The following is a 144179-nucleotide window of genomic DNA, read 5'->3' as shown; positions in this document are numbered from 1 at the left end:
TGTCATTTAGATCAGGGCCGTCAATTGGGTACGGCAGCCGCCACACCTCGGCTTCAGGGGAAAATGTAAATGTTTTTTTTTTAAATACATTTATGGAATTACTCTGTATCTATTTGTATTGATTTATTCTATTACTTAATACATATAAAATAACTACAAATGCATATCAGAACAACATGATGGATTTCAGTAGGTATTATCTATCCCAACACTTTTACCCCCCCTCATATGTTGAAATGTCCCAGCGTCCCTGACGACAGTGGTCTCTATCAATCTCGTTCTTAGTGCGCTCTGCAGTGTTACTAACTTACAAAAATTAAAATGAAGCAGACAACCACGCAATAAAAAAAAAGAAAGAAGGCAAGTGATGGGTCCAGAAGATATTAACGAGGCTGTAGCCACTGATGGATTAATTATGCAAGTTCATCTCAAAGTAAGATATAAATCCTCTTATACATCTGTTTAAGGGAAATATTTGACTTTTTTTTACTCTCCCTCTCCTTTTTGCATTTGGACTTTAACTGTTAAATTGCGTTTGTTAGATAAGCCTTTTCTGCTCTCTAACTCTGCCGCTTGCTGTCCGTGGTGCAGAAAACGGATGTGTATTGCGTAAAGACCCATTGGCTGAATTGACGCCACTGAGGGAGGAGACAGAGAGAAACTCCAGGTTCGCGGAAATAAACCTGGTCCCGACCAGGTTAGATTCAGAGAGTCTGTTACTGCGGTAACTGACCGAGAGCTTAAGTTACCTCTCTTTGTGAAACGGGCTAGAGTTACCTCTCTTTCTCTGGTTTGAGTTACCTCCCTTTGTGAAACGGAAAACTCAGAGTTTCCCTCATTTCAGGGTTAACAGACTCAGAGTTTTCACTAAACCTGCTTTGTGAAACGGACCCCTGGGGCCTGTACTACGAAGCAAGTTCAACATACCCAGGATATCTTTTCCTTATCCAGATTCACTAACCCGGACAATTGCAATCACGCTAAGCGGTCACACGACGGTGGTTATCAACTCGGTATATCAACCCAGGTTTCTCCAATCTGGATATGAGCGCGTGCACATAAAATGGGCAGTGTTTTCAGCGCATGACCAATCGCAAGCATGGAGAAGTCCGCTGTCAGAGCCGCTTATTTCAGTAGCGAAGAGCAAACAATAATTTTACGGAAATATGATGAGTATAGGCATATAATACAGGCAAAAAGCAACACAGTTGCAGCTGCAAAATGCAGGAAAGACAGCTGGCAAAAGATCGCTGACTGTATAAATGCGTAAGTTCATAGGGATATAAACATATATTTGAATATTCTGGGAATCTTAATCTTAAACTGTAAACCATGATCAGCAATATTAAAATAATAAAAGGCTTGCAATATTTCAGTTGATTTGTAATGAATCCAGAATGTATGACATTTTTTTGTTTTTGTGTTTGCATTACAGAAAATCACAATATTCTAATTTTCTGAGACAGTCCTGTATATATTGGTTCTATAACTATTGTTGTTGACCGATAACTTGTGCTGATGCTGTACCAAAGAATTGGGTTTTTTTATTTATTTTATTTATTTTTTTATTTTTTCAGGAGGGGGGTATTTAGTATTTTAAAGTGACTTCTCAGAATGTTCGAGGGACGAAATTGAAAATCCCTTTTTTGCTATCCCCTTACAAATGCATCTTCTTTTTGATTTCTTCTTGATTTATTTATTTAATTGGTATTAGTTTTGGATTGACTGTACATCGGATTTTGGGTGATGATTTGTTTTATTTATTCATTGATTGATTTATTTTTTATTTTCTCCTCCACCTCTTTTTTCTTTTTTTCCTTTTTTCCTTTTTTTTGGATTTTTTTGGATCGTTCATACAGGGAAAGCAAAGGGGTTTTGGTGGTCCCTGAATACGCGTTCTCTTCGGAGGGATCCTCTCACGATCCGCGCACCAAGCTCCACTGGATTCTCTTCGAAAGGGCATGTCATTTTCCAAGAGAGCTGATTGGTCAGTGGGCGGTGCTTTTATACCCGGCGATCTGTATCTCGAACATAACCTGCTCCGGAGCAGGTTAGCTGTTCAGCATAAGTTACCATGGCGATGTGCCCCGCTAAGAAGTGAACCACCGTCGTAGTCCTGAAAACCCAGGGTTAAACCTGAAGTTACCTCGCTAACCCCAAATCCCGCTTCGTAGTACAGGCCCCAGGAAAGCATTACCAGCCAGTTTAGTTTTCTCCTGGAGTCATGTCCCTCTCCCGCCAACCTCCTTTTGAGAGAAACAACCTACTTTATTTATGGAACATGTGATATTAAATGTGCTTTAACGTTTATCACTTTAAACAATAAGACAATACAAATGTTTGTCAAGTCACCCTTTAATCCCTAATTTATCTATAGTGCAATATTTGCTTAAATATTTACAAAACTTAGAGGTGCAGAATAAAAGCATTGCTTTTCCAGAAACTGGAAGCTGGGAGCTTTTTCTTTTCTTTTACTGAGACGAGAGAGCTTAGCCTGTGACCTGTCTGTGACACCGCCCAGTTTCAAGGCCCTGATCGCAGGATGGTTTTCAGCCATGATGTGGAAGGAGCTCTCCCTTAACAAGTTACAAGTCATTTATCTTATTAATCACAGAAATGTTTGTGACTGTTCAAGTCAACAATCTGTCTTAAGAAATATCATGTATCAAGTTAATTTGTTGTATTAGCAACTCAGAAAATCAGATTGTGTTCGAACTAACAAACATTTAGCGCCACACGTTACACCTTCCTGCTCTGGAAACACTGGTACAGTACAAGTGTCTCTTAATAGGGGGCTGCTACCCTGTATGTCGTTTTATTGTTGTTTTCCTGCCTTGTCCTATACTCTTAACTGGACCTAGAATCTGTATTAATTACCTAAATTATCTATCTACCATCACAATTAATCTAAGGGTCAAAATGAAACTCAAGGTACTACACAAGGCTACTCTGATCAGAGTGGCAGCTATAGCAATAGGTCTGGCAGGAATTACTTTATCTGTTCTATATCTCTGGTCAATAGGTGGTGTTTTTTTCTTTTCTGTTTTCTGTTCACTCTCTGTATTCAACCTTATTTCAGCCCCCAACAGGGATAAACTTACACAAATTACACACAAAGCAGCTAAGATCATTGGTCTTCCCATCCCAAGCCATGTGGCCAAAAAATCCTGGAGCACAGAGGACAGTTTAGTGTTTCATACTGTAAACAATGACTCAACTAAATTCACATACATATGACACTATATTGTACATGTGTAAGCCACAATAAGTATGGTAGATGTTCCACCAGATACTAACAAAGTGATACACTAGGTCCAATCTCTCTATTCAGGATCCTGATTCCTGACTATCTGCCTTTCTGGCAGAGCTGGTGTGATGTGTAAACAATGTTGTGTGTGAATCCAATAAAGTTCAAATATCAGAAGAATCAGAATCAGATTTATTTGCTGTACAGACATACAAGGAACTTGCCTCCGGTTTACGTACTCACTTGTACACACATAATAAAGACATGGAGATAGCAACAAGAACTGAGCAATGACATAAAATAGAGAATAGGAACAAGTTACTTAGGTATGAGCACTGGGTGATGAAATGGGTAAAAAATCGGGGATAAAAAAATATATAAAAAAAAAAAGAGAATAGGAACAAGTACAAACATAGATAGCAGGTGGATTAAGGTGGTCAGTCTGTAATGCAAATAAAAAATTAGGTAGTGCAATGGGATAAATAAAAACTGGATAAATAATACATGTATATATACATCACATTATTACAGGAGGGTTGTATATGCAATATCTATGGCAGTGACTGTGGGACATGAAAAATGGTTTAGTGATGAGTGAGTGGATTGATATGGTATAGATGGTTATTGACAATGTATGACACAAACAGGTGGTCAGGTGTTCAGTGACTGGTAACAGCCTGAGGGAAGAAACTGTTCTTGTTTTGTTGTGTTGGCGTGCAGAGGGGAGAAGTGTGAACAGGTTGTGTCCGGTGTGTGATGGGTCAGCAGTGATGTTGCTGCCTGTTTCCTGACTCTGGAGGTGTATAAGTCCTGGATGGAGGGCAGTTTTTTTTTTTTTTTTTACCAATGATTCTCTCTGCAGTCTTGATAGTCCTTTTCAGACTGTGTCTGTCCTGTTTGGTGGCTGAACCAAACCAGACAATCAGGGAAGTGCAGAGTAAAACTGGATCAGCAGCTCCAGATGTAGGTTGACCTTCCTGTGCCGACGCAGGAAACACATCCTCTGCTGGGCCTTTTTGATAACGCTATCCATGTTTGATGTCCACTTCAGGTGCTGGGAGATAGTGGTTCCCAAGAATCTGAATGCATCTACAGTAGCCACAAGTACAGTGATGGGGGGCTCCTCCAAAAGTCCACTATCATCTCCGAAGTCAATATCTGTACCAAAATAAAAGTCAGAAGTATATTTGTTGCTTTGTTTTTTCGAACAATTTAATAATATGCTATAGGCTACTGACATTGAATAAAAACACACTGACGAGATGAGGAGGAGGACGTCGTCGTCAAGGTTCTTCTCCTCCAGCACCGGTGGAAGACGGCCGGGGAGCAGCTGCACCGTCATGCCACACATGACACACACCGACCATGGAGGAGTCTGGAGAAGTCGGCTTACATTTTACCGGCGTAGCATTAATTAAGCCGTAAAATAAATTAACGTAGACGTTGTGAAAAGAGCAACAAGTGAAAATCAGCCGCGATGAGCACACAGTATAAATGATTTATCATGCCAAAAATACTGAAAAATATGAGTTTTACAGAGGCAGTAATGTAAAAAAAAAAAAAAAAAAGTCCGGTTTCACGTCAGTAATCCAGTCATTACGAGGCGATCTCATCAATTTAAATAAGATAAGATAAGATAAGAAATCCTTTAATAGTCCCCCAGAGGGGAAATTTCCAGATTACAGCAGCAAAGGGGATAGTGCAAAACACAAGAGGCATCAATATTACACAATAATAATAATAATAATAATAATAAAACACTATAAACAGTATATACAATAATAATAATAATAGTAATAAATAAAAAATACTAGTATACAAAAAAAAAGAAAAACATGGATATTTATAGATGTTATTTATGCACGTTGCAGTGAATGATATTGCACATTATTTTCCGGTTTGTATATTTATTGTCAGGATTGTTTGTGGTCTACTGTGAGCAGTGCTGGTTGTGTAGTCTCACAGCTGCAGGGAGGAAGGACCTTCTGTAGCGCTCCTTCACACACCTAGGGTGAAGGAGCCTGTCGCTGAAGGAGCTCTCCAGCGCTCTGAAGGTGTCCTTCATGGGGTGGGAGTCCTTCTCCATCATGGATGACTTAGCCATCATCCTCCTCTCTCCCACCACCTGCACTGTGTCCAGAGAGCAGCCCACGACAGAGCCGGCCCTTTTGATGGTTTTGTCCAGCCTCCTTCTGTCTGCAGCTGTGATGTTGCTGCCCCAGCAGACCACTCCGTAAAAAATGGCTGATGCCACCACAGTGTTATAGAATGTTTTCAGGAGTGTTTCCTGCACACCAAAAGCCCTCAGCCTCCTGAGCAGATAGAGTCTGCTCTGGCCTTTTTTATGGAGTGCGGAGGAATTAGTAGTCCAGTCCAGTTTATTGTTGAGGTGAACACCCAGGTACTTATAAGATGTCACCATCTCAATGTCCTTTCCCTGGATGTTCACCGGTGTCGGGGGGGATTTATTACACCTGCGGAAATCCACCACCAGTTCTTTAGTTTTCCCCGCGTTGATCTGGAGGTGATTCTGCAGGCACCAGTCCACAAAGTCCTGGGACAGTTCTCTGTACTCGCTACAGAGGAAGAACAGAGGAGCTTAAGGCAAGAATAAGAAATGAGACTCATTAGCGCCACGACGGCCGCCGGGGTTACTGCAGCCAACAGCGAAGCCGGCAGGGGAGAACGCGCATGCAGCGTCATTTGACGTCACATCCGCAGGACAGCGCGGGAAATTCCGGCCCGGAATTGCAGCACATTTTGCAGCACACAGCCTGTTCAAGGCAACGGAGAGATACACTAGAGGGCTCATTCTTTTTGGTTTGGAACGCTTCATCTGACATTATTACTAGAAAACTTAAAACGTTATACCGTAGATGACCATTTAGTAGCCCGGGCGTTTAATATGCTAAATCCACTTGGACCCCAGGCGTTTATAAGAACCAGGCGGGTATTTGCACCAGGCTACAATTTATTTTTGCAATGAGCAGCACCAGACCATTACTTACAAAGAACATATGAGATCACCATAGTACCACTGGAACTAAAATTGTGCACACTGTACACAACACAACACCTCACGACGAGCTCCCGATCACGAATCGTGACGTCGCAAGAAAATCAAGCGTGTTTGAAATCCTGGTCGCTCCTCGTGAAGGAATCACATCAAAAACTATTATTTGTAGTTTAAGTTTTGCAAATTCACATTACAAATCATGTTTTAATAGCAAAAAAAAAGAGCGCATTTCCACGTACGGGTCGCCGCGTACCCTACGCCGTAGGCTCTGCGTTGGTGTAACGCGGAACCATAAATCAGCCTTACGGCGTACCCTATGCCGTAGGCTCTGCGTTGGTGTAACGCGGAACCATAAATCAGCCTTCAGTGTGTGCGCGCTGTCTGCTCTTCAGAAAACCTCTTTTTTCTCTTTTCATTTTGCTGGGACGCCGGGTTCCTCCGCCGAGACACAACTTTTGCGGTACGCGTTCTTTGTTGTGTCTAAAAATGATTCGCAGTGCCCACCCAATCAGAAACGGTACAGATATTTTGGGATTTTAATATATGAAAAAAAAAAATTATAAATAATAAAGAATCCCCATAACCTTTGATCGGGTGGGCAGGACGCACGTTTGGGTGTGGGAACAGCCCACCCCTGCCCCAAAACCGGCCTCGAGTTCCAGTACACAGACTTCAGGTAAACATGTGAATTTTATATGCATGCAAAAATTTTTGGAGCGGAGCGGGGTGCAGTGTTAGTGAGCGAGGAGCGGAAATTCTCGCCGCTCCACTCCGCTCACATGCTCTGATATACAAAGACAGTTTGTCTGTGTAATGGCGACACACGGAGCTGATCAGAGCAGTATGAACGATACTGTACACAATACAATGCAAATAGTGTTATTACCAGGTTATTACCGGTAGTCGCCCGGGCGTTTAATTGAACCGGCGTTTATTATGCCAAATGGGCTCGGACCCCGGCGGCTATAAGAGCACAGGCGCGTATTTGCGCGCGGGCGACTATTTGGTCATCTACGGTACGCATTTTTTTCATAAATCCTTCCTCAATCCTGCCTCATGCTCCTTTAACGTTACGTTTAAAAACGAAAGCTGACAAGAGACTAATAACAGACTTTAACTATCATAAAGTTAAACTAACTTGATGTGACCAAACAAAAACTCACCTTTGAGCCGTGTTTTCCACTTTTCTGAGTGATTTGTGAGTGGCCGCGCTTTGGGAGTGCACAGACACAGCCGTGACGTCACGCCCAGAAAGAGACTTTTTTTTTACTTTTCTGGCCGTTAGAAAACATTTTTGATGGATATAAAGTCCATGACTTAAAAATATAGAATACAAAGATTAGTAATTAACGGTGATTACAGCTGGAGGTGTCCTGTGAACAGTTTTAGAGGCTTCTCTTTTACTGTTGCGGTCTATGGGAAAAAAGCTTTTTGGGCCCCATGGGATTTTTAGTTGCAGTACCGCGGCTGGCCACTAGGGAAAATCGGCGTGCCTGCTGAGCGCGAGACCGGGGGCCTGCCCGCAACCTGCGGCTCAGGAGCCGCATGTGGCTCTTTAGCACCGCCCTAGTGGCTCCCTGGAGCTTTTTTTAAAAAAAATGTTTGACCTTTTTTTTCCCTTTTTTTCCTTTTCTTCTTCTTTTTTCCTTTTTTTCTTTTTTTTTTCTTTTTTTTTCCTTTTTTCTTTTTTCTTCTTTTTTTCTTCCTTTTTCTTTTCCTTTTTAATCTCGACATTTCTAAATTTTTCTCGAAATTTTGACTTTTTTCTCGAAATTTTGACTTTTTTGTCAACATTTCGCCTTTTTTCTCAACATTTCAACTTCTTTCTCGAGATTGTACTTCAACATTAATCTCGACATTTCGACTTTTTTCGACATTTCGACTTTTTTCTGAGATTGTTTTGGTTAAGCAAGGGTTAAGTTTCCTTTTGCTAACGTAGAGTTTGATGAGCTCCGATGGGAGCCAATTGATTTATCTCTCATTTGTTTTGTCAACCAATCAGCAAAGCTCTAGCCAGCTCTTTCTCTCCTCAGTGTCAGCTCCGCGTAGTTCGCTCTTTTGCTTTCTGCAGCCGAGCGAAGCAGAAGTGCAGAAAACTTTCCTGTCGGTAAGATGGATAAAATAACTTCTAAATTAGTGAAATCCCCCACAAATAGACACTGTTCGCTAAATATGTTTTTTTTTTTTTATGTCTGCACACGTATTAATGGTTAATACCATGTTGGTATACATATAATATACATATAATATACATATACATATAATATGTGCATATAATATGTGCATTTTTGATATATGATAGGCTATATATTTTTTAATATGTCACATATATTTATTTCATAATATATATATATATATATATATATATATATATATATATATATGTATGCACATACATAAATATGGGTTTTAATTTGTTGTCATAGCGAACAGAGCGAAGGTTTATTGAGCTGTGACGTGTGGATGCTAATTGATGCTAATTGATGCTAATTAGTCACGTGGCCGTGCTGAGCTGCGCTGGTTACAACTTCACCCTGTTAACAGTTGTTTAATGTCGTTGAAAACGGACTATTGTTATGTTAATTAGATGGAATGGAAGATAATTTTCAGCAGGCTTTATGCTGCTTCCTGATATAATTTGTATGTTATTTGTTATTTTACCATGCTCGGTAATGAATGAATGGAGGTCAGTTTTTTTATAAAATATATAAATATACATATGTATATATGTAATATACATATGTATATATGTAATCTAAATGGGGACGGAACCAAAATTGGACAGGTGTTGTTCCGCTGCGAATCCTCAAGGGGGGACCTCAGACCAAGCTTTCTCAGGGGGGGGACCTCACAGATATATATACGTATATGTACATATATGTATACTGTATGTCTATGGGACCTCAGACCAAGCTTTCCGGGGAAGAAAGACGGCTGGCTCCCTCCTTCTGACATTTCAATTCTGCTTCCCAGGTTGGTTTTTGTGATTAAAAAACTAACCAAAACTGTTCTTTGTTAGTTGTGAATTAATTTGTGATAGTTTTGACTGGCGGATGTTGCTGTTAAGGTGTTAAAATGTGACGCGATTTTACTGCTTCAAATTGTATATTAGTTGAGTTTAAAGCATGTTTTTAATGAGTTCGTTGGAATAGTTAAGGACAGATGAAAATATTAATAAAAAAGGTAAATCCCAACTATAAAGCAGAACTCAATTTAAAATTGAGCCATCTTGTAAAGAGAGAACTTTGTTTTATACAGACTGTAGAACGACAATTTGGAATGATGCAAACCGAGCAGAACCAAGATCCAGAGAAGGACCGGGACCAGGACCCGGAGAAGGACCAGGACCCGGGGAAGGACCAGGACCCGGAGAAGGACTGTTCAAAGTCCAGCAGCAGGACCGAAGCGGGCTCTTCCTCTGCTGGTCTGCAGGTCAGTGTTCGGGTCCACGTTGCCGCTCGTTCTAGGTTTTTCTATCTGCTAATGATGATCCAAACTAGGGCTGCAACTAACGACTATTTTAATAGTCGACTAGTCACCGACTATTGAAACGATTAGTCAACTATTCGGATAATTAGTAATTTTTTTAAAATTTAGTATGATGTTGCTTTAATTATGTGGGAAATGATAATAAAAACAAGAAAGATGGGTACTTTAATGAAAAAGATATTTTATTAAACTTTGCTGCATATAAAAAGTAAATAAAATGTCCTATCTCAAGGACAGGCAGTTTTCAGTCAGAATAGACAAATGCAAAAATAAATAAATAAATAAACCTGTAATTTTTTATATTTTAAAGGACAGGCAAATGTTATTTAAAATATAAATAAAACAAAATAATATAAAAAATAAATAACAAAATCAAGTAAACTTTTTTTTCCTGCAAACCAAGGGCAGGCATGTTAGCAATTAAGGGCCTGATTTACTAAGATCCTAAATAAAGAGTACTAAATTGCGTGTGCACTGAAAAAGTTTGCGCGTGCTGTTTGCGTGTGGTTTGCGGGTGATCAACTAAGATTGCGTGCGCAATTGATAACAGGTGCAAACAGCAGTATTTAAATGAGCTGTTGCGTGTCCTAAGGTTTGCGAGCGCAGATCTGCGCCATGGAGAGTCTGGATGGAATGCACAGTCACAAGTCACAAGCGCAAAATGAAATTTGACGAGTTGGAGTTAGAGATATTAGTGGAAGAGGCAAATAAACACATTCATGAACTACAGCAAAGAAATTTAAACATTACCAAAAGAAACGCAATATCGGAGAAAACCTGCGATAGAATAAATGCAGTTGGTAACACAAAAAACGGAAAAACGTCTGGTTTTTCATATTTCAGTTTTAGGCACAGATCAAAAATACGAAATAGAAAAACGGGCCACAGGACTGAATTTGATTTTAATATTTAATTGGTCGGGTTTACGTGACCCGGCGGTGCTCGGCATGATCTGAGGAGAAAAAGACAATCAGACACAGAGCTGGAGAGCGCTTTGATTCATCTATTTATGAGTTATGTTTTTATTCAGATATCCACAGTATATTGCAAATATTATATATTATATAGCAAACACTGACAGTAAATGTGTAACAGACGGGACCATCATATGGCCGTCGATTTAACGCAGAAGCATAATTCAGGCGAAGCTGCAGTCTCTGCGCTGATCCTGACACAGCGGGTCGGAGCGGATTTGGTCATGATGTTTAACCTGTGTTTTGTGATTAATAAGCACGGGTTTTAATTAAATGTAATTTACGAAGGATGATTTCACGTTCAATAAGATGAATAATCAATGAAATACAAAGTTTGGCACAAAGGCTTGGCCTGCTTGTGGGCGAGTGGAGGGGGGCACATTAAAAGAAGGTGGCAAGATATAAGGCGGAGAACTAAAGAAAAAGTGGCCTTTAATAAAACTTGTGCAACCATTTTTAAAATAGCATGCAGCAGAATAAAGACTCTCTCTCTGCGTATTCTTTGATTTTGGATGTCGCCTCCTTGCCACAATAACGGCAGCAGCAGATTAGCACCTTCCTTTCGAACGTATTAAATACAGACGCAATCACAATACGCGCAAAAACTTTCAGGCTTGGTAAATCTCATTGCGCGTGGTAAATGGACATTTTGCATCTTCCCCTCCCAGTATTTAGCGCTCTCTGGCGGGTACGCCCCATATTGATTATTCATCAGGGCAAAAGTACTAACTGAATTGCGTGTGCAATTTAGCGCATTTCAGAGACGCAGTCCTCTTTGCACGCTGTTAGTAGATCAGCTCGCACATTGGTTTGCGGGTGCTGTCAAGTTTGCACAGGTTTTAGCACACGCAAACCTTTAGTAAATCGGGCCCTAAGTGTAATAAGTGTAAATTAAGTGTATTTTGTGAAGAACATTCAGTGGTCAACTGCACAGTTGCAAGAGAAGTTTTCAATTCTTAACAGACTGAAACTTGTTCACAGTTTATTCATACTAAGGAAAGTCAGCATATCCACATGGTCTTGTGTCAGGCTTGCTCTCTTCTGAGAGCAGATATTCCCTGCTGCTGAGAAGATTCGCTCTGCCGGGGTGAATGTTGCAGGAATGCACAGAAGAGATCTTGCTAGCTTTGACAGTGTGGGAAAATGCCCCTCATTTTCTCTCCACCAGCTGAGAGGGTCATCCTTTTTGGCTATTGGTGGCTCTGTGAAGAACATCTGGACTTCCCTCCACACCATTTCGATGTTTTTGTCCTCCTGGGTTTCCTCCTCTTCCTCACTCAGACTGTCTGTGTCAGACTGAAGCAGGTTATCCAGCGCTGTGTTTCCCCCTGGGACACGCCCCTCTTCTGCTGTAGCTCAGGGTCATCTTTGATCATAGTCTCAGCCTTTGCTTCTTTGATAGCAAGAACTTCAACTGTACCTTGCCCCCTTGTGCCATCTTCAGGTGAGATAAACTTCAGCTATCTGAATCTTGGGTCGATGGCAGCTGCAAGAACATGTTGGTTGTCTGTCTCTGTAGAGACGGTGTTAAGATTCTCCCATCTCTCACTTATTCCTTTTCATGGAATTTCATGGTTCGAAAGGCTTTTCCTGAGCTTGTCTCAAACTGGGTTTGCTGTATGGACCGTTGCAGTGCTTTGACCAGCTGTGGAAGACATGAAGCAGTAGCATACTCCTGTCCACTGAGGTAAACCATAGCACATTCAAAAGGCTGCAACCCTTAACCAGCTCTTCAAGCAGCACCCACTGCTCTGGCTTCAGGTCGAAGCAGTGCTTTCCTCTTGGAGTTACCTCAGGATCTGAGAGAGTTGCAGTAACTGGCCAGCGCTGCTCCAGGAGTCTCTCTACCATGTAGTAGGTACTATTCCATCTCGTATGGACGTCCTGGATCAGCTTGTGCTCTGGGGTGTTCATTTGCTGCTGCTTCTTCTTCAGTTTTGAATTTGCCAGCTCGCTTCTCCTGAAGTGCTCCACTAGGTGTTTTGCAGCACCAGCAGCTTTGCTGATGCTGGGCTCCTTGAGGGCACTGTTGATTACAAGTTGGAGGGTGTGCCCAGCACAGCGGACTGAAGACCAACCGTGTTTTTCTTTCAGCAGTCGAACTGCTGCCACCATGTTGGACCTGTTGTCATGAACTACTGCTTTAATTTTGCTGGACAAGATGTCAAATTTCTCTATCACCTCTTCCATCCATGTCATGATGTTCGCAGCAGTATGCCTCTCCTCCAGAGCTTGAGTGGCGACGTTCAAAATCTTCATTTGCCAGTCTTTGGTGATGAAATTACACGAAACTCCACACATCAGCAGTCAGTGTGAGGGAGCTGTTGAGAAAGAATCTTGTACACCTTCAGGTGCCTTATTCAACATGAATGCGGGCATGAGCAATGCGGCGTGTGTGAGTGACCTCGCTGGTCAGCTGGCATCCTTTGCGTGTGAATGCTGGAATGATTAGCTTCACCCTACGCTCCTCCAGCAAGTCTCTAACTGTGAAACCACGGTCGCCCATCACCTCATCTCCAGCACGTAAATATTAGAATAGTCCTCCATCCCTGGGTCTGACCACTGTGTTTGGGCATCACAGGAAGCTTTGGTGATGATCACAGCTCCTCGTTCTGATCCATCTGGTCAGGCTCATCTGAGGGAGCAATACAGTACACAATTATTAAGATAAGATACATTAGGGTTTTCCCTACCATTATAACACACCCAGCCCCCTCATCAAATGTACCTGGGGGAAGACCCACCTGCAACCACATCACCTGCAACCACATCACCTAAGCCCTCCAGAAGTTTAGGGAAAACCCGGTACATTATCACAGCTACGATTTAAAATGTAATTAACAAAAAACATTTTTCTTATCAACACGTCTGTAGTGAAACTAATGTATTTTTATTCTAATACTGCCCTGCAGTCCGTGCCATAAACACACTTTGTATTTTAACTGCACAGAAACTAATAATAAATAATACTAAAGGTTGTCATTACCGGACAAATACTACAATGCTGTGTCCTCCATACACCTGAAATCATACCTGATGTTCTCATGACATTAACCTGAAATCATACCTGATGGTCTCATGACATTAACCTGAAATCATACCTGATATTCTCATGACATTAACCTGAAATCATACCTGATATTCTCATGACATTAACCTGAAATTATACCTGATGTTCTCATGACATTCCTGTCAATCCTCTGAGGATTCCCGTCTCTCCTCCGGTGCTTTGTCGGATCCGAGCCACAAAGTAGGATGCAGGTTTTCCTCCACAACACGACGTACCCGAGCTCCGCAAGGACATTTTAGTAAATGCTACGGTTGATAAATATGTTAAACATTAAATGTCAGAAAAGAAAACCGTAACTTCTCTGCTAGATTGAAAGCAAATTGCTTTAAAATAAACCGCTGTTCGCGCTCAGCTGCCATGGTTGGTCAATGGCGTTACGCAACTTCCGGCGTCTAACCGGAAGTTGCACCCACAATCGTTTCTACAGTAGAGGCTCCAGGAATAAGGTGGATATCTTCGTCTAATTTTTCTTGAGTTTGCACAGTGGAAAACACCATGAAAGCAAAGCATCTATGCATAAACATACCACTGCCTGAATTCAGCAACCCCTTGACTACAACTGCTTTTTAAACTTTTTTAAATTTTTTGTCTTTTAGTGGTGTAAAGTTTATTTTATGTTCAGCACTTTGGTCAGTGCTTGCTGTTTTTAAAGTGCTTCATAAATGAAGATGGCTTGGCTTTTCTTATACAACCACATCTGCAATCTGACTCACACCAACCAGCTGAATCATCCTAACCTCTAACAATCCTAATTCTTCTCTTCCTCCTTTCTTTCTATAGACTGATTTCTTATTTCGTTGCATCTTTGTCGCACTTAAATGTTTCAGATCATATATTAAGGGCTATGTAGGTTTGGATTTTTTTCCCTTAATAATAAAAACCATTTTGTGTGTACTTGTTATCTTTGTCTAATATTTAAATTTGTTTGATGATCTGAAGCATGTGACAAACATGCAAAAGAATAAGAAATCAGGAAGGGGGCAAACACCTTTTCAAACAAGTGTGTGTGTGTGTGTGTGTGTGTATATGTATGTATATATATATATATATATATATATATATATATATATATATATATATATAAATATATATATATTTGTAGTGGCCACTCATTAGCAGGACACTGTGTAGTTTCAGTGGGTTACAATTAGGGATGCCCCAGATACTGATACTGGTATCGGGGCTGCCCTCATATACTCGTACTCGCAAAAATCCTCCGATACCACGCACCGATACTTGTAGTTACTGGTTAGCGGTGCTAGGGCTCCCCGGGTCAGTCTGCAGCCTGGCTGAGCAGCAGCTGTAGCCAGCTGTTCCATGTTTCAGTAAATTCTATCTTTTTTAATTATACAAACTGGACGGTTGAGTATTACCCTTACTCACAGGGAACTTTATTAAACACTCCACGTAACTCACAGTACAACATAAACAATCCCATTGTTACATTCCGGTTAGCCGATTAGCCGCGTTAGACGTGTTAGCCGCACCGACAGCCCGCAGTCTGTCTTGCTTATGTCATCGTCCCTTATTCTGATGCTGACGTCCCGCTGCATTAATTGTCACTATCTTGCCTGAAACGGCACTGCCAGTCTCACTCACGGGTATCACTCTATATAACCGGACTGTAACAATGGGATTGTTTATGCTCTTCTTCTTCTCTGTTTTATTGGCGGATCACAACCAACTTTAAGGTGCATACCGCCACCTACTGTACAAGAGTGTGTAACATCATTTCATTTAGCCTGTTTTTTAAATTCTATTTGATTGTTTATGTTGTTTCACACGGACGGCTTCAGGTGAAGCACCGCACATGCTCAGTTGATGTACCTATGATGAGACTAAAGCGCAGGAAAGACCGGCCAGCGGAGTTTTGTTTAAAATTGAATTTCTGTCGCAAATAAAACCTGTATACCAATTCATTGCATTTTTCATTGCATTTTTAGCCTAGTTATTTTTGTTGTAGAAGTATCGGATCGGTACTCGATATCGGCGAGTACACAAATTAAAATACTCGTACTCGTACTCGGTGTGAAAAAAATGGTATCGGGACATCCCTAGTTACAATTCCCAAGAATCTAGCCGTTAATAACGATGATGATGACTTTTTAGTTAGTGTTCTGTTACTGTTGGTTACCGGCAGTTGAAAGGAGAGACGGAAATAAACAACACAAGTTTTTCCTTTGTCCACAAAAAGCGTTCATCAGCTCTTTTGTTCCCAAACTCCTACTATATATATATATATATATATATAAATTATATAATAAACACAATAGTTCATGTTCAATACTATGTTTAATATAAATAGTTCATGAATGGGTTTTGTGTATGTGTTTCAGCAGCTCTCAAATTTTACACTTATTACATAGACGTATAATAAGTCTCATCTGAAGGTGTCGTACTGTTAAGAACTAGTTGTAACAAAATATGTTTAACATTAGTCCTCAGAAGATAAACTTAATTGTCTCACAGGAAAGAACCTGACAGGCAGCACTTGATTGAAACTGAAAAGGCTTTTGGATAATGCAGCCAAGATAATGTAAGTCATCTTCTCTGTTACAGAATCATAAAGGAAGACTCAAAAGACACTGCTGTGATGATTGCGAGCAAGTCTTCACCACTTCAGCAAACCTTAAGAAGCATAAGAAAACTCACACTCGTGAAAAACCGTACAGCTGTGATCAGTGTGGAGCGGCTTTTAGCAAATCAAGCAGTCTAAGAGTCCACCAACGTATTCACACTGAAGAAAAGCCTTACAGATGTGATCAGTGTGGAGCGGCTTTTGCCCAGCAATGTAATTTGATGAGTCACCACCGTATTCACACTGAAGAAAGGCCTTTCAGATGTGATCAGTGTGGAGCAGCTTTTGCCCAGCAAGCTCATTTGACGAGTCACCACCGTATTCACACTGAAGAAAGGCCTTTCAGATGTGATCAGTGTGGAGCAGCTTTTGCCCAGCAAGCTCATTTGACGAGTCACCACCGTATTCACACTGAAGAAAAGCCATACAGATGTGATCAGTGTGGAGCAGCTTTTGCCCACCAAAGTACTTTCAGTCATCACCAACGTATTCACACTGGAGACAAGCCTTACAGATGTGCTCAGTGTGGAGCGGCTTTTGCCCAGCAAGGTGCTTTGACGAGTCACCAACGTATTCACTCTGGAGAAAAGCCTTACAGATGTGATCAGTGTGGAGCGGCTTTTGCCCAGCAAGGTACTTTAAAGCGTCACCAACGTATTCACACTGGAGAAAAGCCTTACAGATGTGATCAGTGTGGAGCGGCTTTTGCCCAGCAAGGTGCTTTGGCGCGTCATCAACGTATTCACACTGAAGAAAAGCCTTACAGATGTGATCAATGTGGAGCGGCTTTTGCCGAGCAAGGTGCTTTGACGCGTCACCAACGTATTCACACTGGAGAAAAGCCTTACAGATGTGATCAGTGTGGAGCGGCTTTTAGCCGATCAAGTCGTCTAAGAGTCCACCAACGTATTCACACTGAATAAAAAGTGTACGTTTTATTTTGAAGCCCATTTCTTTTTGTTTGAGTTCTTGTTTGACCTTCCTGTTTCCCATCTGCCCTGATCGTCTGCAACTGTCTCGTTATCCTTTGTGTATATATGGTCTTGTCTTTCCCTTGCTCCCTGCTGGTCCATCCTGTTTCATCCCGTCCATGCATTCCCCCGTTGCCATAGTTTTCGGATTCTTTTAAGTTCTGTTTTTTTGAATCCCTGGTTTTGTTTTGTAAAATAAACATGTTTTTGGGAACTCCTGCCTCCTGCTCTCCTGCATCTGGGTCCTACGACAACCATCCTAACAATCATTTATTTTGTGAGTTCAGTTAAAATGGTTGAATTGGATAATCACCCAAATTCATAGTTTTCAACATCCTCTCAAACTAGTTTTACGTTTAAAAATAAGTCAAACTTTTCCCAAAACAAATGTTCAAATCCTGAAAAGATTTTGATCAAACGTGATCTTTGAGGTTTATGATGATCTGTAAAGAGAAAATAAATGCTTTTGCAAGGACACCTGAACATTGGACTCTGCAGAAATGGAGGAAGGTCATGTGATCTCATGAGTCCAGACTGACACTGTTCCAGAGCGACGAGAACATCAGAGTAAGAACGTCAGAAGATGAAGTGGTTCACACATCAGAACATGAATCTCATCAGTGTTCCCCCTCGTGATCCATGTTTGGTCCCTGAACAGTTACTACAGATGAAAAGAGGTTTCCACATCAGTGTTGATCACTAAATGTACTTTTGTTTAAACTAACAGTATTCATGGTTTAGACAGATAATCCGGTTTAGTCCAGCAGGAAAATGAAGATGGTTCAAATATCCAGACATCCACATCTGTAAATCTGCAGTGTTCCCAACGCAATGAGGTTAAAGTTACCTGCTGCTACCTGGTGGCGGGTTAGTTATTACAACCTTTTAATAATATGAAGGATTTCACTGTTTGATCTTCTGACTTTCCACAGTTGAGCATACAGTAAATGGAGATCAATCTTCAGTTTCATTGTTGCAGTAACTGTTGGACAACAGTGTTTGTTCATGACTGTTTATGGTTGGATGTTTCTGCTGTTACTGTAATAAATTAATTATTACCATTTGACTACAATCTAACCATTTCAAATCAGCTTAAATGTCCTGGCAGCATCTCTTGTTCACCTCTGTACACGTGCTGTCAGACTTTCTGTCTGTTGGATTGTGTTTTATTACAACTTCTGTATCTGTTTTATTCTTCTGATCTTGGCTTTCATCCCGGATGTGATAAGAAAAACAGTGAAGAAGTAGAACAAGTTGTTTTCCAACTAGACTTTCAGTGGGTCGATCCAGGTTCCAACCAGGAGTAAACTCTCATTTTCTCTGATCTATCCATCCATTATCTATACCCGCTTTATCTTTTGCATGGTCACGGGGGTCTGCTGGAGCCAGGGCCGTGCCGCCCATAGGGCAGGTTAGGCAAATGCTAGGGGCGCCAGCAGGCCGGGGGGCGCCATGCAACCAGCTGTTTTTTTTTTTGTTGTTTTTTTTAAATAAACTTTTGAAAAATTAGAAATGAATACACTAAAAACAACAACAGTACATATATAGCCATAAGTCTTTAAATAATAATGAAATCGTTTTTCTAATTTTAATTTCTGCCTGGCTGCATCCTTCTGCCTCTCTGGCAGCCACAATTAATTTTGCTGCGGTCCCTCACCTCAACACACTCGCGTGTGTTTATGTCATAATTATGACTTACCGTGGGGATATTTTTATTTTTAAGGCTAAGATTTCATCTTATTTTTTTTCTTTTACTGGCGGAAATGGGCTTCCATAAACATGTCATTTGATTTTTATCTCCAGTTTGATACTTATATCTTAAAGTCTGCATTAGGCTTATAATTAGATTTGACATAATGACTGGTAAATCCCTGGTGCTGAAACCTCATTTGAATAGTTCTGACCGTGTCTGACTGTGTGCTGTGGTTGTGTGTCAGAGGGCCTGATCTGTGGATTTTTTTTAGCGATTATGTTTTAACGGGGATGTTTAGGCCTCAAGGGCCCATCTAGAATGCTTCACCCCCCTTAGGCTGGGACCCCTGCTCCCCCCCTGACCTTGACAATCATGTGCATTTAAGTAATCCTCACGTTTTATTGTTAAACTTACTTCTGATTGTCTGCTGAAAATCTAGATAATTGTTGGGAAAACGGGAGCGATGCTAACATGTTAGCCGGTCAACGGCTATAATGCTGTTGTTATTGTTGTTAAAATTATTATTGTAAGATGTTGTGGCCTAAATTGAGGTTTTTACAGGGTATTTTGTACATAGTTATTATTGGTGGTAGTTGTTATTATTTGTGTGCAATACCTTTTACTTGACCTATTTTACTATTTGAAATGTTGTTTGTGTTTTCACTTGTTTCTTTATTTAATTGCTTCCTGAGTTGTTGTATTACTTATTTATTACATATTATATATTTAATTATTTAATACATCCTAAAGAAATTGCCATTCCGTGTGTGTGTGTGTGTGTGTGTGTGTGTTGGTAGTGGACGGGACAGGACGGGAACGGGGTGGGGGGGGCGCCAGCAAATATTTTGCCTAGGGCGCCAAATGGGTCAGGAACGGCCCTGGTTACTGCTGAAGGATTGTAGATGTAGATGTGTGGGCTGGACTGTTCTGGCTCGCAAAAGCATCGGAAAGTGACACGGCTGCAGCGGCCAGAGAGCTGCGGGCTCTGCCCGTCTCAGCTGATCAGGCTCGGATGAAATCCGACACGCGCAGTCCTGACAATTTATTAATGTAAATAAAACTTAGTAAGTTACTTAGTAAGTAATTAGCTCGACTCTTACAGAGATGAGAAGCCTAACAGGTGGAAAGGGAAGTTCAACCCAGAATGGACAGATTCATCTTGGTTCAGTCTTCACACTGGGACAAAACCAGTGTGTCATACGTTCAGAGACTGTGGCGTTCAAAGTGCGAAAGTGAAACGCTACTGAAACAAAACACAGTTTTTCATCAAATATATCCACTCAAGTCTGAACTGAAGTCACAGAAAATAAGCTGAGCATCTTAAAACACCCATGTTTGGGTCCACATACAGCTGTGAAGCAGCTTTCTCCACAATGAACATAATTAAAACTAAATATCGTTCCAGGCTCAACAATGAGCACCTTCACATGTGCATGAGAACCTGACACCATCCAGCCCAGATTTAAAGTCCTGGCAGGAGAAATTAGAGCTCAGTTCTCTCACTGAACGACAGAAAGTGGGGGCATAAGATTAAAAGAGGGGAAGAAAGAGAAACTGCAAAACTGTTAAATTGTTAAGATGTGTTTATATTAATTTAGTATAAAAATGTGTTGAGACAATTAACAAAGAAAAGGGGAAATTCAAACTGCTGGTAAAGAAATAAAATAAGATAGCATTTGAAAAATAAAAGAAAATCTATTTTTAAGAGAAAAAAATATGTGTAATTGAAGTTACACATGTTAATGGACAAATATGTACTTTTTTATTATAACAGTCAGATGCAACTATGAGGCTACTTGAATATATATATATATATATATATATATATATATATATATATATATATATATATATATATATATATATATATATATATATATATATATATATATATATATATATATATATATATATTTATTATGATGTTCTGGACCTTCGCTTGAGTAAATTTTTCTCTAAATGGACCTCTTAAAGTTGAATACCCCTGCTATACAGTGTTAATATTTAACGGCCCCGGGCCACTCTGTACTGAAAAAATTGGGCCCCAAGGTCAGAAAGGTTAAGAACCCCTGCTCTACAACAAACCCTTTCAGGAACAAAAAGGTTGGATTTTTTTAAAATTTGCAAATTGAGAGACATGTTCTGTTTTCCATGATGGGGAACAACTTTATCTACCGGACTGATGTGAAAAGAAGGGAAAGTAATTATATTTTTATGCAACTTCAGTGTGATGAACTTATCCTCTCTTTCAAACTCTACTTTCACCCGTGTTAAAGGACAGTCTGCATAACGACTCAGTGAGATTGCATCTTCTTTTTCAGCTTCACTTTACAAACGCCCTGCTGGTCATGACTCCTTGGAGGGTGGAGGGACCAGTCACACTCCCGCTACTCACCAGACCGCTAACAAAGGCTGATGTTATTGGGGCAGACAGCAGCCTTTTCAGGGCTGTCAAACAAAGAAAAGGGGAACAGCCGTGGTGGCCTACGAAGCTCCAAGGGCAGTTTCTTGCACTTGAGAGGAGTTTGAGTATTGGGGGACAGACTAGGAAATAAAACTAACCTGAGGAGAAGAAAATAATAATAATAATAACTTATACTTATATAGCGCCTTTCAAGGTACCCAAGGTCGCTTTACAGAGGGGGGGGCAAACAAACAAAACAAAAAAAAAACAGGGAGGGGACCTTAGCCTATTCAGGGAGGGGCCAAGCAGAAGAGGTGTGTTTTGAGGTGTGCTTTGAAACTGGAGAGTGGGGGAGTGGCGGAGGGGGAGAGAGTTCCAGAGGGTGGGGGCAGCCACGCTGAAAGCCCTGTCTCCGAAGGTTCTTAAACGGGTACGGGGGATGGAGAGGAGTCTTGACATCAGAAGACCTCAGGTTCCTGGATGGAGTGTATGTATGGAGGAGGTCGGACAAGTATTGGGGGGCCAGTGAATGGAGGGTGAGAAGGAGAATTTTGTACCGTATCCGAAACTTAACTGGGAGCCAGTGGAGGTGGATGAGGGTGGGGGTGATGTGCTGCCAGGGCTTGGTGTGGGTGAGAACCCTGGCAGCTGAGTTCTGCACATACTGGAGCCTGTCCCGGGTTTTACTGGACACCCCGGACAGGACTCCATTACAATAGTCCAGTCAGGAGGTGATGAATGCATGGAAGAGCGTCTCTGCCACGAGTCAGAGAGTGAGGGGCGGAGACGAGAGATATTCTTGAGGTGATAAAAAGCTGTTTTGGTGATGGATTTGACATGGGACTGGAAAGAAAGGGTGGAGTCAAGGATAACTCCCAGGTTGCGGACCTCAGAGGATGGGGTGATGGAGTAGCCATCCACATTCCGGAGCAGTGTCTTGGGGGCCACAACCATGAGCTCAGTCTTGTCACGGTTTTTATGGAGTGAAATCAGTTGACCGTATCATCAGCATGAAAGTTGAAACCATGCTGACGAATGATCTGGCCCAGGGGGAGCAGGTAGGTGGTAAAGAGGGTGGGGCCAAGCACAGAGCCTTGAGGGACACCGTGTTTGACAGAAGCAGGGGGGGAGGAGGAGCCATGAATGGTGACGAACTGGATTCTGTTAGAGAGGTAAGAGTGGAACCATGACAGTGCTGAGCCGGTGATGCCAAGGAGGTCAGAGAGCCGTTTGAGGAGGATAGCATGGGAAACAGCATCAAAGGCAGCAGAGAGGTCGAGGAGGATGAGAATGCTGATTTTGCCAGAGTCAGCCACTATAAGGAGGTTGTTGGTGATCCTGATTAGAGCAGTCTCAGTACTGTGGTGGGTTCTGTATGCTGACTGTAGAGGTTCATAGAGCTCATGGTTGGACAGATGCTGATGGAGCTGGGCAGCCACTGCTCTTTCCAGGATCTTGCAGAGGAAAGGAAGGTTGGAGATCGGAAAAAAAGAAAACCTTTAGCTATTTATGTGATTTTTTTTTTTCTCTTTCCAAGCATTGTGACATCTCTTGTCCAAGCATTTCAATTCTTTCTGATATTCCCAACTCGATCTGTGCAGCAGTAGCAGCTGCCAGCACCCACAGGATCTGTGAAGTATTTCTATTTATTGAAAACAAATCCAGTAATTTGTGATGAGAACGTGAATTGCTGTGCATGAGCTGCATCATTTCCTTCCCTGCTTAAAGAGCAAACAATGTATATGTAAATGTTGCTTATGGCTTACATTTAGTCCAATAACTTAGAGACATACAGCTTTACATGATCAAAAATGGCTAATAGTAGTTTGTTTTTTTAACTTGGGAGATCAGGCAGAAGCTGCACTCGATCACACACACCGCCAAGCAACAGAAAAACACGAACAAATGTTGCAGAGCGTAATCACACTCCCCCCCAGCTCAGCTGCTGAAGATGCAAGACAACTTGATAAACTGAGGTGTTAATGTATTCCAGTGTGGTGAAACGCGGAGGCAGTGTGTGCACTGATGTGACGTTAATGACAGGAGCGGGACTGTCAGGCTGCACACACTTGCACGCAGTCATTTGTCAGTCCCTCGGGGGATATTTTCCAACTATCAAGTGGGTTGCCGTGCCATATCGAGCACTGCAGGCCGGATTTAGAGTGGTGGGGGGGTTGGGGTTGGGAGGTGGGGGACTCCTCGGAGGGTTCACCTTGTTTGATAGCAGCACTGACAGGGCAGCACGGGTTCAACTGACACATTGTCAGTTTTCTTCAGTCAGTTGGAACCAACCCCAGGCTTTAAATGAAGATGTTTCCCCACACTGGAAAATGTAAAGTCAATCTTTTTAGTCGGGGTTGTTGGATATTCAGTTGTGTCAGAAAGTGAACAAAAAAAAATAATTATTATTATTTGAATCATTAGAATACCACAGGAAGTCAAACTTCTCAGATGCAAAGTGGAATTTGAGGTAGGAATGACAGTATGTCAATCATTTTAAAAAAAAGGAATAAAACGCAATAGATGGGAAATACGTGCAGATTCTGTTTTAAAACCAGAATATGAGTCTTTTTTTTGTTTCTTTCAGTGGAACTCCAGTGAGGAACAGGAGCCACATGAAGAGCCGTCATTCAAGGAGCATGAATCACTGGCAGGTTGAAGGAGTGACGTCAAGAAAACCCTACTGAGATAGCAGTTTAGCACTAATCGTGGCTCCGCTAAGAAATGTCCTGAACACATGAATCGTAGGGGTCAGGGTCGTCCTAAACATCCTAGTCGAGCTGTGACAGTAAGGGAAGGGTAATAGATGGAGCCACAAACACATGCAGACGATGTGATAAACAGATGAAGTAGTAATGCATGTAGACTGAAGCAACAGAAGAAGCACATAGTGTAACACTGATGAAAGGTTACAGAAAAGTCCAATGAAAGCAGGTACATCACCACCTGTCGTGGCAAAACCCGTCAAATACTGGTCATTAAACTGATTCCCTTCTTGTGTTTGTTCATTAAGACAAACACAGAAGTCTGATTAAACGTCCTAGTTGAGCTATAACTGTAAGGAAGTGGTGATCATCAACATCAGCACCACCAGTGAACATCCAGAGCTCGGACATTGAGTCTATGGAGGATTCTAAGTACCTGGGTGGGTGTTCACCTCAACAATAAACTAGATACCATGAACACAAACGCCCTGCATGAGAAGGGTCAAAGTCACCTCCATCTTCTGAGGAGGCTGAGGTCCTTCAGAGTATATGCAGGACACTGTTAAATACCTTTTATGACACCGTAGTGGCATCTGCAGTGTTGTATGAGTAGTATGAGAGCCATCTCTGTCCTGGACCAGCCTCTGGACCTCGCTGAGGAGGTGGCTGAGCGGAGGACGTTGGCTGAAATCAGTCATGGACAACATCTCTCACCCCCTCCATGACACCGTGTGAGCTCTGAGCAGCTCTTTTAGCAGCAGGCTGCCACGCCCGCAGTGTAAGACTGAGCGCTTTTGAAGGTCTTTCGTCCCCTCTGCTATCAGACTATTCAATAATCATGTGCAGTAAACCACATGTTCCATTCAGATCGCCACATGTGAGCTGTGTAATACTGCCTTCACTGCGTAATACCGTTCACTGAATCTAATTTCACCATATCTCCGTGCATTTAATTGTCCATTATGTGCATTATCTATCTGATCTTCCATAGACCACAAGTCTAGATCCAATTGTTGATATACAATATAATCTTTGTGGTATTAATAAAGCACTATGCTATTCTATTCTATTCTAAATGAGAAGTAAGTCAAAGCAACAGTTGTGGAAGCTGCTCACATTTGGTACAGGTTTACAAGCTACAAATATATCCAGTTAGAGAATAAGGTAACAGTTGGATAAAGAGATGAAGTTAAATGAAGGCACTGAAAGGTTTGGTGTATTTATTAAACAGCTGAAGGGTGAACGTTTCACTCTTGATTTGTAACACGACACCTCAGAAGACGTATTAACTTCTAGCTTCTCACTTCACCAACGAACAACACGGAGGATGCTCGTCTGTGTGACCGTCTCGGTGTTGCTGGAAACATCCTCCCGGCCTGCAGTGCACGCCTCCATCCCTCGCTTGCTTGTTTGCAGAAATGAGGAGAATTTTTCAATCATGAAGTGCTCTCTCCTGTGAGCTTCCAGACAACACGCATGCATGCCTCCTTCCTTTTTCTCATTTAGAGATTTAATTTGCTCCCAGAGGGAATAAAATGTACAAACAGAGAATGTTCCCATCTTTTTATTACTAACCACCATGAAGACGTGACTCAGTGTTTTTCACATCTTCTTCCTTGAGGATGTTTTTTTTTTTATTTGGATTGGTTTGGGGTTGTACTTTTAGCTTTACTGTCAGAAAATAGATGAGTGAGCTAAAATAAAGGCACTGACTCAGAGGTAGGTGAGTATTCAGGGATTGATCTACGACTATTAGGTAGGAGGTGTTTGATTGGAAGTAGACTAAAGATGGCAGAGCAAACAGTAGTGAATCAGAGCCTCAGAAACTGTGGTGATGCTACACAAACAGGGAAGGGCAGGTTGATGGAGGAGCTTGATTAGCAGATAGATATCAAGCTGATTGGACATGATTGGAGCTCCTTGCCCAGATGTACACTCACATGCAAGAAAACTACAGGAAATGGATAGAAAAACACGTGAAACACATGGAAGCTAAACAGCGCTACAAGAGAGACTCAGTTTTTAATACCTTCGTCTTGCAGTTGATTAAGCAAAGCATTCCCATGGAAAAGACATAAATAATTACAGCAACTACTTTTTTATCTCATCCTGAGAAGCAAGAAGACAAATGGTATAATTGCAGATTAATCATGACTTGGAGCTCATTTTCAAGTCAGGAGAAGCCTGTTGATCTCTTCATAAACTCTCACTTGTCTTGGAAAATCTTGGATGGACAAAGTTGGTGCAAACATTCCAGAATGTATGACATTTTTGTTTTTTTAATTGCATTACAGAAAATAAAGAACTTTATCACAATATTCTAATTTTCTGAGACAGTCCTGTATATATACAGTTTCTGTTTCTGGAAAAACTTATCACTTATATCACTTTCTGAAATGAGGATGATTGTCCAGTAATTCAGTGTTTTTCTTCCTTTGTGGAGATGGAGGCCAAAATCCATGTAATCATGTGAAAGTAAACACATGCTCACAGAGCAAATCCCTGAATAAGATGACGGGGGCGACACATGGGTCCTTCCTTCACCTAATTGGACCACAATGGAGAGTGTCAGCGTCACCGGCGGGGCGCAGAGCGAGCTGACAGACAGGCCGTGTCAGGAGGCAGTCGTGGTGTCAGCTTGGTGAGCGCTGTTCAACATGTCTCCTCCTGTGACTGACAACCGCCCCCAATTAACCTCTAACTCAAATACAGAGAGAAACCACATAGATGTACACCTGCTCTCCCTCCAACGTGCACATCTTTTACACTTAGGCACACACAGACGAACACGGAGGCCGGGTAGGTGACAGATGGGGAGCTTCATCTTCACTCACACAGCACTAAATTGACCTTGTTTTCTCGAGTCCAGATCACGACTCGTCACGACTCGTCCTCCGCAAGCTGAAAAACTGTTTGCATGTTGCATCAATACAGCTGCAGGGAGACAATGAACACATGATTAAATATAAATTCCCAGCAGATGATTACCAACCACGACCCATGACGCCAAAGGCCTTTTCTGCCCCATGAGGTGAAATACAAAGTGCAGCACAGCACCTGATGTATTTTCCCTTTCAGATTAGACAAATAAATGTTCAAGAGGAGTCTTGAAGGAAACGTGTCACTCTGAGTCCCTCTAGTGTGGTGAAACAGTGATGCAAAAATAAAGGATTGTAACTATATTTTACATGCCAAGTGTTCACCTCAGAGTCCTTGTCTTGTGGCTAATACTTTTAAACATGATCATATTTTCAAACCTGCAGGATAGTTCAAGAAGATGACATTTTGAGAGTTTGGTTACATGATGAGCTACAATTTCTAAGCACAATAGTTTTGTTGGTGCTTTATAAAAAATGTAAATGCGGTATATTTTACCAGTAGTTATTTAGAAACAGACTGACATGATCTGCAGTACTTTATGAGGTGATGATATTTTAAATAAAGTTCTGCACGGGCTGAGTGTAATTGTGGCCAGCAGGTGGCAATCCTTCCACATCTGCATCCAGAAAGAGGAGGAACTCAATATGGTGGTTGGCTTTCTATACTTTGATTGCATGACAGGGGTTTTAGTTTAAATGTAAAATTATGCAGCAAAATCCCCAAATGCAGTCTGAAGTGTAAAGTAAATGCTCAGTAAAGATGTGGGAACAGTGTGAGCAGTCACTACGGAGTCGATGCAGGGATTGATCACCCAAAACTGTGTCTGTTTAAAGGGGATGTATTATGAAAATGAATGAAAATTCTGTGCTCTGGCCTTCATTTACTCAACCAAAAATTCACAGATAATGCAAACCTGGCGCTTATTTATTTCTGAGGAACCTGAGTCGTGACAAATCTAGGATTTTTTTCACAGAAGGGTCGAGTGTTTTTCCAAACTTTTTTGACACAATCAGTTTTACTTGGTAAGATGTCACAACTGGTTCAAATACCTTTGGTGATTTAGATTATATAAACACATATTAAAAAACATAGACAGTCAGTTGCTTCTCAAGCACAGTGGTCGGAGAAGCGGAGACCGGCTGGACAGATCAGTTTGACAGACCGTGGTACAAACCTGTTCACTTTTTTTTTTTTTTTTTTTTTGCCTTGTCTGCACACATATTAATGATTGATACCATGACGGTAGAAACCAAAGGTATATATATGTGCATTATAACTATATTTAATATATATACATATATATACGCATACATATGCATACACATACATAAATATACACATACAAACCCAGTGATTTTTTTTTTTCTTTTTTTTGGGGGGGTGGGGGGGTGACGACATCCACTGCCAATCCAGGAACCAGGAACACACGGAGACACACGTCAAGCACTGGAAATCTGCAACAAAAAACCACAAACAAAACACGAAACCGGCACGGAGCCAACCAAAACACGAACATAAATAATCTTTTTATTAAATATAATACCTTAAAATTCCATGATATAGTAGAGCAGAAAACTGTTTTATTTGCCTTTAAAGCCCAGCAGAAACTGCTTCCAAACTACATTCAGGACCTGTTCCAGATAAAAGAAACCTGTTATGATCTGAGGGGGAAACTCATGTTTGAGATGACGACAGCAAGAACTAATATTAAAAAGAGATGTACATCAGTTAAGGCTAGAGAAATTTGGAATAGTTGTAATAACAACCTAAAAATTTGTTGCTCTATCGTCAAGTTTAAGAAATTGTTTAAAGAAAATACTGTAAATAAATATAAAACAATATAATTATAAAGTATACTATCAAAAACATTCTAGGATGTGAAACGTCAATTTTATATTTTGTCTTACTTATTTTTTTCTTCTTTATGTATTGTTTGTTTCCACGGAGTAAAAGCTAATGTCTCATATTTTTGCTGATCATAAGAAAAAAGGGTAGGCACTATAAGCTACGGCTTCAGCCTACACCTTTTCGGCAAAAGAAATGTTGTTTTTTTTTTCTTTCTTTCTTTCTTTTTCATCTTGTTCTGTACAAGCCGAAATAAAGATTCATTCATTCATTCATTCATTCATTCATTCATTCATTCATTCATTCATTCATTCATTCAACAGCAATCGACCCAAATCTTGAGATCTGATCGCAGTCTGAGCTAAGCTACCGCTACCGCTACCTAACCCCAAAAACTACAGAGCCAGCATGCAGGTGAACAAGCCAGTGTGTATGTCTATGTGTGTGTATGCGTGTATGTATATGATCATGCGTGTGCACAAACCTGTTCACTTGACCTTGAGCAGTAGCTACTCAGTAAACCCCTTAACCGTGCTCAGCACCATCTGAAGCGTAGCCGTCCTCCCCCTCCTGCTGGAGCCAGACCACGGCCTCTGTTCTGCAGCGGCAATAACAGTCCAAATACCATTAGTGACAGCAAACAACCAGCTAAAAACTTGAAGCATGTTTTATTCAGCTCCATCTCATCAAAGCAGACAGAGACTTTAGGGATTCAGATTGTGAAATGCTGTAATGCTTTGTGAAAGCACATACTGGAGAGGGAATGTTGCATCTTTGTGGGATCGCTGTGAATGCACAGCCGGAGAAGAGTATGAATGAAGAGTACAGCTCCGGTCTTTATACTGAAGTATATATATTTTGTGAAAGCGGCTGCTGAATCTGTCATGTCACAGACATTTCAGCAAGAAAACCTGCTTTAAGGGCTTGGACTCTTTTTTTCTTTTGAGGTGTCAGATCAAATTTTTATTGAAATAAGACGATTACTGAGAAAAATCCCAACTCAGACACCTGAAATGTCACCTGGGCTGCACGCTGCGTTCACTTAGACATCAGAAGCTGAGAAGACTGGAAAGTACATTGAGAAATAACTCAAAGGCTCGTTTTATAATTCATGGTTTAAAAATCTTCATCTATAAAAGTAGCTGAACCTTCAGTTGACAAATAAATTCAGTGAAAATAAAGAAGTAAGCAAAATATTGACTTTCAGAGTGTAGTGAAGTGACAGTGAGTTAAAATGTACAAAATATACAAAAGTCAATGTTGCTTTCAAGAATATCACCTGAGTAAATGTACTGGGTAAAGGTAACTAACTCAAAATGAAAGCTGGGAATAACTGGAAATACATAAATGGGGTTAGCTATACCCTGAAGTCCTGAGCATCAAATGTTCCCCTTGTCTTAATTTTTGTTTCTGTTTTCAGGTGTTGAGCAAAATAAGTAGATACATCTACCCAAAACTAAACTTTTTATGAATTAAAATCAGTCAACACTTTCCATTGTTCTCCTGAATACCTCGTGGGAACTGATGTCCTATCAACCAGATCATATTTATTGTGCTGAAATTAATTAAGATTGAGCAACAGGTGCAAAGAGAATATTTTATGTCTTAACAAATTCTTGTAAAGGCTTAAAGAATATTCTAGAGTTTAATCAGCACTAGGTCTATTACTGGATGTAATAATTGTAAACTCTCGTTAGGGAGAAAAACGATATGAATTGATGCAGTTTTAAGTTGGAACTGAATACTGCATACTGTATGTTTGTAGCAAAAGGGATTTAGCATTAGTCAAGAAGCCAAGTAGCAACATCAGAATAGATATTTTAAGTCTGACAAAACTCAAAATCTAATTCCACTTAAATCAGGGTTTCTTAATCCTGGTCCTCAGGACCCGCTGTCCTGCATGTTTTAAATGTTTCCTTGCATTGACACACTGGATTCAAATTAACGGTCGTCATCAGCTTGTCATCAAGGTCTGCACAAGTTGGTTGATGACAAAGTCATGTGTAAAAGGGTGTGCTGAAGCAAGGCAGCTCACTCTGGAATTTGGTTTCAAAATGATCATTTACAGACCTGTGAAGCACCGGCTTCGTATGGATGTAACACTGTTTGTATAAAATACTTTTACATTTAATTCAATTCAATTCAATTCAATTTTATTTATATAGCGTCTATTAGAACAGAAGTTGTCTCTAGGCGCTTTCGAGAGACCCAAAACATGACCCCCAAGCAATTATTACATTAACATAACATTAACAGTGGCAGGTAAAAACTCCCCTTTAGGAGGGAAGAAACCTTGAGCAGGACCTGGATCATAAGGGGGGAACCTCCTGTGTGGGAGGCCAGCTGGGCAGAGCAGGAAAAGAGAAAACAGACAGAGAGAATATAGAACAGAGAAAGGAGAGACTTTTCAGGGTGTCTTTCATTTAGGCCTGAGCTTGTCTTTGTGTGGATGAGGCCTTAATCTCTCCTGGTCTTAAACTTAAACCCTCTTTACCTCATACTGTGCAGCCCCAACACCAAAAATGGGTGCAATGAACAGGCCAGAGGAAGCTGGCTGGGATGCTCACCTTTATGTCAATTAAAGTTAGCCATGGCTTCCAGCTTTTTCATCTGATGCATCCCACAAGAGCTGTTTTGCTACCAAACAATTGCAGCTACCATATCGCAATCTCTGCATTAAGGGGATACTGGGTTGGTACCAACCATAAAACTTTTGTGTTGAGGCTCTTGCAGAACTAAGATTTGTTGCAGTTCCTCGGCTTGCCGCTGGAAACTGCCTGCAAAAGCGACTCAATCTACAGCCTGGTTCAAAACACTGTTTTGATCTCAAATCTTTGATTTCGCATCCGTGACCCCTCTGAGGGGGTGAATTTTTTTGTACCACGTCAGGAGGAATTATATAATGCAGAAAATGTATTTCTTATATGATTAATTGACAGTTGACTAAGACGATGGCTAGCCACTATCACTTCCTCATCCATAATCGTGAAGCTACCACGCTTAGAGAAACAACCAGATGTTTGTAGGACCCCAGCGTCAGCTAAATGCGACTGTTATTTTTCATTTCCGCTGGAGGAGCTGGTAGCCAATGGTCACTTTGATTGATATACGTTGGCGCGTTACCATTGGCTTCCCGAACAACATGGCTGCACCCCATACAAAGAAAAACAGGCTTCAAAACCGGTCTTCTGCAGCCTATGGTCCATTGTATTTTTACAGTCTATAGTTAGCACACATCTGATTGCAGTTTTATAGTGTTAGGATTTTATGAAATTGTTTAAAAGTTTGAAGGGTTTTTTTTTCAGGTTGGCACGGTGGCGCAGCTGGTAGTGCAGCCGTCTCACAGCAAGAAGGTCCTGGGTTCGATTCCCGCCGGGGATGCTGTGGGTGCTGAAGTGCGTGTTAGTTCCCCCATGACTTCAGTGCCCACACCATGGGTGGGGTTGGGTCTGTGTGGAGTTTGCATGTTCTACCCTCACAAAAAAAAAAAACATGCACACAGTCCTGGGCTACACATGCCCCCTCTGGCCAACCGGGGCGCCAGATGGGGTGGGGAGGATCCGGCCGGAATAACGTGATCCTTCCACGCGCTACGTCCGGCCGGACCAGCCCCACCCTGTCTGGTGAAAAGATGCGGCCTGCTCACTCCTCAGGTTAAGGAGGAGACCTGAGCTCAGTGCAGGGCCCTCCCGGGGTTGGTAGAGGATGGCAATGCCCAGGACTGTTAGGTAGGAGTAGGTAGGAAAATGGGGAAAAAACCGGGATAAAAATATTTAAAAAAAAAAAAAAGTTTGAAGGGTTTTTCTATAAGATTCTACACTGGTGGTGGCTCACAGTGCAGGAACACATCCTGTTTGTATAACTAGATTGTTTAGCTGAGTTTTTCTTTAGGTGAAGACAATGAAGAGAAACAGTTGTTTAAAAACTGATAGGTTCCATCCTGGAACCTATCTTTTTCTCAAAGTTTTAGTGATATTAGGTATTTTCTGAGTCAACATCTTAAGTAAGAAACAATCAGCAAGATATATATATCGCTGAAAGTGTGACATGTTTCTTTCCCTACAGATGTCTCCACAGATAAGGTTCAACATCTGCACCTATAACGTACAAAACACCTCTCTTTTTAGTATAAATAGGGCTGGATCGATGACCACTGTGAGCATTTTCTCTCCTACCTCTGTGCTTTGAGAAAAGTTTACCTCCGGCTGGAAAACATTGTGCATGATATAATAAAGGCTTGTCTTAACATTTGATTCTGTTCACTGGTTTTCTTATGGTGCACCAGACAAACGAACACGCAGATCTTTCAATAGCATGATAATAACTGATGAGGAGGTAATGATGGCTAGTCTTTGGTTAAAGCCAATTGTCTTTTTCCTTAGCATTATACATGTTTTCATTTATATCTGATCTGCTTTAGTGCAAAAAAACAAAACAAAATCATCCCCAGCACAGTTTACATGAACACATAAGTAGTTTTTTTAAACCAGGCTGTAAATGTGTTTATTTTCTGCTGTTAAACTGGACATTTTAACATGTGGATCATTGGAGACTGACTCGCTCTTGGAGCCAGCCCCTACTGGTCAGTCAGTGAACTGCAGATTTCCTGAGTTCCTCAGGCTGGATTGGACGTGGACACTTGTCCAGGAGGTTGCAGGGGTTGAAAACACTTCCTTCAGCCTGAGAAGTCCACCTAACTCAGGGACCCGCAACCCACGGCTCTAGAGCCGCATGCTGCTCTTTAGCGCCGCCCTAGTGGCTCCCTGGAGCTTTTTCAAAAATGTTTGACCTTTTTTTCCTTTTTTTCTCTTTTTTTTCCTATTTTTTTTCCTTTTTTTCTTCCTTTTTCCTTTCCTTTTTAATCTTGATATTTCGACTTTTTTCCTGAAATTGACTTTTTTCTCGACATATCGATTTTTTTCACGAAATTTTTACTATTTCCTCGACATTTCGACTTTTTTCTCAACATTTCGACATTTTTCTCGAAATTTTGACTTTTTTCTCAACATTTAGACCTTTTTCTCGAGATTGTACTTCAACATTAATCTCGACATTTCGACTTTTTTCGACATTACGACTTTTTTTCTCGACATTTCGACTTTTTTCTCAAGATTGTACTTCAACATCTTGACATTTCGACTTTTTCTCTCGAAATTTCGACTTTTTTCTCGATATTTCGACTTTTTTCTGGGAGTGCATAATGAAAAAAAAATGTTTTCCCCCAGTTATAACTTATATAGATACCAGGGGTGGAAAGTAACAAATTAAATTTACTCACGTTACTGTAATTGAGTACTTTTTATGAGTAATTTGTAATTTTCTAAGTAGTTTTTGAAATATGTAATTTTTACTTTTACTCGAGTACATTTTGACCCAAGTATTTTACTTCGCTACATTTGAACCCCCTCACGTTACTGAGTACAAAATTTATGGTGAAAAAATTAAATGCGGGCCCTTGGCAAACTTGGAAGACTTATTCGCATTCAAACGCACAAAAAGCAACAACATTATAATGCAGTGTAAAATGTGCCTGCCCGGCAGAACGGAGCTTTCAGCATTCAAGACATCAACATCTAAAAAAATGTACTCAAACAAGTGTGGATGTGTACTTTAATATGCCTCGAAGTTAATTAATTTGATTTACTGACTCATCCTTTTTTTGCATTAAATAACTGAAAGTAAATTTTACTCAAATTACATTTTAAATGAAGTACTTTTGTACTTTTACTCGAGTAAATTTTTAGATGAGTACTTTTACTTTTACTTTGAGTAGGATTTCAGCAAAGTAAAGATACTTTTACTCAATTACAATTTTTCAGTACTTTTTCCACCTCTGATAGATACATGCAGCATGTGTTGCCTTCATTCTAAGGCTTATATAAGACTTTTGCGGCTCCAGACATATTTGTTTTTTGAGTTTTTGGTCCAACATGGCTCTTTCAACATTTTGCGTTGCCGACCCCTGACCTAACTGTTTCCGGTGAGATGTTCCGCCCACGCTGCGCGATTTCTGCATGGTGTAAAACCTGAATTATGGTTCTGCGTTAAAAAGACGCAGAGCCTACGTCGTAGGGTGTGCGTCGCCCCGCACCCTACGCAGTTGGTAGGTACTGGTACTGCGTTGGTGTAACGCGGAACCATAAATCAGTCTTTCGGTTTGTGTGGACGCAGTGGTTATACTGCAGGCACTGCCCTGGCCCAGCAGCCCACCGGCAGAGCAGCTGGCATATGACAACAAACTTCAACATTTTATCCTTTCTTTTAGCCCGCAGACTCTCATTCGCGATGGACAGACGAAAACAAATGAAAGACACCCTGCGAGTGTACTTAGACTCCATGAAGGAAGAGCTCCACAGTCTGAGTCGGGACATTTGGAGCCGGCCGGAGCTGGCCGGGGAGGAGACGCATGCGCACGACCGGCTGGTGCGCTTCTTCTCCCAGCTGGAGGAGCCGTGGACGGTGCAGAGCCACTACAAACTACCCACGGCGTTCCGGGCCAGCTGGGGCCCGCAGGGCGGGGACGGGGACGGGGACGGGGACGGGGACGGGGGGCCCGTGCTGAACGTGGGCTTCCTCTGCGAGTACGACGCGCTGCCCGGGATCGGCCACGCCTGCGGGCACAACCTGATCGCGGAGGTGGGAGCCGCGGCCGCGCTGGGGCTGAGAGCCGCTCTGGGGGCCCAGGGGGGCCGGGCCCCGGGGCCCGTCAAGGTACTCCTGCCAAAGTTTAAAAGTAAAGACATACATCAAACATAGGACTCAACTCTTTCATTGGGTGTGCCTCAAATGTGTCTGTCTGTCTGTCTGTCTGTCTGTCTGTCTGTCTGTCTGTCTGTCTGTCTATCTATCTATCTATCTATCTATCTATCTATCTATCTATCTATCTATCTATCTATCTATCTATCTATCATGTATTATATGTTTATTATGTATGTAGCATACACACACACACACACACACACACACACACATATATATATATATATATATATATATATATATATATATATATATATATATATATAGGGATATTTGATTTATTTTATTTTTGTACATGTAAAAAACAACACTTCAAGAGAAGTTTAAGAAAACAAAACAACAAAACAAAGAATTTCATCCTTTAACACTTGATATCTTAATTTACATGTGCAAAAAAGGAGTAAGAAGAAGTGTAAATTTATTTAATCCTACCCCCATTCACTAATCATTTAACCCGTATTTGTAAATACTCACACACTGTACTCACACTGCTAAATAACATTATTATTATTATTATTATTATTATTATTATTATTATTATCATTATTATTATTATATACTGTAACTATACTCACACACACATACCTATACATACATACACATAGTTATGATAGTTATGACATAGAATATTTCTATATATTTATGTAGTTTATATAGTGTATATTTATATAGATTTATATAATATTTGTATTTCCTATATATTGATATAATATGTATGTAATATTTATATTTTCTATATACTTATATGGATAATTATGTAGTAATAGCCATGTTTACGTATTATTTATATAGACTATATTTATATGGATATTGTGTAGATATAATAATGGCAATAATGTAAATTCAAAGTTATAAAGGGGTAGGAACTAGGAAAAAGTGTTTACTTCTTCCTACTCCTTTTTCGAACCTATGTGCATATGAAGATGTTACTGTTTATTTTTCAAAGGACAATGTAATCTGTCATTATAGCTATTTTTTTTCGAGAGCACTCAGATTTATATGATTGCAATTTAAAAACATTTACGCTAAATTATAGTCTAAAAGTCCAAAATCAAGACTTGCATTTAAATGAAAAGAATTCAGATTTTCAATATTTTTGATTTTTTTTCTCCCCTCTCAGGATTGTGTAGTTAAAGGTATATCATTTGAGTTGGTGTTACATTTTAATGTGAAACCTCCCTTTCTCTATTTTTTATTCATACACACGTTTTTGAAGTACTTTTATGAAATGGCATGCTTTGACATAAAAGTCCACCTGAAAATAAAAGGAAGTCATATGATTTTTGTTGGCTTTTGGAGACTGATATATTTCTTTTTTTTAATAGAATTTCAAGATCAAAGAAAAATCTTTGATCTCTGTTTTTTCTATGTGATAGGAAGTTTGAACAAAACAATTCAATCCTACTTTCAAAATTGGGAGAACTTTTATGCTCAGGTGTGTTTATGTAGTTGGTGAGGTGAAAAAAAGATTTGCCTAGGTTGTGCTGAAAAAAAAAGGATAAGACTATATTGCACATTCTTCTAGTCACTGTATATACACCACATTTGAACATAGTAATGGAAAAAAGCTGCTGAAATTCTTTGAGTTTTAAGGGTTAATATATTTATAGCTAGCAAGTTAACATTTTCAAATAGTGTATGAGAAGATACTAACACAGCTATAAGAAAAACTAAACTTAAGATGTTTTTTCCCAAGTGAAGTAAAGTGGGGTTTTTTTTAAATATTTTTTTATATTTAAAGTGAAAATTCTGCATTTATTTTGTTACTTATATAATGAATCTGTGATTCTGTGTAATTGTCACATGACTGAGCACTTTCATCTCCAGATAACTGTTCTGGGAACACCAGCGGAGGAGGACATAGGAGGAAAGATCGACCTGATCCAGGCCGGAGCCTTCGCCGATGTTGACCTCGTTTTCATGGCTCATCCTGCTCAGCAGGACGCGGCATTCCTACCCACCGTCACCATCGATGAGTACGTTATTTTTCACTTGTACCAGGACAGAAAAAGTTAAGATAGTATAGAAACCAGAGGGGGAGGCGAGGAGATTGCTGCGTCGACTTTTATTTTCCTGCTGACAGCTTGAACATATTTCACGTTTCGTCTCATCAGCTTAATGGTTTTCGTTAATGTACTGTGTATCCAACATTTCAGGCTTGCATTAATGTAAGAAAATTGGAACGGGGCCATTTGCTGCTCAAAGTTAGATTAAACACATCCATCAATCGAGCCATTTTCTGCTTCTTATTCATCACAAGTTGCTGCGGCCTATCCGAGCTGTTATGGGGTAAAGGTGTGGTGCGTTTTGTGATTTATGTTGTTTTCTTGTTTAAACCTACACTGGCATGGATTGGACATAAAATCTCCACACAGCAAGGCCTCAGCCAATATTTGAACCAGGAACCTTCATATCTGGGTTTAAAATGGCATTAAAAGTTGGCTAGGTGATCTTTTTATTTTTACCTTTCTAAGCTTTTTTTACTAAATTATCTGGGGCCTCATTAATAAAGCTTGCATGCGCACAAAACAGGGCTTGAAAGATGTGCACACCACCTTCTACGCAAAGGTTGGGATTTAAAAAAAAAAAACGAATGGGAAAATGTGCGTATCTTTACGCAAACCTTGACCCTAGCGCACAAACATTTTGAAGATATGGGGAACTGTCGACGTAGGCGGTGAGGTGGTGAAATTAAGCCAGATTCATGTCATACTTTTAATGTCATCACATATCAGACTTATAATATAATAGCGCTGATTGTGTCCCTCTGTGTTTGAAGCGTCAGCGTCAGGCAGGACTCTGGGGCTGCTGCTGCAGCCGCGGTGCAGGACACGCCGTGCTGGTGTCGTGCCAAAAAGTGATTGCCTGCCAGAATCTGATTTCTCCCCTGAAAATGGGTCTTTTTACCTGCCAAAAATTGATTGAAGGCCAAATACAGTTAATGAAAAGTTGTTTCTGCCTAAATATGACTTGATCTCATTCTTGAGCTTCATAATCTGAAAGATCTGAAAGATCTGTCCGTGGCACTCACAGCGTTTAGCGCAGCAACGACGTGCTGCCACTCACTCGCTTTCTTTTTGTCAGTAATGTCACTACTGTGACCACCAAATAATGTCGTTTTCCTGGCCTCCACCTCATCCACAACATCTCGATCCCAGTCTACGTGAAATTTAGTGACAAGGTTTCCCGGCTCGATACGTCTCATTCATCCTGACGCACAGCACAAACAGACTGCAGGCAGGCGCTGCGCATGCTCAGCAGGCTCATTTATATGCAAATACAGTCATGAACTACTTTGCATTGCCCACTCTTGGTAAAAAGTGGGCGTGTAGAGGGCGGGGTATGAGGCGAATTCACCTGCACAACCTTCCAGCTGGACTGTGATTTATAAAGCGAACATTGCGTGCAAGTGTGCGTGCACACGGTTTTATAAATCGGGATTATTTTGTGCGCACGCCATTTTCGGCTTTGAGCGCACGTACACTTTTAGTATGAATCCTACGCACTCTTTTATAAATGAGGCCCCTGGACTTCACTTTACACACAAATAGCAGACAGTTAATTACAGGTTCTCACGCCAAAACAAAAAAAATATTAATCCACCGAGGAATTGAAGAGGCTCCAAAAATGCAATCCAATAATTGTTAGTGACCTCAACGAAGCCATTGAACGGCTGGCTTTTCAGTCAAACTCTCCTTTTCTCCACTGGAGAGGCTTAAAGCACTATTTTGAAGTGGGTTCTACGTGTTAATTGTTCATTTTCAAGATTTCATTGCAAGAGATGATGTCCGTAGGTGATTCTAATCACAAGTTGGTACAAGAGGAGGAACCACGGGACGCTGAGTCTTTGAGGAGCAAAGATAAGCAAAGGATCTCCAGTTTGACGGTTAATGTCTGAGATCATCAGCACAATATTTAAAATTGTTCGGAAAATAAAGATCAAAAGGGATTTGTATATTTCTCCCTCTCCTCTTACCTAGCCTAACCTCATTTACCTTATTTTACCGTACCAAGGTTACAAGCGCAAGCTGGACACCAAATCATCTTCAAATCTCCCAGGTGGCTCTGTATCCACAGCTGTCAGTCATCATTAACAACCACATGGACAAGGGATTACTTTGGGAAACCTTTTCCCCTAGAGCTACAATATGGAGCTACATTCATTGACAAATGTCATTTAACTTTGTTTTTCATAAACAAAAAAGAAAACACCTTGTCTGTGTGAACCTTGTCCAGAGGAAGTAGCGTCTTATCTGGGCTGAGAGGCTCATGGGTTGGACCAGCACACCGTGGAAACATGGGATGAATCAGTTTTCAGATGTTTTTTGTTTGTTTTGATAAGGGAGAAACGGATGCTATCTAGTCTGTACCAAAGACAGACATAACTAATGACCGTGTGTTGCAGGTTAAAATTAAAAGCTAAAAATTAAAAGAAAATAAAAAAGATGTAAAATGACATTAAATGTCTGCAGACATTCCTTTACCACCAGGCCCTGTGCTCCACAGGATCGTAGTGAAGTATCACGGGAGGGCGTCGCACGCCTCTGCGTACCCTTGGGAGGGCGTGAATGCTCTGGATGCTGCAGTCCTGGCCTACAACAACATCTCACTGCTCAGGCAGCAGCTCAAACCCGAGTGGAGAATTCATGGTGAGGAAGAGCCTGCAATGAGTAAAATTGGCGATTTTGTTTCAGCCTGTTCCAGGCGACGGATGGTGATTGCTGCAACGTTTTAAAAACAAACGAGCGGGCAGCTTTTATAAGCTTCGGACCCTGAGGGAAACTGAATGTTATCTGTGCCAAACAAAGTCTTCCCTTATCTGTTGCATATCAGAGATCAAAGTAAAGTGGCTTTCAACGTTATGGATGCTCCCCATCTTATCGTCTCTCATCCGCTTCGTTTCGTCTCTCCACTGCAGGCGTCATCAAACACGGAGGGGTAAAGCCCAACATCATCCCTGCCTATTCTGAGCTCCAGTTTTATTTGCGCACCCCGCTTCTCAAGGATCTGTGTGTCCTAAAGGCCAAAGCGGAGGCTTGCTTCAGGGCTGCAGCTCTGGCAACTGGTTGTCAGGTGAGTTGTTGTCATCTCCTATTTGATTTCCTCGGATATCCCCAAATGTGGAAGTACAGTAGAAAAGAAACGTAATAACAATGCGTTTGTACGGTAAGTTATTGTAAGCATGCTCCAGGTCCCGTGCTACTGTTACATAATTCACCATTACCTGTAGGCTGTTTTTCTCCTTGGTGCTTAACACATGATCCAGGCGGGTTTGTTTCGCCCTGCAGAACGTGCAGAGCCTTCTGATTTTCCAAACGCATGCTACTCTTGGACTGCATTAGTTCAAGGTTCTGTGATACTTTACAGTTTAGTGTTGCAGCAGAGGTGTCGGAGGTCTGCAGGGCTCACGTGGGACCTCACTCCAGGTGGTACTAAAAAAAAAAAAACCTATTTACAGTGGGAAAAAGAAAGAAAGTCAAATTGGGGTGAATCATAGAATGGAAGAAATGGTAAAATACAGTTTTCCTATGTTACATGTTCTGTAGGTGGAGATGACCTATCCATCCCACACCTTCTATAACATCCTGCCGAATGCCACGCTGGCTAAGCTTTACGAAAGTAATGGAAGAGATGTAGGGATTGAGTTTCCAGAGCAGCCAGCTGCTTTCTCTGGTAAGTTAAAGTACAATTGTTCTTTTGGTGTTTGGTTTGTGCATTAGAAAACACACAGCACAACACAAGACTTGTTTTGTTTTCATTTTTCAGTGAAGGGTTTTTAGATTTAATTTGTATTCGTCTGCCAGGTTCTACGGACTTTGGCAACGTGTCGTTCATCGTGCCTGGTATCCATCCTTTCTTCTACATCAGCACTGACGCATTAAACCACACGGAGGAATACACCGACGCAGCAGGTACGACGGCTCACGTCTGTTGGGAGCAAGGGTCACCGTCATGAAACTCAAATGATTATTGATCAGGAGTTTTCCATCATCCTCTTTGTCCAGGTCACATAGTTCATTAGCTTCTATTTATTTCATTCGGATAATCAAATTGTTGTGGTACTGGTGAACATGTACATGTACATGTGTATATGTGTCTTTTAAAATGAGTCATTAGTAGGAATGGGCGATATTTTACCGTTCACGATAACCCGTCAAAAAAATTCCCCACGGTAACAATTTGTCATCTCGCGGTAAAAACGATAAATTCCCGCTGATTTATGGTTCTGCGTTAAATCCACGCACAATTTACAGGAAGGAAGGAAGGAAGGAAGGAAGGAAGGAAGGAAGGAAGGAAGGAAGGAAGGAAGGAAGGAAGGAAGGAAGGAAGGAAGGAAGGAAGGAAGGAAGGAAGGAAGGAAGGAAGGAAGGAAGGAAGGAAGGAAGGAAGGAAGGAAGGAAGGAAATTAGCCTGAAAGAAAGAAAGAAAGAAAGAAAGAAAGAAAGAAAGAAAGAAAGAAATGAGCCTGAAAGAAAGAAAGAAATGATCCTGAAAGAAAGAAAGAAAGAAAGAAAGAAAGAAAGAAAGAAAGAAATGAGCCTGAAAGAAAGAAAGAAATGAGCCTGAAAGAAAGAAAGAAAGAAAGAAAGAAAGAAAGAAAGAAAGAAAGAAATGAGCCTGAAAGAAAGAAAGAAATTATCCTGAAAGAAAGAAAGAAAGAAAGAAATGAGCCTGAAAGAAAGAAAGAAATGAGCCTGAAAGAAAGAAAGAAATGATCCTCAAAGAAAGAAAGAAAGAAAGAAAGAAAGAAAGAAAGAAAGAAAGAAAGAAAGAAAGAAAGAAAGAAAGAAAGAAAGAAAGAAAGAAAGATAAATTCCCGTTGATGACGTTTTTGTATTGGTATTTTTTTATCGTTATCGGGATAAATGCCAGAAATTATCGTATCCATCCATCCATCCATCCATCCATCCATCCATCCATCCATCCATCCATCCATCCATCCATCCATCTAATTCCTTTTTTCCTTCACTGCTCTCCTCAGGAGCTGAAGAGGCCCAGGTGGGCGCCCTGAGGACCGCCAAGGCTCTTGCTATGACAGCGGTGGATGTAGCGCTCTGCCCTGATCTGCTGCAGCGAGTGAGAGACGACTTCATCCTGGCCAAACAGAAACACGACACGTGACTAGAAAGACAGCACTGCATTGAGTAGGTGACCAGATCCACGACTGAATAAATATTTATCTCATCTAACTACAAGATGTGTGAATGATCTCGTTCTGTATTTAAATTATTTTGTACTTAATTTAACCACCCCTTCTATTGCAACTCAATAAAACAAAGCACTGTGTACACAAATGTGTCTCTATACTTGGAACTGATGCCTTAGATTCTTTTTTTTTGTAACAGTGCCTTTTTTAAATTGACGCTGCATCCTCAGGCAGATTGCTTGGATGAAAACAAAGATGAGAGCCCTTCATCATAATCCATACCTTTGCCTTGAATTCTCTTCAGCAGTCAGAGCGGTGCCAGAAAGAAAAGACCCTGGAGCAGTCCAGCGTCTAATAACACAAACGTCTTATCCTCCAGAATTCACTTACGTTTACTGTGAAAGCATGGATATATATGAAATATATTGGAACCAGGACTGAAAATGTTAGAAGGAAAACTGTGTCTGTCAACCTCATTTGATAAGAAGCTGATTTGAATTGAAGTTGGCAAAAAAAGCGGGATCGCAAAACCTTTTGTTTCCTCATATTAGATGCAGGAAACTTGGCATGCACATTCCTCTGAATGTGATGTACCACACCTGAAAAACAAATATTGACATTTATTCAACATTGCTCCCACATTTAAACATGTTTAATCAGTTGTTGAATGTTTGGTCATTTAAACACCAAAATATATTTTTTTATATTCATCTCTCTCTTTGCTAAACAAAATGAAAAAGATGATAAAACTAGCAACTAACAAGTCACAGTGAACCTTGAAGCCTTACAACACCAAATGAAGGAGATCAGCTTCAGTTATGTAAAAAAAAAAAAAAAAAAAAAGAATAAATAAGGACATTATAAAAGTAAATACCATTATAAATTTGGGGGGTTTTCTAAACACATATTTTTACATTTGTAGTTTTAACCAGTTGCAATATTGTCTTTTTCCTCATTTTCCCCCCCAATCACACAGATAAAAGCAATGCAGAAGATTGTCAGCAAAACAACTGCACTGACATACAGCTCACAAGAAAATGCAAAATAAACTTCATTATACTGAACATGCTGCAAAAATAAAGAACCTAGAACTTTAAGAGAAACATATTTTGAAATATTAATTGTTCAAAGGACTATTTCCAAATTTTTGGAAATAAGTTTATTTGCTTTCTTGTAGAGCAAACTCAGCCAAGTGCCTTAGCCAAGTGGTGTCAGTCATTTAAATGTGATTCTCTCCGATGACCAGCAGGGGGCGAACCTCAGGAGTCTATTAGAAAATGTCAATTTTGAAAAAAATCTTATTTTATATATATTTTTTAATCTAAGTAAGACTTAAATAAAAGATAAAATCTAATTAATATTAAAAAAGATGAAGGAAATTACACTCTAGGATCAATTGACTTGTAATTGACGAGTCACAACCATCTGTGAGCATGTGGTGTTACGGCTTCTCAGACTTCCAGTGAAAATGAAGTGGAGGATTTGACCAAACTAGCTGGATTCCTGTCAAACTTCCCCACCTCACATGTCAGTGTCCTCGGGGGAGATGTTGAACTCCACATCCCCCCTTGCCAGTTGCTTTGGAGAAAACATCTGTGACATGAATCAAAAATTAATAAACGTAAGCTGCTGCCAAACAGTTCAGTTGACATGTGCATACATTACATCTGTCCAAATTACTACTGTATAACACAAAAACTTGCTTTTGAGTCGTGGCTGTTGGAGGGGTAGACAGACAAGAAGCAAGGATGGTAATAGCCTGAACACCAAACCTGAGGCTTCTACACAGTAATCCAGAAACCAGGGGTTATGTTTATCTTTCTAATGCCGTCTGTGGTGTGTACAGTATGTTTAAAGCCCATTGAGACTGGAGTAATGCGAGTGTGGGCCGGGGTTAGTCTGAATTGAGGATGAATCATGCCTCATTTACGTGTCATAACACCAAGATGCTGAAAAGATCGTCCCAGATCTTCTCTGATTGCCACTTCCCACCTAACGACCATGAAGCCACTTGTCAAATCATAAAAGTACAAGGTCGGTATAAAACGCCTACCGAGGGGCTGGTGGGTAAATTTTTCTCAAATCCAATTATGCTGTCTGTCCCAGTTGACAGCTCTTATTTCCAACGTAGCTAGTGCTGGATTTGTGTTATTGATTTTCTCTCAACAAGAAAGCAAATTAACCTTTATCGCAACGTGTTAAAATTCCTTTGAAGACTTTTAGTTTGTCGCTGATTGTCACATAGAGGTCATACAGAAAAGAGGATGCACTCATGCACTGAGAATGGCAGTGAAATGCCTGTTTTCACACGTGGTCGCAGCCACCGCATGGACAACCGAAACGCAGCGTAAAACGTCACCAGTCTGTGTTTTTTCACCTCCGATTGGGGTCAGTCCTTGGGGGACAACAACGTCCAAACACATTTCCGGCCGCGCTGCAGAGACGACATGAAAACACGGAGATTTAATGGAAAAACAGTGACAACAGCTGTCCCGGTTGTCAGGAGCTCATTTTCCAAACTCATCAGTTTTAAGTGGCTGGGTCGAGAAGGCAATGGTTACCCATCTGGGAGGGATCTCCATCCATCCAATGAGCAGTTTCTCTCTGAAAATCCTGCGCAGCACAGAGTCATCGTTGCAGCTCGAGCATAAATGAGCTGAGCTCCCGCCGTCCAGTCGCGGGCCGCCCTCATGCTGTTTAACACATCCCAGCTTATGAGTATATGGACCAGTAGATGATGTTAAAGAGGAGGTACGCGCCAGGGAAAGCCACCCTGGAGTACTTGTCTATGGCATGGGTGTCTATCCAGATGTTAACGTAACCTCTGGTTGACTTCATCTGTCTTGCAATCTGTGGGTCATTGAGCGCCACCTGGGCCAGGATTTGGTCTTGGCGACCGCCGTTCTCGGGCATCCCATAATTCCCGGTTGTGTTGACGTCCATGGCGCCGTAGCCGGTGATCTGGGGGTCGACCATCATGTCATCCGGGTTGCCGATGCCGCAGGTACACGGCAGCTGAGCAGGACAAACAGCACAAGATCAGATACAACTTCATCCTTTTTTTCTCTTCTTCAGCAAACTTAATACATTTGAATAACTTTGGGATTAAACATTTATAGGAAATGATGTTTGTGCTGGAAATGCTCCTCAGGGTATGTGGGCAAATTTGGCTCCATATGCCACAGCAGTTGGCAGACGAGGAACATTACGGTCCCACAAATAACTGCCATAGGCCTGAGAGCAGCTTTAAGTGAACCAATTTAGAAAATATTCATTTGCTTATTGGCAACGTACCTACATTATTCATTTGTGTTTCTGCCAGTTTAGAAGTATTTTGAAGTGTAAAATATTTATTATAAAATCAGGTCAAGAGTGGGTATGTCTCAGAAGCTGTGGAGAACATTATAGGCGCATAAATCAGCCAAAGCAGAGTTTTTTAATCCTTTTAGGATGTGGAGAACCCGACTGTCGGTACAATGGCAACTGAAACCAAAATCTGAGCTCTGTGGTAGTGGCTCCTTTTTGTGTCTGTGTGGGTGGGGTTGGTTGTCTTTCAGTTTGGTTGCACCGTTGCGTCGTCGTAAGGCCGCTCCAGAGTCACACGTGGGAGCTTAAGGAGTGTATATGATGACATAGCCTTTGTTTCCTCCCGCCATCAGACCCCAAAGAAGCCAGTCTACGTTCAAGCTATAACCCAACCACCATCACGACTTAAACCGGAGTCAAAAACAACCCACCTTTTAAATAAATCCTTAACCATTATGTTATAGTCTGTGCATTGTGCATTTTGACTCCTGAAACATCCCCACACACCAATATCTACCCTTTTTTTAATATTAAAATATAAACCATGATGGAAATGAGATGATACTTTTGGTGAATATGACTCCATGTTTTTGGCTACTGATTGATTAACAGAGGTGTCAAGTAACGAAGTACAAATACTTCATTACCTTACTTAAGTAGAAATTTTGGTTATCTATACTTCACTGGAGTAATTATTTTTCAGACGACTTTTTATTTTTAATCCTTACATTTTCACACAATTATCTGTACTTTTTACTCCTTACATTTTAAAAACAGCCTTGTTACTCTATTTCATTTCGGCCTTTAAAAAAAACTATCCAGTTAAATTGCTCCATCCGGATAGAGTGAATTTGGTTGTGGTTGTGGCTCAGATGTTCTTGTCCAGTTTTGTTCTTACATCCGTTCCCTCAGATTCCTGCAACTAAACTTGGATGTACATTCCAATAAAGGTTAGGATAAATGATAACATGCCTGAAGTTTGACTTTTTGCACCATTACAATACTTATAGGCAACTAGTCATCATATCTTCTGCTCTCTGAAACACATGTTAATGCTCAATAGTACACATATATGCTTCTTTAATATATTTGCATTATACTAAGATGCATTCATTTTCAATGGCTTTTGTCCTTAATGGATTTTTTCCCCCTTACATTACTTTTACTTTTATACTTTAAAGACAGATTGCAGGTTAGAATTTTTTCAAAAATGATACCTGACCTTATGTGAAAATGACTATGTGAGAAGTTAATGTAGGATTTAATATGTTTTACAAGACATAAGGGCACTTATTCAGAGGAAAAAGTGGCTGATTTTAGCCAAGCTCGTACAAACGCTTTTTTTTTTCGAACACAGCGTCATATGACGTCACACCAGGGAGCAGTCTCCACAGCTCTGCCCCATCTGTATGCCCAGACCCCGTACACACGTAGCCGGGTATCTGCTAAACCCAAGATATTTTCCTACGTTTGGACCTGTCATCCACATGAAAACACAAATAAACGAATGTTTAAAAAAACTCCGGGCAAAGGGAAGATTTTTGAAAACTCCGTTTATGTAGATGCGTGCAGTGGTGTAAAGTAACGAACTACAAGTACTTCGTTATTTTACTTAAGTAAGATTTTTGAGAATTTGTACTTTTATTGATACTTTCATTTTTCTGTACTTTTACTTTTACTTTGTTACATTTTCAAGGAAATAATCGTACTTTTAATCCGCTACATTTAAAATTGGACACGTCGTTACTCGCTACAAATTAAAGAACAGCACAACGGGGGCTGATTTATGGTTCCGCGTTACACCGGCGCAGAGCTACGGCGTAGGGTACGCTGCGACGCACTGTCTACGCCGTAGCCTACGGCGTAAGGTGTGCGTCGATTTAACGCGGAACCATAAGGGGGACGGGAAGGAAGGGGGGCGCGTGAATATACCGAGAAGGAGCCGCAGCTCCCGGGAGAGTTGCGCCGCAGAGGCGGGCCGGAAGGCCGGAGGAACCGCCGCCGCGTCGAGTACCGAGGAGGACTGAAGCCTGAATTATGGTTCCGCGTTAAATCGACGCAGACCCTCGCCGTAGGGTACGTTGGTGTAACGCGGAACCATAAATCAGCCTTGAGCGGCAGCCGACGCGTGTCCATGCGCATCATTCTTTGATTCCACCCCTTCTAAGGTGGTTTTGGCATTTAAAAGTTCAAAAGTCTCATCTTTTATCAGCTGGGGTTGCTTAATGTTGTCACTGCATACTACAGGCTGGGGGTGGACCTGTCAGCGGGGCCAATGGGGGACAGCAGCAGTGATGAGCAAAGGGAGACATTAAAATGGGGTAATGGAAACAAACACTAAAGGGGTCAGAATAATATCACCATTATTTAGAGTTGTAAGCAAATTCTTGGATCCTTAATTTCTTTGCAATCCTTTTGAAAATAATTTTGTACTTTGAATTTTGTACTTTGTACTTTGTACTTTGTACTTTTTACTTTTGTACTTAAGTACATTTTAACCCATGTACTTTTGGTACTTTATTATATTTAAGTTGAGGTACTTTTATACTTTTACTTAAGTAATTTTCTTAATGGGTACTTTTTACTTTTACTTAAGTAATTTTCAAGCAGAAAATTTGTACTTTTACTTAAGTACAATATTTTTGTACTTTTTCCACCTCTGGATGCGTGTAGACCTGGTGTAGACAGAGACAACCGGAGTTTTGCGTTTTCGAACGTCACATTATGCTCCAAAACAACAACAAATCTGCTCTGAGTCTGACGTCTAACGTGCGATCCAGAACTGCAGATGATCCACCATCTGTCCTCCAAGCTATTTATTAAATAAATGGTCTCTGCTCTTGACACCGTTACACCGACGCGGAGCCTACGCCGTAGGGTACGCGGCGACGCGCAGCAGGGCTGCAGCAAGGCTGCAGCAGGGCTGCGTCGATTAACGCGGCAGCTCCGTGGCGGACACGGGGAAACTCCAGCTCATTGCCCGAGGAGGAGGCGCGGATCCCGGGGTAACTGCGCCGCAGAGGCGGCCCGGAGTCCGGAAGACCAGATGATCTACAGGTCTGTGCTTATGAAAGTGGTCGAAAACGCAGATCTTCGGTTCTGTGTGGAAGGTTTTTTTTTTTTTAACAACGATGTAATGTGGATAAACGAAGGGGGGGAAGTATTCGGTTTTAAAAATACCCGGCTATTTCGGATGCTTTTAAAAAAAAAGAGAAGATAATAAGCCTGTTTTCTGTTTAGAAAGTACAAACATAGACAGATTACAAATACTCACCCGTTTTTAAGGAGTTATTTTCGGAGTTTCTTTCAGGAGCACGGAGCAGGAGTGCTGCAGTGAATAAAGGCGGATTTATGGTTCCGCGTAAAATCGACGGCGTAGCCTACGGTGTAGGTTACGCGGCGCACGCAGCGTTCTGTGCGTCGCTGCGTAACCTACGCCGTAGGGTCTGCGTTGGTGTAACGCGGACCCATAAATCAGCCTTTTAAAAAGCGAGTTTCAGCTGTCAATCAAAAGAACGTGGGGGGCCTAACGGGTTCGTAATTATAAGGCTGTGGCCCGTCATATTGGTGTGAATACACATTCACAACCTCTTCAGTGTCACAAATAACATTAAGATCCACTATTTTTCCTATTGTTGAATTCACTGCGCTCCCCAATGCGACGTCACTTCCGGTTCAACTTTTTCAGATGCGGAAGTAAAATACTCTCACAAAAACAACTCCGGAGGTCACTGTAGTATATATTTATGCGTATTTCAATGAAAATTCACTTCCTACATTATTTTCCTACACATTGATTCACAGGGGTCTCCAACCTGCAATATGCTCTTTAAGTAGTTTTGAAACCAGTACTTTTATACTTTTACTTGAGTAAAAAACTTGAGTTGATACTTCAACTTCTACAGGAGTATTTTTAAACTCTAGTATCTATACTTCTACCTGAGTAATGAATGTGAATACTTTTGACACCTCTGTTGATTAACAATAATAGTGAGTTTGCATGAAGGGCTTTGCACCCGCAGGCCGGCAGCACTTACTCTCTCCCTCAGCTTCCGCTCTTTCCTCTCCTGCACTGTTGAGAGGTAGTTCACCGCCGCGTACTCTATCACCGACAGGAAGACAAAGACGAAACTGACCCAGAGGTAAATGTCCACCGCCTTTATATAGGACACCCGCGGCATGGAGGCGTTGACCCCGGTGATGATGGTGGACATGGTCAGCACTGTCGTGATGCCTGCAGGGGAGAAGACGAGCAGCGCAGTCACAGCAGCTTTGTAGATTACCATGTCACCGGGCTGGGAGGCCTAAACCGCAGCATGTGACATGCTATAAAATAATGTTATTTCATGGTTCAGTATTAAATGTTAATGCATATTCCTTTTTATCTCCCCACTTTCAGTGAATAAATGAGTAAATAAATGCTTTACTCCAGCTTTTCTGCCCGTCGAGTTAGAGGCCTTTTCTCAGTTAATGTCATTGTATATTTGTTGCCCACATTGGAACGTCTTTTACAATCATGGTGAGGACATAGCAAGTTCTCTATTTTGTCATTTCACATCAGAGGTGGGTGGGTCTGAACCCCCCTGAAGGGATGACATTAAAGTGTTTTGGAGTTAACAGGAAACCAATGTGAATTTCTGTATTATCTGGACATCTTCTCAGCATGGCTCCATTCCATGTTTTCTTTATTAACTAGATTAAAATGAAGTAAATAGAGATTCAAATTAAATTCATTATAAACTATGATGATTTGGTTTATAATGAAATTCTGGGCAAGCGTTCCTCACTGCCGGGATCTGCAGCACACATGTATGCACACTTACTGGTATCATCTCTGAGCTTACGGGATCTCTGGTGCACGTCTCTCATCGGGGCTGAGATGTCAAGCAGCAACAAACCTTTACATGCTTATTTGTAATCCTTTACAGTTTCATCAGGTATGCAGTGCTGAACAACAAGATAACCATCTGGGTACAACAGAAAGTGCTTTGACAATCCTAAACGTCTCGCTGTTGTTCTTCAAGATCTATTTCTTTGATGGAAGTCACATCCATCGTCATCAGAGGGTCCACGTCTTTATTGCGGGAAACGTCTGCATCCAACACTCTTTCCTTTACCTTTTTTCTTCCAATCCCGGCCCACATGTCGAGTAAATCTGTAACCAAACCTCTACATGTGATGCCACTGAACTATTTAATTTGCGTCAGAAAGTTTTGTGAAACCCTGTTTTAATGTTTCCCCGCTCTGTGTTGCAGCTTGAAGCATAAACTCATTAAAAAAGGAGGGAACAACCTCACGAAGCATGTTTTAGCACTATAAACCTGTGAGTTTGCTTCGATCAACAGTATGGATCTATGGATCAATCTGTTGATTGTATCTGCAGTAACTAAAAATGTTTTCAGGAAACAACTAAGGTGCCGCAACGGTAGCGAGTTTTAAATGCAGGCTCGAAACGAAACTGTTTGCAAATGCCTTTTCTTTTCTTTTCTTTTCTATTTCTCTTTATGTGTGATTTTTTTCCCCCAATAATCTTAACTTTCATGTTCTGTTTAACTTAAAATCCAAGACATGAATTCTTCAAAAGTCTGTGGCTTAAAGGGTTTTCTTTCTGCATGACTGATTAATTGCCAACTTCTTTCTTTAGCAGTAATGGATGAACAGAAGTGGGTCTGAGGTGGTCTGACTGGCCCAGTTAATCTCAGAGAAAAAGGTTCTGAAAACCAAGTCACTAATGAACCAAACCTGCTCCGACTGTTCCAAGCTAAGAGGTTGAAGTCAGACGATGGCAATATTATATGATCAAAGGATTTTCTTTCTTATTACATTTATTTCATTGTCTATCTTTCCTGGCTATGATTTCACAAAAATCCTCACTTTTTTCCAAAGGTTTAGTAGAAATGTGGATCTGTCTGACGAGCCCACTCAATTACAGAAAAGCTTCGAGAAACCAAGTAATTTGGCCAAATATCTGTCACACCTCGTTTAAGTCATTTATTGGCAGAGCAACCGTGTGGGACACGGGTGGTTCTAGGAGCAGGGCCTCATGGGCGTTCAATGGACGGGGCCACGTGGAAACTGGCCCCCCTGAAGGGCCCCTAGCCTGTCTTTTTTCCAACGATCCCTTTATAGATGGATGCCATTCAGTTAGAAGCATTTCCACTATCAATAAATGAAACACACAGACGAAGGACGTTTGGATCATACTGTTCCAACAGGAAGACTAGAACACATTTGACCAGCCAAAGACTGATAAATGAGTTCATTGGTCACAAATCACCATGCTAGTTGTCATTAATGTGCAAAAAAAAGTTTAAGCGCTGCTGTCACTCAGTTTAACTGGCACTAAATCAAAAAGCGGCAGCAAGATGTTACTTAACTACCTAATCTTCACTGTCTTGTACAAATAATGCTAATCTGTGTGCTTCTCTTATTGTGATATGTGTTTGAAAGTAGTGCAACTCTGCAAAATTGGTGTGAAACTTTACTCAATTAAAGGAGCATGATGCAGGATTGAGGCAGGATTTATGAAAAAAATTTGTATACTTTTTAACTTTTCTAGTAATAATGTCAGATGAAGCGTTCCAAACCAAAAAGAATGAGCCCTCTAGTGTATCTCTCCGTTGCCTTGAACAGGCTGTGTGCTGCAAAATGTGCTGCAATTGTGGGGCCGAATTTCCCGCGCTGGGCTGCGGATGTGACGTCACATGACGCTGCATGCGCGTTTCTCCCCGTTCTCCCGTGCCGGCTTCGCTGTTGGCTGCAGTACCCCCAACGACCGTCGTGGCGAAGGATGGCGCTAGAGAGTCTAATTTCTTAAAAGGAGCCTCATGCTCCTTTAAATTGACTAAATTCACCTCAACAAAAATAGGGATTGTGTGCTAAAACGTTGAAATAAAATGAAATAATTATAAGTAAAAAGAGGATTGTTTCTGAAGACAAAATCACCTTCATGGGCAACCACGGTCCTTGGCCCGTTACCTAGGAAAACCCTAGATCCATCACTGGTCTGGGACATTTTCCATTAGCTTTTTCTTGTACATCTTTTATAAACTATTGCATCCCTGTTACAAAGCAGTTTGAACTGCTGTGAGAAGGAATAGCACCATATAATATTTAACATGCAATGCTTTTTTTCCTCCAAACATCACCTTGAATGATGTTTGATTTCAGAGCCTATGTCCACTGCTCATGATGCCAGTTTGGATTTTATAGACTTTATTCACACCAGCAGTTCAAAACCTAAATTCAAATTAAACCAAAAGCACTCAGGAACAGGTATACCAATATGTTGCCTCAGGTCTAAATGGATCATTCAGAATGAACCTCTAACTATAACGGTGAGCAGAGCCGCTCTGCCTCTTCATGAGTCGTGACATTCAGCCATGTAGGTTTTGCCTTCACGCAGCAAAATAACAGACAATTGGCAAAGAAAAGATGAGAAAAACAACCTTTGCAGAGGTTTCAGTGAAAGGAAAGCCTTGCCTACCTAGAGGCACCCTGGCAGGGACAGCCCTGCGGTCGATCCAGAAGGACACCCAGGACAGCATGACCATGAGAGTGGCAGGGAAGTAAGTCTGCAGCAGGAAGAAGAAGATGTGGCGCCGCAGGGTGAAGTGGATGTACAAACGATTGTACCAACCTGGGAAGAAGTAACAACACCGTTATTTGCTGTTAATGAGCTGTGTCAACTCTTGAAGCAGAGCGTTCCTGTGACTCTGGCTGAGAAAGACAGGAACACAAAATCCTATTTTATGCTCCAGGTTGCTGGAAATGAGCGTGTTGGAATGAGAAGGCTGTAATGTTCTCACAGTGGATTTCCAGGCAAGTGTAAGCAGTTGGCAGGAATTTCATGTATTACATTACCTAGCAAAGAATAAATATCACTACACCGTCGTGATATCTAAAGGGGTGTTCATTTCACCTATAAAAAAATTAATTCTTCTTTTGATATGGGCATACAAAGTAAAATAAGATTTATTTAAGCGTTAATTCTCTTGTGGAGCTGTCAGAGTACCTGTGCTGCTGTAGAAAGCCAATTTAGTGGTGGTGTGAAATTTCTGGATGAGAAACTGGGACAGAGATATTCTGTCATCCGTGTTCAAGGACTCGTTGCCTTTCTTCCAGTACAGCATCAGGTCATCATCCGTGTAGGCATCTGTTGGGAGTTTAAAAAAAATAAAGAAGAAGAAATAAATGTGCAAGACAAAATGAATCAGAACTGGTTTAGTATGAACAAAGCTGTATGGGAATGTAAACACAATATGTGATTTAAAAACTATACAAATAAAAGACTTTAACTCCCACCAGCTGTCCCCAGAGGCTGCGATAGTCACAGTGTTTTCATAGAAAGTGCGGTAACCAGCGATGGAATCGAGGGGATGGTGCAAGAGGAAAGGGACTCAAAATTAAAGGAGTGTATTCCCTTTGAAGCAGGAGTCGGCCCAGAAACTTTCACAGGATTTCGTAAGATATATGGCACATTTGACATGTTAGGGGCTCAGGAGTGTGTAAGAAGAAAGCTCATGTGGATTATGCAAAAATGTTTTTGACTTTTTCTCTGTGACTGCACAAAGCAGCATGAGGACTGTAGAGGACATTTACTAAAACACACCAGCATTTATCCTATGAAAAAAATTAGAAAACAGACCCGTGATAGTATTGGTACGACGGAGTATTAGGGCCAAACTAAGACAAAAAAAAATATGGAAATTACGAGAATAAAGTCATAATAATACCAGAATAAAGTCGTAATATTTTGAGAATAAAGTCGTAATATTTTGAGAATAAAGTCGTAACATTACGAGAATAAAGTCGTAAAATTACGAGAATAAAGACATAATATTACCAGAATAAAGTCGTAATATTTTGAGAATAAAGTCGTAATATTTTGAGAATAAAGTCGTAACATTACGAGAATAAAGTCGTAATATTAAATATATTATAAATATATAAATATAACTTCACAAGATGCTCAATATTCCTCATTTTAACACAGGGAGAATACTGCTCTTCCTGTTAGAGTTCTCATAACTTACGACTTTATTCTCATAAATTACAACTTTATTCTCGTAATATTACGACTTTTTCTCGTAATATTACGACTTTATTCTCGTAATGTTACGACTTTATTCTCGTAATGTTACGACTTTATTCTCGTAATATTACAACTTTATTCTCGCAACATTATGACTTTATTCTCGTAATTTTACGACTTTATTCTCATTATATTATGACTTTATTCTCGTAATTTCCTATATTTTTTTTTTGTCTTAGTTTGGCCCTAATACTCCGTCGTATATTGGTGCTACTTGTGATTCCTGAGTCATTTCCATGTTTCTGCAGAAGGGGATCTTTTTAAAAACACTTGCTACTGTCTCAACTGTTAAAGTTGTTCCAAATCTGCTGATATCCATATTTGGAATAATTCTTGAAGGGCTGAAACTACCAGCTGGGGATCATCAAATCATGGCCTTCTGTGCACTTTTAGGTCGCCACCTGATCCTTTTGAGGTGCAAGGATGCTGCCCCGCCCTCATTCTCTGATTGGATAAGGGATGTGATGTCTGATATGAAATTAAAGAAGACTAGATACACAGCTAAGGGTGTGTTTGTGTGTGTGTTTTCCATTCTCACCCTCTGTAATTAAACAATTAAACTTGCGTTCTTTCGCTCCTTACGTTCCCCATGATGCTCGTGCATAAATCTGATCATATTCTTTAGGTCATATTCAATTCTAAGTTAGATACGTTTAAAGGGTTTGTTAACCTTCAAGCACTGTTGAACGTTTAGTCATTTATTGATTGCTTCGTGTTTGTGATTCAGCGTTGAAGCAGACGAATGGGCCCGTCTGACGTATTTTTCTCGTGCTTTGGTGAACGGACTCACAGCTCTCTATCTCCAGGGAGCAGGTCTGGGTGTCCAGCGGGAAGCGGCTGAGGTCCATGTTGCACATGGCAGTGACCGTGACTCTGCGAGAAAAGTGGCAACGATAGCAGAGATAAAACCACTCTGATTTAACATCCATCAGAACAGACTGGTGGATATTAGGCTCACAGGTTTACATTTGATACATTTGAAAGGTGTGAAACTTGAGCAAAAGTGGCATAAATAAAGATTCAAGCAGAGTTTTCTCGATGGTAATACAGAATGTGTTATATGTTTTGTTGAGTTGAAACAATTCTCCTTGTGGGGTAATAAATTGTATTTCCTTGGTTATGTCTCCTCGCCTGAGATTGTTTTCAACATTACAAAAAAGTACAGAGTCTGACACGGTAATGTCTTCGAGTGTGGAGCTCTGTTAGTTCTCTTCAGACAGTTGTCTTTTTTAATTCTTTTATTTCAACATACACGTTGTGGCATCTTCTCCTGGTCCATTACAGATTCACTATTCATCCCTTTCAACCGGCCGTCCACAGTCTATGACTACTTCTATCATTTTCTTACATTTAGGTGTCAGCGGTGACGTATTTAATATCAATATCATTAGATTTATTACATTTTGGTCAAACACATTTTAAATCCTGCTTATGCCAGTTGGTTTGTATTTTCCTTTTGTGGCACATGTTTTGTTTTCAAGACATTGTTTTTTGTGTCCTTCTTGGACTTCCTGAATTTTTTTTTTTTTTTACAGCTTCCCCAATTTTGTCTGTACTGTCTCCAAATTTTAAACACAACTGACTGGAAATAACAACTTATTTTTCCCCGCTCTGTTGAATTAGCTCCAGCTGTCTTGTTGGGGTCAGGTTCCCTGTCGATCAGTCAGTTACTTTAAGTTTTCCGCTTTTGAAATTGGTATGAAAGCTGTGTGTTGGTCATTTTATGAGGTAAAAGTCAATGCAGTATTACGGGAAAATGGGGTGCAGATAAAGATGGGGAGGCTGAATAATTTGTCTCTGATCTGGTCTGTGATGTCACAGAACCCTGCACATCGTCACCGTTTACTCAGACGGAAATCTTTCAATTAAATAAAATGACATGATTGTAGTTTATCAGAGTTTTTGAATTGGTAGAGACTTTAAACACCCAGATAAATGGTCTCAACCACAGGACAATTGATATTTTTCTTAATATATCCCCTTAATGGTAGACCTTAAAACATTGTTAAGATGTGTTTAACAAAAACCACAAAAATAAAGCAGTGTAATGAACATCCTCCAAGATTGGGGGTTCAAACATTTACCTGAGGCTGTAGAGCACGTTGCCATCAGGATAAACCCTCAACATGACGTTGTCGGTGGTGGTGTCGTGGATGAAGGAGCGCTTCGAGTGGACAAAGAACATGTCAGGAACCCAAATTTTCTTCACCAAGCGACTGTCAAAGGTCATGCTCTGGTTGTTGGTGCTCGGAAACGCCAGCCGCTCGTCCTTCCAGTAGTGTCGCAGGTACAGTGTCATGGTGAAGTCCTACAGGACAGAAAAACTGTTTCAAGTGTCGCTCAGAGGAGGATGCAGTACTTTAATTTGCTATTAAAAAATGCCACCCATGTTGTCTAAAAGGGATGCTGTGAATCAGAGGAAATGTCGGGCCGATGTCTTAGCTGGGAATGTATATATATATATATATATATATATATATATATATATATATATATATATATATATGAACCTCAGATCTCTGTCATACTTACCATATCCACTTCAGAGATGGTGTCAAGACTTTCAACCTGAACATCTACACCAACAGGAATCGGAGGACCTGAAAAAACCCCACAAAATTAACAGAAAATCTACTTTTAGAAAAGGTTATTTTATCATGTTATATCTAAATGAGATAATTTTTGTTGGTTATAAACGTGAAAGTGGCATAAAACAACCAACAAGATCATTACTGACACTGTTTTAACCTTTTCGGGGGAAAAAAAAGAAAAGAAAAACAAGGAATCACACAAATATAGAGCAAACCGCTTATGCTACAACTGTGACATCCCGGCTCAGATTCTTTTTTTGACCTATTTCCTCCCCTCTACCCTGCATCATCCTCCTCCTCCAACAGCGCACAAATACAATCAGGTCATGATAGTGGATCAAAGTTGATGCAGGGGTGGATGAAATCCAGCTCTCTTTTCCACTTCACGGTTAAAATCGGACGTTGCAAAAGGATTCTGGAAACGGTCACTTGGTGTGTTTGCAGCAGCAGATTGCGGTGTGATTAAAAGTGGTCTGATAAACACGGCACGTGTCTCAAAACGAAAGCCGTCATGGATGATTTGTTTCCGCCACATAAAGCTCTTGTGTTTGTGATTATTTGCCTCGGCCGAGAAGTAAAAAGATAAAGACATCTAAAAAGACATACAGACTATATGTATTTTGTATTATCACAATCTTCGGAAACAAAATCCTGTCGGCATACTTGACACAATCATTCAGTTCAAAACGCAGAAATCAAATCTCATGAATATATAGGGAGGGAAAAGATGTGTATTAACTCTGGCAATGTAAAGCACTGAGCTGTAATTGGAAACACCAGCCCAGTTTGCAGGATGGTGTCACCAAGGTCTTTTAGAGATTAGCGCTTACAGGCCTGCTTGGCCCAAACCAAAGACAACTGCACATATTACATCTGCATTAACCAAACATGCAGCTTTTTACAATCTTTTGCTCTAAATATGGTCAGACGACCTTTCCTTTAAAAGGGTTAATCAGCTTTTCCAACCTCCAAACGCTGGTCTCATGGTGAAATCGTGGTCCTCTATTCTCAGGAGTTGCTCCGATTTTGTCATTGGAGACTTTGTCAGGTCTGGGCTTCGTTTGAAAATTGGGCTGAAAATCAAAACAACAGGGGTGTGTCACAGAGACTGTGTGCCCTTAGTGAGGTATGACACTGAGCCTTCAGTGTAAAATACAATTAGGACAGATATTATGGAAGATGGCTAGTAAAACTTGCCTTCCAGATTTGTCCCCGCCTTCCCCATCCATTGTGGTGTCTCTTCGTGACCTGTAACATAGAAACAGTAACGATGAAAGGAACACAACTCAATAAATGGATAAATATGGATTGTTTTGCTTTAAAATCCAAAATATAAAATTTTCTTAGAACTAACAATCACTCATTTTGACTGGTGATAGGTTATTGAAATTCTGTAATTTAAAGAAACTATATGTAGTAATTTTGCTTCTGACCACATGAAGTATGCATATCACAAGAAAGTTCATGTGTCATCCACTGATATGACACCACAGAAAGAACAGAGTCACCTGACATCAGTAATAATATTCTGAAGAATGTTTTTGTATAGATATGTTTATTGAGGGCATAGCAAAAAAAAGAAATAATATTTACAATAACAATATAATTATCAATATCTCTCCCCCTTTTTTTTTTTAACCTTTCATAACATTAATTGAAGAATGTTTTTGAAGCATCATTTCGGTTTTACTGCACAGTGCCATGCTGGTGGGAAATAAAACCGCTCAACCCTGGGTTATCCAAAAACAGAGGAAACCAGCAGGCTTGAGAACCGGTTAGTACATGCCCACTAGCTCAGGTACTACAAGTTAGACATTTTATTTGAGCTTGGCTGGCTTGGTGTACGCTAACACGTGATGCTAACCAAGGTTAACTTGCATTAATTCTGATTAAATGTGTCCAAGTATCCTCATACAAAAGTGACAGCTGTTCACGGGCCTAGTGGCCCACGGGTTCAATTCAATTCAATTCAATTCAATTTATATAGCGTCTATTATAACAGAAGTTGTCTCTAGGCGCTTTCCAGAGACCCAAGACATGACCCCCAAGCAATGAGTGATGGGTTGATGAAGTCTAAAGACCTGGGTAAAGCACATGTAGCTGATCAAACTTTGGCATTTCCTAGCAATCCTGTCAGCTTGGAAGGACTCTGAAATGGTGCAAGGCGAAGCTGCTCGATCAGAGGATCTGGCTGCTGCACGAAGTCAAAGCTGGACCAAGATAGATGCTAACCAAATCTCCACCCGCAAAGATTGGGTGGCAAACCCAAAAGTGGTAACAGTACTTTCTTAGTCATTACAGTTAACGGCACAGAAACCCATATCAACTTCAAGAAGAAAAGGGATTAGGTATTTACTCACAACTCAGAAGTAGAGCTCACTGGAGCTAGCCATTTAAAACCATAGATTACAAATCAACAAGCATGCCTTAAATTATGTATAAATTTGATGCTTAATATAATTTTGCCTGATGAGTGAGTGAATATTAAAGTATTATCATTATAATAGAGAAAAGACCTGAAACACCAGTGTAGGTGTACATATACGTATAATATATCTTATTATTGACGAGCTGATAATGTAACTTTTAGCTTTCCTTTTTATGATAAATACAATGAAATGAAATATTGTTTGTGATTTTAAAGCCTGAATCAGTATTGTTTTAGAAAACAAGAATCATTTTTTCTCCTCAAGAAGTTGTAGTAAGCTCCTCCTGGTTACATCAAAAGCATTTGATCCACAAATCACTCAAAGGGCCGAAGAGCAGTTTCTCAATCATCCAGTCTGGAGCCAGAAAGTGTTTATTCTGTTCTCACTTTCCAGTTACTGCAGACTGCCGTTAAGCATCATGTTCAGGCCACAAGCAGAAGACACAATGACGACTTCAAGAAAGCCTGAAATGGATTAATGAATTAGCAGGTTGTGGCAAACCTCCGACCCCAGTAAAAATAATGGACATGAATTATGGAAACAGCACAGAAGAAGAGAGGTAACAATGAATGAACACCATACACAAACGCAGAAACAAAACAGAGCAATACAACAGGAAATACAACAGGAAAATAAAAGTATTCCGGTGCCATTCCACTGAAAGCTCACAGGGCTACACATCTACGCCTATCCAGCAGCTGGTTCCTAATCCTCTTGGCAGAAATGCCTGTCCAATCCCCACCCTGTCTTCCCACGGCACACATCAGACTGTCTGTCTGCACACCACCCCGCTGCGAGCTCTGACTTCACCTCTGCTGCTCCCTGCAGCCGCCGGCCCGCGGGCCAGCGTCCCCGCTGGGGCTTCGTTGGGGTTACTGGGACACATCTCTGCTCAGGACATTCTGGACACCTCAGTTTACGCTGCCCTTCAAAGGCAGGGATGCAGGCAGAAAAACCCAAATCAGGTGACAACGTGTGGATGGTCACGATTTGTATGTGTTTGAATATTTATATGAATGAACACAATCGCAACAAACAGCAACATAATTCAAGTTGCACCTTTAAATAGAATTTCCAAGATTCTGTTTTGAGAATTGAAGGAAAATATCTTCATCGTTTGAATCAGTTCCATCATAGTCAGAAACTGATCTCGGCTGATATAAGTCAACGAAATGTGTCGCAAAAGTCATCCAGCAACTGCTCCAAATCATCCTGAAGGGTTTTTTTTTCTCCTCTGATGTTTCCTTTTGCCTCCTCTGCCCTACACAAATCCTCCTCTCAACTCTTCCTCCTTAAGGCGTCGAGGGTAGAAAGTAATGATGTGAAAAAACTCCCACAAACTCACGCCAGCAGCACCAACATGCTTTTTCACAATTTCACACTCAGGAGAGTAGGAGTGGGGTGATGACAGACGGGAGAGGAGGAGTACATGAGATTTTTTTTTTTTGCAGCTGCGAGAAAAGCAAAGAGAGATTTCCATTTGATTTGTATTCACAAACCGCACACATCAACAGGGAGAAAAGTGGTGTGATGTGACTTTTAACTAAGAGAGGAGAAACACAATAAATTAAAAGATGCTGCTTTGATAACAGGACAATGCTGCTGCATGGTAAGATTACACATCAACTCTCAGCCCTTGTTTTGCACCACAAATGATTAAGACTGTACTTGATGATCATCTTAATCACTCAGTGGTCCCCTCAGTAAATGAAACTTGCCATGGCATGAACTCTGACAGTTTTATCAGGATGTGCAGAAGAACTGCAGCAGTGACGCTATTTCAAATATGCCTTTCTCACTCAGATTAACAGCAAACAGACTGTTTTTTTATGTTGCCTTTGATCTATAAATAACAGTTATTGCATGAAAAGTGATAGTGAAACCAAATGCAGGATTATGCTTTGACAGGGTTTCTTGAGTTTATTAAGCAGATGTAAATCATTCAGTGCTGATAGCATTTAGAGGCATACAATGACATTTGAGTCTGTTCGGGAGAGTCTTATCGTCTTCACCAGATATGAATGAAAAGATATTTGCTGACTTCAAGCTGCAGGCTTCAGTTGGGCTCTGTGCTGAGATCTTTACAACATAAACTTGTTTGTGCATCTATTAAAGGGTCCCATCTATTCCTGTTATTCCTGGGAAACTCCGTTTTTTTTCCATTTACTTGTGCCAGACTGAACAAACATGTCTGCACACTTCAGCGGGAGGCATTCAATCATCTGATGGCTTTTCATGCTTTTTTTTTTTTTACTTGAACTGAAACTACTTGCACCGATGAAGGCTCACCAGGGCTGGGTTGCCATGACAACCACAAAAAAAAGCATGGCATATATCTATAAAAAAATTTGATAAAAAGGAGCAGCATTGCCAGGGAGAACACCGTTATGCTTGTTACACCATCCCCCAGATGTTTTGGAAATCCAAAATCCTTTTGATATATCTGCCAAGGCTTGGCTTTAAAAGTATCTGTGGCAATTTTGTTAACTGAGAAAGAAAATAAAAAAATAGAAAAAGATTTTGGCCCTAATGATTTTTTTGTTTATTTTTTAAAATTTTAATTTAAAGCCGCTATTGCAATTGCATCACTTAAGTTTGTATGTCTCAGGTTTCTCAGTACAATTATTTCTGTATATCAAGTATGGTGTAGCAGCTTTGAACATCATCTGTGCCATTTTTGTTGTCACCTGTGATTTTTCAAAAATATTTTCCCTGAAGTCCATATAAACGAAGCATGACAGACTCATTTCCCCTTCATGCAAGTGAACCAAAGACACCTCTAATGTAAAAACTGCATGTGGTTCACAATTTAGGATCACAAACAGACTTTCAACTTTTTGCAAAATGTATTTTTATTTTTCCTTTTGCATTTATTTATCTGAGGCAGCGGTGAGTAGTCGGCAAGAAAATGATGCAGATTGCCACTAAATCAGGGGAACATTGACAGGCTCCTTTAGAGTATATTTACAAACTGAACAACACTCTTCTACTATGGAAGTGCCAGGTACAAGCAGAAACATTGCACATCCTCATGTCTGATTCATGCATCAGCAAAGCCGACATAAATACCAACAACATCTTCAAACACTTGTTACCCGCGTGGACAGCCTCTTAAAGCCTCCTTCTCCCTTTGTTTACATCCCTTGACAAGGTAACTGAAACAAAGTTGTGCAGCCTGGAGCAGAGAAATGGTGAACAATAGCTCCTTCCACTAAAATCATAGCAATCAATCCAACTTGAATATAGCAGAAAAGAAGCCGTGGCCAGATAAGAAACCTGCAAAATGGACCAACCACAGTTGCACGTTTTGCATGAACCTGATCTGTCCTTATGTGACCATCCGGCGTGGGTACAATGGGGGGTGTCCCACTACGGATACCTACATATCAGTTCAGAACAGAAGCAGAAACTAATCTTTAAACCGTTTGGCTGGGAATTAATCAACTGATTAATAACTCAGGCAATGTTTCATTCAAAAATGCTAATTCAGTATATTAATGTTCTAGCTTCTATAATGTGAAAACTGACTGTGTGTTATTTTAGATTTCAGACAATTCTTCATATAAAAAAGCACTTTCAATGAAGAAAGGTGGGTTATTACATTGCATTTGACTTTTTCAGTCTTTACACTTGTAAGAATAAATGATAACTGACTGACTAAGTAAGTAACAGAATCTCAACACACGTAAAAGGCCATCTGATAGTTTTAATTTAAGGCGTCTGTGACTCGTGGCTTGCGGTGTTTAGCACAATTCAAACAAACAATACATCGGTCTGCATCCACCATTTTGACCAATAAATTGGTCAATCAGAGCAGAAAGGCTTTTTTCGACGGGAGCCGCTAAAATGGAGCATTTCAGGTAAAAAGTGTCGGAACATGTTGCATCAGTGTTGTAACCTTAAAAGTAGGAATTTTTAAATGAGTGCTAAGTGGGACCTTCATCTTGGACTTACACCTCAAAATTCTTCTTAATTCGGACACTTTTTTTATCTATTTGTAAACGTCTAGCTTGTTTGAATCATTGACAGCGATCTGAAAAAAACTAATTTTAGGGTATTCTACATCTTTTACACAAAAAATAATTGTTCTTACTGAACCCTTTCTGATTTAAGCCTGAGACTAAAATATGTAAAGTTAAATCTGCTCGCCCACATTCTGCTCTCTGCACTGAAAAGCAGTGAGAAAACACTCAATTTTCTGACTGTAAGCTCAACAGTTATTCTATTATTCAAGTACTTCAAAAAATGTGGATTCCTTTCTCTTAAATGTCAACGTTTCTCCTTTTTTTGCCCCATAGTGCCGTTTATCCAACTACACAGTTTGTTTAACAGCAACAAAATACAATCCTCTCTTAATCACTTCCGATGCTGAAGCCAATTCAATCAATAACATACTGATACAAGGATGTTTTAGCGAATCCCAGATCTAGTCCAGTCCCCACTAAAACATCTAATCCAAGCGGTGCATTAACAAGGCAGCAATTAGCCTAAATAATCACCTGAAAATGACATTGACTACAACTGCTGCTGGCAGGGGAAATGGTTGTTAACTGCCCTGCAGCAATTGTGGGGCAAGAGAACACAGCATTTACCCGTAGTACATAAATAGATGTGAGGATTTAGGTCTCCCTCTCTCTTCTCTGCAATCTGTTGTCTGAATAAGTCTGTTTTCAGAGGGGGAGGGAGCTGCACAGGTGATACAGGAAACAGAGGACAACATCGTGCATAAATATCTACAAGAGCAAAAATCCCCCCGTGGGGGACAAAACTTTCCACAATGATTTTTAAATTACAAGCAAAGTTTTCATAATTTTGTGACACAAGTGTATGTATGTGATGTGCTGCACATGTTTGCCATTACCTGCTTTGTTTGTAGGGTTCCAGCTTGTGACCTCTTGACTGGACCATCTTTCCAGCTGCACCTGCGAGACAAATGCAGAAGAGCACAAGGACCGCGTCCACCTGCATGGTTCACATTCCCCAGAGGACGGACCTCTCCTGTCAATCAGATTCTACTCCCCGCCAGGGTTTGGAGCACTCTGCCCTCCTGAGACATTCCCTTCTCCAGCCCGGGAGCCGATAAGAGAGAGGAAAAAACAGCAAGAGCAGCTGCAGCTGCACTGGGCTATTCTACGGCCTGAGTGGAAAACATCCTACGGTGCTTAATCTCCACAGTGGGAAAAGCAATTTTGACTAAACCCATAAATCCTTGAGCGTCAGATGGTACGGATTTGATCCCTCCAGCGGCGGATGTGCCTGCCTCTCTGCGGTCTGCTGCTCTCAGATACGCTGCACTGAGATGCGCTGTACTCCACTTTGCACCGCCCAGAAACACACACTCTCACAGTGATGCGGCATGCTCATTTGTAAGGTCATTGGTCTGGAGATACCACCGTGGAGAGGAAGGCACAGAGCGCTCTGTGGGATCTGAAAAAAGCTTGCCAGCTCATTCTGATGCTGCTGAAATTCTGCAAAGAATGGTTTGATGACAACAGGGCATTTTCATTGCTACTTTAAACTTTTTTTAAGGGTAAACTTAATATCGTGAAATATATCTTTTTCATGCCACAAACAAAGGTGATTGCATCTTTAAACCCAAGAATAATAAGGCCAACACAGTATTTCAATAAAAATCCTTCAGATCCTCATTAAAGGTGATGACTTTTCCGTACTTGTAATACTCTTCATTAAAGAAGAAAATAAAGCACTACACATCGCGTGATATAATCATTACTCTTGTTTCCATTTTATTAAGAAAAAAACAAAAATAAACAAAAAAACGTGCTGTTTATCTGTATAAACCAGTTAAAAATGCTCTAGGCACTGACGTCACCATCTGCCTGGCCATGTGTCTCCCTTTTTTTTTATCTGTATAGCAGACTGAACAGCTGGATTATAAGATCATGAATTTGGGTTAGCTGCATGTACGTCAATCTAAAATCAGTATTAGCAATTTGTAGCACGGTTTGTGTTGCAGATTTGTGTGGATCCTTTTTTTAGAACGGTACTTTTGAGCGAGTAAATACAAGCTGCACAGCTTGGGGCAGTCAGTCGAAGACCTTGATTATTTACTAATTATCGTTTATGCTTTTATTTATTTGTTCTTCTGCTTAAAGAGACCTTAATTCAGTCTTTGTGCCAATAGTAGATTGAAAAAATATGAAATAAAATACAATAAAAATGAATGTTGTTTTCATGAACTCTCTGTTTTATCTCTATATCATATTTACTTGTGTATGTATTGTATTAAACACCTTTCAGATGGGATGCGTATGTGCTGGTTGCTAGGCGACCATGGAGGATTTTGGGAAGTGGACATTGATTATTTTTTCAAGTTAATGGATACATGCTGCGTCTTTCTACTTGTGGTTGCTGCATGTACAGTATACGCTGTTTATTCCAGAGGGTTTTTCGGGCCGAGTGGGAGAAGTTTGACAGCATGCTAGAGAAACAAGCACCAAGTAGACTCCCAGAAGCATGTACGATCTGGAGCTGCACGGCCAGTTGATCATGTTAAAACAAAATTTTAGTGTGAAAAAAAGGAGAAATAAATGTTTCTGTTAGTGTTTGGAGATCTCTTTCCACACTAAAGCTTTCTTCTGTAAGTTACATTGTCTCTTTGAACTTAGATTATACTGTACCGCTCAGAAACATGGGGCATCTCCAAAACGAGCTTCCATTTCATTGTCTTGCAGCTCTATTAGATCATGTTGTAATTGGGTGCATCAAAGTGTTGTCACGGCACTCTGCACCCAAGATGAGTATTTTTCACTACAGGGTACAGGGAAAGTGCACGCGTCCTTGTGCTGCGCTCAGTATGGCACTATGGCAACCCACTGTGAATGCTGATAATTTAATCATTTGGGATTCTCAAATCTTTTTTTTCCCTTTGTTTACCTCCATCATTTTATTTCAGAATGTAATCTTAGGCTTTGTCTATATAATTCTTGTATAGTCTATTTATAGCCTACGATATCATTAGTCTCATATTAATATATTCTCAGATCAAATAAAAAGCTCTTTGAAGCCTGCTAGGTTTTATGTTGCCTTTTTCACTGCACTGCGTTTTAGTTTCACAGCTCATTCATTTGTCATGCACCACCAGTTTAAAAAAAACATCAGCATCAAAAACGTGTATTATTTAATTCAATGTCAATGTCAGCTTTAATTATATAGCACACATAAAGGCCTATGGCCAACCAAAGTGCTTTAGAGTAAAAATCATCATCAATTAACAACGATAAACATTAAAATAAGAGATAAAATCCAGTAATGCCAAGGAGCACAAAAGGGTTTTAAGACGCGTTTTAAAAATGGAGAGGCTATTGGCAGACCGCACAGAGAGGGGCCAAGTGTTCCACAGCGTGGGAGCCACAACTGCAAAAGCTGGATCTCCTCTGGTCTTCATGAGGGATCGAGGTACGTCCAGGATCATCTGGTCAGCTCACCTAAGAGCACTGGGGGGTTGGTGCACCTTAAAGGTCAGATAAATAATCTGGGACCAGTCCATTCAAAGACTTAAAAACAAATAAAAGGATCTTAAAATCAATCCTGTACCTAACTGGAAACCAATGGAGTGAGGAAAGCACCGGCGTTATGTGTTCACGTTTCTTTGTCCCAGTTTGGAGATGAGCTGCTGCATTCTGAACAAGCTGCAGATGGTTGAGTTCAGACTGGCCATTGTCGATGTAGAGGGAGTTACAGTAATCCAAGCGCGGTGTGATGAAGGTATGGATAACTTTTTCAAGATCAGCCCTTTTAAGATAAGGTTTAAAGGTGACCTATTATGGCATTTAATGTATATTTTAAACAGGCCTTGAATGTCTTAAAAACAATCTAAAGCTTGTTTTTTCTACATAAATCATAAATCCAGCCTGTGGGCCGTGTCACTAGTTTTACCGCTTCTAACCTCTTTTTCTGCGCCTCATTTTTAGGGAAGGGGGGGGTATGATAATGAGGCTCTGTGCTGATTGGCTCCCTGAATGACGTGTAGGAGGGGAGGAGCATAAACCTGCTCCGCCAGAGCAGCCCGAGCCTGTAAATTATTACAACACTGAATTTTCACAAATGGAAACTTTATTGTTAAAAAAATAAAATATGAGTTGTATATTAATAACATTTATGCACTATTTAAGCCGGATCTACCCGGCGGATGCTGAACGCTGGCCCCGGAGCCACGCCGGGGCGCCCGGGAGCAGCGCTGCTGGGGCAGCGCGCATCACCGCGGATTTAACGGGGGAATCTGACCGGTTCCGACCGGCCGGGACCGCAGGAACCGGCCTGGACTGGTAGCAGGGACTCCCGGGGACCGACCAGCGGAATTTCAGCCGGATCTGCCCGGCCGATGCTGTGCGGCGGACGCCGCAACTCCACGGCGGGCGCACAGATCGGCTCCGGGGCGCATCCGCGGCGCATCGCCCGTTACCGGGGATCAAACCGACAGATTTGCCTGAAAATCTCGGAGGGTGAAGCTGGTCCAGCCTGGGACAGACCCCCGAGGACCCAGCTCCCAAACCACCCGGGAACCTGGATGATTTAACCCGGATCCGCTCCGCCGTGGCGCCGCGTCCGACTGGCTGAAGGAAGCCCCGCTCCAGCAGCGGAGAGAGCTGGTTGTGGGCGTGGTTTCAGCAGCGGAGGCTGAACCTATGGAAATCTGCTCCTGTCGTTACGTAACGACAGGAGCAGATTCTAATCGGCTCAAAAAAAACCACGTGACACTGGGGGACTCTGTCCGGCGGGGTCAGAGACCTTGCAGAAATTCATGGTATTTTGTCTCCCCTGTGCTGGCAGGGTGAGGGGAGACCACTTTATATATGTTAAAACAAGAAAAAACGTGTTTTTCATAATAGGTCCCCTTTAACTTTGGCTAGAAGCCTGAAGCTGAAAGAAGCTAGCCTTGACGACGGAGCTGATCTGCACGTCTAATTTAAACGCCCCATCAATAATAACTCAGAGATTCCTTGCCTGTGAGAGATATAAGGTGCTAGTTGGCCAATGAAGCTGGTAAGAACCTGGACCATGTCAGGGCGACCAAACAGGACAAGCTCAGTTTTGCTTTCATTTAGTCGTAAGAAATTGAAGTCCATCCATGTCTTAATATCCCTCATGCAATTAAACACAGCATGAAGAGATTCTTTAGAAGGGGCCTTTAATGGCAAGTAAACCTCCACATCGTCAGCAAAGCAGTGAAAAGGAATATTAATGCTTCACTTTGCAGGACAGTAATATTCTAAATTTGAGAGAAAAAAATGGCTCAAATGATTATGATTAAAGGATGACAAATTATGATCATTGATAACGAGGCAGACCACTGACATGTCCTGGTGCTGTACCAACAAGACGCAGTTGACTTAGATAAGTGATTACTGTAATGTCATGTTCACATCCCGAGTAATGTCATAAACTGGATTGATTTGACTTGATTTAGAATGAATATTAACTTAAAAGTCAGACTTTTTTCAGACTTTACCACCTCCTGGAGAAGCCTTGTTGTTGCACATTCTGGTTTACACATAAACAGTAAACCTTAGCGTGTGATTGTGTTGGCATATAGATGTCAGACATATTTCATTTGATGACACCAGAGTTATTAACAGGCTTTGATCATTTTAAATATACACGAATCCAGCAAAACCCGGAAGTCGAGCGGCCGCCATTACTGCGGTGGCGGCTCCGCTCCTCCGCTCCAGCCCCATGGCTCCAGCCCATAGACATATATGCGTATATAGATCCATGCTCCGCTCCCATGGATCTATTACTCCGCTCCCTGCCAGGCTCTCTTAATGTATTTGTATCATCGGAAAACTCCTGTCCCGGTCACGTGCATTTGTTTTGATAGTGAATGAAGACGGGACGGACTTTCAAAACTACTTTTCTGTTTCACCAAGTGAACAGACGGAACGCAAAAAAAGATGTTAAACTGCTGGAAAGGAACTGGAATTTACCGGGATACCTTAAACAAGGAAGCCAGGGAGCGGTATATGGAGAAAATAATGATTATTAACGGTCTGGATCCATATGAAATCACTACTAAAGAATGGAGCTCCGATGAGGATTTACTGCCGCAGTTCTGCACAACCTTGTTTAGTGTTTGGCAGCTGCTTTGGTAAATGTTTGACTCACCATGTGTTTCAATAAATTTGTATAATAGTACAACATACAGTACATCTTTTTTATTACTCTTACTTCTCTTTTCTTTTTTTTTTTTACTGCTATATTATGCTGAAGAGGCTCCGAGGCGTGAGCAATATTTTTCTTTTCCTCGTGAGATTATTTTTTTCTTCTGCAGCTACAAATAGAGTTGATATTTTTTCCTCAACAAACTGGTTTTATCTGAAGATTGGGGTTATGTATGTATGTATTCTGTATCATCCGGAGCTGAGATAGTTCTGCCCTTCAATTAGAGACCTGTAATTGCGTTTTTTTGGTCATCTGACTAAAATAAACTAAAATAAAACAAAACATAAACAGGTGTTGTTGTTGTTGTTTTTTTAATGACGTAGCCTTTCCATAATGATTACATTTCGCGCTGCTAACGTCACACGTAACGTAAGCTATATTACAGTGTTTAATCATACACTCCCTTATCTCCCTATTCCTCTATTCTTTCCTGCTTATCGCTCAAACAAATCATTATTTATAAATTAACATCAGCATTAATTTAAGATACCTTCATTATTTATGGAAGGCCACTGTCTAACATCATCAATCCAGCTATAATGATGCTGTAGAGCGTCAGGTTACAATAACAGCGCTGCGGTGGCAGATTGACACCTGCCACCGCAGCGATGGCGCCGCCGCAAGATGGCGGCACACACAAACCGGTCGCCGGATTCGTGTATAAGGTATCAGTCCGTGTCCATCACTCCATGCATGATGATAAAGATGCTTGACTAGAGACCATTAGTTGTACTTTACTTTAAATTATTCATTTTGGGATATACTTTGATATACTTTCTTTGAGTTGAATGTTTTTTACAGTGAGAAAGATTATTCACAGGTAAAACACATTCAGGATAGCTGTCAGTTTACCGTGATGCAATACTGGGGGGCCTCACTAAACATGCGAAATGTTCAATTCTGATACAGTCCGATTATAAAAAGACTGAGAAGTCATAGTGTGTATGGAAGCATCGTCAGGAGAAAGACTTTTCTGTCTAAATTAGCTTGGAGGGGTATCTGAGGTTTGCATAACTGCTTTTGAACAAACCACAAGACGTCTGGACCAATGATGTATGGAAAAATGACGCTTAAGTGGAATTGTTTACCCATAATTATGTATTAATTATGTACTAATTGCCCGGGCGTCATGTTCTGGGTCTCTGGAAAGCTCCAAGAGACAACTTCTGTTGTAATAGATGCTATATAAATAAAACTTACTTAAATTTATTAAAATTAAATACTGAGTGTTCTTTGCAGGGATTTATAATTTTTACTAAATATTTGGACATTACTACTAAGTGGAATGTTGTGGACTATATAGCAGCTTGGGGGCCGTTTCTGACACAGCCTTACAAAAGTACTTTATGACCCTTGTGACTTTCCATACAACAAGGAATCAAAGACATTATTACACCACATAACATATAGAAACTAAAGGGTTACAAGAGATGAGCTGGGTGCACCTGTGTCCAATCCAAAAGGCTTTTTATACACCCACGACATAATTTATTTTAAATATTTATATAAAACCTCTTGATTGTAGGAAAATCAGGTAGTAAAACCCAACATAAACTATTAATATTGCAATACTCCACATTGCCTGATACTTTCAAGGGCATGTTTTCAGTTGTGATTAAATAAACATGGCCACTTGACTGTTTTCTTTGGAATCAAAGAAAAAGGTCATTTTTTTTGTGCTCTTGCCCACATTTGTTGAAGAGGCATCACAAGCTGAAACTGAGTGATAATAGTAGGCTGTAAAGACCAGTTGGTTAGAAAACTAGATTATGCCAGTACCTGGGATTTCTTCTGGGTCAGACATCCTGTGCTCCCAGCTGGCATTCACACTGTATGGGACTGTCCATGGGATTTGTTTTCTGTGGTTACAGTATACTCAGATATATAGGGGATGAATGAGCTTGGGCCCAAAATGAGTGTTTTATCTGGGTCTCACTGGAGCAAACCACATGAAGGAACCTATGTGAGCTATTTGTATATTTACAATACGGAACCAGTGGACTATTTCTAAGGACATTTATATCTCAGATGAGCCCCCAGATGCAGGCCAGTTAATGGTGTTTTGGAAACCAAAGTAGGCGAATCATTGGAATTAAGTCATTATTAAATCACATTTATTTATAAAAATGACCATTACTAGTATAAAACTATAGTCTATTGCCGATGACAATACAGAGATTAAATTTCAATCTGGCTACAACACAAACTCGGCCTCCTATCCTCATATCCTCATCCGATGCACTCCAAACACTTTTAATGCATTTCAGAATTTATGGAATTAACAACTAGAAAATATTTCAATATTAAGTTATTGTGCCAAATCAGACGACATAAGTATTTTTATTAAACTGGCTCACGATTCAAACAGAACCTTTAACCTAACAAATAATCTGAGTTTTTCACATGCTCTGTATCCTAAACTTCAGTCCATTTTCCTATTTGTTTATTGTGAGGAGACACAGAATTACTGCTCTATGTTTCAACTGCACATATAAAGTGAAATTTAAAAATATTTATGTTAAAACATCACCATTCTGTTCTCGCATGGCTGATGGTTTTTTTTTCTTCTTTATTGAACACAATAAACAACATAGAACAGTAATTAAACATCTTCTCGTAAGGATGATAATACTTAGCAGACATAATATGAGAGGCTGTCAAATATAGAGCTATATAGAAAAACAATTAACTATATATTGAAATAAAAGACAAAACAGGGGATTTTATAAAGTGCAAACTATAAAAGTATCACAGTATTTAAAATCAGGCAAACCAAAGTGCCAAAAAGAGGAGCAAGGACTGAGGCATGCATTGAAAAAGCAGAAAACAAGATATATCGTCACAAATCTTTTTAGCGATTTTGTTTGAGTCTATTTTTCTTAGGGATAAGAAGAATAATTTAAAATCATTTAAAAAACAATCAAATGAGGGTTTGCTATTCCTCCACTTACTACAAAGAATATGATATTTACCCATGACCATAACTATATTTATTATGTCAGATACATTCGACTTCAAGTTATCTATATAGAAAAAAATATGAGAGATATCAAAGACTGGTATGTCCTCTATTCTAAGTAGTAACCAGTTTCTTAATTCTAACCAGAAGTTTCTGGACACAGGATAAAGGGGAAACATATGTTCTAAAGTTTTAATTGCTACATTACAGAAAGCACATTGATCAACTTCAAACTTGAATATTTTTTTAAGGAATTCTGCAACCGGGTACACTTTATACAATATTTTAAAGTGAGTTTCCTTAATCTTTGGGGAAATGGGCCATCTAATATATTTAAAATGAGCTTTTATCAACATAGACACAGTTATTTTCTCATTCTCTTGAGGTTTAAATCCTCGGTTATAATCATAAAATACTGTTGATTTCCAGGCAGCATTAATCACTTTGTTATTACACTTATTATCATTCAAGTTACACTCGTAATTCGCCAATTTTGGCAGTATCGATTTAACACTTGAATAAAAAAAAATAAAAAAAGTATTTTTGATTAATTGAAGGAGTGGGAAGGGAATTGCTTTACAAATCTTATCATATTCCCTCTGAGTACAATTTATTTTATATTTTTCTAACCAAGCCCTGTAGTCCAAAAGACCTCCATCAGAATCCATCATATTACTCATACCAGTCTCTCTTAAATATTGATTTTCTATTTACTATGATTACTCTATTGGCCTGGCTGATGGTCAGAGCAGTGGATAAAACAGCTCTGGGTCTGGGCTGGGCTGAAGCCTCAATTATGGTTCTGAGTTAAATCGACGCAGAAACTACGGCGTAGGGTACGCGGCGACGCGCACAATACGCCGTAGCCTCTGCGTTGGTGTAACGCGGGACCATAAATCAGCCTTGAGGTTGCAGAAGCGTTTTATAATCTCGCGTTTACCAATGAGATTTCGCTTTCGGTGTATTCTTTACCCTACGTTTGTTCTGTCAGGCTTACTTTATTAGGGGACGCTCCTATAACATAACATGGCGCTCGAAGCGTACTTTATCTGGATAAATGAATAGTTAAAGTATGATTTTAAAGCAGATGATGGGATTTTTCTTTCTTTTTGACGAAAGAAAAAGTTATCTCACCGTACGAGGATGAATGAAACGCCTGCGAGACAAAGACGTGGGGTAAATATTGCCCTAGTCTTTGACGTGTGTCTGGCGCGGCAATGCAAAGTTTATCCACAAACCAAACGCTAAAACAGCTATTTATTACCACAGATGAGCAATAACATTGAGTTATTTTATGTAACATCGCCTCCGATCGTACACTTACACGATCATCGAGCATTGGCGGAGCCGTCAGAGAGAATGAGGACGGAAGTTTGTTTGGTTCATGTGTGAGTTGGCGGTAAATTTGAGCTAAAAGTTAACCGGTTTGTTGTCACTCAGTTGCTTTTATCAGCCGCTTGAGCTGGACCGAGATGAGCTCTTCAAGGGAAATCAGGCGTAAGTGAAGCTTTCCTTTGGGCTTTTCCCTGCAGATGCAAAAGGCGTGTATAAGTACTGGTTGTTGTGAACTGTTGTTGCAGAGCTGGAGAAGGCGAAGAGCAAAGCTCAGGCCAGCAACAACCTGCGGGAGGAGGCGAACATCTGCAACCAGCTGGGAGAGCTGCTGGCCCGCAGCGGTGAGGGCTTTAACCAGTACTCGAGTTGTAAAAAAACATCAGGGGGGATGGTGGATTTTATCATATGGGGACAGATAATTTGTGCTGATTACAAATAATATAATATATTACAAATAATAGCACTGACCAAAACACCTGCAGAAATACTGCAGGAATGACATAGCAGCAGTTAAATGCAGCCTTCTGTAAGCTTTAAATATCCACTGGGCTTACATCAAATACATCAAAACACAACAATAAAAACTATTTTCTGAACTTATCAATATCACTCTGTCCTTCACAGGATAAGTAAAATGGATCACTGCAAAAACTCAAAATCTTAACAAGAATATTTGTCTCATTTCTAGTTAAAATGTCTCATTTTAGTAAAAAAAAAATCTCATTACACTTAAAACAAGACTCATCACTGGAAAAAACAACAATTTTCACCTGTTTTAAGTAGATTTTCACTTGAAATAAGTAGAAAAATCTCTAGTGGAACTTGTAATAAGAAGATAAATCCCAATGGCGATTTTCCTACTTATTTCAAGTGAAAATTTACTTGAAACAGGTGAAAATTGTCAAATAAGTTATTTTTCTGGTGTTATTTTTCTGGTGATGACTCTAAATGTTGAAATAGCAGTAAAACCACATTCATTGATGAAATGACATAAGGGATGGAAAGGGGGGAGGGCAGTTTTACTGGGGGGATGATTTGGACCGTTTTTATTTCAGGGGGGGTGCCATCCCCCCTCATCCCCCCTCAACTCCAGTACTGCTGATAACTATGATACAGCTGCCACTCAGGAAGGTTATCATACCAAAATATCATCTATAGACATGGATCTTTTCAAAAATCCTAAGTAAGTTTTGTCACCTTGAGTGGCACTGACAAGTGAGATTTCGGGCTCTGGCCCATGGACTAATACACATGAGTTTGAGTTTAGAGTTTATTTACAAATAATTAAAAAACACAAATACAGATAATAATCAATCAATTGAGGTTTGCTAAATGGGACTCCCCAGACGCTACTGTAGCTTATGAATAGGGCCCCAGTCACACAGCAAAACAACTATAAATTACACATATAATACATATACATATAATAACCTTATAACTTAAAAAAGAAAAAACACAATAAAACCCTGAGACCTCCTCAGATTTCCTAGATACAAAGATATTCTTATAAAAATAATACATCAGGTATTGGTACATAAACAATTTAATAAGAGACATAATTTAATAACAATTTTTGTTTTAGTCTCTTTTTTAAAATTGAGAGAGATCCAGACTCTTTTATAGCACTATCAATCTCATTCCAAATTTTTGGACATTTACAGGTTACACTGAAACTTGTACATTTCAGTTTTCTTTTCTTTCCCTTTAAAAGTTGTTTTCCCCTTGTGGTGTGTTCATGAGTGGGAGCATAAATGGAGATGAGATGACAGAGTCTGTCATTGAGTCTAAACACTACATTGTACATTACACAGGCATTGTGTAAAATGTTACACTCGGTAAGTTTCAGAATCTTATATCCATAAAAAAGAGGATCAGAGGGAGCATTGAATTATCTCCATGATATAACTCGAATCACTTTCTTTTGTAAGATCTGTAGTTTGTCAACATAACTTGGATATGTATTACACCATAAAACATCCATCCAGTGAACTATCTGATTTTTGATTTGATTTATTTTGTACATTTGTCGTGGTTTACTGGTGTGACAAACAAGGTATGCAGGTTAAATGGGGAAACAGCCTCTCCTCACCCTTCAGTGTAGGCAATGGTGTCCGGCAGGGGGGGCTTCTGTCTCCAGCCCTGTTCAGCCTGTACATGGACAACCTGTCCAAGCAGTTGGGGAAGTGTAAGACAGGTTGTCTGATAGGGAACACTGTTAAACCATCTGATGTACGCAGACGATTTGGCCATTATGTCCCCAGCACTGTGGGTTCCAGCAGCTGTGGATTTATGCTCCGAGTCTGGGGTTGAGTTTGATGTAAAGTACAATGCAAAAAAGAGTGTTGTATTGATATGTAGGACCAAGGAGGATCAGATGCTGCACCTTCCAGTGTTTTACCTGTCAGGGCAATCCATTTGTTTATCTAACTGTCCATGTTACCAATGGCGTTCGGCAGGGAGGGATTTTGTCACCGGTCCTGTTTAATTTTTATATGGAGGACCCTTCTGTGCAGTTGAATAAGTGTGGAACAGGCTGTATGATAGGTGATGATGTACTTGTCAACCACTTAATGTACGTGGATGATCTGGTTATTTTCAGTCCATATAGTGCTGGCCTCCAGCAGCTGCTGAGGAATGTTCTCAGTACGGGTCTGAATACGATGTTAAATATAACACAAAGAAGAGTAATGTGATGATTGTCCGTAGCCGGGGAGATAGAAAGTTAGCTTTTCCTGACTTCTTTCTGGCAGACTCTGCTCTCACCGAGTGTGACGAGGTGAAATACCTCGGTCATTTTATGACTAATGATCTCTCCGATGACAGAGATATTTACAGACAGTGTTGAAGGATGTATACCCAAGCTAATATGCTGCTGCGCAAATTCAGCATGTGCTCGGTGGATATTAAAATTTCCTTGTTTAAAACATATTGTACATCCCTATACACTGGCCACTTGTGGTGTCGGTACAAGAAAAGCAGCATGCAGAGGCTCACTGTGGCTCATAATGACTGTATGAGGCTGCTTCTTAAAGCCCCAAGGAGCTGTAGTGCCAGTCATATGTTTGTCAGTGTTGGAGTACCAACCTGTGCTGCTGTGCTACGGAATTTGATATATAAATTTATATGTAGAGTATCTAACTCTTTAAATAGCATTATCACTTTCTTAATGAATCCTGCACTTAGCTCAGTCAGGTTCACATCTACGTTGTGGAACCACTGGCGTTCATGTCTCTAAACTTGCGCCTGACACTGTTTTCTTTTTGTGTCACTGTTGTTTTTAGTCTTCTGTATTGTGGTCAGAGGTGGACAGAGTACTCGACCCCAGTACTTGAGTAAGAGTACAAATATTACTGGTCAAAATTTACTCCGTTACAAGTAAAAGTAGCTCAGTCAAAATATTACTCGAGTAAGAGTAGAAAAGTACTTGCTTTTAAAGGTACTTAAGTATCCAAAAGTAAATGCTTTTAAATTTACTTTAAGTAAAAGTAAGAGTAAGAGTACATTTCTTATTTTCCACATCAGTAAATTACTATATTTTTTTGTAAATTAATTTAAGGATCTTTTAACTCTTGTTTCTGAGAATTAACTCTTTGAAACCAGCTGCACTGATGTGCTGCTTTTAGAACCACAATGTTATATAAAACCTGCAGAAACACCAAAAACAAATCAAATGAATGGGATCATACGCAGGCGTAGCCATTGTTGCGGCTCTGTCTTGACTTGTTGCGGCTCCGTCTTGACAAACGCAGACCACTTTGGCGGTATCGTTTTGAGGAGGCTTGACGTATTTCCGCTTTACGTACATCCCAGTGGAGAGCGTGCACTGTGATTGGTCTCCTCCTTTGACAAAAACAGCTTGTGTCCAATAGGATTTTAGGGAAGAAGAAAAAAGAGCAGACCTAAAAGTAACGAGTACTTTTCAGCCTTCCTAGAAATTTACTCGAGTAAAAGTAAAAATATTTGTCTTGGAAATGTATTCAAGTAAGAGTAATAAGTACCAAAGAAATCTAATACTCAAGTAAAGTACAAATCCTCTGGAAATGTACTTAAGTACAGTACTCAAGTAAATTTACTCCGTTACTGTCCACCACTGATTGTGGTTGTTGTTGTCTTTTATATCATAGGTTGTTGTCTTTTATATTGTGTATGTTATATGTATAATTTTTTATGGTACTATGCACCTCTTCTCAAGATGTGTCTTTAATAAAGTATGAAATGAATTGAATTGAATTGAATTGAATTGATTTGTACAAATTATCTTGGGCACATAATTACTGACAAGATGGAAGATGACGCTGACATGTACAGGCAGAGATGAATGTTGTATGTCCAAGCAAACATGTTAGTCAGGAAGTTCCATTACTGTTCCGATGATGTGAAAGTGAGCTTGTTTCGTGCTTACTGCACCCCTATGTGTGCAGCCCCATTATGGATCAGCTACAAAAATGAGACCCTGCACAAACTTCAGGTAGCATATAATGACTGTCTGAGGATACTGCTGAAAAAGCCCAGGAGTAGCAGTGCTAGTAAACTGTTTTGTGACTCGGGGCTAAGCACTTTACAGGCTCTCTTGAGGAACCTGATGTTTAAGTTTATGTCTCGACTTGATGACTCACAAAACTGTATAATAATGAAGCTCACAAGCCCCAGGTGCAGTTCAGAATCAGAATCAGAAAAGGGTTTATTGCCAAGTTTGTGAAACTCACACAAGGAATTTGTTGTGGTGATTGGTGCAATACAATACGAATATAAAAGCAAATATATAAGAGATAAAATGTATAAACAGAAATGTACAATATGAGGTTTTTAAAGTGCAGGATATGAGTCTGTACAAAAGTGACTTAGGATGTGCGTTAATGTTAATGTGTTAATGTGTTCGGTCAGATATTATCAATCATATCTATGGAAACATTGGTATGGGTGCCTTTTAAGACTCTCATGAATAAGAGTATGTTTTTATGTGTTTATGTAGTTGTCTTGCTATTGGGTCTAAAGCCTGTAATAAAGTTTATATATACATGTAAAAAAACAACAATTCAAGAGAAGGTAAAAAAAAAAAAAATAAACAAAGAATTTCATACTTTAACACTTGATATCTTAATTTTTTTGTATTATTAAGTTTATTTTTGTCAGCTACAATGTACAAAATGCCATTAGTCTCAGAGATGAGAAAAGAATATTGTTATTTTGTATTAAAGTTAATTGCTGGATAATAATTAGTTTTCCATGTGTTCATGTTATGCAAAAATATGCATGTAATTCAATTCAGGTTCGAGTCAAATAAGTTAAAAAATCGTTTCACTTACAAAAAAAGGGCTAAAAAAATTCACCACGCCAGGAAAGGTGAAGGCAATTGGGCTGGCCGGCCTGCAGATGAGGTGTCCCTTATTTATTTTTCAGGGAATTGGCAACCCTAGCCACTTTACATCTTTGACATCAACTTGTACTTTTCGTTGTCTGCTGGCCTGGAAAGTCCGTTTCTTTGTCGGTCTCGGTGATTCATGTATTCTGTTTCCCAGGGAACTATGAGGCAGCCATCAGTGAGCACCAGCAGGAGCTGAGTCTGTCTGAAGCCTTAAAAGATGTGATTGGACGAGCTGTGGCCTGCCGTAAAATAGGGGAGTGCTATGCAGAGATGGGAAAGATCGATGCAGCTTTGAAGGTGAGTAGACTCAGTGTTGTGGTTATAGGTCCACAGTGATATTTAGGATGTGTAGAAGCAACTATGCATGTGTGTATTTGTTGTTTTTGCCCAGCACCAGCACTGTCACCTGGACCTGGCTCGCTCCGTCAGGGATCACGCTGAAGAACAAAGAGCCTGGGCCACCATCGGCCGGACGTATCTCTTCCGGTATGAATCAGACCAGTCCAGGAAGAGTTTAAAACAAGCAGCAGATGCTTTCAGGAAGAGTTTGGACATTGTGGATGAGCGTCTGCAAGGTGAGTGCTGTTACCGTTTTCAACCGTTTTTATTTTATTTTTTTAAATAACACGGTTTTTTCAAATATTTGTTTAACTCGCAGGGAAAGTGCATGAGCGAGAAATCGGTGAGATGAAGGCTCGTTTGTTTCTCAATCTTGGTCTGGTCGCCGATCATCTTGGAGAGTCCCAAAGCTGCAGCGAGTTCATCCGACGCAGTGTCTTTATTGCTGAGTAAGAGCGTGCTCAACTAGACCATTGTCTCCCAAGCTGGGGTCCAAGCTCCCCATGGGGGGGCGCAAAACTTTGTCTGCTTTGAGGATATGCAGTTGTAAAAATTATATTTGCGCATGTTAAATAAATAAAAAATCATAATAACACACCTAATGGAATACTGTAATGCAAGTCTGTATAAACCCACGTAGTATTTTAAAATGACCAAAATATATTTCTAAGATATTTAGCAGGATAAAAACTTAATAACTTATTATTATATCATTATTTAACATTTAATCATACTACTACTCCGACAGGTTGTTAAAGGAAAAATGTTAAAACATTTTTGTTCTCATATTAAAAGAGACATTTTTCAGAAATTATTTTATGTCCTTGCAATTATTTTCTGTGCGTATTTTATACATTGATGACACAAAATGAAGGTGAGAAAGACAAAGTCATATCTATACAGGGTAAACCAAAGAGAAATGTATCAAAAAAACATAATTAATGTTCATTTTTTCAATTAAAGACTATTTTGGTGCTAGTACGTGCGGGTAGGGGGGCTTGGCTGGTCTTAGACACAAGTAGGGGGGAACAAGGAAAAAAGGTTGGGAACCACTGAACTAGACTGTTGACTGTGACTGTGGTGCACAACAAGCAACGACATTCAACGTACTGATCAGTCTCCATATTTGTCCTCTAAAGGAAGAAAAATCTGATAGAAGATCTCTACCGTGCAAACTTTAACCTGGGCAACATCTATTTCCGTAACGGTCAACACTCGAGTGCCGTCCGCTGCTTGGAACAAGCCAAGGAGTGCGCCAGGAAGATGAAAGACAAGTTCACTGAGAGCGAGTGCTTTCACTCCATCGGCAAGGTACGACCTGCACCACTTCCTCTGCTGCGTGTCCCTGGGATCCTGCAGGTTGTAATAAGTTTGTGTGGGGACGACCTTCGCCCACAGGTGCAGCTGTCTCTGGGGGATTTTGTAGCAGCCCGGCGATCTCTGAAGAGAGCGCTCCAGCTCGGTTCCCAGCAGGCTCAAGACAAACAGGCAGTGAAGAAAGCGTTCAAATATGGTGAGAGAGCAAGTTTTGACCCTCTCAAGTAGGGCTGGGCGATATATCGAGATTTTAATATATATCTATATATTTTCAAACGCGATATGGTACGAGTCAATATCGTTTATATCGATTTAAATTTTTCTTTTTTTTTTTTTATGATTTTGATATAGCTTATTTTGTGACAAATTGACTTGAATGTTTTATTTGAGATTTTCACAAATGTTTTGTTATTTGCACAACTGTCAACCTCAGTGGAAAAGTCTGCCTGTTACTGTCTACATTGTATTAATTGCACAGTGTATTTTAATTTAATTGTTATGCAGGAAAGGGATATTTGTTTTATTTTATTCAAGAAGCATTTTTATTCTATATATGCAGGCAGTTTATTTTTATTTCATTTGTTTTATACATTTTGATATTGTGCAGACCTCTGTTAATAAAGGTACCTGTGTGACATTTGGCACGAGGCTTTGTATTAAAACTGACTGTTTTTTTAAGGGTTTGCCTCAGAAAAAAATGAAGCTAACAGAGATGCTATGCTATAATGCTTTGGGGGAAACCCCAATTATGGCACAGAAAAAATATCGATATATATCGAGTATCGCCATTTAGCTAGAAAATATCGAGATATGACTTTTGGTCCATATCGCCCAGCCCTACTCTCAAGCTTTATTATCTTAGTTTCCTAAAATGTTCTAAATAGCTGCTTAAATTTCATGAATTGTCTTTTTGACTTTCACAGCTGACCAGGGCTTTAGGTTGGAGGAGGAGTGGGGGGAAGATCAGGGCAGAAGACTGGGCTCCCATCAGGCCGTGGAGCTGGCCGAGCAGCTCGGGGACCTCTATTGTAAGGTCGGCTGCTACAGCAAAGCTCTGGGGGCCTATCAGGCTCAGGTGAGGCTCCTCAGGAGACGTTGATCACACTCCAATCCCAGATGTCTTAAACTAATCTCCAAACATTCACTGTATTTGGGATCTCTCTTGCGGTCCAGTTGCAGAAAGCGGAGGCGATGGGAAAGCATCCCAGGGAGCTGGCTGTCATCCACGTATCTCTGGCTGCGACACACACCGACCTGAGACAGCACAGCAAGGCGGCCGACCACTACAGGAAGGAGCTGGATTTACGACAGGGCAGCTCTAAGGAGGTGATCACGAGGAATTTAGATCTTGAATATTTATTTTTTTCTTCCCCAGTGGATTACAGACCTTCTTGTCATCCTCTCACTCTAATTCTATATTATGTAGATCATTCAGTGGCGTCTGGAATAATAAGTCACCATTTAAAGCACCTTGTTTTGGGAAACTGTGCGACTTCTCACCGATTCGTGTCTGTATCAGGAGTGCAAGACGTGGCTGAACATCGCAGCAGCTCAGGAGGAGAACGGCTGCACCTGCGAGGACTTAGACGTCAGTTACAGCGCAGCTTTACGCTGCGTTCAACCTTCGGGGCCGGCCAGACTCCAGGTGAGTTAGAAAGTGTGGCTAAAAGATATAGATGGTGAAAAGAAAGCTGCATTTAAAATGTTTTAATTTTGAAAAAAATGGATTTCATGCCAAATCTGTATCTTTTTATTTGGATAACTTTGCATTCAATCGCCATAATAATCGCCCAAGTAGTGGTGGTGAGAGTGTTCACTCCTGTGAGCTGTGGAAAGAGCTGCCAGGCCAAGGTTTGGCCACCACAGGAGATCTGGTACATGAATCAATGAATCAATGGATCTGTGGATGAATCAGCGTATCAATCAATGTAGCGGACAGTTCCACTGGTCGTCATTGAAGCACCAAGACCAGACTGTGTCAGCCTCTCGTGATTCAGAGGCAGGACAGCAGTGGGTGAGAGCAAGCTTGGGGGTCGTACGCAGGCAGTCTTTACCTTTGTTGGTAGATGATTATTTGATCAATTTAAAGAGTGGGTCTGTTTTCAGAGAAGACTTGTATTTTATCTTAGGTTGGAACTGATGCCCAGTGGGTTGTTGGAACTTGTATTTCATCCACAGCAAAACTACTTTATTCCTATTTGAGAGCATTGTACTTAATTAGTTGGTTGTTTTTTCCCAGTAATAGTTTGTCTCCCCTCCATCCGTCGTTACCATAACACCCCCCAGTGTGATTTACTCTGGGTGAACCTAGTTTGAAGTGGGAAGTTCTGCATGGAGCAGACGGCAGGTCTGCAAGTGTTGCAGCCCCTTGAGCAGTTTGGAAAAGGAACGAAGGACGAGAAGACCGATGACGGGATGAAGACGAGCAGAGGTTATGGATGTCAGATGTTTTAATGGTATTTGGTGTAGGGGGTGGAGTCGGCCCCCCCACCAGTGTTATAATAGTTTTGAATTTTTTATTTTAGTTTAGTTTTATTTCGTTTTGACTTTTTCTCCTTCACTTCAGCTAGTTTTAATTCCTTTTTAGTGTGGGTTTGCTAGTTTTTATTAGTTTTTATATTTTCAAAAATGCTTAGTTTTAGTTTAGTTTTTATTGGTTTTAGTTTTAGTTTTAGTTTTGACGTCACGGACCGTGAGGCGTTCAGGTGCCGTAGCTGCCAGTTGGAGATAAACGGCCAGAGCGGAATAAATTGATCATACCAAGAGGCTTATATTGACAGGGACGAAAACGGAGGAAATTATATCTATAATTTCAGTTAGTTTTAGTTAGTTTTCTAAACACGCAATATAGTTTCAGTTAGTTATCGTTTTCGTCTTTTAATTTTCGTTTTTATTTAGTTCAGTTAACGAAATAGTTTTTTCAATTTTAGTTTTTGTTATTTCGTTCGTTTTGGTGAACGATAATAACTCTGCCCCCCACTTCCTCAGACCCTTGTAGTTCTGGTCCAACGTGAATTTAGAGCTCTCACCTGAGATTTATCAAAAGCAAGAAAGCAGCCTTCTGCATGGCTGAAGACCAAAAAAGGCTGTAACATCACAGAAAGTGATGTTAAGTTAGCTGCTCAGTCCCCTCGGGCGACACGGTCTAAAAAAAAAAAAAAAACCCCGAACAGCATCCATGAAAGCTCCCTCTCACTCCCACAGAAGCGCGTGCTGAGGCTCTGGCTGGCGTCCCAGCGGCGCAGCGGCTCATCGGATGCCGACGACACTGAAGCGAGGCTGCGTGAGCTGTGCGCTTCACAGGGCTGGAGTCCTGAGGGAAGTGACGGGGAGGAGGAGGACGAGGAGGAGGAGATGGACAACAGTGAACCACAAAATGACAGTGATGTCATTCTCTCAGACTCAGGTAGACTCGGACAAATAGATTCTATATTTACTCTTTTTCTCCTTAATGTTTAACTTGCATGATTGAATTCCTCGTTTGAATATGATCTCCAGATGAGGATTTGGAGGGTTATGACAAGATGGTGTCGGGAAGAAGGAAGGCGGGCAGGGTGAGTCGGGTGTCTCGGTGCACGTCCTTGTTTCAGAAATTTCTCATTAAAACTTTTGCACCTGTTGGGTTTGTCTGCCTGCTTTAGTGGAACAAGAGAAACGAGAAGGGGGAAACGTCGCTCCACAGAGCCTGCATTGACGGAAACCTGAAGCAGGTCCAGTATCTGGTGGAGCAGGTGAGGGGAGAGCAAATCACATTTTAAATTCTCCGTCGTTTTTAATCCCAACAGGTGTGGCGCTCTCAGTTCAGCGAGGAATCATTTAAATATGTTTTACTTTGACAGTCTGTGATGTATCATGATCACCTTTACTTGTGTGTGAGTCAGGGTCACCCAGTGAATCCCAGGGACTATTGTGGCTGGACGCCCCTTCATGAGGCCTGCAACCACGGTCACTATGGTAACCGCCTTCTGACTCGCTGCATGAGCTTTACTCGGGGTTGTTTTCTAAAGGAAACCAACCCCCCATCTGTTTTTGTTTGTCTTTAAGCATGTTCTTTTGTCTCTCCGTCACGCAGACATCGTAGGGTTGCTGCTTGAGCGCGGCGCCAACATCAACGATCCCGGCGGCCCCTTGTGTGAGGGCGTGACTCCGCTGCATGACGCCCTCGCTTGTGGGAATTTAAAAGTTGCACGCATTCTGGTGGAAAGTGGGGCTTCCGTCATGCAGAAAAACTCCAAGGTGTGTTTGTGGTTTCACACGTTTGGACAGGGACAGAATAACGAGCAGAAGTGGGCAGTGAATGGTATTTTTCTTTGTTTCACTTTCACTTAGGATGCTCGTCGAATTAGAACGGGGTTGACATCTTTAACAGAGTAACTGAGTTCACATAAAATCAGTTCTTTAGACTGTGAAAAATCAACTGTTCTAGAGGAGCCCAAAAGTCTATTCTAGTCTATGAAAGAGATTAGCTCAGGGATATCTGCCTGTGAGACACAAAACACAAACACAATATTATTTTCAGTAATAATGACATGTACATACATAAAGAGCAAAGGCAACAGAGTGAGAAAAGACTGCAGTGCATCATGGGAGAGTCCCTCAGCAGCCCTGACTTACAGCAGCATAACTGGAAGGAGGGGTGAGGACAACTGAGCTCAATCTGTACGTTTTTAAGGAAAAGGAACGTTTTAAAGCCTTTTCTCGAAGTTGGACGAGGTGTCTTCACCCGTCCCCAGCTGCTTCTGCTCCTGTATAAATGCTCCAAACCTCAGTACAAAAAATCTCACTGACGCTTGAAAACAGTGAGTCTGAAATTAGCAACACTTCTCTGTTGGTCTGCATTTGAAATGCAGAGAGTTGAGGAATAAATGAGTTTCTGTACATTATTATTAGCGAGATGGTTTCAGTACAGGAGCGGGGTAACTGAAGGCTCTGCCTCCGGGAGCCACGAGTAACCCTGCAGTGTGAGAGCGACGTGCTCTGCTGGCATAATAGCAGATCTTTAAGCTATGAAAGCCCCTAAGAGGAAAACATTTCAATTCTGTGCTCCATTTGGCAAAAAAGAAATGACGGGAGGCAATGATTGGAGAAATACAATCTCTCCTGTTAATCTTGATTAGCTGGAGGCTGTTTAGAGTCATTTTAGGACACTGTAGTAATAAATGATTGCAGTTCAGCCTTGAGATTACACATTCATGTATTAGTTTTTTTCTGCATCACTTGGAAACATTTTGACAATATTGAAACAATGGAAAAAGCAGTTCAAGGAAACTGTTTTATTTGAAAATTAATGGATAATCTTTCAAACTGAAACATACATGTTTTATTGTTTTTTTATGTAAAAAAAAAGAGCATTGGATGTGTTTTTGTATTTTTCTAAGCTTTTTATATTTAAACACAAGACAGTGTTTTAAACTCCATAAACGAGGTTAAAGATAGTGTCAACCCCTTTTTGAAACTTATTCTAATGTTAGCAAAATAAAATACATTTAGTTTTTAGTTTATTTATTTATCAATACAAGACAAATTGAACAGTAAATGTAAAAACATTGAAATAACATGCAAGGAAAGGAAGAAGCCTGGTGGCTTATACAGAATCCTTTCCATATATGAATTAAAAAAACAAATCAAAAGCTACACAAGGGGGAGTAAAAACTCCCCCTTGTAATGTAACTCAGATTAAATAATAAACACTACAAAGATGAAACAATAAGAACGTTCTTTAATGTTTTTTTTTGAATATTGGCAAGGATGGTGATGATTTAAGAGATGTATTGAGTGAATTCCACAAGTGGGGGCCTCTGAAAGTGATGAAAGATTGATGTTTACAGTGTCATATAATAGTCTTACTTACTAATATTCTTTTCATAGTAAGACATTGTTTTTTGAAATACTTTGGCAAAGGATGGATTTTTTTTTTTTACATGTAAGTTTGTTTTTAGCATCTTCATCCCTGTACTGAAGTATTCCCTCACATGTTACACATCATTAATGTTATTTGAATCCAGCTGTGAAGTCACTGGCACGACTCTGTATTTACTTAGAGCTTTGAAGCAGGTTCTGTCATGTGGAGGGAAAAAGGCCCCTTTTGAAATGGTCATTTTTAATGTATCAGTAAGAGGGAAACATCATTACCTTACCACGTACAGAGGCCGATTAGTTGAATGAAACCGCGGAAAGAGGAAAGAGGAAACTTTTTCGGTGCTAATGTTACCCCTCCAGCAGCCTGATCTTCACTCGGGTTCAGATCTGGGCTCTTTGAACCTTTCCTGGGCTTCTCTTTCTTCACATGGTCTTCAAGTCCTCTTTGACATGTGTGGAAATCATGAGACGATGTGAAGTGATGTGTGTGCAGTCGGGGCAGATTTAAAGCTGCTACTCCTCTGCTAGGGTGAATCGGCTATGGACACCCTGAGCCATTGGACGAGGACGTACAGGAGGGAGCTGGACGAGGAGACGAGGCGCGAGTGTGTCGCTACAGAGAAGCTGCTGAGGAAGGCCCTGGAAGGAGGAGGTGGTGAAGCTTTAATGTTATTATATCATGTTGGCTTTGCTTTTTGCCTCCGACGGACGCTTTCAAACACTTGTTCCTCTTATCTCTGCCAACCACAGTGCCTGCTGCCGCGGCCGCAGCCAAGCCTTTCGACGCCCTGAAGGACAGCCAGCTGTTTGATGCGGAGAACTCGGAGCCGCTGTCGGCCACCGGAGGGAGCTGTTCCTCCGGCCAAGACCGTTCCCGGAACAGCAGGAGCTCGGACGCCAAGGCGGCGGCCGGCAGCCCCAGACGGCGGCAGAGCAATGGCTCGTCCCAGAGACACAGAGCCAGAGGAACGGAGGCTGATGTTCTGTACGGGGTAAAGACTGGAAAACACTTTTCATTTCATTTAATTTCATTCATGGTATATATTCTTAATAATGTTGTACAAAATTCCATGAAGTACACATTATCACCAGTACTCGAGTTGTAAAAAAAAATCAGGGGGGATGGTGTATTTTATCATATGGGGACGGATAATTTGTGCTGATTACAAATAATATAATATATTACAAATAATAGCACTGACCAAAACACCTGCAGAAATACTGCAGGAATGACATAGCAGCAGATAAATGCAGCCTTCTGTAAGCTTTAAATATCCACTGGGCTTACATCAAATACATCAAAACACAACAATAAAAACAGTTTTCTGAACTTATCAATATGACTCTGTCCTTCACAGGATAAGTAAAATGGATCACTGCAAAAACTCAAAATCGTAACAAGAATATTTGTCTTATTTCTAGTTAAAATGTCTCATTTTAGTAAAAAAAAATCTCATTATACTTAAAACAAGACTCATCACTGGAAAAAACAACAATTTTCACCTGTTTCAAGTAGATTTTCACTTGAAATAAGTAGAAAAATCTGCCAGTGGAACAAGATTTTTTTGCTTGTAATGAGAAGATAAATCTTGTCCCACCGGCAGATTTTCCTACTTATTTCAAGTGAAAATTTATCAGAAAAAGGTGAAAATTGTCACATTTTTCTGGTGTTATTTTTCTGGTGATGACTCTAAATGTTGAAATAGCAGTAAAACCACATTCATTGATGAAATGACATAAGGGATGGAAAGGGGGGATGGCAGTTTTACAGGGGGGATGATTTGGACCGTTTTTATTTCAGGGGGGATGCCATCCCCCCTCATCCCCCCTCAACTCGAGTACTGATTATCACCATGAAAGAAAAGGAACAGGAAGAAGAAAACGTATGATACCTGCCCCTCTCTGTTAATACCATTACGTTGACTTACTGAACACCAATCTATCTATACACATATTTATAACAAGAAAACAAACAAAAATACCACTCTTCTATCTATTTTTTTTCTCTTTCTCCATCTTCTTTTTTGTGGGCACTTATCTTTTCTTTTTTTTAAATTTTCTTAAGCTGATACAAACTTGTGCAACTTTTCAGTTCCTTGCTTTGTCCATGCCATAATTTTACACCTCTAACAGAAATACACATTTGTTTTATGTTTAGTCTTGCAAAAGTATGTTTGAAATCAAGTTTAAGTGTTGTCCTCATCCTCCAATCTGAACAAATGTTGTAACTGTTCTGGTAACAATCTATATTTTGCTTTAAACATTATTTTTAAAGTTTGAAGTTCAACTATATCCGCCATTTTCAACAAACCCGCCGAAATAAATAATCTGTTTGATGGTTCTCTGATGCCTACCCTGTGAATGACTCTATCCCCACTATCAGTGGGGATAAAAAACATGACTACATGTATTCCTGATCACTGTCTTTGGGTTGCATGTGTGCTTCAGATCCAGAGCAGCAGCTCAGACGATGGCGACTCTGACGGGGCGGTGAGCCCTCTTCGTCCTGTCCGTCCTAGACGCCCTTTCCCAGCAGCCCCGAGTCAAACGGAGGTTCCACCGAGCAAGGAGCCTCCTCCGGTTCCCAGCTCGAGCCGAGAGAGTAGCAGGGAGGCCCCGCCGCCGTCCGTGTTCAGGAGAGAGGAGTACCACAGTGCCATCCGCGGCTTAGGCAGCGCCAAAACTCTTCTCCAGGGCTTCACGCAGCCTCAGTTCTCCAGCACACCGGCTGTTTCATCCAGCAGCAGATCTGCTCTTGTTCCTGAGGACGAGTACATGGCTGATGACTGGTTGGATGATGATGTGGGGGAAATGCATCCCAAGAAAAAGAGAAGGCTTCGAATGGAGCACAGGGAGGAAAATAATGAGTCTGTAACTGCGAGAAGTCAAAACAAGCAGTTTAATTCAGATACAGCCTGCAGAGGTATCTACTCAGGCTTTGTCCATTTGTTTTTGTTTTACCTCTACAATTCTGTCCTTTTCTTATTCATTTATTTGTTTAACTCTTGTTCTCTCAGGCTCTGCAGCTGACCTCTCCTCCTCCTCATCCTCCAGTCGGGGCCCCACCGCCAGAAAGAACGGCTCACTGAAGGCTCATCAGGCCAAAATGACTCAGATGCCGGGGATGCTCAGGTTAGGCAGGCGAGAGGTCAACAGGTCACACAGCCCCACTGTGACGGATGACGAGGACATGAGGCCGAGCACGCCTCCACCTCCTCCACAAATACACGCTCAGGTCAGAGGCAGATGCTACTAAAACATATTTTATAACAATTAAAAACACCAAAAGTCATATCGAGGTTTTGTTTGTGTGTTTTAGCCTCCAGCACAAGCTTTGCCTTTGCCGATCAGAATGAGAGTCAGAGTCCAGGAGGATGTTTTCCTCATCCCAGTCCCGCAAAGGTTGGTGTAGATTACATTCTCCAACAACTCCTTCCTGTTTCTGCTTCACAAAACTGCACAGCTGGACCCCCACCGGGGGTTGGTGCGCATCTGAGACGAGATAAAATAGTTCTTGTTCCAGGCCCGAGTGCGTTCCTAGTCACCTATGTGTGCATGTTTGTGTTGTGGCTGCAGCGAGGCAGATTCCTGCACCGTGTCATGGCTGTGTGAGCAGGCAGCTCGGCGGTTTTACCAGAAATGTGGCCTCCTGCCTCGTCTATCGCTGCAGAAGGAAGGGGCTCTGCTCTCCCCACAGGACCTGCTGCTGATGGTGCTGCAGACCAATGAAGAGGTGAGACAACATTGTAAAGAGACAACTAGACCAACCATGCCTGAGGAGCAGAGCTGAGGCTAGTTTTTTAAACCTAAATAACCTGTGAGATCTTCTAGTTGTGCAATATTTGCTCATTATGTGGAAGACTCTGGGTTTCCTAAAACACCTGGTTTGAAAGAATATAAATGCATGTACTGTACTTGATCTGGGTTTGGAAATGAAAGCTGCTCCAAAACAAGCTGTATTTATTTTCCAAACTACACTCAGACTCTGGGGTTAAAATAAAAAGAAAAAAAGCATACGTTGTGAATGCTGCCTGTGTGGCGTCTGCAGGTTCTGGCTGAAGTCTGCTCCTGGGATCTCCCTCCTCTTCCAGAGCGCTACAAGAAGGCCTGCGAGAGCCTGGCAGTGGGTAAGAGCGGCACGTGAAAATAAAACTCGAGCTCATATAGAGCTGGGTATCGATTCAAATGTCAAGAATCGATTTGATTCCGATTCTTAAGATTCAGAATCGATTATCACCATTTGATCCGATTCGATTTGATATTGATTTGGGTTAGTGTTGCCTGGATTATATGACTGTAAAATATATTTTTATTGTATTGTATAATTTATATTATTATTGTGAAATAATAATATATCCAAATAATCAATATCCATTTAAAGTGCAAAAAAAGAAAGTAATTGCAACAGCTCAAGCAGTAAACAAATTATTTTAGCTTGTCTGATTTATTCTGTCACCAGACACACAGCTTGCCATGAAGCGCCCGGCATTTTTCAGGTATTTCATGACAAACTGTGTCCGATAACAGAGAAACCAAACAAGCTATTGTAAATATAGATAATATGAACTTCATTGAACTAATATAACATTTAGAAATTTAAGCTGAAATGTCCAGCATTTTCTCTAAAGAAAAGTTCATTTAGTTCAGGAGTTTTCAAAACTACTGGGATTAAAGTTCACCAGGCAAAAATGTAATGATGGGGGAAAAAAAAAAAATTTAATAAAAAAAAATAAATAAAAAAAACTTCGATCTTTAGACATGCAAATCGATTTTTAGGAATTAATATGAGAATCGATTTAGAATCAGAAAATCGATTTTTTTCAACACAGGCCTAAGCTCAGATTATTTTTACGTCCTGATGTGGCGTAACCTGTGTGCTTCTCCCTGCAGAAGAGAACAGGCGCGTCACCCGTCTGTGTGAGGTGCAGGACGGGAGCTCCTCCGTCTCCGTCTGCGGCCTCGGTTTGGCCCCCTCGTCTCTCAACCCGCTGCTGCGCGCCCTCAAACTGCAGGCCAGCCTCAACGAGCTGCGCATTTCAGGCAACCGGATCTCCGCCGACCTTCTCCCTGAACTGGTTGCCACGGCGATCACCATGCCTCGGCTCCGACTGCTGGACATCTCTGCCAATTCCATAACGGGGGAAGGGCTGGAGAAAGCTGTCAATGCTCTGAAGGGACAGAGCCACCCTGCGTTCCCGGTACGGGCCTCGGCTGGAGGAGTGGTTTAATTTCATATGTCAGTGACGCTACGGTTAAGATTCAAAACTAAACATTTTTACTCACTTTTTGCAACAATTTAATTTCTTAAATATTATGAACAGACCTCATGTTGCACTGAGGCACTGGAAAAAGTTAATAACCAACACTGGAGTCGATATCAGTGATGTTTTTTCTTGAATATTATCATTATTATTGCTGGTATTATTCTGAGAGTTTCCAGAGGCCGTAACTTATAACATTTATTAAAAGAGCAAAATGCATCAAATATAATTGCTCCAAAGGAACAGGCTGATACAACAGCTGCAAAGTTTTAGGTTCCCACGTTGAATAACAATGTAAGAGGTGAAGAAAAATGAAGATTTATAAATGTTTAATTCACAAGTCATTTAAAGAAAATGATAAATTGTTACCCAGACATCCGCTCAGTGCAAACTTGCAAACCAGTAAAAACGCTTTTCTGATACCCAGAGCATGATTAAGTTTAGAAGTTGCTTGTGTTGTTCACACATGGTTTGAGCTGCTTCCTGTGTTACTTCCCAGCCTTTCTTTCTTTTTTGACACTTTGCTAATGGTGTTTACAGCAGAACAGGGAGGAGCTGCAGTGTCATTATTTGTCAAACTGACACTTTATACCAAAATCTTTCCACATATCACATCTATGATGTTTAACCCCTTAAATATGATCTACAAGTGGCACAGACTTCCCCCTCATGAACGTTGCTGTTGGCGTTTGTTTGCACCTGCAGTGCCTGGAGGAGCTTGATCTCAGCATGAACCCTCTGGGCGACATCGTGTCCCAGTCTCTGTCCAGTCTGCTGTCCTGCTGCCCCGTGCTGGCGAAGCTGTCTCTGCAGGCCTGCGGCCTCACGGCTCGCTTCCTCCAGCATCATCGGCTGGTGCTCGCCAGCGCTCTGGCAGGTAATCGTCTTTTCATCCTTTTTGTAAACGGTTTAACTCGTCACAATTCCCACTGGACATTTAGAAATGAGATTAAGTCCAATTGAGCCCGTTTGAGGATGACTACAAGATTTCAGATTGATTCGGAAAGTTTTTATAATATCTTTTGATCTCTCAGGTACAGGTCACCTAAAATCTCTGTCCCTATCCCACAATGCACTGGGCTCTACTGGCTTTGAGCTGGTATTGAAGACTCTGCCCATCCACTGTCTCACACACCTGGATCTGTCTGCTGTCCGCAGAGGTCCTGCCGACTACCCACCGCTGGAGCATCTCTCCAACGTCCTGTCACAGGTGCGCGGACACGAATAAAATCATTAAAGCCACTTCATGTAGCATTACTGTTTCTGACCCCATGGTACGGCTGGGTGATATGGACCAAAAGTCATATCTCGATATTTTCTAGCTGAATGGCGATACTCGATATATATCGATATTTTTTTCTGTGCCATAATTGGGGTTTCCCCCAAAGCATTATAGCATAGCATCTCTGTTAGCTTCATTTTTTTCTGAGGCAAACCCTTAAAAAAAACAGTCAGTTTTAATACAAAGTCTTGTGCCAAATGTCACACAGGTACCTTTATTAACAGAGGTCTGCACAATATCAAAATGTATAAAACAAAGAAATAAAAATAAACTGCCTGCATATTAAGAATAAAAATGCTTCTTGAATAAAATAAAACAAATATCCCTTTCCTGCATAACAATTAAATTAAAATACACTGTGCAATTAATACAATGTAGACAGTAACAGGCAGACTTTTCCACTGAGGTTGACAGTTGTGTAAATAACAAAACATTTGTGCAAATCTCAAATGAAACATTCAAGTCAATTTGTCACAAAATAAGCTATATCAAAAAAATAAAAAATTTCTCGATATAAACGATATTGTCTCGTACCATATCGCGTTTGAAAATATATCGATATATATTAAAATCTGGATACTTCGCCCAGCCCTACCCCATGGGGACATAAAGTTCTGCCGTGTTGACAGAAGAACCACAGACTGGTTAGGGGCGGATATACTTGCTGTTTGAGCCTGCGTTCACGTCCGTTAGCATTCACAACCAGCTGCGTTGTGAGCGTGTCTCACTCGCGTAGCACGCAAGGAGAGCGTGTCGTACCAGCGGTGACCAATTGGGGGCAGTATTCAGAGCCAGAGTTAGAAAAGTAATAAAATATTTGGTAGTAGTATAATAAACTAGCTGGTGGAATAAAGATAAATAAACAAGACGGCAACACTGGATGAAGAGGAGATCACTGCTCTGCTTTTCTTGTGATCTCAGTAAAGAAAACAGCGCTATCGGAGATGGTTTGTCGGGCCGGTCAACCAAAGCCGTCAGGAGACTGGAGAGCTTGTTCGTCCTGTGGATGCAGGCGATTGATGATGAAAAACCGTTTAGTTTAACGACTTGTTACATGAGATTTTCCTGCTAATTCAGCTCAGAACCCGATAGGGCTGGGTATCGATTCAAATGTCAAAAATCTATTCGATTCCGATTCTTAATAATCAGAATCGATTATCATGATTGGATTCGATCCGATTCGATATTGATTTGGCTTAGTGTTATTTAAAATGTTTTTTGAGCTGTTGCCTGAATTATATGACTGTAAAATAACTAGTGAAATAATAATTTCACAATAATTATTGTGAAATAACTAAGAAATAAATAACTCAAACAGGCCTTCCAATATCCATTTAAAGTGCAAAAAAGAAAGAAATTGCAACAGTTTATGCAGTAAACAAATCATTTTAGCTTATCTAATTTATTCTGTCACCACGCACACATATTGCCATGAAGCACCTGGCATTTTTCAGAAGTGTCAAGACAAACTGTGGGTCCGACTACTGGGATCAAAGTTCACCTGGCGAAAATTATGAGAAAAAAAAATCAATCTTTAGACATAAGAATCGATTTTTAGGAATTAATATGAGAATCGATTTAGAATCGGAAAATCGATTTTTTTCAACACAGGCCTAGAACCAGACACGGCGAGTCCAAGACCGCAGCAGAGCTGGCTGTCATCCTGCGCTATGTGGCGACAGGATCGAGCTGTTACAAGCTTGGAGCGTGCATGCGCATGTCGTCAGGAGATTAATTTACCGGAATATCTGGAGCAAAGTCGTGTCGGTCGAGCGATAACTGGAGAACCTCTGTATCCAACTCAGACTATTGATCGGTGGGCAAAACAGCCCACCAGCACCATCACCGCTGCATCTTCCGACGAGCACGACTGCACCAGCACTGTATTGATCTGCTGCCGCTGTTTTGACATGTTTGTCTCTGTGCGGTTGCGATGTCACATCATAAATGTGAGGATAACAGCTGCTCAGCCTCTCTTCAAAACAGTCCGCAATTTTCCGACCTCCGCGTCTGGTCACTTGTGGTCAGCTGGTATCGGACCGGGACCAGCGCCGCTAGCGGCCAGAGCGAGAACTGCAGGCCGCATGCACGTTCAGTGTTTTTGGGAGAATGTGCACGTCAACCATGGATGTATTATAAAACTGGATTGGACGTCAAAAATGGCCGCCCATTCATTTCAATGCATTCTGCTCAGCCAGCGCATAAGCCGAAAAAATCTCTGACTTCCGGGTTTACTTCCGCATACAGCGGCCCATAGAGCATGCGCAGTTGAGTCACCTCCCATGATGCTCTGGGGCCTCCCATCATGCCCCGGGGCAATGACGCGAGTATTAATATAATATATATTAATATAATATCTTAATTAATGTATATTATTACATGTATAGTATTACATATATTATTAATGTATTAATATAATATAATTACATAATATATAATAATATAAACATCCGTGGAATGCACGGACACGGCTGTGACGTCAGCCGTGACGTCACGCCCAGAAAGAGACTTTTCTTTGACTTTTCTGGCCGTTATAAAACATTTTTGACGGATATAAAGTCCATGACTTAAAAATATAGAATACAAAGATTAGTAATAGCCGGTGATTACAGCTGGAGGTGTCCTGTGAACAGTTTTAGAGGCTTCTCTTTTACTATTGCGGTCTATGGGAAAAAAGCTTTCTGGGCCGCATGGGATTTTTGGTTGCAGTACCGCGGCTGGCCACTGGGAAAAATCATCGGCGCGCCTTCTGAGTGGGAGACCCGGGGGCTGACGTCAACACATGAAACAAACGCAGGATACGCGTGTCGGCCATGATGCATACGCGTTCTGAAAAGCAAGTATATTTGCCCCCTTATGGTCCAGGATGTCTTATAAAACCACTTCGTCCCACTAGAGGTGCACCTGATCTTTCTTGGGGTATTCTGTCCCCACGTGGTCAGAATCAGTGTTACTACATAGAGTGGCTTTAATGTACTAGCCAGTTGATTTGCAAAGTTATCCACAGTATATTAAAGTCAAACTCTTGCATTTCTTTTTTTTCTTAGGATGAATGTTCTTTGACTCACCTGAGTCTGGCAGCAAACGGGTTGACAGACAGCGACGTAGCCATCCTGGCCAGGTTTGTGTTTGCTTCGGATTTTTATTTTTAAGTGCAAACCTTTTTGTGTTACAAATCAGTAATAACATGTTAACATCTTATTTTGGGAGATTTAATGAATTTATTTTGACAAATCACGTGCAATGAGTCTGTTTTCTTAGCAGCTTAATGCGGCACCCTTCCATCATCTGTTACTTGCCTCTGCAGCCGTATCCTTCTTTAATCTCTTGCAGGTGCCTGCCGTCGTGTCCCAGTTTGGTGAGTCTGAACCTGTCAGGAAACCCCTCTGTGACTTCAGCGGGACTTCACAACATCCTGATGTCCATCAGAGAGGCCTGTCGACCGTTGAAGCTTCTAAACCTTCAAGGTCTGCTCAGATCGGCACTGACACAGTTTCTGCTTTAGTTCTGTTCAATAAAGTTCACTCTACCTTCACTGTGTCTCCCGAAAACACATTATAGGTTTCTTTTTAAATATGTTCAAAATATTTGAGCTGTTTTTGAGAGAAAAATACATAATTCAGTATGTTTTACAATTATGAATGAATAAATTAGCAAACTAATTTAATACGTTCATGCTCATTCAACACTAACTTTAATGCAATTTTATGTAACTTTGTTAAATGCATATCCTAGACTTCCAAAGCTCACAAAGCAGTTTATTGTGATGAAATAGTCTGCTTTTGATTTATACTGTTCAGTAAAATGTTTTAGAGAAAAACCTCTTCATGCCTTCATTTTCAATCAGGGAAAGTATTTGCTGGTCGCCAGAAAAAGGTGCTTTTGCTATCTTTAGGCTTCTCTTATTTGAAGGATGTCTCTCTTTCTAAATATCCCGCGGAGGAAAGAAGATCAAGGAGGCTTGCTTTGAATGAGTATAGACGTGTATCCTTTGCTGATGTCTTTTTGACACGCATATGAAACAAGGACAAAAATAAGGAAAAAAGCAGTAGTTCGGAACAAAACGGCGGTGAGATGAAATGGCTGCGTCACTGGTTGGTGTCAAACGTCTGTCACATTGCCTCCTCTGCTCACAACTTTGGTGAAAAGGCAGAGGTGTAGAGGAATTTATGATAAAGGGACTGTTTTTACATCCCTCTAACTGCACAAACGGGCAAATGTGTGACAACTGTTGGAAAAGAAGTCAGGTTGAAATTCACGTAAAAGTTCACCGCAGGTAGAATAATGGTGAATTACGTGCACTATGGAGGAATGGCCTTAAACTGAAATAATATGCAGCTGTTGTAACTTCATAAAGCTACCTTCGGTCAAGAATTTCATATGGCGTCATCAGTGAGGTTTTACTTCTTTATCGTAATTAATAATGTAAGCGCGTGTACATTTAAAGAAATGCCTACTTTTGTATTCCAGATTAAGCAGCAGCAGCAGCAGCAGAGGTATCTCTAAAGCGTTGAATTTCTGTTCTTGCACCCAGGTTGTCAGGTGTCTGGTCCCTGGGACAGTGAAGAATTGGACGGTCTGTCCAAGATGGTCCTGGATCTGCGTCTTTGCTCCCAGGGCTTGAACAAGCTGGATCGACAGGCCTTAAAGGAGAGCTGGGACAAGACCCAGCCGCACGGATGCTCGCTGGACCGGAACGCCAAGTGCCTGCTCTCTTCCGCATCCTCCTAACGGGAGACCTGGGCCTCTCTGATGATGTTATAGCTTCCGGCATCTTCTTTCCTTCTTAATTGCTGAAGAACTTTTGAGTCAGCTATTGTAATAAAGTTGATCTGCGGAGCGAAACCTCGAGACAACATTCAGAAGATGTCTGGTTTTTGTATTTTGTATTTATTTACGTGTACTTGTGCAGAAAGATTTGTCTCTGTTTGCCCTTAAATCGTTGAATTACGGTGCGATTTGCATTAAAAAGAACAATAAAAATAAAAAAAGATTTGTAGCTTCATTTTTACACCTGTGACTGGTTCCTTCAAATTATACAGGTTTAACAGTTGATGTGAAGTGCAGATCATACAAAGGGCCTATGCTTGCTACAAAGTTTAGAGATGTGTTTATCGTGGTTAAACTGGTTTTAGTTTGAACATTTTACTCTAGTTTATGTTGTCGCATACGTACAGCTTTCCAGAGACGAAGAGTTTGAAGTCCCGTCTTCAGTCGTGCGTTTTTCAATGTGCAATGTTGTCGCCAAAAATGAATATATTTCTTGGAAAATAATTTCTGAACATCATTGTGCAATACAAAATAAAATTGCAGCTGAAATCAGTGTATGAATCTTCAGTTGCTCACTACTCCCATGGGTATTGAGATTGAGGTGGTTTCACAATAGATGATACTTTAGGATTTTGATTGATACTCTCAATTTTGTCCCACGTACTGAACTGACTTAAAAAAATGAAAGGAGCTGAAATATGTTTTTTTTTTTATCTTCTGATTTATAAACATGCCTGTTGACAATGTTCTCGAAGCTTTTACTCACCACTTTACCTTGTGCGCTCAGGTTGGATGGTGTGCTTTGTTCTCCCGTAGACTTGGTGTTGTGGAAATGTTATAAATTGCACAAAGTAAAGTACTGATCCTTAACAAAACTACAACACCGGTGAGCTCGAGATTACCAAAGTTTATTTTAACTGGTGCGCACCAGGAGAGTCGACGTGCAGCACGCAGGCTTGGACAGTCGAGTCTGAGGAAATATGGTGTCTGACTTCTTTATATATGAATGGGTAAGACTTGTTAGACCACTGAAACAATGGTCATTCAATGGAAATTGTGCCCCCCCCCCCCTGCATGACAGACACATGGTTCCAGTTCTCCTAGAGAAGGCACACACTACAAAAGAGGCGTAGTCCTTTCTGCATCTACACAGACATTACAAAAGAAGTGCAACACCTTCATCTGCATCCACATCCTATACATCCCCCTCTATCTAGTTCTGGCCCTTTGTTGGTATTTGCATTTACACAGCTGTTGATCTCCCCCTCCACCATACTGCTCCCCACAGCTGCCGACCCCCTGTTAGAAAAATACAATGTTTGAATTTTTCCATGAAACTTGGACACAACATTCCTTGTTTCCAAAGTTATTCTTGATATTCTCTCATCCTGCCTACAGACTTACATTCTTGGAAAAAATGTTTTGTCATTTCTCCCAAGACCTCCAGACCCAACTGTACCTAAAGTCCGAACTAAGGTGGGGGAAAAGGCATTGAAGTATGCTGCTCCCCATGCTTGGACTCAGCTTGAACCTGAAAGATCTGGTCTCATTACATGATTTTTAATACCATTTGATTTGAATATTCTTCATGCATCTGCTTCTGGTTGTAGATGTAATGACTAACAATCATTACCCATGATTGTAATGGCCTTTGAAACCGTTTTGACATCTGCATAGTCATGGTAACACTTTTTCATACTGTGGGCGAGTGGGAGCATATTGATGTTTAACAACAAAGGCCCCACAATTGAACCCTGAGGAACTCCAAACTTTCTTTTTTATATTTTTTTTATTTTTGATTACTGTCTGCAGTAACCAATCCCTGATTTTGAGAAAAAAGTGGGATACATGCCAGTCCATCACACACACACACTTCTATTGTCAATATAGAATCACCAATGAGCATGTTTTTGGATTGTGTTTCTTTTATTTATTTTATTGACTGATTGAATGCCATTTCAATAATATCTGTTTATTGTTTTTTTGTGAATCAAAGAGTGATAAATGGTGCTGTAAAGCCCACTACTAGTCAACTAGACACGCCCCTAGACGGGACATATTGTTCTCAGGAACACCCACCAACATCCTGTCATGTTAGCACCTACTTCATTTCTTTATTTGTCTACATTTATTTGATTTATTTTTTCTTTTTTTAAACTTGCTATCTTGATTTACATGTGCCAAAAAAGGAGTAGGAAGAAGTGTAAACTTATTTAGTGTAGACTTATTTAATCTGTTATTAAACTTTAGAATCCTGATATCAAATGCTTTTTATTTGATATTGTCCCTTAAATAACAAAATATTTTTGGTGTTTGTCGGATCCAATCGTCCCCTGAAGGAAACATTTTTAACTGTCAGCAGGCACAGTCATATGTTATGTGCAATCTTTTTTGTTGAAGCGTTGAATGCATTTTACCGGTGGCCCTGATGAGTGATGTGGACTTCGGGCATCAATAACCACCAGAATTTCAAACGTGTGAACACTCAGGAAAAGCTTTCCTGCGTCTGATTTGTCCCAGATTCTTGATATTGTTCTTCCACCATCATCTCATGAACACTCAGACTAGTTATACTGAATTTTAGGGGATATTTTAAGATGAATTAGGAGATTAAACACATTGAAAGCCCGTGTTTGCTGAGTAAAACATGAAGCAGGAGTCTTTTAACAGTTTATTAATAACAGTGCTCAACGCCACAATATATGGTACATATGTACACATACACTGCAGATCGTTAGAGCAGAAAGCTGAGAGAAAAAAATAATTAATTGATTATTTATTTCTATTGTTGGAAATGGATAGGCTGATCCTACTTTATTTCCACAATTCAAGTGCAATCACATTTTATTAATGCATGCAATGTCATGGGAAGTCATGAATCTCAATGAGGGGTTCTTCATCTTTTGAATAGCTGTGCAGGTCAAAAAGCTCCTTCGGCCTAAAGATCAGAGAAACACAAATAGATCAACGACAATAATCATAGACTTGTTTGAGCGACATGATTATTAACAGGCTTTTGACATGAAGACTTTATTATGATTGGGTACTCAACAATAAACGTACACATTAAAGAAATAATCACTGAAGAACATTTAAAGTCAGCTTTAAAGTCAACATTAAAGACAACTCACTTGCATGCTCCAGTGTGGACACAGATCGTTCTCACGTCATCAGTGGTTGTGAGCTCCACGATCAGCTCTCCCAGGTGAGACTTCACAAATTTGCGGCATGCAGATTTTAGGAGCCCAATTTCATCGCACACAGTATTGAGCTTTGCTTTCACGCGCTGTAAGAGCAGAAATGACATCACATCTTCTCCTAAAGGTGCTCTCATTCAAATCATGAGGTTCTAGTATTTTTTTATGTTTTACCTCTGCAGTGGCATTTGGTCCAACCATTTTCCTCACTTTACCTAAAGCCCACTTACATCCCCAGCACATCCCTGGAGGCTGTAAATGGAAGTAAGAGAAGCCTTTTGTCAGCTGATCTTTAAAGTAAGAGAAGCCTTTTGTCAGCTGATCTTTAAAGATGCCAGAGCTTTCACAATCCAAACCTAACCTAACTTAACTTGACTAAAGTGTCAGTGGCATTACCCGGCGTGCCTCCGCAGACATGTCCACCTGCTGCTCATCATCGATGCTGATCTCCAACCTTCTAGCGTTGACTGCCCAAACTGTGAAGAGCAAAACAGACAAAAAGGTACACTGTAAACCATATCTAATAAGTATATGAGTGTGGTGAAGAGCACAAGCAAACCTGAACATGTCAGCAAGATGCTCAGAAGAAGGACGGAGGACGTTTCCATTGCTGGCAGTGAACAGGCTTTTCTGACTGTGTCTTTGTGGTGATGACACAGCTTTTATACACAACAGAGGTTTGGGGGCTACGTCAACCCACCCACACCCTCATAAGCACATGTTCCTGTGAAAGGACATGGTGTGATTATTCACTCTAAAATACTTAGATCCTGTTGCTGACAACTCACATGTATGATTAGTGAGCTCTTAAGAAAAAAAGCTACCAGAAATGTGCTACTTTCAAATGAACAATGTGAAAGAATAGACACCTTGGGCCATATTTGTAGCTTTCTTTGGGCCATATTTGTAGCTTTCTTTGGGCCATATTTGGCTTTAACAGACAGCACTTTTCTTGTTTTTTGTTGGGCCTTTTGGGCAAAGTGGAAAACTGTCCAGTGGTGAGACAAATACAGATTTGAAATTCTTTTTTTGAAACCATGGTTTCTAGATCCTCTGTTCTGTTAATGCATTTTTCTGCATCAGTTTCATTTGTAAAAAATCTATTAATTAGGGTCCGAGCACTTACAGTGCGAAGGCCCTATTGTATCTGTAGGAATTTTTTTCTTTTTCTTTCTTTTTTTTCTTCTGACAAAAGGAGGGCCTTTTTGTCCCCCTAAACGTGCCCAAAAAGGCACCAAATTTTGCATGCAAGCCAGGCCTGGCGAAAAATTTGATATTTAATGGTTTGCATTAATGGGCGTGGCAAAATGGCTCAACAGCACCCCCCGGAAAACTTTGTGCCTCAAGCCCCACAATACGGTTTGACGTACATGCACAAAAATCGGTACACACCTGTATCAGTACACAACTTAAAGAAAGGTCTCTTGGCGCCATGGCCGAAACCGAACAGGAAGTCTGCTATTTTCAATTAATTGTGTAATTTTGCCGCAATTTAAGCCATGTCTTCGGCCGTTAATACGGCCCGAACTGTAACATGCACCCAGGTGTGTTATACATCAAAATGTGCGTCTCGATCCTGCGACAACAAGCATTACTTTTCTCAGTCAAAGGCGTTACCGTGGCGAAGATAGACGCCAAAAAGCGCTTCATCTGGTTAGTCCATATTTGATAGTTCCTACTTTCTGCCATAACTTTTGAATGGTGTGATATAAAGAGTCGTGGGTGGTGTCATCGGACTCAGTTTTGAGTCCTTGAACATAATTGGTGCAAATTAGCCCCGCCTCTTCTTCTGATTGGTCAATATTTGATAGTCCCTATTTTCTACCATAACTTTTGAATGGTTTGATATAGAGAGTCATGGCTGGTGTCATCTGCTAAACGTCCAGGCCTGAAGAATCTACATGCAAGTCATACAAGCGCTTCCACTGCAGCCTGAACGTGCACAAGGGTGTGAGGGCGCGTTCACTGCTGCTTGCAGCTTTAATTCATTTTTATAATTCTTAAACCTCTTAATATCACAGAAACACCTTTGAAATTTGGTGTCTGTGGTGTTAACATACCGGATGTCGGATGGCTGTAGAGCTGAGCAAGATCACACATTTTTCTTTCCTGTAAGAGATGAAGGTGGTTAGAGTTTGTGGTTTAACACATTTGTATCACTTGCCACTACTTTTCACAAAGAAGAAAAACAAAATTATCTCAGGATGGATAACATATTCATGACAAAGCTGAAAAATAATTCAATTATCTCAAGAAGATAGTACATAACAGTGACACTAATTATTTAACATTTAAATTGAGCTAAAAGTCCAAACACTAAATAGATGGTAGATTTATTCAAAATGTTTTATTTAAGTCCATTTCTTCTTTCTGTATTATAAAGTGTGAGTGCTGTGACTTGAAAATAATTTGATTAATATATATAAGTGCTATTTTTGAGCTTTGAGCTACATGCTATTCGCTTGTTGCTGTTAAACATCCTAACTTTACAGAGAAGGTAAAACAACACAGAGCACTGCTGGGATGCATCTAACCATATAGGAGCTTAACTCCCTGGCATGACTCCCATATCTGCATGCTGAAGCAGAAAGTGGGTAAAAGGGAAAGGAAGTGGTACTCTCATAAGTCTGTAGACTCTTATTGTACATGGAGAGATAGTCTAATAGTATATTAAAAAGCCATTTGCAAAGCTAGAACAGCTTAATATTCATCATTGATAGAGGATAATAAAATTATCCCAAGTTTTCTGTTCAGCGCTGTGGCAAGGCTGACTAAGAGTCACAACTCTGTTGAGCAGTGCATTCGTGAAGACTTTATGAGCTTCTTTAACAGTAAAATCATCAAAATTAGAGAAGATATACACCAGGCCCACCCGGCAGCGGCTGTGGGCATTTCTTCAGCTTTAGCGCCTTCCTCAGGCTCTGACTTGACTCTCGACTCCTTCGTTACTGTAGACCTCGTCGAGCTGACCTCAGACGTGAAGAGACCTAGAATATCCATGTGTCTGTCAGACCCCATCCTGACGCGACTACTCAAAAAGAAAATGTTTCTTATTGGTACAGCAATACTGGACAAGATCAATTTATCCTTAAACTTGAATATACAGTCAGTCCGGAAAGTATTCAGAACGCTTCACTTTTCCCACATTCTTTTATGTTACAGCCCTATTGATAATAGGAATAAATTCATTTTTTTCTCAGAATTCTACACAAAATACCCCATAATGACAACATGAAAGAAGTTTTGTTATGATTTTTGTAAATGTATAAAAAATAAAAAACTATAAATATCACCTGTGCATAAGTATTCAGAACGTTTGCCATGAAGCTCAAAATTGAGCTCTGGTTCATTCTGTTTCCACTGATCTCTCTCAAGTTGTTTCTACAGTTTAATCTGAGTCCACCTGTGGTGAATTCAGTTGATTGGACTTGATTTGGAAAGACACACACCTGTCTATATAAGCTCTCACAGTTGGCAGTGCATGTTGCAACACAAACCAAACATGAAGTCAAAAGAATTTTCTTCAGACCTCCGAAACAGGATTGTTTCGAGGCACAAATCTGGGGAAGGGTACAGAAACATTTCTGCTGCTTTGAAGGTCCCAGTGAGCACTGTGGCCTGCATCATCCTTAAATGGAAGAAGTTTGGAACCACCAGGAATCTCCCTAGAGCTTGCCGCCCGCCTAAGCTGAGCAATCGGGGGAGAAGGGCCTTAGTCAGAGAGGTGACCAAGGACCCGACGGTCACTCTGTCAGAACTCCAGCGTTCCTCTGTGGAGAGAGGAGAAACTTCAAGAAGGACAACCATCTCTGCAGCAATCCACCAATCAGGCTTGTATGGTAGAGTGGCCAGGCGCAAGCCCCTCCTTACTAAAAAGCACATGGCAGCCCGACTGGAGTTTGTCAAAAGGCACCTGGAGGACTCTCAGACCATGAGAAAAAAAATCCTCTGGTCTGATGAGACAAAGATTGAACTATTTGGCATGAATTCCACGCGTGGTGTTTGGAGGAGACCCGGCACCGCTCATCACCTGGAGAACACCATCCCTACAGTGAAGCATGGTGGTGGCAGCATCATGCTGTGGGGGAGTTTTTCATCAGCAGGACCTGGGCGACTAGTCAGGATTGAGGGAAAGATGAATGCAGCCATGTACAGAGACATCTTGGATGAAAACCTGATCCAGAGTGCTGTTGACCTCAGACTAGGACGACGCTTCATCTTTCAGCAGGACAACGACCCAAAGCACACAGCCAAAATATCAAAGGAGTGGCTTCAGAACAACCATGTCAATGTCCTTGAGTGGCCCAGCCAGAGCCCAGACCTGAATCCCATCGAACATCTCTGGAGAGATCTGAAAATGGCTGTACACCGACGCTCCCCATCCAACCTGATGGAGCTTGAGAGGCTCTGTAAGGAAGAATGGGCAAAACTGCCCAAGAATAGGTGTGCCAAACTTGTAGCAACCTATTCAAAAAGACTTGAGGCTGTAATTGCTGCCAGAGGAGCTTCTACAAAGTATTAAGCAAACGTTATGAATACTCATGCTCATATGATTTCTTGTTATTTTTATTTGTAATAAATTTACAAAAGTCGCATCAAAACTTCTTTCATGTTGTCATTATGGGGTGTTTTGTGTAGAATTCTGAGAAAAATTAATTTATTCCTATTATCAATAGAGCTGTAACATAAAAGAATGTGGGAAAAGAGGGAAAGCCTCTGCCATCTGTCATCTATTGGACATCTTCAGCTGGTACAAAATGCTGCTGTCCATTTTAGAATTGATTTTAAACTTTTGATGTTTCCTTTTTAGGCCATCAAAGACCTGGGGCCCAATTATTTGTTTGAGATTTTAACCATCCGGGACCGACACTCCTCAGGCCAGCTTTTACTAAATGTCCCCAGATCCAAATTTGAACAGTGTGTGACCACTCTTTCACCGTTGCAGCCCCCAGATTATGGAATAAACTGCCCCCCGACATTCGCACTGCCACAGACTTCCACTTTTTAAAGTCAAAACTGAAGACCCACTTTTTTAGTCCAGCTTTTAACTGCAACTTTTCTTCAGGTTGTTTATACACTTGCTTATATTGATTTTATGTTTTGCGTTGGTTTTATGTGTATTTTTACGTACTGGTTTATTAACTATTTTTACGCTGTGGTTTTAAATAGCCCTTTTATGTAGGCTATTGTTTTAGGACTTTCATGTAAAGCACTTTGGGTACCGTATGACTATTTTAAAGGCCTAAATAAACTTGATTTGATAATATATCAAAGTTTATTCGTAGTTCCTAGTGTATCCAAATGTAGATTCAGAGGACGGGTCTTCTGCTATCAGGAACCATTACTATGGATCCAACTTCCAATCTGGGTTATGGCTGACACCACCTCCACTTTTAAAACCAAACTTAAAACCTTTCTGTTTAGTAAACCTCTAGTTAGTGTAAAGTCTAGTGTGTTAGGGCCAGTAGTCATAGCTGCAGCTACAGGACAAGAGCAGGCTTGTCTTAAACATGGCCTTGTCGTAGATATGCTGCAATCGGCCTACGCTGCCGGGGGACACCAACAGCTTTTGCTGAATACACCTGTTTTGTAATGTCAGACAGCGCAAAAATAATTACAACACACATTTGTTATTGTGATAAAGACAAAATATTTAATGTTGCTCATACATTATGGAAAATAAAGCATTTTGAGGACTCGGTAAAGGCAAGTTTCAGTGCAGAGCAACATTCAACAGGTATCCTATATCGACTATTGCAACACGGCATAAATAAACTTCAGTAAAATCCCAAGATTTGCTGTCAAACAATCAGAGCTGAGAAAGAAGAAAACCACATATGATCACTTTTAAATTTAAATTCTAGCTATAAATGTATTATTTTAATTAATTATCATTTTATATGGTTTGTTATATTTTCTTTTGTTTCCAGGCAATATCTCTGCATGCCAAACCAACTTAAATCAATTAAAAACTTTTGTTCTGAATATTACTGTAGGTATAGCTTATGTCTTTGAGGAAAGATCAATATTAAAAATTAAAAACTAATAAATAAATGAAAACAAATGTTTTTTATGACACAAAAATAAAACTAGAAACTGCCCCTTTGAGACGATGCAAAACTTTACATTTGACAATGAATGAGAATGGAAATAACATTTCATTCATATAATTCTGATTTTAACTTCAATGACAACCTTCTGCACGATTATGATAAAAGGGAACATATAGAAATATCTGCTTGAGGGCTGAAATTTTGGTATCCAAAGTAAGAATCAAAAACTCTAATGAAAATAAATCTTTACATCACTTTGTTTTGAGCCACCAAGTTCTTAAAATGTAAGATATCATGCCAGGATACAGGCTTACAATGCAAAATGTTGTATTGTAACAAGATGTATGGTGTTTATTCATGTAACGTGTTGATTTTAGGATTAGGATTGATTTTAAAGGTGTTGCTTGTATTTCTCTTTCAAACAAAGACAGCGGGTGGTTTTATAAGACCATTGAGAATCTTCGAATGTCTTTCTCTTCCTACTTTAAAGCAGAAAAAAAGAAAACTCCCTCATGTTTCTCTCTGGCACTTCTCATTTAACATTTGAATTTCAAAAGAATCATTTTTCCATCTTTCATCAACGCCTGATGTCAGGGATTTTACCAACCAGAATATGAATTCCAGATAAAACCTTTTAAATACTTTGCATTAGCTAAACACGGGAACATTTAATAATATAAAAGCATGTGAAAAAAAACTACTTACAGAGAAATTCTGTCATACTTAAAACTTGAAAAACTGTAATTTGAGTGTAATTTTTTTTTCCCTTTTTGAGGCTTGAAGCCAAATGGCAGCCTTTTTCAAAAAGGAAAAATTGTAAAATAAAGCTAAGGAGAAATAGGGGAAAACATACATATAGCTCTATAAATTAAATAAAACCAGTGACACAGTGATGTCCTGTCTCCTTTGCAAACAATAACCAGTTTGTTGGCTTCACATCTTTCTCTATACTGAGGAGAGTCTAATCTGCATCAAGGTGGAGTCTTCGGCGACAAAACCATCACCGCTCTATAAGTTCAAACTCCAGTTTCTGATGAGGTGAACTCCTTCCTCAGTAATTGGTGCCTCCTGTTCTCGCTCTCAGGGAGCTGACCGCTTCTCCTTCTTCTTTTCTTCCGTCTTCATTTCTCTGACTTTGCTTCATATGATTTCAAGGACGTCACATGGCACGTAGCCTATCTTCTTCCCACTTGCCACTCTGATGAAGCCGCTCTGTTCGCTTTCATTGCTCACGCAGATCTGAGAGCCAGAAAAGAAACGATTCTGCGTCAAAAGATAGCCAACACAATCATAAAAGATCTGAAAGTTCTTTTAAAAGCTAAGTGCCACAGCTCCAAAGCACAATCAATTCTGTGAACCTTCCAGCCCTGGTCATTTTTGTGGGTTTACATATTTGTGTGTCTGTGAAACAGCTGCTAACTTTCAGGTGTAATTTGAGAAATCTAAATAAATACATTGCTTTAACTGCTAATGATTTAGAGACAGTTTAAAAAAAGGTTTTCTGAAGACTCATCATACTGTCCGGTGTCACATTGCAAATTGGAAGCTAAAACACACTCCACCTTATGTCAAAGTTAGCCATTTTAGCTTGGCTGACTTAATTCCTGCTCACATATTGTAATTAATATTACTTTGCATTCTTTCTTATCAAATCCGTCTAAACATCCTCCATTCAAGTGTCACGATGGTAACGACAGCGAAAATGACTGCTACCAGAGCTGAAATGAGGATAATGCAGTGCTAAACGGTAGCAAAATGACAACTGCTAGTCATTGGCTGTACTGGCCGGCAATTAAAAGCCCATACTAATTTTATCTGATGTGGACCCACTAAACAAGCTTTTATATCAACAATTCAGTGCTGTTCCAACATCAAGAAGACCTCCAAGATCTGTTCCCTACAGTTGAACTTGACAAATATGAACTGCCAAATACACAAATCCCAACTTGGTTTAATTTGAAATAGTACTGTCACTCAATTTAACATGATAAGTTGTATTAAAAATTGCATTTGATTGTTCTCTCGGTCTACATCAGCTTGGATGAAATCTTACTCTGCAAATTTCTAATTGGACAAAGCAGGTTTATCAAATATGTATGGATGTGCCCACACCCTGGGTGGAGTTGGCGAAACGGCCTTTCTGTGTGGAGTTTGCATGTTCTCCCCGTGTTCCCTTGGGTAGCTAATGTGAGCTACCCTCACAAAAACATGCACACAGTCCTGGGCTATACTGCCCCCTCTGGCCAGCCGGGGCGCCAGATGGGGTGGGGGGGAGAAGCCCCACCCTGTCTGGTGAAAAGATGCGGCCTGCTCACTCCTCAGGTTAAGGAGGAGACCTGAGCTCAGTGTAGGACCCTGTTGTTGTTGTTGGTAGAGGGAGCAACACCCAGGACTGACTTACTGTAGGTAGGAGCACTGGGTGATAAAAATGGGGAAAGAAATCGGGGTAAAAAAATAAATAAATAAATTATATATATATATATATATATATATATACTTTTTGCTGATTATACAAACAGGAGATCTGGAGAGCTACGTAACACTTTTTTTTTTAAAAAATCAAAAAGTCTTTATATAAAAGTGAAATTCATATTTTAACTTAAAAAACTAATTTGTGATGATTAAATAATTGATGAAATCGTAGTAAAGTGTTCTTAAATGGCATAAACATCCTCATTTAAAAAAATTTTGGAACAAACAAACAAAAAATTAATTTCAGATATATTTGTGAACAATAACGATTTAGTGGATTTAGAGATATAAACCATTTGAAAAACCACTTGGTGGTGCTCAAGAGCAACATTTTAAAACAGTCTATACTAAAGTGAGGCCACACTAACATGGTGCAAAAACGTCGCTTATGAGCAGGAACTATGATCCTGCTCGTGATTTTAACCCTTGTTTTATCTACTGGTGTTCAGTTTTTCATTACTAGCTCACGTCTCGCGACTAGATCCTGTAATAAATAATGACTAAAAATGAATAAAACTACAATTTTAAAAGTCAAAACTAATCTTCAAAGAAAAGAAAAAAAGCTGTTTTAAGGAAGTACTTTTTTAACAGATCAGAACGCTGCGTTGGCATGTTTGCTCTAAGACCTCTACAACATCTTCCCCCTGGGTCTGTGTGACTGGAAAAGAGAGTCAGCAGGTCACAGATTCTTGTGCTCGGTGGTCTCATCTCCGCTGGGGGTTACTGACTGCCGGCCTCATCAGAGCCCAAACAGCCCTGGAAAGTATTGTGGGAAAAAGGGGAGCTGACCTAAGTACTGACGTTATACGAAAAGGATAATTCAATAGTAGCTCTTGTGCGTGATCCTTTGTCGGTTGCCTCCTGCTGAGCTTTTCACGGAGTAAGTGTCTGCACAGGAATAATTGCTGGAGGGAGTTTGAGGAGGTTAACAAGATGGTTGAAGAGCTGCTGGATAATGCAAAGCTGATGTGCCCTAATAGCTGAGCTGTGACCATGAATTATACACAGGCATGATGGGGAAATTTGCATGATTAAGGTTGATGCTCCCCCAGACCATGATGATGTTCTCTGAGTCAGCTCTGCTAAATGTTTGCTCCAACCGCTTGCATGAAAAAGCCAAACTGATCCTTGATGTGGTTTGTCTTTATCGCTCCAAAGGTCAACAATTAAACTGAATGACAAATGTTTTCAATGATGATTGTGTCCATTTTCCTTCAGACTAAAACATAGCTGGCTGACGAGAACGAGAACCTCTAATAAAGGATGAGTGCTGCTATCTGCATCCGCATGGCGCTCCAAGCAGCTGTGTTGGAAGAGAGGGTCACATTTGTCTTCTGATGACTGTAATGTACAACCTCATTATGCAAGGCTGCTTGAATCCACTTTGCTCTTATACCTACTGAAATGGGGCTGAGATGTGAGATGAGATGAGATGAGATGTGTGGAATTGCAAAAGACTGCAACTTAACCTGACTGAAATAAATCACATTCACTCAGTAATACAGCAGATTCATGAGTATCTGCAGTACCTGGCCGTCCTTCAGGGTGATCTGGCCTTGCTCCTTGCAGCCGATAAACGACCTGTTACACCTGAACACTTGATCTCCAGCCTGCAGCTGATGAGCAAAGGCTGATGGGAAGAAACCAATCCTGTCTTCAATAACCCCCTGAAAAAAAAAATAGTGTGTGAATGATCAGATCATGCAGAAAGTCCTATTCTAAACCAAAAAACCCTACATGATGGACTTTGTAGGAACTGTATATAAAGATGATGGAGCACATGAGTGCAAATCTTTGTAACTGGATTCTGTTGTTTAAAACCCAAACCGGCCAGATGTTTCTGTTTATCTACAGAGGACAAAAGCGTTAAGATGTTAAATGAGTTTTTTCACGGTCTGGTGAGAACACACGGTCGCCGCGCAGCCGTGTCCCGCCTCTTTCGTCTCCCTCATCCATCTGCCATGCGTTTCTGTCCTAAACTGACATCTTGCTTCTATAATTCGCAGCTTCACTGCCCGTAATTTATTAATCATTTAGGATATTATTTTGACTTTGTGAGAAAAACAGAGACCGTGCATACTCACTCATTGGAAAGTTAATTATCCTTAAAATAGCGTATTAATATCTTTACTTTAATGCAACGTGTTGGTTTAATACCCACCTTCCACCAATCATCGTTGGAGTCGTCCGCCAATAAGATTCTGTCTCCCGCTCTGCAATGCAGAAAAATTTACTAAAAACAGAGAATATTATAAAACATCTGTTTCTATTCAATCACCATGACCAGGAAAAAAGAGGCCACCTGTTGCAAAGCTGATCTGGATTTTTAACAAGTATGATGAGATATTCCAGCTGTAGATGTCATCTCAAATTTAAGACAGATATCAGCTGCTGGTATTACTGTAAACGTCAATAACAACTTTAAGCACTTTAAGGACCCGGGGCATATAGAAAAGGATATGAACAAATATAAGCCAGTCTCTCGAGAACAGCTATGATGCAGGAATATGCATGATGCACGGTGAGGCAGTCATTTAAAAAGGTACATTTTGGTCCCGTTTCCTGTAAATAAATCCTCTCTGTCCTGGAACTGGATGAATCATTGCATCCTGACATCTTATGTGTCATGATTACAAACATCTGTTTAAAGCTGATGGTTTAATTTGTCTAATTAAAACCAAAAGGACCAGCGCAGCAGAGTCAAATGCTGATGTCTGTAACTTTGTTTTATTTTTCCTCTTCTTCTGCTCTGGTTTCGGTAAAAACAACACTGAACTTGTTTGGTAACAATTACAGTGGCTCAGAAAATGCAATTTATTACCGGTTATAAAAGCAAAGCAAAAATGAAGAAGGGAGCCACAAAAGTGAAAAAAAACAGACGAAAGGGAATAAATCTATTATTTTGAAAATACAGAATTCATCGTCAACACAATATTCACATAGTTGACGGTAATCATATAATGTTGGCAGTGACAGAAACTAATAATAAAACTAATTTCCTGTCTTTAAATGAGAATGAAAATTGAAATCTTTTTATTAAAGAGTCTGTTTTTTGTTTTTTGCTTCATATATTGATGTTTGATGTATTGACTCCTGCCTGTCGAGGAACCCAGAAGAAAGAAACCTTGATCTAAGAGCTCATAAGAAATGAATCTTTGAGAAGAAGTCAACATATTTTTCATGATTAAAGAGAGAACATGAACATACACGGGTTTGTTTGTGTTTTTGTGAACAGCAAAGACTAGCAGCATGTGAACTGTACTTTCCTTCAGTTCCATAATGGACATTTTTTCCTGGTTTTTTTTTTTTCAACCGGTTTGTGAGAAGGAACTGTATCGACATCCTGAGGCTCAAACTGTAAGAAATCATGAAATAATAGAGGAGGATAATGTGAAGAGTTTACTTTAAATAAATGGTGTGAGCATAAAAATAACTCAAACTTCAACAATAACAGGTTTCTATTTATTTCTTATTCTTATTTATTTATTTTTCCAAGTTAATACCCTTTCACACAAGAAAACAGCCATGCAAGGCTGATGTGCCAGTTAGAAATGTGATTTACATCACCAGATCTCTGCAGCCATAAGGGCATGTCCAAAAGTCCCTCCCATCTGCTTCCAGTCGAAGGCAGTAGTGAACCACACATTTACTGGTACTTTGGCTACATTTTCGTGTAGTTTTCTGACAGTTTGGCAGTTTCTTACACATGTAGGACAGGTCGACCGAAAGTGTCAAGGCAGTATATGTATGTCTATCACAGAGGGGAAAAAAGGCTTCTCAAAAGGATCAAGAATCACTTTGAAGTCCCAGTAAAACAGAAACAGGAAGGCTTTGTGTCTTTAAAGGTAGGGTAAGCCATTCCACGCACTTTCTGACCCAGAAAGGTTTGTGTCATATCCAGTAAAGGTTTCCTGACCATATGCTAGCTTCCCATCTCATCTCAAGACCCTTGTAAAAAGACAAAAACAACACTGCCCTGGTAAGATACTGATAAAGTACTGATGCAGGGAGTCATCCAGACCCCCAAACCATGACAAACGTTGCTCCATCCAATCACCAGCAGGTATAGGGTTTGCATTGTGATTATGGACACTAAGTGAGGGTGGTTTAACCTTAGAAAACCTTAGAAAAGTACATGATGGGGCACGTTTTCTTGGGGTGCACTGGTGGGAGGAGCTATTTCCGCTTGTTTTGTTTCAAATATCAACAGACAAGAATTCATTCAGAAATTGCCATTTAATCTCTTTGACTCCCTATGTATCCCTTCCCCTCTTTTTTTTTTATTACTATTTTTTTACCATTATTATTCATTTTGTTCGTTTACTTGCTTGGTTTGTCCGTTTTTGGTTTGTTGTTTTTGTATCTCTATGTGCCTCATGACCTGAGCTGGGTGGGGGGTGGGTGGTGGGGTGGGAAAGTGGGTTTGGTGTTTATAAAATGGCTGTTTCATTTAACACTGTCTGTACATGAACAACTGTTGAAAAGCTTTGAAATTCATTAAAAGCGATTTTGAAAAAAAAAGAAATTGCCATTTAAAATGTATCCAAACTAGAACCTAGTTCAAAAAGAAACTAGTCACAAAAACACCTAAATAACTGAATCCAAGGAGCAACATTAAAAAGTGTGCGGGCGCACCTCATCTCCAGGTCATGGCTCTCTTGGGCGGTGAAGTTGAACAAGGCCACGTAGGTGTTGAGCTTAAGCATGTCTTTCTGTAGCTGGCTCTGCTCCATCTAGACAAGACACATACAAAAACACATAAAGATGCAGTCAATTGCTCTCTAGAGCGTCTTTTCACAAAACAGTCAACTGTCATCCACATTGGAAGGAGAATCCCCTGCTTATGGCTCGTGACACCGCGGAGCTGTAGAGGTTGCCCTGCAATCTGTGTCTTAAAATCCCCCGTCAACATAAGTGGGAGAATAAGGATCCAGTTTTCATGAAGTTAAAACAGGATGGGGTTGTGTAGGTGGAGAGGAAGTTCTCACAGAAGTGTCAGCACAATTAGCACGGAGGTAGAGCATCTGCCACCCTGGCACTTTTCACACCTGCTGAGAGAACCGATGTGGGCGTTTTCCCGGTTTCATCATTCAGTACCTTGCGTCTGAACCTTGCTGTTGTGTCCCTGAAATCCATCAACATGAAAGCTCTTCCTGCAGCAGGGAACTTGTTCCACAAAAAATAAAAAAGATGACAGTGACTTTGCAGGACGTTAATAGTTGTTTTGTTGAGGCACCGAGATACTTCTTCATCGCTGTCCTGCTAAAAAAGAAAAAAAAATGAAATTGCTCCCCAAGATGCTGCTGATGGATGACTTGAGTTAACTGCAGCCACAGGGCAAACAGCCTCTTCAGCCTCTGGGAGAAAACACTGAAGCAGCAGCGATCCATTACAGCAAACTCAAAGATGCTCGCTGGCCTTGAAGGGCCTTAAAGGCTGAGACAGCAGACAGACGCAATAACAAGCCTAATTTGAAGTGGGAGACAATTTGGTGAAGAGAAAAATGAGAAAAAGACCATCTGAAAGCTTAACATTTATGGAAAAGCTTTACACTTTGAACATGCCATTGGTTAGGGCTGGGCGATATGGACCAAAAGTCATATCTCGATATTTTCTAGCTAAATGGCGATACTCGATATATATCTCGATATTTTTTCTGTGCCTTAATTGGGGTTTCCCCAATTCCCCCTCAGTTTTAATACAAAGCCTCGTGCCAAATGTCACACAGGTTCCTTTATTAACAGAGGTCTGCACAATTTCAAAATGTATAAAACAAATGAAATAAAAATAAACTGCCTGCATATATAGAATAAAAATGCTTCTTGAATAAAATAAAACAAATATCCCTTTCCTGCATAACAATTAAATTAAAATACAGTGTGCAATTAATACAATGTAGACAGTAACAGGCAGACTTTTCCACTGAGGTTGACAGTTGTGCAAATAACAAAACATTTGTGCAAATCTCAAATAAAACATTCAAGTCAATTTGTCACAAAATAAGCTGTATCAAAATCATTAAAAAAAAAAATGTAAAAAAAAAAAAATAATCTTTTTTTTTTTTTAAATCGATATAAACGATATTGTCTCGTACCATATCGTGTTTGAAAATATATCGATATATATTAAAATCTCGATATATCGCCCAGCCCTACCATTGGTGTATATTTATTGAAATAGTGGTCGACATGTCAAAGTAACAGCTGCTCACATTATTAAAAGGGTTGTTTGTGGGCACCAAGTGAACAAAGGTACAGTATTCATCTTCTTTTTTTTTACTCTCCTGAAAGAAAAAAATCATCAACTCGTTGTTTACGTGCCGTTTGTAGATGAGGCTGAAAAAGGAGAATCGGTGCCGAAACAGCTGCTTGTTGATAAGATTGTAGCCGGATCCAAAACAGTGAGGCTGCAGGCCAGCAATAATAAAACGCTGAGCAGAGAGACCGAGAGGCTGCACAGAACTGAGGAAACCCAGGGAACCAGATTTGATTTCTCTTTGCGTTTTCTCAGAGTCAAGGCACACTAGAATCAGTGTTAAAGGTAAGGTAAGCAATTTCTAGATGATGTCACAAAAGACAGAGCGAGAACCCCTTCATCCCCTCCCGGTGCTCGCTGGAAAAAAACTTGACCCCATATTTATGTTTCGGTGCTGGTCCCTCTCTGTTGTATTTATTTGTTTATTTTTTGGGTTCTCATGAGGTGGACAGATAGTGGATTGAAATTCCCACTAGATGTGACACAAAAAAGTGCTGGTTTATAAATTGGGCAGAATCACTTACTGTACCTTTAATATACGAATACTGATTAGGGCAGCTTTTTGTAAAGATTTTTGCAAAAATGAAGTTCTGAATGAACAGAGACTACGATGGACAAACACAATTAAACTTTCAGAAAGAATTACACTTTCAGATGGTTTGGCATTAACTATGAAAGGTGAACAGATGGAGATCCTGTGTTTAAATGGGTGTAAAATGTATAAGTGGAAGCTTCTAATCTTATCAAGAAGAAGGCTTCTGAGCATTTTTCTCTGCTCATTACCCTGCAGAGCCTCCATCTGTCTGTCCACCAGTTTGAGCTAATGGACCTGCTGGCTGACAGACAAACCGCCCGCTGCCAGCTGTGCACGCTTCTGCTTCACAACCCTGCACGACACACTTGCAGCTTCCTCCCAGAACCAGCCTGGACCGATAACCTGCATTGCAGAGGATAGGTGGACATGTGTTCACGTCCATGTCTTCTCCTTGTACGGTTATTTATTCTTTTTTGTGCTTGTCCATGTATCTGTGTTCTTTTTCCACTGTTGACAACTGGGATAAACATTTTAAACTGTAAAAGTAAACAGGATAGATTGATTTGCAGAGGAAAATATGTACAAAAAGAACTATGATAGTGAGAGCAATCCCACCGTGAAGAAGAAGATGGAAGAGGAAAGCGACGCTCGTGAAACCTGTCCATGAAATATTCATTCGTGCTCTACAGGAGGCGATGAGACTCTCGCAGAGGTTTAACCTTTTTTCTTTCAGTGGCATAAATGTCGCACCATCGCCACTGCTTTCCAGAATAAGTACGAGAGCAAAGACTCCAGATCCGCAGCTCTGGATCCAAACATAAAGTTCAAGGCTCCTCTGTATCGGTTCGAGCCAGTGGTCACGTCAGCTTGGATATGATTTGTTGGAGCAGGACGAGAACAGAGAGTTTTTCCCCCTAAAGTCCTGGGAACATCAGCAGTGATGATGGAGGTGGGGGGCAGACTGCTTAATGGAGGCAGAGCAGGCTGGCTGGGTATCAGTTCTCAGACTGACCGTGCAGAGTTCAGGCAGTGGGCAAAGACGGTTCTCAGACGTTTACAGACTTTGCAAATGATACAAATGAGACATGTCGTAGAGCCAGTCAAACCAGTCTATCCTTGTAGAAAGAGTCTCTGGGCGGGTTTAACACGATGATGACAGAACGGCGACGTAATCTGCTTGTAAACAGTGTCCATGCCTGCAGCTGAGGAATAGCAGCCGTCTGAATCAGATTTGGCATCTGCAGTTGAAGATTCAGACTTTTTATTTGTAGACTGAACAAATGAGCGATCTCACGATGGTGATGAACATACCCCCAGGAAAAAATAATGGGAAAACATCGTATTGTCTGTCACTGTAAGGAATCCTTGGAATTGACGCACATATGCATGATACAAGAATAGTTTGATTAATTTGTTTCTTACCGGTACGTCGTCAGTTTTTGTCTCGGGCAGTTGATAACATTCAGTCCCGTTTTCAATGACTGTGAAAACTGTAAAAACAAACGAAAATCATAATCAGTTCAACTCACTTGAAATTGTTATTCTTTATAAGGGTTCATGTGAAACGTTAATGAAAATAAATAAATCTGAAACTTTTGCAAAGACTTTGTCAGGAAACAGACAAAAGAGACTGATGGTGTTCTAAAAGTGACATCAATTAAAGAGACGAGTAATCTTTGAGAAGATGAATGAGTTTTTTCTACTCACCTACATAACACGTTTTATGAATTTATATGACGGTAAAATCCCAACCAAATATTCCCACAGGAGAGTTAGTTATGCGCCGCTACGGATATATGTGATAAAATGCCAGTTAACCTAAGTTAGTGAGCAAGTTTATGAGTTTAAAAGGCTATTTAAAAACGTACCTCTATAATCTAGTTGTTTGAAAGCTATTTAAGAGCAAAAGTAAAGGCTTTGCTATTTAAAAGCTAACAAGAATTTAAAAACGGATCAAAAAACAACATGACATTGGGATGCCCCTCCCAAGTATGTATTATTTTATTTTACCACACAATTTTGTCTTTTTTTCTGCATTTTTAAAGCCAGTGGCTTCATCTGTCAGAAGGTAGCTTAAAAAAACCAACAAAACCAAACAAAAATCCACGTGAGACAAATAGCAAGAGAAAAAACGATTCATTTTAGTGTGGAAATAATTCCGACCTTGAAGATGTTCTTTCTTTTAAAACACAATCTTCAACCTAAAGTGAAGTTTCAAAAATGGACACATTTTGGTGAAGAAAGTACAGCAGCTCCAAGGCCAGAACGTGATAGTAATTAAAGATCACAGTTGTAATCTGGCATCGCAGCTCAGTTTAAAGTGTGCTCTCAACAATTGGACGGCTGCACAGGTGTAAAAGCTCCGCCAGCACTAACTCGTGAGTTACACACAACGCTGGGAAAACATAAAAGAATCTGTTCCGTTCAGTGGAAAATTTGCAGCCTTTTCTTGCTCATAGTGGGACAAGTCGATGTTGCAACAACCTTCTCAGACACTTATGGGAACAACAGGATGTTGCACTGACACTGCACAGCTGTAATCCAGATGCACCGAGTGTGATGTAACACCTTCTCACCGTCATCGCTGTGTTTTCTCGAAAGTTCCTGCCTGCTGCCGTGGGCCATAGCTTCCTCTGAAACCTTATCCATGTCACTGGTCTGGAGAAATTAGGATACAAATGATTAGTGAGATCAAGACAGATACTCTTAATAGAATAAGAAGAGAAATAGGCTGGTGCAGAAATAGCTCTTGTTAGTGTTGGACAGTCTAAATGGATCAGCTAGAAGTTAGGCGAGCACAAAAGTAAATAAGGTTAATCAATTTTCCTACTATCTGCAAATCCGCAACGGGATAAACAAGCGGTTTTATAGTCTGCATTTGGAAGCTATTATCAGACCCCTGTTGACATCACGTTGTATCTGACACACTGACACACGCACGAACACACACGTCTCTAACAGCTGCACGGGACAGCAGAGGACAGACCAAACCGAACTGCTATGAGACGAGTTCATAGAGGAACCCGACTCCACACAGCTGTATTCATAAGAAATTAATCTTAGAGCTTTAACGTGAGTCTCTCAGACTAGCCTCTTTCAACATGACTGCCTGGACCACACTGCCTTTATTGGTAGTGTTTACAGTGCTGCAGTGGCAGTATCTCTATCGCCCATCAGCTACAGCATTTCTACTCAAATGGGTCAAATAGTAGACGTAGCAGAACAAAGGGAAGTTTTGAGATATCAAATAAAGCAAATAAAGCTCAACAAAACAATAAAAGTCTGACTTTGGACTTAAAAAAAGATATATGAAAAAAAAAGTAAGTTCAATTTCAAAAGCTTCAACAAAACTCACTTTCTTTGGGACCACCTGGGTTACAGTTATCCTACAATTATCCATCCTCCCCATTTGTTATCCCCATCCACAATTTCGACTCATGATGCATGTTGATCCCAAGGGGAGGCCAGAACCGTTTAAGTATTGCTTTGCTAGGCTATAAACAAAAAATCCTCTTCAATCGCTACACATCTTTGTTCACTTAACTTAAAGCTAATCTAAATCACAATACCACTTCTGACCATATTGGGGCAGCATAAAACATTTAACTTCATGTGTCAGCTCTCGCACCAACAAAGTGCAGCTCCAATGAGACAAAACGGTATTACAAGACGTGCCGGACCGTCTCCATTCATTAGCACAGTGTTGTTAGAACTTCGTTTCTGCTCCATGTGGTCAAATGTGGTACTGCTATAAAGAATGGCTTTGTCTGGTGTTATTACATCAAGAGTAACAAATACTTTTAAAGGGAATTAATACAAATCAGAAGAAGGAAGGAAATTCTGAGTTCCCATTTTTACTGATGGCAGAATCAGTGTGTACAAACATAACTACAAAACTATAAACAATACTTTAATATACAATATCAAATCATTACCAAACACAGCTTCTTATTATTAGCGCTACAGTAAAAACACAAGGACTTGACCCATGGTGAAGCCCAGAGTTAAACAGGTGTAAAGCTGTGGTATTGTAATTCTGACCAAAAGTCAAAGTCAAAGACCAAAGTAAAAAAAAAGTATGATATGTCTCCTTTAAGCATCAACAGTGATGGGTATCCTCTTACCGAGTTTCTGTTTGGAGACTCAGAGCCGCTCGCCCTCTTGGCCTTCTGGGCCAGCGACGTCCCAAACCTCAGGGCTTCATACACCGGGTCCACCTTGTTCCCGCAGGCTTTAGGAAAGAACAATTTAAGAAATAGTAAAAACTGATGAAAAACCTCAAGCTGTATTTTGATTTACAAAACTATTAGACCTTATAGATAAGGTTTATGAAATAGCTAAAGTGGAAAAGCTTTTCAGCGAGGTTCATTTTCAAGAATTTCATCAAAACAGGAGTGACATGAGGGTGAGATGTGTGCGGCTCACCAATGGGCAGTACTTCTTTGATGCAGCCATACTGTTCCTGGATAAGTAACGGGGAGCTGTAGTACCGCCGAAAGCCTTTTGGCTGAAGAGAGAAAGACCGACATGAGAGAGAAAGAGTGAGGTGACGAAAATGGGTATTAAATCAATACAGAGTACTGCAGGCAGGGCAGCACCATGACACTGAAAACGATCATAGCACCGAACGGTTGAATATTTTTGATCACATTCAAAAAGGGCAAGGTCATGGCACGATGGAAGCAGCATGATTGTTCCGACTGAAGCGTTAGTCTTGAGAAAGCCACAGTAGTCTACATAAAACAAAAAGTATTTTCAAAATTGCAATCGATGTGTAAGAAGTACACACACTAATAGAAAAAAAGAGGCTTTAAGGTATTTGTCTGCTCTAACTTTACGATGATAAGTGCCAAAGAAAACTGCCACAAAGAAAGAAAAACAAGTCACGATTCAGTCATGTCTGTGATTAAACAATTAACACATTTGTTATACTTTTTCAATAGCAGGTAAGTCTGACCCAAACAAACCAGTTATTCACACTCACTCAGTCAATGTAATATTTTAAAATGGTTCAAACCGTTCATGTAGCATAGCTAGCATGCTTTTTGCTAAGATAGCTACACTCTACCAGCTGCAAAGTTGAAAATTGTCCTGCATAAAAGTATTTCCTGTATTAAATACAAAATGTTCAGTTGTAACATACAGTATACTGTACTGTCTTGATGCATGTTTCAGGTCTGGGTGACAGTGGTACAGTAGCTTCAAGTTTAATATTTTTTTATAGAGCTCAACATTTAGCGCTACGTGGCACAAAATATATTTTTTGTGAATAGATACGTTTCTGTTTTTTGGGGGGATTTTTAATCGAAGTGCCATAAAACCTCACATATTTTTCAATGACACGCAGCAAAAGTGAGGGGAAAACAGATGACACATGACACCAGTGCTAATAAACATAATTTTTATAGCAAACAAAATGCTGCCTTTAAAGTAAGGAGAGAAAATCAATGCAAACAACAGCATTCAAACAGAATAGTCACACCACTAAAAAGTGTAAAGACCCTAAATAAGTGGTGGGACTGGGCGAGTAGACAGTTCAAGGTTGAAGTGGACAACATACGCCAAAGGGGCTGTTGTAGTTTAGTAAATGACGCCAGCCTCAGACAGATGTCATTTCCAGTATTGCGTTTCCCCGCGGCTAAGCTGCACCATTAGTTCCACCAAGTTTTACTTTTTGCACATTATTCCTTCAGTGAAAAATATTTGTGGCCACAGCTTTATACCGTGCATTACCACCACGGATGAATAGCTAATTCATCATCTACAGAGTTGAAATCTCATCACTGAAGAGGATCATTGCTCTGGAGCTAGATAGGAACCCTCCGGTCATACACCCTCCATCATAATTTAATCGCCTGGCATGTCCTTTTCTAATCGACCAAGGCCCTCACACATTTATCATTTTTATATCTATTGCAACATCACATCCGATCAATACTTTTCTATCAGTCTCTAAATTCAGAAGCACATAAAGATACATCCATCCATCCACTCATGTATTATCTATCCTTGCTGATTCCTATTTAGAGTGAAATGGACACGAAAATACAGAAGATTAAACTTTGTTCTCAGTTTTTGAAGCCATCATATCATGTTATAATAAATAAATAAAAGTACACTTTTCTATTTTTTCTGACACCCAACAGGCTCTAAAACCTGTCCCCATTGATCCCTAACTCCAAAGCTGTAGGAGAAATAAACATATTTAGGATGTATTACATTGCATGTTGTACTTGCATTTGGCGAATAACGTATCTTGTATCTTATAAGCTATGCAAGTTAAAATAACTAAATTCCAGCAACTGGGTTAAGATGGGCATGTTCCAGCCAGATACCAGGCCTACATAACAGATAACGCTATGAAGCAAGACAACAAAAAAAGAGTCTTCAACAGCACTCTTTAGAAACCCTATGGGACATCACAGAGGGTTTTCTTCTTATACAGCCAATGGGCAAACCTCAGAAATGGGAGGTAGCAATGAGTGACTGACTCCACCCCTAAAACCAGTTCCTATAAGCCACTACATTCACCTTTTAAAAAAGAGAAAAGAGAAGCAAATTGTGATGTTTTACTAACCCTAACCAGGTACTCTTTCATGTCTAACTCAAACCAAGCAGCACGTAAAAGCTGGAGTTAACAATAGGGGTGAGTAGGTGTGATAGATGTGAGTTAACATCAAGAGTGGGAGTTCCGGGTAGATTTTTCGGGGGCGAATTTTGGAATATCTTGTTGGGTATTCTCTTAATCTCAATTACTACGACCGCGGTATATGTTTAAAAAAAACATCCATTGTTTACGTTGTTCTTCTTCTCTTTATTCTTTTGCTGCATTCTTCATTTCCGTCTCCTTGTATGCCGCTGGCCGTTTACAAACAGCAAAAGATGCGCATTACTGCCACCTCTTGTTGTGTGGCGCTACAATGTAATGGAAACACGCCGGCTGAAGAGGCTAAGAAGACGATGGCCCCTGTTAGAGGTTTCTGTCCGGCGGGTTTACCCTCAATTCCCTGCAAGATGAAACGCGCCTATTAAGTGCTCATAAGACTGATGAGGTCTTATAAGTGCAAGGTTGAACATGAGATCTGTGTGGGTCTTCCACATGACGGTCAAGTGAATATGTTATGGGCTGTATTTTAAGATGAGTGTGACGTATCAATGTGACGTAATATCATACTGTAAATATGCGGAAACCGATAAAAAAAGTAGGAAGGAATCATATGAACATGCAAATGCTTTCATTGATCTAGTCTATTTCAGTGACTAAACAAGTGTCACACATGATTCTGGGTCTCTGAGTCTCACTAACTCAATAACTGTTGTACTGCAATGCACTCTTTCGATCAATAGCTTTGGCACACTGAGCGCAGAGGAACCTGGATGAGGCTGTGAACATCAGCCAATAGTATTAAAGCCTCTCTTTGTGTTTCCTTCCTCTGAAAAGCCTAACGAGTAAATCAATGAGAGTATCCCGTTCTGACACATGGTGTCACTGCAGCAGATACCGTCCACCGACATGTGCGCTGTTGTCTGGGTGTGATCTGAGTTTCAAGCAGTGACTCACAAATGAACCGGCACATATTGACGCTACTGAGTTTGATCCAAACTGGCAAATCTCAGAAATATCACTTGTGCTGTACCGTTTCTGGCTGCGTCTTTGGAAAGAGGGAATTGTGCGTCACTTTATCATCAATGACCGGCTTTTCTTTGCCTGTTTGGTTCCCTTTTTTTTTTTTTTTTAAATGGTAGATTTAAGTCAGCCAAATTATAAAATCATGTTATGAAATCAAACAACGAAACTTAGAAGAACATTCCACCCTAAATGTCACATATTTTTCAAGTGGATTTGTAAAGAAGTCATCGTCATCATTAGTTCTCATTATATCAGTATGTTCAGAAGCTTGATGGAAAAATAAAGATATGCTGGTTTCATGTTTAATAAAGATTCAGAGCATGAGGTCACTTGATTTCTTTCAGAGCTTGTCGAGCCAAGAGAAACAAGCATGGCTGCAGAAGCATCCAAGTTTAGAGTTAGCAGAATTTAGAGCTGTACTCCTCTGGGTAAACTTCCCTTTTTATGCTTGACCTCTCAACCTCATTTTCCACTCCTGAGAGCCAGTCATATCTTCAAGCCTCATCCCAAAGGCATTTCTTGGAACGACATAACTGGGGAAGAAAAGAAAGCCTTGGCTCTTTTGCTGATACGATTGCCACATCGGTTCCACAACATTTATTCCATTTATTCTTGTTGATTAACAGTAACTGAACCCTCTCCAAATTTGCTAAACCCAATTATGGAAGAATAGTAGAACGTCACACACATAAACTAAAAGCACAATGGTCTCTCTTGGCACGTGCTCATGTGACCTAAGACTCCCAGTTCAGTACAATCTGCTGGTTTGTCAGAGTGCTAATGGAAATGAAACTGCTTGTAGTCAGTGGCTCGTATCACTGGGCAGAACACTCCTCTGTGGGAACACTGGGACCACCCTGGTGGACCCACTCCAAGGGCAAATGATCTCATCTCATCTCATCAGGTGATGAAGGAAGATAAGGCTTGTGACTTATATTAGCCCAAACACGACTGTCATTATCCAGTGACCCAAAGATGTAGTTTTCAGGAATAAGCACCACAAAAACACAATTGCAAAGGGGTGACCTTTCAGAGCACAGCTTTGGCTCCCGGCCAAAAGACTTTACTTTAGATTCTGCTACTTTGACCAGAACATCTAACGATTTATAACAATTATTCGGGTTATCCCAGTAGTCTTTACTCTTGAGGTAATTACACTAGGACGCTGCTTATCAGTTCAAATAAGGCACAAATGAACCAAAAAGCTATTTCCTTTTTTATTTCCTGCGTTATAGCAGAGATCACGGAGACCCTGTGCATCAACAACAAAAATAGAGCAAGTGGAGTATCTGTTGATATTTGTTCCTGAAAAGATGTGAAAATCTCCTGATAACTGCCCATAACTGCAGCAAGGTCAATTATGTCAGGTCACAAAGTAGGCAATATCTGTTCTTTTTAAGGTTGGTGATGAGGATGGATGAGGGCTGCTGGAGTGACTCGATGCTTTTCAGGCATGCTCTCCTCAAAGGAATGAATGCTCAATCTCGCATGTGCTTCTACACGATTTGAAAATTCATTCATCTTTTGTCCCTTTCCACAATACAGGGCAGACCTTAAAATTTACATTGAAAACGTAAAGAAAAAAGATTAATAAGTAGATATATCAATAGAAATCTGGGTAAATATAGATATTAGATACTATATAAAAAGAACTGGACAAAGCCTCTATAATGTCAGCTATAGGCAGTGGTGGACAGTAACGGAGTAAATTTACTTGAGTACTGTACTTAAGTACATATCCAGAGGATTTGTACTTTACTTGAGTATTAGATTTCTTTGGTACTTATTACTCTTACTTGAATACATTTCCAAGACAAATATTTTTACTTTTACTCGAGTACATTTCTAGGAAGGCTGAAAAGTACTTGTTACTTTCAGGTCTGCTCTTTTTTCTTCTTCCCTAAAATCCTATTGGACACAAGCTGTTTTTGTCAAAGGAGGAGACCTATCACAGTGCACGCTCTCCACTGGGATGTACGTAAAGCGGAAATACGTCAAGCCTCCTCAAAACGATACCGCCAAAGTAGCCTGCGTTTGTCAACACAGAGCCGCAACAAGTCAAGACAGAGCTGCAACAATGGCTACGCCTGCGTCAGGAGAAGAAAGTTAATAAATTCTGCATCATCTGCTGTCTTCTTATGATCCCATTCATTTGATTAGTTTTTGGTGTTTCTGCAGGTTTTATATAACATTGTGGTTCTAAAAGCAGCACATCAGTGCAGCTGGTTTCAAAGAGTTAATTCTCAGAAACAAGAGTTAAAAGATCCTTAAATAAATTAAGAAAAAATATAGTAATTTACTGATGTGGAAAATAAGAAATTTACTCTTACTCTTACTTTTACTTTTACTTGAAGTAAATTTAAAAGCATTTACTTTTGGATACTTAAGTACCTTTAAAAGCAAGTACTTTTCTACTCTTACTCGAGTAATATTTTGACTGAGCTACTTTTACTTGTAACGGAGTAAATTTTGACCAGTAGTATTTGTACTCTTACTCAAGTACTGGGGTCGAGTACTCTGTCCACCTCTGCCTATAGGTATGTTAACTGGTTTGAAGCTAGTTATTTTAGTTTGGCTTAATTCATGATGCTAACTAGAGTTACCCACATTCTGTCCATCCATCCTCATTTCTGAAGTCACTACTGAAAAAACATTTGACACCAGCACTTCCAGAACAGTACAGGCCAGACAGAAACCCGGCCAAACTCCACCGGGAACGGTTCACTAACGACCATGGCCCGTGGGTTCCTGGCAGAGGAACAGGCGGGTTAGTCTTGAGTAGCTGCTGACTGCTGCTTAGCTAAGCTTAGTTTGAGCCAATCGTGGGAGTCTGTTAGTACCACACAACGAGCCATTTTATCTTTAAAATAAGAGGGACTGTGCTCTGTTAGGTCTCAACAGCTCAGAAGTTCACTGAAAGGTGATAAGATCTAATAAGATAAAGTGATGACTGCCAGCTGTTACCACCCCAGCTGTCACTCAAACAACCCTGCCCCTAATTATGCAGACATTTGTGGATTTATATAATTTTATCTGATGAGGAACATTATAATTCAAACAAAGTATCATTTCTCCTGGGTTATAATCAGTAAAATACTGCTGCCTTTCATGTATATATTGGGACACTGGAAGCTTTTTATAATCTTATCTAGTGCCTCTAACCCTCTGAAAGACCAGGCTTGACTTCCGCTTTAAAAAAAGAGACACTACGGTTGAAGACTGTGAAATGCCACACACAGAAAACTGCCGCATGATCGTCAGTGAGATGCTTCAGGGAACTTGTACTAGTCCTGATTTTGTGGTTTAATCCTGGCGGCAGCACTAGCTGTACTTGATCAGCGTTTTTTAAATAGTGATCAGTATTACTGTTATCCAACACAGAGAGGGCGATAATGTGACGATGATGAAGACGATGACGAGGATGGTTGGTGGTCACAGATGCGCCGCCACACTGACACATAGCGTGTGATTTATGAACAAGCACATTCTGGCGGAAAATGGACAGGCGGCCAAAAGTTAGCAACTCTGTTTTAGTTGCTATTGCAGTGACATGAATGACTATAGGCCTACTCTTGAGGTTTAGAGTCTACCAAAGTGGTGAAAGTCCTCAGTCTGTGTCATGTATCTCACCAGTTTCCCCATGCAGCGCTGCGTTCCAACTCCATTCTCACATTTGTGGTGGAGGCTCATCTTGCAGGCTTTGCAGCGGAGGCCATGTTTTGCCGTGTTTCCCGCCAGGAAAACCACGTGCTTGGCTGTCGTGCCTGAAACACAAACAGAAAAAGAGGTGACAGGCTCACATCTTTCATGCCATATGTTGCTTCCGACTTCGCTAAAAAGTACTCCCAAAAAGGCAGAAGACATGAAAAATACATTTGAGAACATTTTCATGCATGGATTCCTTGTATTTATACACATATTTGATGCAAGAGATTTTGGGGAACTCATTAGCATTCACAGAGGAAGACCGGTATAGTGACAAACTTTACCAAGGTCCAGTTCAAAGCCATGTTAACAAGACTGCAATTGAACAAATGCTATCTGGACCATGTGCAATCATCTTAGTTTGCTGCAGAGTGCAACTTACTCTTGTTTATTAACCTGCTGGACAGCCACAAAAATGATCAAAATGATGCTTATAAATCTGCGAGCTATGACTATGCAGAATTGCAAGTGCTTTAATTCTGGAAGAGCGTGTGTGCATTTGTGCATAGATTACTACATTTCTAACCTCAGTTAGTCATTTAACAGACAGTATTCTGTCTCAAAATGAGGCTTAAATAGCAACTACAAATGGCCTTTCTGCATCTCAGTAGAGTTATATGTTCATAAGATGGGATGAAAGTGAGGAACACATAAATGTGCTCGAAGTGGGTAATCTTGGGGAAGACAAGTAAGTGTGTATCATCCATTCAGGTTTAAGTATATCAGTTAGTTCCTGATTACCAATCAGGCAATAATCAGATTTAATGAGAAGAAGAAAAGAAATCAGGTTCCTTAAACTCATTCACTGAAGGTTTAAGATCATGGTGGATGCATGCATAGTTAAATACAACCAAGTAAAAAAGGTAAAAAGTATTTGTTTTTGTCATTTCTTGTGGAAAAAAATGGGAAAAGGATCTGTTGCAAAAGTTCTTGGAAAGGTTTGGTTTCCTCTGGTCCACAATCAGACAGAGTACCTACAAAATACTCAGGACCATGAGTGGTTGACCAGCAGAGATCTATCTCGGAGGAAGGGCTGTAATTCAATCTTCTGAAAGCAACAAGGTTATCTTTTATGCCATCTGTTGCCCGTCTTGGACACCTGAGGAATCTACAAGGTGTTAACTATACGGAGATCGTCAATAATTTGCACACGTTCATAATCATAATAAATGTACTGATTTAACAGTGGTCTGTTCTTCCACCCAGAGGTATGTGGGTTGCTGCATTTACACGCACTGTTTTTTTTTCTTTTTTTTTACAACTGCAGAAAAATTAACTGACATTTTTAAACATTGTGCCAATAGCTCTACATAAAAAAAAACACAATATAGCTCACTTACAAATGTACTCTACAATAAGACCATTTAGTTGATATAGGGCCCAGTGCAATTATGCTATTTTATGTGCAAGTTGAAATAAAAAGCCTCAAATATGCATCTTTATTTATTATTTTTTAGATTTATCAATAAAGATGTGTCCCACTCGGGCGCAACTCGTCATGTCCATAGATGCAGATAAAAGGAGACTCTAAGAAATAATGAGTTGTGCTTAATTTAGAGATAGATTAATACATAGATTTCAATTCCGATTATGCTCAAAAATGCAGCAAATTCAGTTTGATGAGCAGGTGGCGGAGATGCAGCGAGCAGATGTGAGCGTGTCCTGTATATATGGATCAATCAGATCCCTGAACAAGACGGCAAAGTCAAGATACTGTGCAGTCGAGCTACGAAGCTCCTCATGTGTAGTTGATAAGCCAACAGAGGGGAAAACCTCCCCACTTGTTCCTACACATGCTGCAATGTGACCCCGTGTCACAGAGTTTTCATTCTGGCCAACAGTGACAGCAACATGAAATCACATCATCTTCATTTAAATGTGATGCTCAGTCCGGCTCAGCTGACACAGAGTTGGCAGAGTTAGTTCTACTGAGACAGAAGCTAAGAGAAATCTGGACAATCGCCGGTAAGCTAAAGATCACCACAACGACAACGACGGAGGCACCAGAGGCGACGTGCACGACCTGGGACAAGTTTTAGGTCACGTTAGATCAGGTCAGCTGATTCTGAGCTGCTTCACTCCCCTTCAGATCAACAAACTAATTCCCCTCGGAAATCTTTAAGCAACAGTGATTCAAGTTGTGGTACGTCGCTGTGGGTCCATGGAGACAGGAAGCAGGTGACGCTCTTGTCAAGCTCTTGTTAATTGTGTTGTTGTGGCTGACTCATGAGGGAAACATGGAGCTGGAATTTTAACAGCAGGATCACATAAGGAGAAGGCTTTATCGCAGACTTTCTCTCGTACTGGCTGGATAATGAAGAGGGTGTATGCTTGGGGGCTTTAATCTAGTGTGTGAAGACACGTGTGTGTTGCCCTAGTAGGCACAGAAATGGCGATAACTATGCTGCTTAGAATTCAAACTTTAAACTGTTTTTCTTTCCTTCAGATACAAATCTTAACTTTCTTTTAGAGACCAAATGGAGACTTGTTGCTCTAACTTTTATGTCTGTGCTTCACTGTGAACTCCTCTAAACTGCCCTTATTAACCTACCCTATAATTTACATTTCAATGACCGGTCTTGATCAGGGGATTTTCTCTTAATTTCTGTTCATAACTATTACCTACAATGAGTTTCACAGCCCACTATGTTTTCTTTAGTATGAAAAAGCAGTCCATTGTAGTTTTCTCCGGAGCATGAGGCTCCTTTTAAGAAATGAGACTCAATAGCGCCACCCTTCGCCACGACGGCCGTCGGGGGTACTGCAGCCAACAGCAAAGCCGGTGTGAGTACCAGATTGTATCGGGCTGAAATATTTTCCCCGGAAGTGTGCATTTTTTCCCCGCTATGGTATTTTTTTGCCATGTTAAGCTAGGAAGGTAGTTTTTCACCATGTCTTCACATTCAAAACGTCTTTTTTGGCAATTGCGGATTAATCAGTGAGCGCTTAGTTGACGTTACATTTTTTTAATTATATTTATATAATGTATTATGACTATTTTGCTTAGACATTTACAGATTCAACAATGAGAACATATAGAGACATACACTTCTGTAAAGTCAGAAGCAGCAGATCATAGTGGAGGTAAAAGGGAGAAGAAACATATAACTGCTGTTCACGACACGACCTTCTTTCAATGACTTCTCTCTCTCTCTCGGCTGCTGTAGTCACTCTGTTCCTGGTCTTTTCACGCAAACGGTCAAAAGCCAATCACAAAACGGAACGTCATCACGTACGGGAGACCTCCGATAAAAAAAAGCAGGTGGGAAAAAAAAGCACCGACACCGGCACGGGAGAACGGGGAGAACGCACATGCAGCGTCATTTGACGTGACATCCGCAGGACAGCGCGGGAAATTCATCCCCACAATTGCAGCACATTTTGCAGCACACAGCCTGTTCAAGGCAACGGAGAGATACACTAGAGGGCTCATTCTTTTTGGTTTGGAACGCTTCATCTGACATTATTACTAGAAAACTTAAAACGTATACGAATTTTTTTCATAAATCCTGCCTCAATCCTGCCTCATGCTCCTTTAACAATGTATAATAACTACAAAAAAAAAGAAAAGAAGAGTGGTTTTGGAACAAATGTAGAAGTGGTTCAACACTTTTCGGGTAAGTGACCAGTAAAACTAGAGATTTTTAAATGGTTAAAACAAATAAATAATCTTTCAGTGAAACCTGCTCATTGACATCCTACACTGATAAGATATTCATAGTTGCTGAAGTGTCCAATCGGGGTTTTGGGACCATTCCCTGTGAACTCCCTGACGGCTGGCATTTTAGTCCGAAAAACAGAAAAATAATAACACCATCTAGTCTTCTCAACATATACATGTTTTACTCCCACATTTATGACAGCTCAGATGATTATAATCGGTCTTAACTTTTCCTTCTTTCACTGTGGTGTAAAAATTAAAAAAAAAATACAGAAAAACTAATACATGTGTTTGTAACTCAAGACTGGAGTACACGCACTTGCAGGATGTCCTAAAAGTACTCTAAACTGTCTCCAGCTGGTTCAAAATGCTGCAGCAAGAGTTCTGATGATGATGCAGGATTCCCTTCATTGGCTTCCTGTTAAATTGGGATAGAATTTTAAATTCTTCCTCTTACACATAAAGCCCCTTAAGGACCTTGGTCCTTCTTATCTGTTATCCCAACAGCACTTGGCGCTCAGACTGCAGGCTTACTTGTGGTTTCTAGAGTTTCCAAAAGTAGACTGGCAGGCGAATCCTTCAGTTATCAGGATACTCTCTTGTGGATGCGGCCGGACACCATCTCTGCCTTCATGATCGGGCTTAAGGGATAACTTCACTCATCACATATGTATACTTGTATATTCTTCCTCTGTGCATATCATTATAATTCCAATTACAGGCCCACATGACCCTGCAAATGATTAAATGGGTAAAGAGGATGGATGGATGGATGGATGACAATTAACATATATATATATATATATATATATATATATATATATATATATATATATACATATATATATATATATATATATATATATATATATATATATATATATATATATATATATAAATATATATTTGCATTTTGCAATTTGTTGTGCAGCATTGCAACTTTAATATACTATTTGTAACTAATTCATAGGTTAAGCCTGTTTAGTCAGTAGCTCGCTAGCACAGCAGAACTTAGAGACCTTCGTGTATATGTGAATTAAGATGAAATCCTTGTGTCAACTGACAATGAAAGTAATAAAGCAGCAGAAACCAAAACACTGTTAGAACCGCTGCATCATGGCAGTCCGCAGGTCAAAGTGACCTTGGTAAAGACGTCAGTCTACATATTGCTCCAGAAGGTTTCATCAACATCTCAATGTGCATAAAAGAGAAAAGGCCTCTGTAAAAAGCCTCCTGAGACTCAAAATAGAGACAAAAAAGGTAGAATTGTATTAGGTAAGAAGTGCTTTATGAATATGTATGTGAGGCGGAGGTGAAGGTGGATTGCAGTGTAAGGGCTACGGGTGAGTAAGAGGTGAATTGTTGCTTCAGTTATCTAATTTACCCCAAACTGAAAAGAAGTGAGTTGGTCTTGGAAACTTAGACGTGAAACATCCAGCTCCACTCCATTACACTAATGCTTTCAGAAAAATACTCTGGCTCTTTTTCACAGATGTATCCTCACCAAACGTGGTAAAAAAGAGTGCACGATCAGTGAGTGATGAAGTTCAGCCTTATTAGTAATGATAAATTCAATTTGGAGACGCTTTACTCTTTCTTGGATAAATAGAGCGGGTGTTTAACATTTCTCGTGTGCCCTTTGCAGTATAAGCACGTGAGCACTTACCGGTATAATCAAATGTTTTAGTCCGATAAGTGGTGCATATCTGCCACAAAAAGGCAGTTATTTCAATTAAGTTACAAGCTTTCGTAAAGGTTTACTGATATGTCCAGCTTAAATGCAGACCTGCTAACTATTTTAAGGAACTAAAGTAGGTTTAGGCTAGCATTTAAATTTGACCCTCCTCTCCTCCTTAACAAGCAGAGCTGAGGCGCAGCAGCTCGGGCTTCTGCAGACACTACAACCATTCACTGCACGAAGCAGTAAATCAAAGGAATAAATGTCAAAAACCTAAATAGATTTAAAAAAAATGTGCAGACCGTTTCACTGCAGTCTTGTTCTTTTGTATAAATATGCATCTCCACACCTCTGCACCACGTTGTATCTGCCCAGATACACCCAGAGTGCAACAAGATAGAAACAAAGGAGATTAAAGGCAAAGCAGAATTTCTGCTGACATATAAACCAACACACACTTCCAACAAGAGATGACATTCTTTAGGAACCCCATTTTGCTGTATCCAATAGCGTGTAAGGGGTTATTTTCTTCCATTAACTTCTTAAGTGAGGGTTGTCTGAAGTTATATTTATAAGCATTTCGCACATTAGTTACATGTTGCTGCAGTACAGAGGGGATAAAGTGCTCTTAGTTTCAAGAATATCTGTGGCGATCTTGAGGGGAGCTGGAATGAGAGCTGCCACCGGAGTGGAAGTTTGCCCTCTGCAGCAGATCAAGCCATGTAAATGTAGCTTGAGCAAATGCTGCATAAACACTAACTATTCAGAAGTATTTCATACACCCCCCACAAAAAGAAATAAAAACAAGATGTCCCTCTATTAATTACAATTTGCTTGTTTTATGGCTTTGCTTCTCTTTCTCCACCAAGACCATCTGTCCTCGGGTCTTGTGCGTGCTCCTTTGTAGGACACTGAATCTGCTTTTGACAGCATCATCACATCTCATTATTCAGGCCCACACACACACACACACACACACACACACACACACACACACACACACACACACACACACACACACACACACACACACACACACACACACACACACACACACACACACACACACACACACACACAACATGTTTTCATTAAAGCAGGACAAATGAAGAACAGGGTGGGCATCTTTTTTCATGAGTGGGCCATGAGAGGACTGAGCCAATCACAGGGCCAGCAGGGGTTTCCATCATATTTTCATCACAGACAGCTCACCTGAGGTCGGTTAAAGCAGATATAAAAAAAATCATGATCTACACTTACATTTAGATTTTGAAGTTTATTCTTTCATTATATTGTGAATCATTTTGCTACAGTACTGTGTTGAATTAATTATGTCTCTGATTTCTGACGCCTGTCAAGTTGGAAAAGTATTCAACTCAAATAAACGATTGGCATTAATTTAGCTTTTTTTTAAGTCAGGTAGCAAAAAGGTGGAAAAGTTTTAACCCATCTTCATCCTTCAAAGTGAATTCAAACTAGCAAAATGTAAAAAGAAATGTCAAACAAGCAGACTAGACTCCAGCCTGTCATTACTTACTTCGTGTTTTTCTTCTTTCCTGCTTTTTGGTCCAAGTGGTTCTGTGGTTAAACTACTCCTTCAGCTCACGTAACACCGACATCACCACCATACTTTGTGACATTTTGCAGTGCCTCAGTTTTGTTTTGTTGTTTTTTTTTTTAAACCAGTCTCCATCAAATTGTCCTGCTTCTAACATCCATCTATCCCTTAACTTTAGCTCCTCCCTGTTCAGGTCAGGGGCGCAGCAGACTTAGCAGGGACACCTAGACCTCGCTCTCCCAGGGGAATACTGAGGCGAGTCCCCATGCCAGCTGAAATGTATAATCTCACCAGCATGTCTGGGAGTTTCCTTCTGTCTGCACACGGCTGGACAAGCATATGTCCACCTAAACTGGTTCCTCTGGATGTGGAGGAATGGCGACTCTACTCCAAGTCTCTCCCAGCCTTTTTCTAAAGGAGGGTTCACCCACACTGCGGTGAATAGTAAATATACAGCCTCTTGTAGCCACAAACTCATTTTGCATTACTGCAGAGGCTGCACCAATCTCTCACTCTATTGTTCTCTCACTCATAAACAAGACTCCTGGACATCTGAACCTCTCCACTTGAAGCAGAACCTCACCCCCAACCAGGAGATGCCATTCCACCCGTTTCTCAGGAGGGGCCATATGAAACGGGTGTATTACAATTTCAGTGGCTGTGTAAGGCTTTGTCTTGGGGTACCAACGCCAGAGGTGGGTAGTAACGAGTTACATTTACTCTGTTACATTTACTTGAGTAAGTTTTGGGAAATTTTGTACTTTTAGGAGTAGTTTTGAATCACTATACTTTTTACTTTTACTTGAGTAGATTTGTGAAGAAGAAACTGTTACTCTTACTCCGCTACATTAGGCTACGTTGAGTTCGTTACTTTTCTTTTATCCCTTTTATCCGCTTACGCGTCAATCTCATGACATCACTGGGTGATTCTTTGGGGAAAATGTTTGTTTTTGCATGTTTTGTCACATTTACACAGACTCAAACACACACAGAGTTTCTATGAGTTCATGGGCTTGTTCTAGTTCCGCCTGGTTAAAAAAGAAAAGTACAAAGGCTTGAAATATTATGCTACTTGTGCTTAATTTATTTTTTTATTCTGTTATTATTTTATTTATTTTATTATTTATTAAAGTACTTGAATTTACTTTAAGATTATTTTAATTTAAGCTATTTTTCATTAATTTTAATTTATTTTATTGTTTAATTTGCCTGAAGATGATTATTTTGTACTTTTGTCTGTTTGAATGGTTGTGTTAAAAAAATAAATCAGAGTTACTCAACAGTTACTCAGTATTTGAGTAGTTTTTTCACCAAGTACTTTTTTACTTTTACTTAAGTAATTATTTGGATGACTACTTTTTACTTCTACTTGAGTCATATTATTCTGAAGTAACAGTACTTTCACTTGAGTACAATTTTTGGCTACTTTACCCACCTCTGACCAACGCTCGTTATTGAAGCTATCTTGTAAGATTACAATTCTTAAACTGTTGAGAGTGCTGGTGCAGCTAATAAGTACAAACTTGCATGCACGTTTTTACTTTCTCAATTCTTTGATCTACTGTCTTTGTTACCCGACGGGATATAAGGGGCTCGGTGAGCAGATGGCGCAGGCAGCACTTGTCATTATCGACGGCATCACAAGCTCCTGGTACAAAGGATGAGTGTCGCAAAGTGTCAGAGGGTCAACAAAGAGGTCTGCTGGCAGAGAGGCCAGAACATCTGGCACGAAGAGCGAGGAAGACAAGCTGGCACCGCTACTGTTGAGAATCTGACACCTCAGCAGACTGGGCTCGGTGTGTGGGTGAGATTCACGGGGAAACTCTGGTCACGTCGGCGGGTCATGGCCAATTCTCAGGGTCAGAGGGATCTTGCTGTTTCAGTTTCCGTTTTTTGCATCTTTTTGTAACAATCTGGGTGGATGATGATGATAGCATATTCCTTCAGAATACCCTGCTGACCCCAAATCTGCATATGAATGCATATTCAATACGGTCTAAGTCAGGAGTCGGCAACCCGCGGCTCTAGAGCCGCATGCGGCTCTTGAGCGCCGCCCTAGTGGCTCCTGGAGCTTTTTCAAAAATGTTTGACCTTTTTTTCTTTTTTTTCCTTTTTTTCTTCTTTTTTCTTTTTTTTCCTTATTTTCTCTTTTTTTTCTTTTTTTTTTCCTCTTTCTTTCGTCCTATTTCCTTTCCTTTTAAATTTCCCATTTCGACTTTTTTCTCTAAATTGTGACTTTTTTCTCGACATTTCGACTTTTTTCTCGAGATTGTACTTCAACATGAATCGCGAAATTATGACTTTTTTCTCGACATTTCAACTTTTTTCTCGACATTTCAACGTTTTTCTCGACATTTCAACTTTTTTCTCAAGATTGTACTTCAACATTAATCTTGACATTTCAACTTTTTCTCGACATTTCAACTTTTTTTTCTCGACATTTCAACTTTGTTCTCGACATTTCAACTTTGTTCTCGACATTTCAACTTTTTTTTCTCGACATTTCAACTTTGTTCTCGACATTTCAACTTTGTTCTCGACATTTCAACTTTTTTTTCTCGACATTTCGACTTTTTGCTCAAAGTGCATAATGAAAAAAAAAATCTTCCCCCAGTTCTAACTAATTTAGTATAATATAATATATGTCTTCATTCTAAGGCTTATACAAGACTTTTCATTTTTTGCGGCTCCAGACATATTTGTTTTTTGTGTTTTTGGTCCAATATGGCTCTAAAACATTTTGGGTTGCCGACCCCTGGTCTAAGTGTATTTCCTGCGGCAGAAAATCTGGTGGAGGTGTCTTTATTTAAAAAAAAGTGTTGTGATTGAGCTTTCTTTGCTCTTTTTTTTTGATGTTCAAATCACACCAATGGAGGGTGGTGTTTGAACCATACCTACAATCATGTGGTTGCAGACGTCGCAGAATGTGGGCTTCTTAAAGATGTGCTCCATGAAGCAGTGTCCTGCTGAGTCTACCTGCAGCGGGTTGCGTGCCTGGGAGCGCGATGTGGGAGGGGGAGCGCTGGGGATGGCCGGCGGGACCGGAGGAATGGGCAGGTTGGTGGTGTGTGGAGGGGCCATCCCAATGTTGCAGAGATGACTCGTGCTACCGCTCACGTCAGACAGCAGCTCCGTCTTGTTCTCGTTGCTGGTTCGGAAAAAGTTGTCGGCGCTCTTGCTGCGGATGCTTTTAGTCTTGAAAGACAAGGAGCGTTTGAGTCTTTGCAGCTGAAAATAGAGAAATAAAGAATTTAAGGAGAATGGAGAAAAAGACTGAAAAGAGTGAGGTAGATGTGAAGTGAATTCATCTTTGTATTAGCATCAATACATTTCAAACCTGCTCTCTGAAATCTTGAGTGTTTCACAGTTCAGTGGCTGATACGATTCCTGTGTATTTGTTATGTTCCGGTTTTGGGTTGTTTGACTTTCCTTTTTCCTTTGTTTGGTGTGTTCCCTGAAGGCAGCTGATTCCCACACCTGCAGCTCGTCTTCAGGGGTGTTAAAAGACTGCCTGTGGCAGATAACGCCACATGTCCGTCTGAGCCAGTGTGCATCACTTTTTCTCAAGTCTATTTCGATTAACCTATCTTGTTAACATTTTGTTTGTACTTTCATTACTTTTCAGATCTCAGTTGTTTTTTCCCTGAGTTTTATGTTGACCTGTTTTTCTCTCCTGCTTTGCAGGGATTTTCTGTTGCTACTTTTTCCAGGTGTTTTCGTCCCTTGCCGTAGTGCAGAGCACTTTTTGTTCGCGGCAGTGATAACAAGGATTGTTTTTTGAAACTCAGATTCTGTCGATTCTGCCTCTACGAGTGAATCCAGCCAACCGCAGATCCTAACAGTGTTATTTATCAGAGGGGAACAATCAATGTTTCCTAACTCTACTGTAATGTGATTTCCAGGTCGGATCAAATAGTAGCTATGTATAATTTGCTTCTCATTCACCCACAATCACACAGCATTTCCCATGACAGCCCTGAAATAGAAAAAGACATGCGATGGAAAATGGAGATAAAAAAATCATTTTTATTCTTTTAAGACGTCATAAACCTAGAAAGGATGTGTGTGTGTGTGTCTTGGGTTCCTAGTGCTTGTAAAGAAATAAAGGTAGAAATCTCAGTGTCTATTTTTGTATTTGTATATTCCATCTTGTTCAAACACTTGCTGATTTCAGGATATCTAATATGCCATCTCTGTAAAGCATGCAGTGCTTTGTCTTTATAATCACACATAAATTAGCATATCAGGTTAGTGGGGGTCGAACCGTCGTTCCACAATAAGAGTCACATCCTCCTGAGTTCATTACATTTAAGTTCCTTGACACGCACAATGCTGCTGTTTCTGGTTGCAGTAGCTATTAGTCTCGTCAGGCTTCTCTTCAGTTGTAACGTGATTCATAATACTCCACACAGACTCTAAACTCTTCGTTTAGTCTCTCAGCATGTAGCTCCTCTCTCCTGAGATCCACTTAAACCTGGCTTCAAACATCTTATCCAGAAGCAACTGTACAGGGAATTTAATGGCACTTATTTGTGGATAGTGACGGACTGAGGAAGTGGATTATGTTATTTAATAGGTAGATAAGGGCTCTTAGTTATGCCCAAGATCCTTTGACACAGCCCAGGTTTATCCTCAAATATACTTGTCACAATAAAGCACTTGGATACAGATAAGCCGACTCTGAAATGACGGATTAAGCTCCCTCGGTGCTCCCTCGATGAATGAACACCCTGTACATACAGCGTTTGCGCTTGTCATTTTTCCGAACACGCCTGATCAAATTGTCTAGTCACTGCAGCTGTGTCATGGTAAATCAATTCCTCAGGTCACTTTGGAGAAAATCAATTTGGACCCCTTTCTCTGCCATCACGGCCCACAGATGCATGTGCACACAATCACACGATCACAGAGTAACAGACAGGAAACAACAACACAAATACACACTTACTCTTACACGTGACGGCAGGCAGACGAAACATTGCTCCAAATAGGTTTACTATCCATTCCACGATCCCTGCATATGTTAAACAAGCTGTGATAGTAGAGGGTATATCCTACCTACTATATACAAAACCTGTTTCCTGTCAAGTGTTTGAGCATTTATTTAGCAGACACAAAAACAAGGGACATGCATTTGCATTGTCTTTCTTAACTATTTTTATGATATTTGGACAATCTGAACAAATGTAGAATTTTTTACTAAGAAAACACTGGAAAGAAATTGATGGAGGAGGGAAAAGGAAAGAAGTCTATATGGTGTATAAGGGAAAGTCTACTATCAGCAGATTAACTCCTCAGACATCCAAATGTTGGAAGCGTCCTCAGCATTAACATCCACTGACTTGGTGACATCAAGTGTTGCTGAGCTACATTGTGTGTTCTTTGCTTTCATCAGAATTTGGGTAAAATTCACACCAACTTCACACCAACAGCGTATACATCAGCCAATCAGCTTGCAGCTCCGTAGCGAGTGCCGGTCAATGAAATCATACCTGGGGACTGTTTCAAAGCTTCCTTGTGTGAAGGATGGGAATTAATTTGATGTTTATTAATATGGCAAAGGCAGAATGAAACGGCCACGTTGAAGGCTGCGCTTCTATGCAAGCAGAGTGTAATTGTTGATGGGTGAGAGTGTCAGAATTGGGTAGAAAAAGACCTTCCACCAAAAGGCTGAATATAGCCAAGCAATGGGGGATAAGAGCTCATCACATTGTAGCCAATAAGTTGTTTGTTTTTCTTAGTGCAAAATGACATAGATCCCTGGTCTTTGAACATCTACAGAACATAATAATGTGCACAGATTCATGGACTCTGAAGAACTCTGCCCAAAGGCCAAGGCTGGAAACGCTGCAGGAGCATGTGACCTTCCAACCCTGCATGAGGGGTTATCATGTATCCATGATCAATATAGGCACATGGCTCAGGAATTTCTTGAAAGACAATTCCTATTCATCAGTATCCAGCTTTATTCAGAAATGTAATTGAAAACGGTGGTAAGTAAGGAGGATCGACTCTGCTCAGAAACGGTGGTAAGTTTGAACCCGCTCATCTGAGAGGGGCGGAGAGACAGCGGAGTGTTGTTCTGTGGTCGGATGAGTCAACATCTGAGCTTTCTTTCGCAAAGAACGGTCTTTGCATTCCTAAAGACCAGAAAGGTGCACGAGCCAGCATTTGTGAGGGTATTGGGCTGCATCCATGTACATGGTGTAAGTCCCTTACATTTGTGTTAAAATCCCATTGATGCAGAAGTGACATCTTTTCTTTTGTCATCTTTTCAGAAGGACACGGCAACACTTCATTTTGAACGACTTGCAATCATTTTCCTTTGTAGTTGTGTCTGTTAAATTCAAACCAATTACAGATTTACTGTGAGTTATGGAAATAAGGGTTTGTAAGTGAATTAGTGAGGGAATCTATCCATGCACCTCATGCTGGAGTCTAATTGATGGCGCCGACTCTAAAGCAGCGAGAGTTAATGGAAATCAGGTGTCACCGTCAAATTAAACAAAAATCAAAACGCTAAACAGGTGCTTATCGCAAGATCCAATAGCTTTAATGAATAAATGTACTCATGCAGCTTGAAGGAAGGGGTGCTCTGTAAATATATGAGTGATTATATATTTAACTTCACTTTTCAAAGTGATCTGTCTTTAAAATCAGTAAAAGTTGCACTACAAATAATGTAAGACAACTTTTATCTGTCCATACATGCAGGTATGGTTTTATGATGATGGACTAATATCAGTGGTTTGCTACAGTTTACACTAGAGTGGAGGCTCACCTTCCGCTTTTGGTGTTCAGGCCTTGCAGTATTCTTAAAAGAGGAATAAAAATACACACACAGCTTTACTTGATGCTTTAAACAATTTAGTTAAGGTGAAACTCTTTCTCTAATCACTAGTTCCATGTTTTATCATGTGAAACACTTGACGTGAGCATGGTTTTATTTATTCTGTCAGAAACAAGAAAATTATGTGAAATCAGCTATAGACTGAAAAAAACATTATTAAAAAAGAAAAATCCTAGCTACAACTGAGAGGACTGAGAAACTGCTAGGCAAAGCTTCACAAGCAAGTAATACAGAGCATTTAAGTCCTGTGTGGGAGTTGGGGACAAAAGAGAAGAAAAGGGCTGCTGCAGCATCCGCTTCCCTGATGACTAGTCCAATAATGTTCTGCTAATTGTAGGAGTACGGGCAACATGTGACCCACATAGATGGTAAAATGCCTGAGGCAGCTGTAGTTCTTTATCACACTGCTTACATCAACCACAAGAGAAAAGTGCAAATAATTTGTGGATATACACATAAGTAAGACAAAACCGTTTCACAAGCATGGACCTGTTTTAAAGATAACAGGGAAATATTAAACGCTTTTCTAAACCTGTTGATACAAACACAATGAATGCAAAAAAAAACATAACAGATATGAACTTGGACTATTTTGTTTTCTATACTTTAAATTTAATGTGGGACTCATTGAGAGCAAACTTAAATGGGTTCCTTGAAAGTAATGCAGGTTTATAAATTGTGAAGCTGATCTTTTTCTTTACTACGTCCCATTAAAAATTATCTGTTAATTTCAGTTTTGAGACAGTTAAGAGGCAGAACATTGAGTTTAAATGCCTGCTGTTCTCTTTAAGAGTTAATCCCAATTACATGTGAAAGTCATGTTCACTTCAGTGTCAAATTCTTTTTCAAATAGTTCAGTCCTAAAGTAGATCTCTCAGGAAAACAGAAAGTAATAAATAGCCTATCCAGGCAGACCTACCTTGGTTTCTTTCTGGCTGGCGCTCGGTGTCGGGGATTTGGGTGTCTCATCCTGGTCCCGTTCGTCCTCTTTGCCCCCACTTTCGTCCTGGATCGCGCTGGTCGGCGGGATCATCCTCTCTTTCTGTGACCTCTCCAAAAAAAAAAAAAAAAAACAAAAAAAAAAACAAGCGCTGTTGCTTTCTAGAGTTTGTTGTCAGCCAAAGCTGTGTACATCGTTTCCACCCCGACTAGTTGTGACGGAGACCCGATGATAAATGAGGGGTAAAAGTCGCACGGAGAGACGAAATCCAAGAAAAAAATATGACTCAATGGACTCAAATGGATGATTTATAAATCAAACGTTTAAATTAAAATTTAAATGAATTTCCATAGAGCTTAAAAGTGTCCCGTCTCTCTGAAAACAGAGTTTGGCGTGTATTGCGGCGTCGTGCGTAAACCTTCCAAGACGTCTCCAAGTCCGCGCTGCGCGCCGTGCGTTCCCTGCTCTGACGGGAGCACAGCTTAAAGCCTCAATTATGGTTCCGCGTTAACTCGACGCAGAATCTACGCCGTAGCCTACGCCGTAGGGTACGCGGCGACGCGCAACGTACGGGCGTACCTCTGCGTCGGTGTAACGCGGAACCATAAATCAGCCTAAAGAGAGGGAAGGACTGGGAAGGAGGAGAAACACGTCACAGCTATTCCGCCTTGCCAAATGGAAAATACACTAAGAATAAACACCCACTATAAAGAGATGTTTTCCAAAGTGCTAGCATGACTCGTTTCCCCTCGTTTCCAGAACATATCTGTCCGTATAA

At 40.4% G+C, this 144179-nt stretch overlaps 5 protein-coding genes across 6 annotated transcripts; 2 read left to right on the top strand and 3 right to left on the bottom strand.

The window, feature by feature from the left end:
* Nucleotides 1-35016: 35016 nt before the first annotated feature.
* LOC133462021 (peptidase M20 domain-containing protein 2-like) lies at nt 35017-42945 on the top strand. Its single transcript, XM_061743098.1, has 7 exons — nt 35017-35583; nt 37459-37607; nt 40138-40280; nt 40550-40704; nt 41178-41304; nt 41436-41543; nt 42614-42945. Exons 1-7 carry the CDS (start codon nt 35101-35103, stop codon nt 42751-42753), a joined length of 1305 nt encoding a protein of 434 aa, XP_061599082.1. The 5' UTR covers nt 35017-35100; the 3' UTR covers nt 42754-42945.
* Nucleotides 42946-43218: 273 nt separating this feature from the next.
* LOC133462020 (gamma-aminobutyric acid receptor subunit rho-1-like) lies at nt 43219-65461 on the bottom strand. Its single transcript, XM_061743097.1, has 10 exons — nt 65060-65461; nt 58967-59017; nt 58736-58842; nt 57711-57778; nt 57263-57486; nt 55969-56051; nt 54099-54239; nt 53571-53723; nt 50122-50318; nt 43219-45793 (listed from the first exon to the last, which is right to left on the bottom strand). The coding sequence occupies exons 1-10, from the start codon at nt 65164-65166 to the stop codon at nt 45491-45493; spliced, it is 1434 nt and encodes a 477-aa protein (XP_061599081.1). The 5' UTR covers nt 65167-65461; the 3' UTR covers nt 43219-45490.
* A 9085-nt stretch (nt 65462-74546) lies between these two features.
* Nucleotides 74547-99277, top strand: tonsl (tonsoku-like, DNA repair protein). Its single transcript, XM_061744011.1, has 28 exons — nt 74547-74836; nt 74920-75015; nt 80194-80336; nt 80431-80614; nt 80698-80827; nt 81518-81689; nt 81777-81891; nt 82619-82770; nt 82869-83021; nt 83215-83340; nt 84900-85101; nt 85194-85249; nt 85337-85426; nt 85577-85649; nt 85768-85931; nt 88083-88206; nt 88305-88546; nt 90003-90477; nt 90572-90789; nt 90874-90956; nt 91131-91287; nt 91603-91681; nt 92445-92752; nt 93521-93692; nt 93850-94025; nt 97145-97218; nt 97431-97564; nt 98632-99277. The coding sequence occupies exons 1-28, from the start codon at nt 74812-74814 to the stop codon at nt 98826-98828; spliced, it is 4320 nt and encodes a 1439-aa protein (XP_061599995.1). The 5' UTR covers nt 74547-74811; the 3' UTR covers nt 98829-99277.
* Nucleotides 99278-101729: 2452 nt separating this feature from the next.
* Nucleotides 101730-102672, bottom strand: LOC133462449 (antimicrobial peptide NK-lysin). The gene is made up of 5 exons (XM_061743700.1): nt 102624-102672; nt 102461-102540; nt 102239-102316; nt 101999-102153; nt 101730-101805 (listed from the first exon to the last, which is right to left on the bottom strand). The coding sequence occupies exons 1-5, from the start codon at nt 102670-102672 to the stop codon at nt 101730-101732; spliced, it is 438 nt and encodes a 145-aa protein (XP_061599684.1).
* Nucleotides 102673-107732: 5060 nt separating this feature from the next.
* On the bottom strand, nt 107733-143769 carry stac (SH3 and cysteine rich domain). 2 transcript variants are annotated; one of them, XM_061743222.1, is made up of 12 exons: nt 143381-143769; nt 142393-142425; nt 138506-138839; nt 128640-128773; nt 121805-121886; nt 121504-121610; nt 119956-120037; nt 118802-118869; nt 115225-115322; nt 112751-112802; nt 112119-112256; nt 107733-109356 (listed from the first exon to the last, which is right to left on the bottom strand). In XM_061743222.1, exons 1-12 carry the CDS (start codon nt 143492-143494, stop codon nt 109258-109260), a joined length of 1341 nt encoding a protein of 446 aa, XP_061599206.1. In that variant the 5' UTR covers nt 143495-143769; the 3' UTR covers nt 107733-109257. The 2 variants fall into 2 exon arrangements, with proteins under 2 accessions (XP_061599206.1, XP_061599207.1); XM_061743223.1 differs by lacking the exon at nt 142393-142425.
* Nucleotides 143770-144179: the final 410 nt, after the last annotated feature.

Source organism: Cololabis saira, chromosome 16 (assembly GCF_033807715.1).
Source record: "Cololabis saira isolate AMF1-May2022 chromosome 16, fColSai1.1, whole genome shotgun sequence".
Lineage (NCBI taxonomy): Eukaryota > Metazoa > Chordata > Actinopteri > Beloniformes > Belonidae > Cololabis > Cololabis saira.
This window is presented reverse-complemented; position numbering and strand designations above follow the sequence as displayed.

What these genes read in the sequence shown, in the direction of transcription:
- LOC133462449 (XM_061743700.1), bottom strand. Translation starts at nt 102,672, where the DNA reads ATGGAAACGTCCTCCGTCCTTCTTCTGAGCATCTTGCTGACATGTTCA. An exon ending in TGTCTGCGGAGGCACGCCGG is followed by an intron (nt 102,317 to 102,460) that starts GTAATGCCACTG and finishes TTCCATTTACAG; the next exon opens with CCTCCAGGGATGTGCTGGGG. An exon ending in GACCAAATGCCACTGCAGAG is followed by an intron (nt 102,154 to 102,238) that starts GTAAAACATAAA and finishes CTGCTCTTACAG; the next exon opens with CGCGTGAAAGCAAAGCTCAA.
- LOC133462021 (XM_061743098.1), top strand. Translation starts at nt 35,101, where the DNA reads ATGACAACAAACTTCAACATTTTATCCTTTCTTTTAGCCCGCAGACTC. An exon ending in ACCCGAGTGGAGAATTCATG is followed by an intron (nt 40,281 to 40,549) that starts GTGAGGAAGAGC and finishes TCTCCACTGCAG; the next exon opens with GCGTCATCAAACACGGAGGG. An exon ending in CTCTGGCAACTGGTTGTCAG is followed by an intron (nt 40,705 to 41,177) that starts GTGAGTTGTTGT and finishes CATGTTCTGTAG; the next exon opens with GTGGAGATGACCTATCCATC.
- LOC133462020 (XM_061743097.1), bottom strand. Translation starts at nt 65,166, where the DNA reads ATGCAGGTGGACGCGGTCCTTGTGCTCTTCTGCATTTGTCTCGCAGGT. An exon ending in CCATCTCTGAAGTGGATATG is followed by an intron (nt 57,487 to 57,710) that starts GTAAGTATGACA and finishes TCTGTCCTGTAG; the next exon opens with GACTTCACCATGACACTGTA. An exon ending in AGCGGAAGCTGAGGGAGAGA is followed by an intron (nt 45,794 to 50,121) that starts GTAAGTGCTGCC and finishes TGTCCTGCTCAG; the next exon opens with CTGCCGTGTACCTGCGGCAT.
- tonsl (XM_061744011.1), top strand. Translation starts at nt 74,812, where the DNA reads ATGAGCTCTTCAAGGGAAATCAGGC. An exon ending in CGGGGCCGGCCAGACTCCAG is followed by an intron (nt 83,341 to 84,899) that starts GTGAGTTAGAAA and finishes TCACTCCCACAG; the next exon opens with AAGCGCGTGCTGAGGCTCTG. An exon ending in GCTCGCCAGCGCTCTGGCAG is followed by an intron (nt 93,693 to 93,849) that starts GTAATCGTCTTT and finishes TTGATCTCTCAG; the next exon opens with GTACAGGTCACCTAAAATCT.
- stac (XM_061743222.1), bottom strand. Translation starts at nt 143,494, where the DNA reads ATGATCCCGCCGACCAGCGCGATCCAGGACGAAAGTGGGGGCAAAGAG. An exon ending in CTGAACACCAAAAGCGGAAG is followed by an intron (nt 138,840 to 142,392) that starts GTGAGCCTCCAC and finishes CTCTATTTTCAG; the next exon opens with CTGCAAAGACTCAAACGCTC. An exon ending in TCACCCTGAAGGACGGCCAG is followed by an intron (nt 109,357 to 112,118) that starts GTACTGCAGATA and finishes TCTGGCTCTCAG; the next exon opens with ATCTGCGTGAGCAATGAAAG.